The following is a 144,179-nucleotide window of genomic DNA, read 5'->3' as shown; positions in this document are numbered from 1 at the left end:
TTAGCTTCTCATCTGCAGGATGGTGCACAAGGAAGTTAAATTCTTGCTCAGGTCAAATAGTGAGCCAGTCAGTGGCAGAGGTGGGATTTGAACCAGTAACCTTTTGGTTACAAGTACTGGACTTTAACCACTGGACCACACTGACTCCTTAATGTTGCACTAGATTGTACATTTTCCGATTTTTCCAAAAAATATACACTGTCTGGCAACCCCTCGAATGTGGCCAGGGGTGCATTGACAATCAATCAATCAATCAATCAATCACCCCCTGGCCACAAAAAGCCAAAGGAAATGTTTGTTTTGAGTGGTGTGATTCAGTGAAGGTGATTGCTAATCTTGAACAGAGAGTAAGAGAACACCAAGGTTGCCATTTCTAGTGCTTTTTGTTCAATTATTTATTTTGTTTAAACAATAATTAAAGTGTGCCAAAGCACTGAACTGCAGTTTCCTGAGTGACTTTACAATTCAAGGGCGCAGACATTGAATTATTACCAAGCCATTTATACAATGTTGCTGTGCAAAGGCAGCTATTTTGGCCCCAGACGGTTCCTCTGCACCGGAGCCAAGATGGCTGCCAGCCACAAAACATATTTGCTCAGTGTGTAGGATCTTTGCCCTGTCACACCCACATGCATGTCATTTTGTTTAAAAGTATAATGCAAAAAAATCATGATAATGTGAACCTTTAAAAATGCTCAAATTCATCTGTGCAATTTAAATCCCTGCTGGCCACCTCAGAGCCAGGGATACTAAACCCTGAAAGAGATCCCATGCATGTGGCCATTCTGTATTTTGAATTATCCTTAATTTGCTTCTTAGTCCCAGGGGTTTGTATCAGGACCCAAGCGGCTTGGGCTAGCACCTGCTTCCCTGTCAGTAAGTTAAAACTTTATTGAATGACAAAATACTGGACACGAACCGGCGACCCCTCACAATGAAAGCGAGCATCTTAACCGGTATGCAAAAGACCTGGGCTTGTCTGCATTTGTGGCTATAGAGCTTTGTAACCTCAACTAAACTCACGGCAGGAGACATAAGCTGTAACGGCAGTGCATCACACAACACTGCCCTTTAGAAAAGCACATACTGTACTTTCCAGCTTCCCCACAAATTCTTTAAATCACTCAGTTGACAAGTAACACCTGGCAGACATGAATGAGAAAGACCTTTGGAAAATGCAAGTTAATCCTTGACCTTTCTCATGGTGTTTGGTTTTCTGCAGAATGGATTAGAAATACTGATTGTGTTGTGTAACTGCACAGTCTACTTGTCTTAATGTAAATGCCTACCACTTAATGTAATTGATCTTTCTGCTTTCAAATAAGGACAGAATGTGCTTTTTTCCACATATTGTAGACAAAAGTGTTCAACTTAAATATATACAGAGGATTATAGTTTCCACAACAAATTTAATTTATTGGATGGACATACATGGATTTATTTCTCATCGAGTTAGGCCTTTTGAATTATTATATTAGAATGTAACTATTGAAAACGTAGATAGTGTGAAAAACATTAAGTCATTATACCAACAAATATAAAATCTGCTGTACACAGCACATGGAATACTGTATTTAAGTTTCTAGTGACTGATGTGAAGAATTAAAGAAACTAGTTCTTCTGAATAAATCTGAGGAAATTGTGACTCATCCTCGGGAAAAACTATGTAGCAATGACAATTTGTTTGTATGAAAAAGTAAATAGAGTTTTTAAGTGGTGGACACAGTCCAGATTTGAAAGAAGACTTCTAGAGCAGCCTACACACTTCATTTAGCATGTTCTGAGTTTTGATGTGAGAACAGTAGGAATAATAAACATTCCAAGGAATAGGCACCAACACTGTAGGGGGTTAGCATTTTAGAGGAAATTATAAGCTTTAGTGTATAGTAGTTGTGATTGGCAGGCTAACCTGAAGCTCTGATCAGTACTAATTAAGGTTTTCTTTGGGGGGGGGGGGGGGGGGGGGGGGGTTATGTCATGAAGGGATTGCAGTCCTGGAGGGATTGGTGGGGCAGTACCCCTTTGTTTATATAAACATTCAAGTACATTAAACAGTGAAACAGCTTGCGATGTAAAAGGGATAAGGAGTCAGGGTTGGATTGATGGGCTTTAAAAAATAAAATAAATAATTTGCTTTGAACTGCAAACAGTCACATAACAGTGGTAGATATTTCCTGCTCTTGTGTCACTCAGAGTACTTACCTTCTCTTTTTCAACAGTTTTAGTTGCCCAAAGACCACTTCCCCTCTCATCGGCTTCATTTGTCCAACCAAGCCACAAGAAAAAACAATATAAAAAAATTCAAGAAAGTAAAAGCACATTTTTGTCATGTTTCCCCTCCTAAGTGGAAAGGTTACGTAAACAAGCACAGCTAACTATGCTTATAATAATCCAGTGACTGCAGGCTTTGGAAATTAAGTGGATCACACCGGATAACAAACAGACCTTGTGGAGGTAATGGTAATTCAAGTAATGACAGCGGTTATGCTTCCCATGTTGCATAACTTATTTGCAGCTTTGCTCCTTCCAGGTTCTGTGTCCTTTTTTGTCATGTGATTTGTTATTGTACATGGCAGATTTAAAATTTGGAAAAGGAAATGCACTCAACATCACTGTTTTCAAAATAAAAATAACATGGAGTTTGTGCACCCACCACCTCCATGGGTCACATGCACTTATACTGTTTAGGAAACAATATGTTCTGTAGCCCCTTTTTGACTCCCATTAAGGAATAGAAAACAAAACGAAACCATCCGCCTTTAAAAAGAAGTTTGGAAGAATTGTCTGATCAAAACAGTTGTCCAAATAAACTTTTGCAATTCAAAACATTCCATACTTAGAAACCAACTGTTTTAACAGCAGTATGTAAAAGAAACATTTATCCAGTTGCGCAGTAAGGTATTCGTTTTTCAATCTTTCATGCATACATTAAGAAATACAAAATTAACAGGACTGTATAATAGTTTGATACAGAATAGTTGGAAGTGCATAAGTACTGTACCGGTAGTATAAGTAGATATTTACATTAATATTATAATAATGATGCTGCAGGTCACTCCAGATTCTTGCTAGACTGATCATCTCATACACACTTAAAAAAGGACGAGTGTTTTGCAAGCATTTTTATACAGCCTGCTATGTTGATATTACTTCAATAACTACAACCTCCCGTTTGAATGAGCATGAACAATCATTTGATGTCAGAGCATAACTCCAAACCATGTTCAGTTTCGCTACGCTGTGACAAAATGCAAGATTGTCATTAAAATATAGTGTTTAACTCATCAGTGTCCCCTGCTGTTTCTTTAATGCATTTTCTTCTCTCTTTTGCCACTTGGTGGCAGAACTAATGAAGTGCAGCTGACTCAATGGTCAGAAAAAACAGGCCTGTTTCATAAAAGCGATTTGCGACGATTTGCAATCACAAGCACCTCGCAAATAAAAAAAAAGTGGATTTCATAAAACTTTCGCAGGGTTGCAACATCGTCAGTTTTCAATAGAAATCTAGTAGCAATCAAGTAGTAATTTTAATCACAGATCCTGTTTTAGAACATACCATGTCGCTCATACTACTAGCTCGCTGTGGAACTGTACACTTTTTTGAACGGATTGCAGTAACACTTTACATTAAATATGTAATTTGGAATGTAAATACTGAGTAATTACTTATGTACTTACAGTGTATTTACAGTGCAGTTACACCTAGTTACAATGTAGGTAATGTGTAACTACGTATGTCATTAAATTATTACTCATGTATAATTACACAACAGCATACATAATTACACATTACCTACATTGCCTAAACAGCATGCCCCCAATAAAGACTAATACAAGTGTCAATATAGTGAGTGTGCTTAGCTGGCTCTGTACGTTTCATCCAAAAGCCCTTTTTCAGCTGTGTAGAAAGAAAAGTAAACACAGATCAGTACACTTTATCTTTAAATACATTTGCTGCACAGTGTGGACTATTCTTCTACACAGCTGATGTGTTTTCTTTACTTATGTAAGTATGTACTGTATGTATGTATGTATGTCTCTTCTACACAGCTCCAGATCTCTGTCGATAGTGAAGTATTTTGGTTTTCCTCAATCAACTTTTAATCTCCCCTTTTCCTCCTTTGAATTTTGTTCTGCTCGCTAGATCTATCCATTTATTTCTTATTTCGGCTACTGTTCTTTGCTCCTGTCCAACAATGTTTACTGCATCATTGGTCACCTGCAATTTTAGTTTTCTTCGTGACTAAAACTTCCAGAAAATTTGTAAACTTGGTTGCTTATCTGCAAAGTAGAATCCACCCCTAACCAATACGTCATCAGCAAGTGCATAAAAGCTCTGTGTTATCCTTTCATGTTGCTTCTTTTGTTTCGGCTGCTCAGTCAAGCACTGGGATGTCGAAACGGGAGTTGACCTCTTAGTTCTCAAAATGAGTTCTAATGTAATTACAACGATTTCATAACTGGGGGGGGGGTTCATGAGGCGGGGGGGGACCTCTTTTCATGGGAGGACTAGATCTCATAATCTTCATAGCATAATCTATGAAAATTAGTTTTTCATGTGACAACGGCACTTGCGAAGTGCTTTATGAAACCCAAGCAGCGCCGACCTCGGGTTGTCCTGGAAGAAAATTTGCTTCCTTCTGCTCTGACAATGTTCCCCAACTCTGAGGATTGTTTTTTCCAGCAGGACAATGCTCCATGCCACACAGCCAGGTCAGTCAAGGTGTGGATGGAGGACCACCATATCAAGACCCTATCATGGCCAGCCCAATCTCCAGACCTGAACCCCATTGAAAACCTCTGGAATGTGATCAAGAGGAAGATGGATGGTCACAAGCCATCAAACAAAGCCGAGCTGCTTGAATTTTTGCGCCAGGAGTGGCATAAAGTCACCCAACATAAATGTGAAAGACTGGTGGAGAGCATGCCAAGACGCATGAAAGCTGTGCTTGAAAATCAGGGTTATTCCACCAAATATTGATTTCTGAACTCTTCCTAAGTTAAAACATTAGTATTGTGTTGTTTAAAAATGAATATGAACTTATTTTCTTTGCATTATTCGAGATCTGACAACACTGCATCTTTTTTGTTATTTTGACCAGTTGTCATTTTCTGCAATAAAATGCTCTAAATGACTATATTTTTATTTGGAATTTGGGAGAAATGTTGTCAGTAGTTTATAGAATAAAACAAAAATGTTCATTTTACCCAAACACATACCTATAAATAGTAAAACCAGAGAAACTGATAATTTTGCAGTGGTCTCTTAATTTTTTCCAGAGCTGTGTGTATATATATATATATATATATATATATATATATATATATATATATATATATATATATATATATATATATATATATATTTCAGTTATCAAAGTCAGAAATGAAAATGAAAAATAGTACTTTTTAGAAATTAAACTAATTGTAAAGTGACTTACCTTTGAAAACAAAGTTTGGTATGTCTAAGGTAAGGTGTCTATTGTTGATGGATCTACTTTAAATTCAGCTAGGGAGTATATCAGCTCATTCATGTTAAAAGTTTCAAGTAAGTACGGTTTGGTCCTGTTTCGATCTGAACCACTTCCAGTGAATGATTCTGAAAAAATACTAAGTACGAATACTCATTCTCTCTCACAATCTGTTATAATGGTTACTTACTGTATCTAGGGAAATTCAGCCTTGCAATGGGGTTGGTTATGAACTTGTTATCTGGGCTCATGATGCCTGGTTTCAAAGTGAAATTAGTTTGTTAGTGTTGCTTTGGAGGACGAGGACAGAACCAACTGCAGCAGGTGGTCAGTTCAGGGCAAAGATGCACTAGCAGGGAAACTAGTGTAGCATGTACCAGAGCTGCACCATTTCATATGTATCCTACACAATATACTCCTGTCAAAATGTATTCAATACATATTGGAAAGAATTTAGACAGATTTTATTTATATTGCATATGACATGCACTAGTATAAGTAGTCGTATTATCTAGAGCTGACATTGTCACAATAAAGGTGGTGGCTGAGACTATATTAGAAAAACATCATTTTATTTCGTAACAGATTGTAATTAAGTTTAGCCCTACGTACAGTCAGAATGGCAGTCAAGCGCTAGGAATTTGTACATTTGGAAAGGTTCATTCGTGGACTAACATTTAAGCACAATACTCTTACAATTCAACACAGAGGGCTTGTGAAACACAGCAGAGTAAAGTAGCATGACATCTCTATCAGGATAACAAACAGACCTTGTGAGGAGGTCATGGTAATTAAGGTAATGACGGCAGTTCTGTTGCACAAAATCCTATAATGGCAGTTTTGAGCTGTAAACCGTCACCTCTCAATGACATTTCAATTTTACAAGTCGTACTGTAAAATGTTCTACCTCTTGTTAAGCAGCTTTAACTTGTGCATGTTAAATCCATACCTGGGGGAGGGGGGGGTAGGGAATTGTTTTGTTTTGAAAGGTCTATAATTTGTAATGGCAAATGTTTATTCTTAAAAGTGCTTTTAAAAAGGCAGAACTGCAACATAAAACTTTATCAAAATATAAAAATACATCTGCAATAAAAACAGAATCCACTATGATGCAAGATGAAACCATAACTTAGTGATGAATAACATAAATAAAACAATTCTTACAGCACATGTTGCCCACTGTACAGCAAACAGGATAAATACTAGTTACAGCATTCAATATTTTGTACATGCTCAGACAAAGATGAGCTTCAGTACAAAGAACAGGTAATTTGATACACAAGTTCCATATAACATATATAATGCATGACAGAAACAGTTTCATTAAAGTACAAGTTTTGTTTTCACATTTATACATAAATAACTTACACAGTACATCACAGCATCTAATGGGTCTCTTGACAGCAGTACAAGACATTATATAAAACAATAAATAAAATAAAGAATGTAAGCTTTGACAAACAAGTTTCATCAGAGCACCAGCTGGTATATGCACAAAGTTTTACATTTGTGAACTGGTTGGATTAAACAGGCTTGGGTCTATACCTGTTAATAACTTCAGGGTTTCCTGAAGTTATTAACAGCATCAGTGAATTGTTCTAGATTCAGTCGTACCCCAATTGAAAAATGCAATAGCAAAGCTTTACAAAGGATTCTCTGAGCTGAATTAGGAAAATCCAAGCAAAAAGGCCTGGATATTTCCAATAAGAGTGAATGGGGGTGGTCTTATATATTTTATTTTTTTTTTTCCCCATAGTTAGGTTAATATTATTGGTCTTTGCTTGATTAACTTGACAGCTCAGATTCCTCATTTTCAGATGACTGTGTTTGGCTATGGAGCAACGTAATGTACACTGAAGCTCTATTAGAGAAAGTTTTTATGCACACTGGGGAAATTGCTGGTTGAATTCAGTGGCCTTATTATTTCCTCTCTTCTGGGTCCCAAAACTGCTGCTGTTGGTCTGCTGTATCATGTCCTGATAGATCTTAGATTTCAAGAACCTTTGGTACGAGTCCTTTTCCATCAACAGAAAGATCTTCCTTTGAGCCTCATCAAAGCATGCAGTTGTGGGTTCTAAAAGGTTTCTGCTGGTCTCCTCTCTCGTTGAAGAATCAAGGTTGACCTTTATATGCAAAAACATTAAACATTTTAGTACAAATAAAAAATAAAAATAGAAGTCCTACAACATATATTATTTTGAGTATATTACTTAAATAAAAAGGTTACAGAAAATATATATATTTTTTAATCTAAGGGGAAAAAAAACTTAAATAGCAACAGAAAGCAAAAAAGAAAAAAAAATCTTAGGTCATTTTGTCTTAGATCTTTTTTGGTTTAAGCTCTTGAAAACCAAGTGTGACTAGGATGTTAATTTGATTGAGTTCCACTATTGCTATTGGAGCACATACACACTTACTTCTTTGGGAGACTGAACTGCAATGTATTGTTCATAAATACTCTTTGCCGTCGGGGCCAGTTTGGCTGGCAAATTAATTTTCTTATAATCTTCACAGGCCATCCAGAACTCTATATTCTCCTCACTGAACTCAGACTTCAGGAAAGTGACAAAAGCTGTCAGGCCATCTAAAAGACAAGAAGATCAATGTTAAGTTGTCATATCAAACCAAATTAACATTGCTGAAGAAAACTGCAAAGGTTCTGTGTGAATTTTGCAAAGTCTCATTTTTTGCATGTAGCATAAGTGAGGTAAGATTGCATTATCTTCAATCTAAAACCATGAAAGCCTTTGAATGTAAAATAAATGCATTAAGACCTATCCCCATATCTCAGGGATTTAACCCTAATAGATCAAGAGAGCACTGAAATGGAAAGGCCATCAAGTGAACGATTCTCAGGAGGTCAGTGATCCTTCGTAACATAACCCCACATGCTTCTATTTGAAAAACTGCCAGTATAAACAAATATCTCCTTCTAGGGCCACCCAGGACTGACTGGACACGTACTATCAATTAGATCATGAGAACCTCTCTCTGGTTGAGAATTGGCCAATAGGTCCACCGGAACTCGGGTCAAAAGTTCTAGCGATCCTTTATAGCAATGGATTCAGGGGGGGCAATTACTGTATAAACTAAATTTTGGGAGGACAAGGACTCTATAAAGCAAGATTTTATTTGCCAACATCTAGGTATTATTCCCATTTTACAGTATATTCAAATTGTATACTCATTTACTGCAAGGGTATAGGTCACCCTACTGCAAAACTAGTTATTATTTCTTTGCACAGGGCCATAGTCATTTGAGTGGTACAATTATACCTATGTATATTGATTAACACTTTATACTATTTGAACAATGATCATTTTGAGAAAAACAGCTGATTAAGTGACTGAAATCATCATGTGTTTGAATAACAATGTGCAACACAGACTTTCTAATGGATGAGAAGTATCATCTGAATTTCTGTAAACAGTTAATGAAAAAGAGAGGCGAGACTTTTTATTATTTGTCCAATTCACCATTTCACCTATCAACAATTAAGTAAATAATGACAAACATTTTTCTACCAAAGCCAATCACATATTTATACAATGAATTTGAGGACTACTATATGTGGGTTCTGTTGAAATTCTACATAATGGCTTTTATATTAGAACGTTCCCATAGCAAAGCATAGAAATACTTCTTTAATAGTTCTTAATTCTTAAAATAAAACCGAATTATACATATGTGGCATACACATACTGCACATTATTTAGAATAAATGCAATGTGTTCTAAAACTAGCGGATAGGGGACACTGCTTAGTTTTTTTTTTTTTTTTTTTTAATTCAGGGTAACAATCTGTTTAAGAAAAGCATAAACAAAATTGTGCATCATCTATTCAGTCCAATTCAAAATACTTACCCTCTTTATTTATCAGGATTTCTAAGGATTCACCCCATTTCTGGACTTCTTCAGCACTGACCCTATAGATATATAGATAAAAGATAAAATATATATAATATATATTATATATATATATATATATATATATATATATATATATATATATATATATATATATTATTCTATGAATACGTTTTTTGTATCTAAAACCCTTATGCAAAAAACATAGATGTGTATAATCACAATAATTAGTTTGATAGTTGTGTGGAAAGAAGGATTTCCAAAATGATATATGACTGCAGCTATATCCTTAATTATAATTTCCAATTATCTTACATTGAAATGATATATTTTAAGCACAGCTTCAATTGAACAGACATTTCTGGACATTATACACTAAGGGGTAGATTTACTAAGATGAGTCAGTCGAAGCGCAAATATACCGCAATTTGCATTTTCGATACGACAATTCACAAAGTATACGTTTTGTCATATGTACTAAGAGAAAATATGTTAGTGAAAAGAGCCGCAATATACTCATTTAAATATTTGTTACGTCATCTTAGCGAGATCTCTAGAATTGCGAGTGTAGCGCGACATTGTTTCAAATAAATAGTGAGGGTTGAGTTGTGGTTTGCTGCAGCAGTGTTCGAAGGATAACCTCTATACACTCAAGGCTGCAAGAATAAAAAAAACATTGTTTTTGTTAAATGTAGAGATCATCTGTTCATAGAGTGTATAGAGGTTATCCTATGTATATATATATAAATGAAAGGCAGTTTAATCCCATCAGATTCTATAGTGGGGCCCCCCCCCCCACCCCCTTTACCACCAAAAAAAAATGTGTTTCTATGAAAAAGCTTTTCAGAATCATACAGTAGCCCCTTACTAAACTGGACATATTTGTCTGACATAAGGACAGGTTTAAAAATAATACAATAAAAGCGCACACAAATACATTTATATTGCTCAATATATTTAAATGTAAATCATTGTGCTGAAACAACACTAATGTGCTACAATTACATTATGTAGAAATATAAATCTGTATAGTAGGCATATACAGTATACACTACAGTAGTAAAATCAAATGAATACCTCGTGCACTGTCTTTTTTACTTTAGCCTGCTGTAGGCTACCGTTAACACAAAATAAACCATGCCGCTGTACTGCACACATTGGTGTACAAGGCAAATAAAAGATTTTTTTAAATTGAAACTCAATGATTTTAGCAGTTTCTTTTTTATTATTATTATTATTATTATTATTATTATTATTATTATTATTATTATTAACTTGGCCTACTTAGTAGCCTAGACAATTACCACAACATAGGTCATGGTCCTGTACAGATGCTCAGAATGAAATGGAGGGGTTACCGGCAGTCTATTGCTCCCAGCATATTGGAGAAACCAGAAATGTCAGAGAAATTTGTTTTCAAGGTTTGTAAGTACACCCTGCTTTTAGGGAAAATTAAGCACTTTGGTGTTCACCTCAAAAACGCATTGAGCACAACTGGCAACGTATGAGAAAAAGTGGACTGGGAAATGTCAGCAACAATTACAGCTGTTTAAAACGTGCTTTCAAAAGTTCTTAACAAATTGATGCAATTGTAAGTGTCGCTATTGCCGGCAGCTTTAATACATTTCATTTGAATATTTGAGAACCCTCATTTGCATCTCCACCCCATGTAAGCAAGGTATGCAGGAAAGCTCGTAATTACATATTCATCTAAGGCTGAACAGCAAAGAAAAACTGCTGCCCCAAAGCGTTCCCTAAAAGTCGCTAACAGTATTGCGCCTGTTTATTGTATTTTACCTTAGACTTCCGACTCGTTTGCAACTATTGTAACAGCCGCAACACTTTAATACATCTACCCCTATGTGCCTTAAATGGCTCTTAAATCATGTATAGGCTACTGTATGGGGGGTTATGTTTGTTCTCCCTATGGTTTGCCCATTAACCACAACTTAAAAGGGCATATATTGTATTACAAGAAGGGGTCAAATGGAAAATGTTATGACATCATGATGAGATGTTGTACAAACTAATCCTGTAAAAACACACTGGCTAAAATGTGAATATGTTACCTCTGTCTATTATGAACAGGCAACAACATTGTAACAGATATACTGTAGCTTGCAGTCTGTATTGAAGTATTGGAGTACTCACTTCTTTGCACCAGCTGCTTGTTCCTTTTTGCTGTTGCTGTTTGGATCACATACAGATTCTGGCTTTTGTAAAAAGACGCCAAGACGGTGCTTCATATCTTTTGCACTAAGGGATGAAAAACAATAATATTGATGTTAATACTTGATTTGGCTCTATAAGCATTTATATGCTGATAAAACTATTGTGTATATGGTAGGACACTGTACAGAGGGATGTGCAGGATGCATTTCATATTTTACAGTGCAGACTGTTTTGGGACAGATTATTACTTAACATATCGAAGTGAAAAACAATATTGTTCTGCTGAGAGATTGGAAATCTGTTTGGGGTTCTTGTTACATTACATGGTAAGTTACTAGAGAAAGTTTCCTTTTCTAAATATCTAGGTATATCTTAAACTAGGCTATACTGTATAATGGGTGGATAATCTAATTGGGCTTTACTGCCTATTTTGATTGGATCGCCAATAATACTTCCACCAGAGGATTGCATACAGTACTCGTAGTGATCCCGCCCTCTGTCAGACTTGTCTATAGAACACATAAAAGAAGCGCTGGACAAAAGAAATAATGTGTCAGATATCAAAGTGGATATGAGAGTGGCAGTGATGAAGCCAATTTGTTTGAAAACATTAAAAGTAGACCGGACATTTCCATCATTGGATTTAAAAAAATGTCGAATTGATGATGGCAGCAGAAACCCAGAGGCAGTGTAAACTGCCTGCTACTGTAGTAAGGCTTCTTTTTTAAGTTAAGCATGTGTGTGTTTTTTTTTTTTAGAAGGGTTTAATTAAGCAACAGCCTAAATGTTTTGTGTCAGACTTTGTTGGCGTCAAGTACCACACACATTTATGAACTGTTGGCTTTTCCATTGGAATTGTTTTGTGTTAAAGGTTTTTAAACGCTTGGTACTTCTCTATATGAGTGTTCTGGCACAAAGTGACTAGCACTGGCTGTAGTTTAGACTCTAAGAATTCTGTTACTTTGGCTGTGCCAAGGGTTTGAATATGTATAGGAGAATTATATTTTCCATTTGAACTCCCGGAGATGTGAAACTGTTTATCACTGTATTTAATAAATAATCAATAACAAAAATGTTGTAAATACATATAGGACAGAAACTGTTTAATAATTCAGAAGTTTCTGTCATACTTTCCTTGATGTATCTGCTTTTTAAAATAAAACAATTAAACACATGTACCACATAGTGTATCAACACCATGCATATTTCTATTATAAGACATACCAATGGACAAAAAAGTTTTTTTGAAATGTATAGTCAAACATGCATGCTGTACACTGCTTAACATAAATACATGACTGATCAAGTAATTCAATACTAGTTACTGAAATATGCAAAGTACAAACCACCGGTGCCATTAACTTTAAACACAGAGAAAAATGAAAGCCATACCTTCTCAAGCATGTTGCAGGCAATGCAGCAAGTCCTTTACACATTTTGTTGTTATAATTCTCAAAAGTAAATGTCAAGTGATAGCTGGTGAGCCAAGTGTCTATCACTGTTTTGTTGCTGTGTCTATCTTTCCCCACTCAGTTAGCTTGGTTCTTATAGCTTATAGTCTCTGGACTGGGGCCAGCTGGCTAGCCAATCATGTGTACGCATTTAAAAAAAACAGCCCTGCTGAGAGCAGAGAGCAGAGGAAGGGAGAGTAATGCAGACACCATATGAGAAAAAACATGGCACTGAAAGTCAGTGCCCAAGCAAGGGCTGTTAACAGTAATTTGATTAAAACATCTTTCTATCACTGCAGAAAACTGCATTTTACTATTTTTTTTTTTTTTTTGTTTCAATTGAAGCATATTTAAAATTATCTTATAAGATTCAACTTATGACTTTTTGAGGGGTTGTATTTAAAATCAAACAAAAGCTTCCAAAGCTGGCATTGCATAGCCAATAAATGTGCTTCAGCATTATTTAGACTTGAACACACATAAAAATGTCCAGCACGCATAAGCCATAAGCACAGGTTTGAAATGATATTCCACTGGGCACCCTGAGTACATGCAGCTACATACAAACTAACTGGATCGGTGTAGGTACAGTACTCAGCATGTCATGTCAGACACTTCTACTGTACTGTATGTACACGAGCTAGTGAACAATGTGGTAGGTATTTGTCTAACCTTTGGTCAATGGGAGAATTTGCAGTATTTTCTGAAAGGAAACAATGTCTGTATTATAAATTAATTTGGGAGAAAACTTGCAGTAAAGCTGTGGCCAGCAGTTTTGCATCACCCTGTAGAATGAATACATGTTTCATAAAGTCCAGCGAAACCTGTTGAATAATGTTATGTTAACATATTGAATTACATAACGCTATTTAATTTTCCATATCAGTACAACAAAAAGCAGAAACTTGAAAAATGTGACATTTTAAAATCTAACATGAAATACTGTACTACTATTAGGTAATATATCATTGTAGTTACTTTGATTATATGATGTTAAATAAAATATCTAAATTATGTTCATATAGTTTTTTTTTTTTTTTTTTTTTTTAATTATGTCTCAATCCTAAATGATGCAGAGCTTGTAATTGTAAAAGGTTTCTTTTTAATTTCACTACATTAGCCAATTTACCACCTCAGAAGACATGGATTCAGGTTGGCAAGAATCATATAATACATACGTAACACCATATGAAATCTGTAGTCCCCATATTTAACTTCTATCATTTAAAAGTAGTCCATGGGGACCTATTTATTTGTGGCAAACTGGCATACAGTACTGCATTACCCTTGGTCTCCAAAAGTGAAAAAAAAAAGTCAATTTGACTTCTGACCAGAAAATAAATATATTGTATTTTAAGAATCCAAAGTTTTTAGGGTAATATCACTATGTCCAACTGTAACATTATATTAATTAGGAAAGCCAAATTTCCCATTTATATTAAGTCTTATATTTTTAATATTTTTATGTAAAGCCTAGCATCTGCCACTTTGATGATGTATGTCAACATAATGTTTATGCTTGACAATATTTTTCCTAAGGCACTGCAGAGTATACAGATGCAAAATATTACAGTTGTCACCCATAGGAACAAAAAATATATAATACGACATTTATGAAACTTATATTTTCCCCAACTTTTTTTAATAATCTCATCATATAATAAAAATATATTATCAAGACATTTTATACATTTGTAATACACCAAAATTGGCCCCTTTTCTAGATATGAAAAATATATGAGATATATGGTAAATATATGTGTATATATGTTAAATATATTGTTAATGCTTTGAAAATATAAAGTAAATATATTGAGACATAAAATTAATGAGAAAAATGCATTACGTTTACATTTGAAATATGACATTTAATATATAGTATGTTCTTGTGTATGTCACATAATAAAAAACAAAGAATATTGAGGACAAGAAGGGCTCTTAGAATGAACTAACTTTATGGATTAATAAAGGCAGCAACACAACTGGTTTTATAACACCTTTGACAGAGATTGCCAAAGGCAGTGACTCACCGCTCACTAACACAAACACACATACACAGAGACCTCTCCACTCTTGTGGCGCACACTCCTCTCAGGGCAATTTTCCCAGATTAATAACAAATCACAGAAATACTCCCAAATGAACCATAAACATGTAAAACATAACTTGAACAATTATCACTAAAACAGTAATCACATATTTACAATAATCAACAAATAATAGCAGTTTCCACACAAAAATCCCAAAGAATGCCTTCAGAAATATTTTGTACAGAAGGAAAATATTTTGAACAGAAGGAAAAGCTGAAGGCATCGACCTCTGTGCCAGCTGACAAATGCATTAGTAACAAGACATTAGCTGTGCCCAAATCGTTTGGGAAAAAAAAAAAGTGATTAGGAGAACACTTTGGCTTCTTTGAGAACATGTTGTGCTTGTAAAACACATTTCCTTTATTTATTTTTGTTACCGTGCTTCGATTCTGTCTGTATGAACGCAGTTAGCTTGCATTCTTTGTATGTTTATTGGCTGCATAAACACATTTATTTTAAATTTTATGTTACTTATTTGTTTGTGCAGTTTTGTATAATAATAATATACCTGTATAGAGACACATTTCTGTTCAAAAGTTGTTGTTTTTTTTTAATTATTTTTATGCACTCAGCTGGTATATGCACATTTTAGTATATAACCTCAATTATTTTGAATTTTGTCTTGCTTATTTACAGAGTTGTGGTTGTATAGTATCATGTATAAATAATATAGTGTATAAAGACTCATTTCTGTAGTTTTTCATCATTTTCTGCAGTTGCGCTGTATGTGTAGATTAACAAATTTCTGTTCAAATGCCCACTTATTTAAATTATGTAGGTTCTGCAGGTGCTTTATGTGACACAGCTGGATAAAACTACAACTTAAATCAGACTGTTTGCCCTTTCATTATTATAATTCTGTTGTTTTTAACATGGCTGTCAGGCTTATGGCGGTTCTAGTGTTAATGTATTTTTATTAATTTCCAAAATATTTACACCAATTTGTTGCTAAATATATTTTTATATGTATATAAACAGCATCTATAAATAATGTCTTTAAAATGTATGACAAATGTAAGGCAAAAACATAATATATTTTAAATGTATGGTAAGTTTGTTGCAAAATATATATTGCAAAATATATATATTTTACTCAGTTAAATAGGATTAAATATTAATGTATTAAAAAAGCACATTAAAAATATCTGGTGCATTTGGAATATATTTTAAATATAATTTAATCTGTGAGCCATATATTTATTTTATATGTTGAAAATATATGGTAATGTTATAAATATACTATTCCTATATTTAATATGTTTCCCATTCATAAAAAATATATTTTCTTTCCGTATGGGATCATACATTAAACATGAGTTTGTTGATAATTAATTCAATCAAATGGTACATTTTTAAAACAACAGTAATCCATCGCATATCTACCAGTTACATATCTGCCATAACTGTTTATCCACCATAATCAATCTCTTCAGTAACATTAGTTTATTATTGAACACAGAAGATTAGTGGAGAGATTGCAGATCTTACCAAAGTTTTTTGTACACTATTGTATGTGCTCCGTGTGCAACCATTGCTGGCAATGTCACATGAGCTGTTCAGTGTGTTGATATGTAAATAAATTCTGTTCGCCAGCGAGGTGTATCAACTTCAACCTCCGTCTCGATTTCCTGCCTGTCACTCAGCAGCGAATGCACGCACCCACACAGAAGACGGCTACTTTGTCACAAGCATTAATCCCCTGTATCTTTCTAAACAAGGGATTTAGGGGCGCTCCCTAACAATAGCTGAATCTCAAACCAATAATTGTGTGAATATAATAATTGTTACAGCTGTGTATAATGGTATTTAAAACAAGATTCATTTATCCGCTTTTTTACATATCTGCCCTTACTCTGGTTGATTGATTGGATTGAGTAGTGTTGTTCCAAGGGATTTCATAAAAACACCAGGTGCTCAGTGTTTGGTATTTGAGTTAAAATTGTAAAAATTAGTTGATTAAAAATCTGTATAAATTGCCATTCGAAAAGACATGATTTTAAATTAATGCATGAACAGCAAAGATACGACCATGCTCTGCTTGAATAAAGAAGATCGCCTGGTTGCTATTGGCATGTTTGAAGGAAACCGACTTCAATCACATACTGGATGGCCTAGGGTCACCACACCAGCCCAGGACCGTTATTCTGACTGTTGCGTTGTTCAAGCCAACCGTTGGGGTGGTGGAAGTATGATGATGTGGGGAGGAATCTCCTTTAACACAAGAATGCCTTTAGTGCAGATTGAGGGCAACCTTACTGCTCAGCGATTGACAAAGTTCTTGAGGCAACAGTTTTTCCGTTCCTGCAAGCCAATCCGGAAGTGTCGATTTTCCAGAAGGACAATGCAAGAACGCACAGTGCTAGGATTACAATTGCATGACTTCAAGAAAACAATGTTGAGGCCTTGTCGTGACCAGCTTTTCTGACCTGACCAAATCGCCAGTGCCATCCACAGGAGACAACCACGACCAGCCAACTTTCACCAGCTGCAGCAATAAGATATGCAGGCATTCACTACCAATACTCCAGACTAAGGAGAATATTCCAAATCAACCATAGCCTGAACCTTTATTCAACCTTCCTCCTGTTTATGTATAGTGGACTAGTCAAATGTGGTTGTTCATCAAGAGTTCAGTAAAGCTTATCCCAATTGTCTTTTAAACTCATCAGCTGATTTTATATAGGGTGGAGAATATGATTTTTTTATAGCATTAAAGGCGCAATAAGATATATAGTAGTTTGTTTTTTCTATTTATTTATTTATTTTCCTGCAACAAAGCTGTCAGTTCTACTGATGCAAGTCAACAATGGGGAAAAAAAAACAGCCGTGTTTCTAAAGCATAATTTGCAAAGTTCTCTTTATGCAAATGTACAACTTGGCAAACACTGTGGCCTTATGGAAACATGAGTATGCATTGCATTGTCTGTTTGCCTGTCAACACCTGTCATGTTTATAATGAAGTGTAAAACATTGTGGAAAAAAGGATATATATATATATATATATATATAATATATATATATATATATATATATATATATATATATATATAGATGGTAGAATTGCAACCTGTGATTTTCAATGGGTGTTTTTTCTATTGCAAAAGTCTTATAACCAGGGTAGGTTTTGTAAAGAATAATATGTTTTAATTGCCCTGCTAGGAGACTGCATAGTAAATTCAAGATTAAAATTAAGTTAATAATTTGGGGTCACATTTGGATTTAAGATCTAGGATTAGAGTTATGTGTGGATGTTCCTGGAGCATTCAGATCCAGACAAATCGACAATGTTTGTGTGTGAGTGTGTGTTATTTACAGACTTCTATAGTATTCTATATACTGTAGTGTACTATGTTTTAATGATTTTAGACATTTTCTTCTTTAAAATTGCTTATTTAATTTGTATATCTGGGCTGGGTTGCACCAGTTGTGTGAAAGTTGTTAATCATCTTAGTTAAAGCGTAAGTCTTTATTAGTGTTGATTTTACACACTACTAACTTTTCATGGGTTGCACCAGCTATGCTAGTTATAACATAATGAGATAGTTGATTTATCAGTTCCACCCTTTCCAATATAATTCCGGCAGTAGCACCCCTTCGCAACTATACCATTCTCTCAAAACACCTCCCTCCTTGGTATACTAAAGATCTTAAAGATCTTAAAATTAAGGGACATCGTTTTGAGTAGAAGTGGAAAACATCTGGGCTCTGCATTGACTTTGATATTTGGAAATCACATATCAAACAGTATCAGACAGCATTGACTAATGCTAAAGCATCTTATTTTTCGGGTATTATTTCATCAGGTAAGAATCGTCCAGCTGTTCTCTTCAATACAATTAACAAACTTCTTAATCCTAAAGCAACAAGCTCAGTGCAGGATGATCAAACTGATAAAATTGAAACGATTAGGGTTCAGATGTCCACTACTACAACTGCTTGTGCTCCTTTAGAGTCCTGCATAATTGGTAGTGTAGCTGGTAGTTTTATGGAATTTATATCAGTGACTGAGGCGGAGCATAAGGCTGTGGTTTTGAAAATTAATTCCACAACCTGTAGTTTAGATCCCTGGCATACTTGGGTTAGTAGGGAGTGTCTTCCTGTTCTGGCTCCAACCTTAACTTGCACTGTAAATTCCTCATTGTCATCTGGAAGAGTTATTTCTGCTTTAAAACTGACTGTAGTTAAACCACTACTGAAGAAACATAACCTCTCTCCTGAAGAACTTTAGAATTACAGGCCTATCTCCAAAATCCTGTTTCTTTGAAAACTGGTAGAAAAAGTAGTGGCAATCCATCTTCAGGAGTATTTCTACAGAAATGAGATGTTGGAGAAGTTTCAGTCTGGTTTCCATTCAGGACATAGCACAGAGACTGTGTTAGTACGGGTCTGTAATGATCTCCTTTGGTCTGATGATTCTGGTCATCTATTTTAGTATTACTGGCTCTTTCGGCCATTTTTGATACTGGACACCACAGAATCTTATTGGAGAGAATGCATAATCTTACTGGAATTGGAGTCATTGCCTTCTAGTGGTTTTGCTCATATTTGTCACACTGACACAAATTTGTTTCTTTGGGTCATTCATTTTCTGAAACCGATGATGCCCTTTGCTGTTTAGTGTGTATATGCTCCCCCTTGCATCCATCATTGCTAAATACAACATTGGATTTCACTGCTATGTTGATGACACACAAATATACTGTTCATTTCCCACTGAATCAGAAATGGCAGTTGCTGCCTCAATGTTTGAGTGAGATCAAAGCATGGATGACTGCTAATTATCTGAAAATGAATCCACAAAAGACAGAGGTGCTGTTGGTTGGCTCCAGGCACAATTTGGCTAAAGTGCTTTGTATTAACCCTTTGCGATCCATTTATTCAGCACTTGTCAGGTGCATCAGGACCAATTTATTTTCAGATGCTCTGTTTATTTTACACGTGCTGTTTATTTTTTTTTCCAAGTAAAACGGGTTTAAAAGGCATTGCATGGCAAAAGGACATCAGTACTGCATCTCCAGCCAAGCCCTACCCCTTGTTCGCTGTATTTCACATACCTCTTTATAGATGTGCATACTGATAAATCCTCTCCTGATTACTCTTTTTATCACCAAACTCCTCAATAATGCGATCGAAATCATTATTTCATTACTATAACGTCTCAAAAAGCTCCGACATCAGACTGGACAGAGAAAATGCAAAGTCAGACCTGGTCCGACAGAGGATCATAAAGTAGTCAATTTGAGGAGAAACAGTCCTCCCTAACCCACGTGAGCACCAGAGCCAATACGATGTTCCCTTTGGAATCCCGGTTCTGTAACATTTTAAGGTAATTATTACCACTATTGTCCATTCCATCAGAAAAAAACCTTAAGCCATCTTTGAAAAACAGCCCAAGTATGTGTTGGAAATACTTCTCAGACTGATCTGACTGCAAAGGATAACAAGTCCAAGTGCCCTGAAAAATACAAGCATTAGCAGAAACATGCCCACAACAATAAAATGTTATTAACCTTTTGTAAATGACAAATCCTATACCCAAATTGGATTTGAATGTCCAGGGCTAGCATAATTAAATCAGTCTTCCTCTCAACACACCCATTTGAGGACTGAAAACATTGCAGAGGAGTAGTACATTGAATGTTTAAATGTACTCAAAGCATTAGACTGATTAGGACTAAACCTCTTAAATGTCCCCATGTGGGGAGTACTTCAAACAAACGTGGGCCTCTGCACGTCACACTGGTCAGACACATCCAAAAGAAAAACTACAAAAGCTTTGGTGAAAAGAGAGATTTGGATAGGAAAATCTATTCACTAAACCTGTATGCCTGAAGTAAACATACAATAAAGTAATACATATAAAATAAATAAACATTTTGACTTATGCCTTCATCCTCACAAATACTATAAAGCTATAAACATTTGCGACCAAAATATTTGGCGAATCACACCCATAAAACCTATTTTGTGCCAGAAATGTTGTTAACCTGTTGCAGTATATGAAGTATGTATTGTTAGTGGAATTTGATATTCATGCCAAACATGTCTGCAGATTTTTTTCAGTTGTCTGACTGCTTTACTTTTATAATTATGTCACAAGTGGTTATAATTTGGCACCAAAGTAATTAGTTCTGTGTTTTTCTTTCGCTTTTACACTTACCTGTGTTGTTGTCACTGTGTTTGTGTTCGTATATCACTATAGAATCGAAACACTGTTTCCTTCTTCTGTTATTTTTTGTTTGGTATGAGAAATTTCCTCACTTGGAGGAGCTCCCACCCCCATCACTTAACGGTGGTGAATGGAAACACACGGGGGGAAGATAAAATGGACAGGCAGGAAGCAGGAGGAGAGCGGAGGAAGGAGAGTGGATTTTGAAGGATACAGGATAAGAAACAGAGAATACCGATTCGAAAAGAAAGAAACCACGGACAAAAACAAAAGAACTAGCAGGACCTGGAAAGGAAACATTGGACTCTTGTTATAGGGTAATTACTGGTGGTTGGTGGCCACCCTATTGATCGGGACTGGGTTTATATCTCGCCATTATGTTTTGTTTTTGCTTGTTGTTGCGCTATACTATTCTATGCGCAATCTTTACCTTTTTGGACACTTACTGTGCTGTGTCATTTTTTTTTTTTTTTTAGAGAAATTCTTTTACAAACCACACAAGACTCACTGGATTAATTTTTACAGTAGTGTTTTTTTTTTTTTTAAGGTATCCAGGGTCTTCATCCACGATTGCTTTCGGTGGTCCAGAAATTCACCAGGTCCCAGATACGGAGAAAGAGATTAGGGAAGGTTACAACCATTCGGTCACAAAGGTCCTTGGCCTTTTCAAATACAAGTGACGTAGTCGGTACTTATTAATTGTATACTTACCTGTGGTTACCCCTGGTCACCCTACCCATAACATTTACCATATTTGAAAAATTAATCAACATACAATTGCAGTTTTTAGACAATAAAATACAACAGTCTCCTTGTTTTTAATGCAGCCACCTAAAATATGATACCAGTCAATAGTGTATTTCCTTGTTCAGGAATCAGTCATTAACCCATCAAAAAAAAACTAGCATGGCACATTATGACTATAGCTCACCAGAAGTATGCTAAAACTATACTTAAGCATACACTACACTGCAGCTGTTAGCAAGAAGCATAATTGTCCAGGTAATGAAAAAACAGTAGCTACAGTTCTGAATGTATGGTACTGTAATAAATATACTGTTTATAAATATGAAAATATTTAGCAAAGTTTCAGCATTTTCAGCGGGTAGTGACGTAGGTAGTGACATGGGTAGTGACCACCTTAGTTACATTACTTTTACACAGCCACAGCAAATACGACTACTAACAGCAGTCAGCAATTTCCCAGCAGTATCAGTTAGTTGCTGTACATGCTGGAATCAAAATTGGCCAGCAGTTCCCAGGGAGGACTAAATGATGCAGAAGTCCATCCATTCCTGGTCAATCCTGACCGCACAAATGTGATGCTTGAAAGCAGTGTCAATCCCATTTTGTTTCAGGTATCATCCTTGTGAAGAGCCAATTAAGAGAAAGCTCTCTCCACATGTGCATTAGATATTGGCATGTAGCTTTATGGCCCTGACAGCCAGTTCTTTGAAGCAGTGATTTCCACCTGCAGCTGTATATTTGTTCACTGTGAGCCAAAAGTCTTCCAAAGTGCACTCCTCTGTTATGATAGAGGAAGCAATACTTCTCCATTGTATTTCGATAACATCAACTGGACTTGTGAAAAACTGGATTGGCAGTTCACTCACCCGTGGTTTCTCTTTAGACATGATTGCTTTAGGACTAAACAGTTCAATTTTCTTCAGCGTATCCATTGATTCGGGCAGTCATGATTGATATTGGGTCAGTAGTTGTTTGGTGAACTCAATGCTGTATGTATTCCATTTCCTTCATGTAGGTACAATGTTATTGGCTTCTGATATTTCAATTATTAGACATTCAATAATTTTACTTTCAGCTCATTGGATTTTACTTTATTTTAGTTGTGCTTATATATGCTTATATTGGAATATATATATATATATATATATATATATATATATATATATATATATATATATATATATATATAAACTTTTAGAAATTAGAATATTCTCGCTCAAAGATCTAAAACAAGCTAAAATTATCATCACCCGCACAATGCGATTTTTACCAGCACAGACAAAATAAAAAACACGAACCAGCCCGATCTGACAACACTGCCCTCCTCTATGCAAACAATGCTTACATAAAGTCAAATGGGTGGAACTCATTTGCATGCTATCTCTGGATTTAGCAAAAATTATATATTTAGCTAAATCTGCTTGCCAAGTATAAAACAGATTTATAAACTGGAGCTCTTTTCTATGATTTATTTCACATGCTGGATTTAAATGTTGAAAATCTGCTAAATATTTTCAGATTTATTAATTATATCTGGACGCACACATTTAAACATTTATTTAAGGGATTTATAACTCTGAAAACCTGTGTGTCCGGATTTAGCAGTAAACTTATATATTTGTTTTGAAAATAAGTATTTATGTGCAAGCAGCAAAGATTTAGCTAACAAAATCTCCTCACCAACTAAAAAAAGAAAGATTTAAAAACTGGAGCTTTTTTTTTCTCTGATTTATTTCACATCCTGGATTTAAATGTTGAAAATGATAAATATTTTCAGATTTATAAATTATATTTGAAAGTACACATTTACAAATGTATTTAAATGTTTTTCAAAAGATTTATAAATTTGAAAAAAAAAAGATGTTTTGTTTAAATCTGTGAAAAATTAAGATTTAGGCTAAGTCTGGGCAGAATGTGTTAAAATGTTAACACTTGTTTTAACACTTGAGGCCCCACGGTTTTTACTGTATCTTCTTTATAAATTACAAATATGGTGTGGTGGAGATAAATGTACCTTGCTGATAAAACCACTGAAATGTCAGCACCAGACAGAACTTTGTGAGTAGCTTAGTCAGTAGGTGTACCTTAGCTTATGGTTGTTAAGATCATAGCATCGACTCACACTGTTGGAAAGCATCTCAATACAAAGGTACTGCAATTATAGTGACTATAACCTCTCTTTGAAATGCATATTAGTACTTAGTTAACAAAGAAACTTCAACACAGTTAGCAGTAATGGAAACATTTAACAAATAATTCAGAATCCTTGGAGACATTTCCAGTTGCACCTGTTGTTAACCCAGACGGCTACCATTAGGTAAGGAGAATTAGAATGTTTCTGCATCATTATAACATCTTACAAAGTGGTTGTACATACCCTTTTTAACACTATATGTTTAATTTATAGCACAAGTTTTTTGAAGATTGACACCCGAAATATTAGCATAACACCTCCTTAATTATCATAAAATGAGACCAACTGGTGCAGTAGAAGTTAATTTAAACCGATGCCATAATAAAACAGGACAGGGTCAAGTAGGTTTTTTTTTTCAAGAAAAATAAGTCATAGCGTGCTACCTCTATTTCCGTTGTAAATGTAGCCATTGTTCATAATTATTATTGTCTTGCGTTTAATCAAAATTCTAGTAGCTATCACTAAAAGGGATTTTTATTATACATTACAGTCTCATTTAAAACAGCATTGTTATCTCAGTGGTTACGTTTTTACAGTAAGCATAACCCTCCTAAATGTACAATTCTAGGAAATAACTGGGAACTGCCTTCATTATTACACAATGCTAGATAAATAAACAATCTTACACATTTTAAATGTTACTGCATGTTAAATGGGAAACGCTGAAGCCACATTGCCTATCCTCCATAACTGCTAAACACTCAATAGCTCTGAATTTAGAAATAAAAGAAACTTAAATGTTAGTCGAAACATTGCATGTTGCTGTTGTTGATCATTCAAACTAACCAATGTTTTCTGAAACTTTTTTGAAAGTGTGAGAAATCATAGCTGTAGCTTAACAATGGTAAACCAATGTCTGAAGTAATACAGTGTGCCTTATTATTTATACATTCAATATTGTATATATTTTAGATGACAATTTACGTGCCAGATGCAAAGATAAATGAAACAGTATGTTACAGAGAATAAGCTTCTTATGTGTAACTTCCTTCAAACATATCATTTGTAACATTGGCAGAAGATAGATGAAGTAAAAATATACATTTTCTACATTCAACTGCTGCTTTTTAGATAACACACCTGCTATGATTGTGTGTGTGTGTGTGTGTGTGTGTGTGTGTGTGTGTGTGTATATATATATATATATATATATATATATATATATATATATATATATATATATATATATATATGTGTGTACTTTCAATCAATGCATTTTTGTTCTGTTAACCGCTTGAGAAACAGGAAAATGACCACTCACAAGGACAAAGGATATCACAAACAAGTATCAGGCTTTGTGGTCCAGTGATTAAAGAAATGGACTTGGAACCAGGAGGTCCTTAGTTCAAATCACACCTCAGCTATTGACTGATTGTCTGACCCTGAGAAAGTCACTTAACCTCCTTGTGCTCCATCTTTTGGATGAGAGGTTGTTGTAAGTGATGCAGCTGATGCATAGTTCACATACCCTAGTCTTGTATCTTGTAAAAGCGCTTTGTGATGGTGGCCCACTATGAAAGGCGCTAAATAAAGATTATTATTTAAACAAGGTTAATCCATGGAACTGTGAGTCACAGAGCTATGGGATCTTCTCCTATGAGAGCATCTACAATACCAGATTGGAGGAAATAGGACATGAGCAACTTGTTTCAGTATGTGAATGATCACCACAAGGGCCATTATAGAGTACATACAAAAAGATTGATGGTTGAAAAAAACCTACATTAAACCACTTACTGTAACATCCAACATTTTTAAAATGAAAAAAGTCACTCATTATAGTAATCTATTCATGTTTATATTTAACCATTTTTTGAACTTATGTTCTTGCACACACAAGAATCAATGTGTCTCCTAAAATAAAGTATGAAATAGTAGAACTTATAAACCATTTAAAAGTGTTACTGATGAGCTGCTGACCAGCAAGAGACCTGATCTAAATAAATAAATGCTAGTCATTGAATACATTCTCCATAGGGAATTCAATACTTATGCCACACATCACAGCATTCTAAAGTGGATTTGCCCTTGAATATTATACTGCACTGCTCCTATGAACTCATGTTCAGTAATCATTGGTATAGTCGTTTTTCAACAGCAGCATCTATCAACAAATAGATCTTCTGAGGAAAGAAATGAAAGACGTTAATCAACACAGTTCTTGCAATTCTGTCCTTACCCATAAGCGTATCAATTGACTGTCATACAAGGGGTGTTTCTCAGCAACACACAAACACTCCCAAAATGGAGGTGGTTTATGTCACCGCTCAAGTATTTTGTATTGCTTGGCTTACACCATTGAAAGCTTTTTAAAGGTCAGGGCATGCATTACCCTTTACCAGTTATTTTTAATTTTCAGCTTGGAGAACAAAATACAATCCATAAGCGTCGAAACAGCCCTGTTACCAACTGTATATAGTATTGTGTCTGTATCACACTTACTAAAACGATCCATGTCCATTAGCAGTGACATTTTCTCACCTGCAATGTGATAAAAGCCAATGATAATGTCAATCACCACAACTCAACCATTTTGCCAGAGGTATTCTATAAAAAAATGAAATGCTAATAATTTAAAGAAGCTTGCCCCTACAAGTTTCTGCTTTCATAATTGTGACAAGCCAGTTATCTTCAAGGAACAAAAATGACAGATTCTGTACTTTTTTACATTTCCTAAAGGACATTACCCCCATCCCTGGGTTACACTAAGAAACATGTGCATCCGCTTTACAATGCGTGATGAACCTTCTAAACTCATACTGCAAATGACTTCTGAAAGCATAAAACACTTAAATACAATCACATTGATATAAGCACAGCTTGCATTCAGAAAAACAACTTGTCCTTTTTTTCAATGTGCTTTTTGTACCGATGTCCCATCTGCAAAATAATTGGTTGCATTATTACCACCAGTTATAGTACTCCTATAATATAGTAATTGATGCCAACAGCTAATTAAAACTCTGCCATTGTTAGAACTGGAGCAAGCTACAGTGGAAGACAAAGACGATGCGAATGTAATGGCTAGTAGCAAGAGCAATCATATATAATATTAGGATTATAACATTGTATTGACTGATTTGCTTGTCTGTCTGTGTTATAACTAAAACAAGGAGCAGAATGTCTCTCACATTGTTTAGCAAAAATTACAATAAGTATAGTGTCATTTGGAAAACATGTTACCACAGAAACTGTTTATTTTCCCTATTCCTTTCCCTTCGCAAGCTAATATAGTTGCTATAGCCTCCAGCTACCATCATTTCCCCTCATGAACTAACATATGCCTCAATGTACTGAAAAAAGATTAGCTTGTGGCGGCTGCTTGTAAACTCGTAAAGTCATGGTGGTTGTCTGTTATAGCTTGAAATGCATGTCCAAGAAAGAACTATATCGTGTACTTAAAACCTGGCTTCTGGCTAATTGCATTATTTTAGTAATGTATTCCACAGAGTCCCAGCCAGCAAGTCATCTAATGAGGAGATGTCCAGATCTGGGTACTTCTAGGAATTAGATTATAAACGCAACAGCAGGAGAGGCTCAATAAGCCACATGGGTCAGTGTTTGTTATGGAACAAGTCCCATTAGGTCAAAAATGGCTAATCCCTTCAGCAAATCACACAAAAATCAGCATTAATATGTAAGTCATTTCAAATACATTTTTTACTTACTTTTAATTATAGAAACCATCTAAAGAAACCTGCGCAGATGTGAATGTCTTTAGCAGCAGGTAACAGGACGAGAGTAAGATTGTAGATGGATGTTCTGGAATCGGGTTCAGGACATGAACCCAGATACCTGGGGGAAATACACCAAAGATTTGATTCATAAGAACATAAGAACATAAGAAAGTTTACAAACGAGAGGAGGCCATTCGGCCCATCTTGTTCGTTTGGTTGTTAGTAGCTTATTGATCCCAGAATCTCATCAAGCAGCTTCTTGAAGGATCCCAGGGTGTCAACTTCAACAACATTACTGGGGAGTTGATTCCAGACCCTCACGATTCTCTGTGTAAAAAAGTGCGAACAAATGCAGTCATTGGAAAGAAGATGGAGGGATTAGCTGAATTATATAAATTCTGCAGACTGAGGTTTTCTTAGGTTCGGGATATAGAAAATTGACCGTACATTCATCAGTCTAGGTGTTTGTAAGTCCCAATTACGCACAGCTTTGCTTTTCAAACTTCTGATTTCCATCTTCAGTTTATTCACATTAACTTCAGTTTTCACTATAATATTAAAAAGCAATATCAGTATATTATGGTCCCAAAGCAAAATGTTTATTAAAGGATATATCCTGGGGCAGACAACTGAGGGCTTATAAAAAATATAGAAACTTGAAATATAAAAATGTACCATATATCATTTAGAAATAGTACAATTCAGATGAATAATTTTTGATAACTTCAATAAGCTCAGCAAATGTAATATCTAATTGTATATTGCATTTGAACTGTTGAACTAACTCCTGCTAGAAATAGCAGAATGGAGATCTTTTTGATTATAAACACACTATAAGATACTTAAACGGTTGATTTTAAAGGATTGTACAGGTCTATGCCTGTATTATTCATTGTTATGTGTAATCAAGAGCTAAATACAGTCCATCCTTAGAAGCACATTCATATAGTTTTCTTGTTTTTTTTCTCCAAGACTGGTCTATAAATGCTATAGTTCTGGGTGCGCATGACAATCGAAGTTAGCATACCATTTGTAATGTTCCTACAATGAGGCATGGACAGTAAGTAGTGCAATTCATGAATCAAACAGAGTAATACAGTTTCACAAATTGATTTTAACTGATAAAAACTAATAAAAAATGTATTTCCCAAAACACAGAGTCTGATGGAAATAATCGTCAGGATGGTCTTGCAGGAATGGGATACTGGGATCATTAAAACAGATGAGAATTCCATGCACAAGCTTCTTCACCTGTTTGAAAGATGTAAGGTACAGAAAAACATCAAAATATATGTGTTCATTATTATTATTATTATTATTATTATTATTATTATTATTATTATTATTATTATTATTTAGAACCTTATACGAATATATTTCGCTTCTAATAATATTATAAATGTAGGTATCTCATTTGATCAAGATAATGTGTTATCCCTGTCACATCAAAGTATCTCATTATTAACAATATTTTCACTTAATTAGACAAAATGGCAATGGAGCGATTTAAAACTATAGGACATGAACATAATATATAATAACATGACCTGCCAATGATATAATTGTGCATTAGCGGTACAAAGAAAATGTGTGACTCATATACAAAATGAGTAAGATTAGTTAAATTCGGGAAAGTGTTTTCCTATTAGTAGATCACAATAATTCTGAAAATATAATGAATTAGATATAAGATAATGCTTATTTGCATTTGTCACATATACTGATGATCCATTGACCTTAGAGTAAAACAAGCTTGGAAAGGCTCAGAACATAAAAGCAAGACTCAATTATCTTTTTAATTTGAACACAGAAGAAAATTGCATTAACCACATGATTTTAAAGTGCAATACAGTTTAAAAGATCAGTTTTGTATACATTATATATGTCAGGCGTTGATGTGTTACTGTCCTGTCATTATCTTATATTGGAAACCATCGACAGTAAAGATTGTAGCATTGTTATGTGAAATAAAGGATATTATATTATACATTACATTGTAATTATGCTGAACACAACAATCCCCAAAAAGACCCAGTTTGGAAAGGTCCTTATAAGCCTATGCAACATGTGCTGATGCTTCATTCTTTGTAATTATCACCTAGGCAGATGGTAGTTGAGCAATTCCTTTGTAATATTGACAATACTTGAATCTTGTCTGCGTCATTGTGGCAAAGTGGTTTGCAGTGCGCAGATGTAGTGGTGATGTGATTATGAAACAGAAGACAGACAACAAATTTCACGATCTAAACAGACGTTTCATTTTGTAATCCCAGTCTGGCGACAGCAAAGAATAACCTCAGGCAATACAACAACGGGTTACAGTCCCGAAATAATAAAAATAGTATAAACACACACAAAGGCACACACGCTATCACAAGTCCATAGTGAGCGCTTACATGCAACTGGTGAAATACAATTTATTTGTATACATTTGTGAAGTGATTAAGTTAAGTGATAGCTTCCCGGTACGTGTTAGCCATTTAATAAACAAACAAGTATAATTAGACACGACAAAACAAACAAACTTTGCTTTTGTGACCAGGACAGTGACATTTCAAAATATCACTATTTCCAATGGGAAAACTGGCAAATGTGTGTCTTTTCGTTCACATAAAGTCAGAAAAAAACAACATATGAATCCAAAATAACATGTATTTATACTAAAGTAATACAAAAATGACTACGAAAGATTTAGAAATGAGTAGTTTTTCGAGATTTACGATTATACTGTAAATACAGTATAATGGTAAATCTCGAAAAACTACTCACTTCTAAATCTTTTGTAGTCATTTGACGACACCCTTGAACCAAAGTCTTTAATAGTCGCATTACAAAACATCTGGCAATAATGTCAAAGCAGACCCATAAAGGTCAGCTTTCCTCAAACACTGCCGCACACAAATGACCCTGAGACAGATTGAATTAGGCACAGAGATCAAAAAGGACTACTTAAATTATTCCGCATCAAAGTCTAAACATACGTCACTGGGGTATTTGCAACGAGGCTCTTCCAGCGAGAAAACAATGTGCCGCTGCATAGGAGGGTGGAGGTACTGTAGCTTGTAATGGGAAGAGGCTGATTAATTTACTTCACACGATCTTTCATATTCCATGAAGAATAGATATAGATATAAAATGGGTTAAAAAAAAATAAATAAATAAACACTTAGAATTCCTAGCTATAAGGTTTTACACCTGGCATATTGTACTGATATAGTATGTATTTTGTTTTGGTATAATATATCCAGGCAATAGGTTGAACCGATCGCTCTAAATCTCAATTTGCTGCTATTCTAGCAGGTTGATCTGTTAAAAGGGTGTGCAGAACAGACCCTAGCCATGGTTACCGCATCCAACCTCACAATGTAAAATACATAACCAGTGGTGTGCATATAACATTATAGGCTACATACAGAGCTCACCCTTTATAATGCTATAGTGGGGAGGCATAGCCACAAGATTGTGCTGTTTGTGTTCCACCTTATAAAAGGACTACTGTAATGGCATTATGGAGCAAATGGGAGCCATGACCATACCGTGTTATAACTGATTCTACAATATAACGAGGCGCATTATAACGGGTGAGCACTGTGTGTGTACATATACAGTAGGCACTCGCTAACCAGTTGAGTCTGAACCTTGTTCACCTGGGTGCTCCACTGCGCTTATAGCAATGCAACAGTAATGTGCAACCTCCTCCTCATTTGCAAGGTAAAAAATACAAAATAAAAATAGTCCCTGAAAAAACAAGGATGTTAAAAGTACATTACTCTCTAGTTCATGATACAAATTGAATTAAAGGTAAAACAAATGTCAGTTGCTACGTGCACCACATCACACTGGTACAGATAGTTATCAGACCAGATGTCGTCAAGTTCCATGCTTTTATCTAAGGAAACAGGCTCTCAGGGCGAGAGCATAACCACTCTAACAAGGCTTATGTTTCAAAAGAACAGCCCTAGAGCACCAGTTTGCCAGAACAAAACATTAAGTCTTGCTGAGCAAAAGTGAATTATGAGCACTTATAGAGTGCATTTGTCAGTGAAAAATAGACAGAGGCCATTACCTGCTAGATTGTTGACTGCGGTGACGAGGTCAATTATCTACAGGTAAGTGCCATTACAGAGGATATTAATGCCATTATAAAGTATTTTGGGGTATGAAGACATTATTTTTAAGGCTGCTTAGAGTTAGGATGCTGGGAATGTCTGTCAAAATTTATAACGTGTTTCAAGGTTCTAAATTCCTTTTAGAAATCTGATTGATTGAGAAGACCCATGACGTTTATATTGTACAGCAGGCCATTTTTGGTAGTGAACTGATATGGAAAGAGCCCTAGGCCTGGCATATGTGCCTACAATCAATGAGGCATGGCTTGGTTTGGTTTGGCAGCAATGGGGTAGGACATGAATTAAGTCTTAAACTTGCCATGTGCAGCTATTGCAAATAGGAGTGCTAGCAAACTGCAGGAACTTTTCCAGATCAATGGGATTACTCTATGGGGGAAAATAAGCAAATATAAATCCGACAAATAGCACACAAGCTTTGTATATGACAGTCCCAACAAAAAAAAGTTAATATCGAATTATTTGCAAGTAAAAGGACACAATTCCATTATCGTATGGTTTACTTTTACACACCCTTTTTATTTAGTAAGTGAAAAAAAAGAACCAGCATAATATTTTTAAAAGGCATTTTCAGCTATTATTCTGGCTCCCATTGACTAAGAATCATTAATGTCTGAAAACCAATTTAAGTCCATATCTTCTGGTCTATAAAGGTAACACATTTGGTGATAAAGAGAAATAAAGAGTTGTTAACTGCAATATTTGAATTGTATAACTAGGTCTTTATTGCAAGTTTTATTGCATGCTTTATTGCAAGTTATAATTACAAAAATGATAGCTGATTCTTGACTCTTTTAAACCCTTCATTTTTTTTTTGGCCAAAAACCAGGTTTGATTTACTTGCTATAAATCTGTTCTGCAAGCTCAACTGAGATAAATCCTCCTGTGTGATCCACTTTTTATAATACTACTGTGTGAATCTGACACCAATCATATCGAAGGTAGTATGCTGTATGAGGTGCACAACTCAGAATCAGTGCAATGTTAGAAAATAATCTATTGTACGGTGACCAATCTCCTTTCCTTTTGTGACTATAAAATTGTGACTATAAAATGTACCCCTTTCTGCAACAAAGAGTAATTATGCTTACCAGAATTCTTACGAGAACTGCTCACATCTTCTGGGCAAAGCCTTAAGAAAGCATTGTTGTTGGATTTTTTTTTTTTTATCTGAATATACATTAAAACCAAAAGTATACTACACCACTTCTTATCATTGCTCTGCAGCCTTAAGTCTTTTTTCTAACCATATTCACAGACCTATCAAGCATTGGCAAGTGGGTGTGATTATCTTTTCTTAGACCCTGTAAATTAATAAAACTTGATAAATCACTGCTGCATCAATACATTTTATATATAGGGTGATTAGAAAGTAAGTTTACCACATCAATGATATGGTGAGTTGATGTGGTAAATTTACTTGTAATTACCCTGCATGTATGTGTTGCTCTTAAATTAGTGTTGGGACGAACACAGGATGTTCATGTTTGGATATTCGCTCATAATTGAAATATTCATTTATTTTTCAATAAACACCATTATATTAGGGTGGGCGAACAGACCGTGATCAGGTTCTGCCCCTGAGGACAGTGTGTGCGAATCGTGAATGCAGCAGTTTTAAAATCGATGTAAGATTATTCCAGTAATCATCAGTTGCAAATATATTTTTGCATACAACTTTTTGTCCACTACACGTCTGTTTTACAATGTTTAAATATATTTGATTAGTTTTACGTATATAGAGCGCTAAAGTCACTACATATTGCATATTTATACTGGTCCTTTGAGGAATTCCAGCAGAAACAGTATATAGACTATACCTGTAATTTGAAGTACTTTAAAAAGGAATGTATTTTTTTAAATGTGTATATAATAACCTTATTTGTAAAATACTGCATGCAAATCTATAGTCTTAAATACATTTTAGATTTAGGTTACAAGGCACACAATGCTAGGTTAAAATATATTGCCCTTTTACATTCTGTTTGTTCTTTGTCCTGCATCTATACAGTATTACCTCATGAAGTTTTAACATCTACTCTCATGTAATGGAAATCATTAGCTCTTTTATCAATTGATTGTTTACTTTTAACTTTATCATAGCCTTTAATTGTCTCATCTTGTTCAATTACATTATAACTGACAACTCTGACCTATGCACATTGAATGAAGGCAGTCTTATTTCCTGATTAGAATTAAGCCAGGTCTCCATTTTATATTCTTGTGAGCACCATGCCATTCAGGTTTTCCTCAAGGATTTGCCTGTGTTTAGCTCCATCCATTTTGCCCTCTACCCTGACAAGCTTCCCAGTCCCTGTCAATGAAAAGCATCCCCATAGCATGATGGTGCCACCACCATGCTTCACAGTAGGGATGGTGTTACCTGGGTGATGTGCTGTGTAGGGTTTGTGCCAGACATAACGCTTAGGTCAAATAGTTCAATTTTTGTTTCATTGGACCACACAATCTTTAGCCACATCTTTTCAGAGTCTCCCACATGCCTTTTTGCAAATTCCAAGCATGATTTTACATGGGTTTCTTTTCAGAAATGGCTTCCTTCTTGCCACTTTTCTATACAGGCCAGATTTGTTGAGTACCTCAGCTATTGTTGACACATGGACAGTTTCTCCCATCTCAGCCATGGAACTCTGTAGGTCTTTCAGAGTTGTCATTGGCCTCTTGGTGGCTTCTCTGACCAATGCCCTTCTTACTTGGCTGCTCAGTTTGGGAGGATGGTCTGCTCTAAGCAGATTCTGGATGGTGCCACATACCCCACTTCTTAATTATCGACTTGACTGTGCTCCAAGGGATATTCAATGCCTTTGAAATCTTTTGATACCCCTCCCCTGATCTTTGCCTTTCCACAACTTTATCCTAGAGTTGTTTTGAAAGCTCCTCGGTCTTCATGGTAGTATCTTTGCTTTGAATGCACTATCCAACTGTGGGACCTTACAGAGACAGGTGTATTTAATCTGAAATCATGTGAACCACTTTTATTGCACACAGATGGACTCCATTTCACTTACTGTGTGAATTCTGAAGGCAATTGGTTGCACCTGAGCTTATTTAGGAGTGTCATAGCAAAGGGGGTGAATACTTATCTAATGAAGACTATTCATGTTTTTATTTTTAATGTATTTGTTCCCCCCCAAAAACTCTATTTTGGTTCTCATTTATTACATTCCACATAACAGAATGTCGCAACAAAAAATATATAATATATACAATCTGTATAAAAATCACTACACAACATTTTCAGGAAGTTGGATACTGCTTAAGCGAGGCATTTTAGAATAACTTGCTTGCCTTTTTTCTGTCCCATGAAATTCTGACTTGTCAGCATAAAACCTTTTTGTCCCAGATGGCTTTCCATGGAGTTCACAATATGGTTTGTTTACTTTTTGCTGGCTAAAACATTTAAAAAGTGCTGCTGTGTTGATTCTGTGTATATATATATATATATATATATATATATATATATATATATATATATATATATATATATATATATATAGCTACAAGCTGCCATTAATATGTAAAATTAAAATTCACAAGGACACATCACATCATTTTTAACATGTTTTTGTAAGTGAACTCAAACCTTTTCTAGTAATAATTACATATACAGCTCTATATACAGATTTAAATTTAACATCATGTTATCGAATAAACTATAAAATGATATTGCAATAGTCTACTGGAAACCATATGGTAGTACAGTATTTCTTGTCACATTTTTTAATTTTGGTCCATTTATCGTTAAGTATATGGAAAACTGCAAAGCAGCATCTAATTCAATATGCTAAAGTATTATTATTCAGCAGGTTTCATTTGACTTTATGAAGCAGCATTAGTAAATTATATAGAGGGATGCAAAACTTTTGTCCATAGCTGTGCTTTGAATAGTTGGAATGGAACCAATCCTAACATTAATTCAAAGTATGGACAGTACCAAACGATCTAAGGTGTATTTGGACAAACAGTGGCACTGGGATATTCTAGTCAATATATATGAGACTTCAAATAGCAAACCAACAGCTACTGACCACACATGTAGAACCTATTATCTTATCACTGGCCAAAAGCATGTTGGATACATTATTTCATATATTTCATATCTATACACAACTTAATATGTGGTGCCTGAGCAAAGAAAGGGTCTACACTTAAAGAGTATGCACAGGACATGATATATAATTTAAGAAGTTCAGTGACATCTGGTGGCTTTTAATAAGTATTACAGCTTATTAATACTAGGTCTCCTGCAGTCCACAGGTACATGTTGTCTTTGATATATTGTCTTAGAATTGTAAAACATCAGAGTAAGGGAATATAACATTTTAGTGCTGCCTGATGATATTCCATTAATAGCTTATTTGGCTACACTTTAGGAATATTTTTGTTTAATTAAATCCTGGAACATTTATGCTGCGTTTTTATAATAATTACAAACCCAAATCTTCAGATCAGAGAAACAAAAATCACATTTGGTGGCACTTGCCTGCCACCTGGTGGTGACGCACATACAAAGGTCTGTAAAACATAAAAGTTACATAAAAATCGTTAAATGACACATACATTTGTGAATAGAGTACCTAGAGTCACTAGTTGGACGCACACGTGACACCTAGGGGCTGATTTATTTATTTAGTTATTTATTTATTTTGGTTTAACAGTTTAGAGAAAGTGCAATCTGGCCCGTGTTCCATGCCTACAATAATTAGATATCCCCAATATTCTTTTGTGAATATGTAAATATAGACTCACTAGCATACAAATCAGAAAGGGGAACGAGAACTCAGATAATATGAAGATCTGTTCTTGAATTCAATTACAGCATCAAAAGCACAGCACCACGGGGTGAGTGTGAAGTATTACCATGAAAAGCAAAACTAGTTTTATATTTATTTTCAATTAAAAAAAAAAAAAAAAAAAAAACTAAACCCACTGTAGCTTAAAATGAAATATTTAAATAGAATAAAAAGCTACATGGAAGTCATGTTGGGTTTTTGATTGAAGCTTCTTTGCTCCGATGCCCATGGAAATAAAAACACAGCAAGAGGGCTGGAAACCAGAAGAAATTACTGTAACAGGCATAGATTAGACTCAAGCAGTCCACACCAATTGGAAAGGGGTTATGAATCATTGCAGGGTCCTATTAAACCACATGTTCTACACTGCAGTAGAATACTTTGCATTCTACAAACTTCTTGGAGTATTTACCTCTGCTTGCAAAATAAAAATGCAGTTGTTTTTCATAAGGATAGCTTACCATGTAAATCCCTTATTTTGATAAGCAGGCTTTACCTGTTAGTTAATGCGGTCAGCTTCTTTATCACACTGAATAGCTATGCTGACTTCAACCTCCAAGATCTGCAAAACAAATCCCAGAGGTGCCTGTTAATTCTGTAATTCTGAGTATTTCTTATTCATGACCCTTTTACAGCCTGGTACAATATTGTAACACTGGTTAGCTAAATCTATCCTTTTTATCCTCTGCAGAATCCTTTGGATTAAAGGGTTTTGTCTGTTCTTATTCAAATCCTGTCTTGAAGATTACACTATCAATGTCGAAGTCAGGGATTATGGAAGCATTTAGAACTGAACCGCTATTCCAAGTAACAGGTAGCTTCCTGCTTCACAGTGAGTAACCATAGAGGTGTGTGTTACAGTAATCTTACTCAAATTCCTGTTATCCCTGCTCAATCACTTGCACTAGACGGGACTGTTCTGTGTTTATTCAGGATTACGGGATTGATATTTTATCATTAACTGATACTTGGCTTGGACCTAATGACAATGTCTCGCTGATTGAGGCTTCCCCACCTCACTGTTCTTTTTTTTTTCAGAAAGCTTGCTGTGCTTGGCAGGGAGGTGGACTTGATGCTATTTTCCATAGTGAACATAAAATTAATTAGATTACTGTCCCAGGTTATTCATCTTTTGAACTGTTAATATTAACACTAAATAGTGCACTGTCTGTTCATATGGTAATTATCTATCGACCACCTAAGTCAAATCCGTTATTTTTAGCTGAATTTAGTGACAGGCTATCTTCATTAACAGTCCATTATGATAGGATTTTTCTACTGGGTGATTTTAACCTACGTGTTGATACAGAATCTGACTCCACTTCTGTGGAATTGATGAGGCTACTGGATTCCTTAGATTATATCCAGCATGTAAAAGGTCCCACACACAAATGTGGCCATACTCTAGACCTGGTAATCTCTTGTGGATTAGTTGTTATAAATGTATTGACTACAGATCTCACCATTTCTGACAATCTTGCTATTCTTTTTGAGGTCAGCAGACTAGTAACTACAAAATCCAAAAGAAGTGGGCTTGTAACCAGGAGGTACCCAGTTCAAATCCCAGGTCAGCCAATGACTCATTGTGTGACCCTGAGCAAGTCACTTAACCTCCTTGTGCTGTCTTTTGGGTGAGATGTTCTTGTAAGTGACTCTGCAGCTAATCATCATCATCATCATCATCATCTCGGGATATTAGTACATTTTGTGATATACTGAGTTTATTATCAATCCCGGAGGGCTCCTCTATAGATGAGATGGTGAATACCTACAACACCTCATTGACTGGTATCTTAGATGTTGAGGCGCCAGTCAAAACTCGGAGGGTGTTTTTAAAAAAAGGCTCACAGTGGTTTAATGATAATACTACCAAATTGAAATATGAGGGTCAGAAATTAGAAAGGAGATGGTGGGTAACGAAACTGCATGTTCACTACAATATATGGAAGGACCACCTGGCTAAATATAGGAAGGCTCTGAAACTAATAAAAATAATCCTAGATTTCTTTTTGCTACAATTGGTAAATTAATTAAACCTTCTCCAAATAGTTCCACCCTTGATACTGGTTTTATATCTAGCTGTACTGACTTCTCAAATCACTTTAAAAATAAAATACAACACATTAGAAATCCGATTCCACAAACATATTCTATTAAGGAGGCTTGTTGCACAGTAGTACCTATTAGTGTCTCTAAGGCTACTATGGAGGTATTTTCTTTGATTATCGTTCAAGAGCTGACAGCTCTGATTCAGTACATGAAAACTACGACATGTTCTCTTGACCCCAATCCTACAAAACTATTAAAAAACGCTCTTGGAGTTATTATTACCCACATTTTAAAAATTATAAATAGTTCTCTTTCTTCCGGTGTTGTTCCCTCAGCACTTAAAGCCAATGCTCAAGAAATACAACTTGGATCCTAAACTCATTAATAATTACAGGCCCATCTCCAAACTTCCATTCTTAGACAAGGTTTTAGAGAGGGTTGTTGCATTTCAAGTACAAAGTTTTTTTAACTCTTAATGGTGTATCTGTGAAATTTCAGTCTGGATTTTTGTGCTGCACATAGTACAGAGACAACCTTTGCCAAAATTGTAAATGACCTACTCATAAGCTCTGACTTGGGCTTTCCATCAGTTCTTAATCTTCTTGATCTAAGTTTTGCGTTTGGCACCGTAGACCACTCCATCTTATTATACCTGCTCAAATACTTAGTGGGACTATCTGGCCTTGTCTTCTCCTGGTTTCAATCTTATCTATCTGATAGGTATCAGTTTGTCTCTATTGGGGAAGAAAAATCAGCATTGACCGAAGTTGACTGCGGTGTTCCACAAGGTTCTATTCTGGGTCCATTGCTATTTTTATGATATATGTTACCATTGGGTGATATCGTTAGGAAACATGGTGTAAACTTCCATTACTATGCACTCCTCTCTGGCATCCCAAAACGTGCGGTGTCCCACCTATAGCTTGTTCAGAATACTGCAGCTAGAATTTTGACTAAAACCAAAAAAAAAATGAGCATAGCACCCCTGTTTTAGCCTCCTTACACTGGCTCCCTGTTCAATATAGAATTGATTTTATTATTGACCTATAAAGCCTTGAATGGAGCAGCACCTAACTATTGCAGGAGCTCCTGACCGCATATCTCCCAAATTGCACTCTTAGATCACAGGAAGCGGGGCTGCTCGTTGTTCCCAGGGTCAATAAAATCAAAATGCAAGGGAGGGCTTTTTCCTTTAGAGCCCCTAAACTATGGAATGCACTACCTCAATGTATTAGGGAAGCTGGGTCTGTAGGTATTTTTAAGTCTAAACTTAAAACACATTTTTATAAAATGGCATTTTTATCTTAGTGGTTTTAATGCAACATAATTGCTAGCTTTTAATTATTATTATTATTATTATTATTATTATTATTATTATTATTATTATTATTATTATTATTATTATTATGTATATATATATATATATATATATATATATATATATATATATATATATATGTAGATGTATATGGCACAGTGTCAGGGTTACGGTTTATGGTGAAGGTTAGTGCTAGGGTTGAGGTTGGGGTTTGATGAGGTGATGCATGTGACACAAAATAAACCAGGTCTGTAACAGCACGTGCTAGCTTAACTTTGTACAGTGGTAAATGTCTGGGGATTAACGGGGTGAGGTACCTCTGAATTTCATCGGTTAGCTTACCTCACTCTTTTAAAACTCTCCTAGTCTACTTTGGAAAACTGGGAGGACACATCAACAGTAAAACCACTCAGAACTATTGCAAACAGCTTTAAAAAGTTTTAGCATTTCTGATCAGTGCATTATTTGAACGCACTGTAGTATTTTCAGGTTGCGTGCAAATCTGAAACCTGGTTCACAAAGTATTCCCTTTCATATCACAGATGAAAGCCCACACATGAAATAAATGTTTCTCTATTCGTGAATTTTTGTTAATCAGAGGAGGTGGTTCTTCAATTTTTTTCAGCACTATAGTTTCTAAAGAGAAAAAAAATGCTAAAACAACCATCTAGTTAACCAGGACTGGTCTTGGGTATCATTTTTACACTACTTATTTAATTAATATTTAATTATGGTGTGAATTGCCTTTTAAATATATTTACATCATGCTGAAAGGGTTAACTGGGGGGTGGGGGTTGTTCTGTAATGGTTACATAAATATGATGATAAAATCCTGGCATAAAATAATAATAGAAACTGGTTCTATTGTTGTGTACAATGTCTATTTTGTACCAAGCTACATGGGGTTTCAAGTTGGTTCATCAATTCTGGCAAAGACGGTTACAGGTCCAGATATAATATTGCAAGGCCTCAGGATATAAACTTTGATGTGCCTGCCAACGTTTGAAAAAGGAGTAGAGCTCTGCCAAATAAAGTAATAAACAGAGGAACAGAGAAAGAATTGTCCTACTTTTATTAATATTACAAAATTGAATGAAAAGCACCTTTATACTATAGACCCTATTGTTAAGTGGCATACATACTGTATACATATTAAATTAGGCATTGGTAAACACATTGAGATTAAACAAATATGTTTCTAGTCATGTATTCATTGCATGAGACGAAAGAAAAATGCTAATGCAGAGCATTTGATCTGCACCAAGGCAAATGCAATATGACCAGTGCTTAATTAACTGGCTGGGAAGGAATACGTGGCAAATACTGTGTTGCATGTGAGCCTTTCAAATGTGCTTTACTGGGTCAGAGAAACTTCTATCATTATTATGCATTAAAAGATCAAACTGCTGCCCCAGACTAGACTTCAGGGAAGGACAGTATAGTAAACATTTGATTTTGCATTTTATTTTATGGTAATTGCACATCTGCTGTACTCAAAATACATTCTAAGTTAAATTGATTTGCTAGCAAATCAGCAAACATTTGGCTATTTATGGAAGATGTAACAAGGTTATGAAGAATGACCTTTGACCCTTAGTATATAAGCAGATGGAGCCATCAGAGTTGAAAGTTCACAGCATCAGTTCCCTGAGATAAGGAAGCACAAGAATATCATTCAAAAGGAATATCATTCAAAGGGAAGGTGAGCTGGTCAGCTCACATCAAGGAAGTACCATATACCGGTAATACAAAACAAATGACAAGTATTGGCATAAGCATTCCATGGAACGACAGAATGGAAGTGTGGTATTAGTAAATACCCCCCTGGTCTTTGTTCCACCTGTACCCTAAATTACTCAGTTCAACCAATGTACCCTCCTTTGTCAGGTAATTATTTAATGATACCTATAAAACCCGGAAGACTCCGGACCTTTGCACTTGTGCATCCCTGCTCGTTGCAATAAACGCAACAACTTGTACTCTCAGAAGAACAGATCAATCTCATAGATTTGCAGCTGCTACCTGTAGAACAGTGTATACCGGTAGTGTAGCTTTTGATTTATTACAACATTTCACCAGTGAGACTAAGTGCCATCCTAGTGCAACCTGGGATGAAACAAATGACTGTACTCGTGCGCATTTTCACAGATCTTCATGTTCGTCCTGTAAAATGTATACCCATTATTTTCAATTTGACAGACACCTCATTGATTTCAAACCCTACTGGTTTTTCTTTGTGAAGCGGCAGATGTTGCCAGACTGCAGAACCCAGGGGGTCAGTCTGGCTTCTTGTCTTCACTAACCTGGGACAGCATGTCATGTCCAAGAGCTATATGAATATTGTTTGGTGAAAATGTTTACAGTGTACCTGTATAAAGAAACAAGATACTAAAACAGCAGTACCTTTGGTAAAGATGTCTGTTATTACAGCATATGATGTTGATATCACTTAGTCAGTATACACAGCTTATGTTCACTTCACTTCCAATGCATCATTTTTTTGGGAGTATGTCACACCTGTGTTATTATTATTATTACTATTTGTATTAATTGTGTTGTCACTATTTTCTTGTTTTGCTTTCACTTTATTTTGAGTTTAAGATTGACACTTTATTCATTATTTTATTGATTTACTTTGTGCGCGTTGCTATGAGTTTGCCATGTATTTTAAGGGCACTGTTTGCAGGTGGACTAATGAACTGATGAGCCTCAGCTGAACAATTGACCATGTTGTTAATTATGGGCTGAGCTGCTAACTAGTGTCGGGTATTTATACCATCCCGTTTGGCCAAAGAAGAGAGAACACTGCAGAGAGAACACAAAGGGAAAACACATATGTTGTTTTCAGCTCTGAAAGCTCAGGCCTTGTAAGTTAGAAGTAATAAAAAAAGTTTTATCATCGTGTAAGACCGTGTTTCTCGGCGGTAGATAGTGTGACAAATATTTCTGCCCAAGAAACTTTGACTGATCACTCACAGAGAAATACAAGGTTAGATTGCTCAGAGAAACTGTGGCAATCTGCTGTCCTCAGTAAAGACACGTGACAATGCACTCCGTGCAATGTTTCTATAATGATGCCTCACCAGATTAGAGTTTGTGGTGCCGAACCATAGGAAGAAGAATATGAGAGGCTCTGCTTCGGTTCTTGTTTCAATAGCTTGGACAGAATTACATATTAGGGTCACACCTACCAAATAGGCTTAAATTTATAGTTTTATTGGTTTGTCAGGATAAGCCATCACGGTATCAGGTTTGCACTCCTCTCATCTGACCATTATTTAGGGCCATTTTTCAAATCAGTCCATCAATATTAAGTGTTAGGGGTCTACAGTACACCACAGAAGCATTATAGCTGTGACCACTAACAGGCAGTGTTGTCTTCAGAACAAACACTCTCCAGTCCAAAAAGGAAACAGATTCTCCCTCTTGGAAATCTCTGGTTTCTGAGAAAAGTCAAGATCACCAAAAATCAGGTTACAGTATTACTTAACAAGGTTTATAACTTATAATTGAACTCGGTATAAACTAAACAAAATTGTGTATCTTATATAATTAATATGAGCATTGTTATGTATGTCTAATTTCCATACCAGCTTTGATAGAAAGGAATACAATTACATATTTTCACAATAAACAATCAATGGCTAATTTTCATATAATAATACAGCACCCACTGAGATGTGGTGGCTTTTTAAAGGAATTGTATTTACAATTAATGGTGATGATGATTTACAATTAATGGGTGGAATTAGGTGATTTCAGTAAGTTATCATTTTAGATAACTTGCAGGGATATTGTCACTGTTTAACCAATACAGAAAAAAATGATGGGATAAAAAAATAACCATCTGAAAACCAATTAAATTTGCTGCTAGTGACAATTCCATTCCATATAATTACTTATTTCACTGCTCCACACTCTTGTGGCATCATAAGTAACATTAGCTCATGATCAATTGATTGATGATCTATTTAAACTGATTTAAATCCTGGTTTTAATACAGAATCTAACCATGGTATTTTACTCAAACTGTTCTTATTAATTTGAAGTTTCACTGCTACTGCATAAGATATTGACAACCTATTGATTTTGCCAAGGTCTTTGACTTAGTAGGCCACAGCATATTATTGCAGACCATTGCTAACCTTGGAATATGCAACTGTCAGTCATTGTTAAAATGTTTGTCTACCACTGAGCAATTAGTTTGTGAAGTGAGTGCTGCTCAACCATGGCCTGAACAGGAACAAAGGGTCCCTGAAGAGACTGTCTCACTGGTTTACCAAGCTGCTGTTTTGTATTAATCATTAGAATAAATATGGATGATGCTATGCTCAAGCAACCTGAGGGTTATCCACATTGTTTATTATCATTTACATTTTAAATTGGTTGAATTTTTTAATTACTAGAAGGTGATCGACAATGATTCCGGTGCTCAAAAAAACCTCCTCGACTACTCTTATCTAATTTCCTTCCTATATCCAATCTTCCTTTTCTCTCCAAAACTCTTGAAAGGGCTATAGCCAACCAGTTGACGAAACAGATAACAATAGGCTTGAATCTCTGCAGTCTGGCTTCCGGCCGCATCACTGTTCTGAAACTGCTCTGCTCTGGATTGTAAATGATCTGATCTACCAATTTTCTTCAGCTCATCACTAACAAATCTGAATTTCTTCTAGTAGGATAGAAAACTCAACTCAAGAATCTGCCTTGAACCTCAGAAACTGTCTGCTGCTCCCACAGTCGAAGCAGTAGTGTACTTCTGGATAGTAACCTCTCCTTTGATGCCCAAATCTCCTCTATAGTCAAATCCTCCTTTTGCCACCTCCGAAACTTCTCAAAGGTTCATCCCTACCTTTCCCTCCTGGATGCAGAGATACTCTGTCATGCATTCATCCCCTCTCGACTCAACTATTGCAGCTCTCTCTATGATGGTCTTCCTTCACGCACCATAAACTGATTGCAGCTGGTTCAAAATGTCGCTGCTTAAATTTACCAAATGTGAAAAACATGATCATATTACCCCTTGTCTTGTCCAGCTGCACTGGCTAGCTGTAAAGTTCACGATTTACTTTAGAATTAACCTGCTGATCCTGGAGAGTATTTCTCATATATATATGAGAAGTACTACTGGTAGGATTCAATGCTACAATCTTAGAGAATACAAACAAAGGCTGTATATTGATTGAGCTGCTCAGAGAATTTGTTTACAGCTGAGATTGCAGTGGTTAATATTAGCGACAGTCAGGAGGGATGTATATCTCCAGTATAAGGTATTCGTAATTTGTATTCATAAATGAATGTATAAACAGATTCAATTACTATGAGATTGCTCAGTAAAGTAATGCTGTGAAATTCCTGGGAAGGTACAGTTGCGGGCAAGCACTGATGCACAGTAGCTATGTGTCCTTTCCCTGGCTGTTATTTGTTTTGAAGTTGTAGGATGACATCAGAAATAGTGAAAAATAATGTTCCACTCTGGGTGCTAAAAGTCGTTGGAAACATAGCCAATGCCCCACAGCGATGCACATTATTAACAGATTTGTATGCTATGTGTTTCTTTTCTTTTCTCTTGATATTTATTTGCTTACCCTGAAATTGGTGCGTTACTGGCTGAGCATTGCAATTTGAGAAGATTCATAGTACGATACTCATTGCAGCGCAATGCTAAGAGAAAATAAATAAATAAATAATATACCACCTTATTGTTATATGACCAATGTTATTTTCGTTTATTTGTTTTCTTATTTTACAGCAGAATTAAACTATTATAAAATGTTCCACACATTTATACTTCATTATGTTTTTTTTTTTTAATTATATATATATATATATATATATATATATATATATATATATATAAATATATAATATATTATATATATTATTTAAATGTGAAAAGTTAGTGAGAGGAAAGATAATAAGGTAATGCCAGAAACAAATGTGTTAAATATCCCTTTTTATTATTCCCAATGGAATAAAAATGATTGACAATCGCTGAACACAAGTGCAGCTCTTCTTAGGTTAAAAACCCAATTAAAACACTGACAATAGCTCTATCTTACCACCTTATCACCTTTGGGAAGAGCTAACATTAGCTTTTCACATTTCCAGTGGCTCTAGCTGGTACCACTAGGTGCCATACACCGTGTCACTTCATGGTCAGGTTAAAATGAATGAGGAAAAGGAGTCAGTTTACCCGCCTACAAATCCATGATGTAATTTATGGCCAATGGAAACAGGTGGAATTCCCACATCCGACCAATCGGCGTCTCTTCCCGAATTATCCGTCGGAGAGTGTGTGTAAACCAGACATGGCGCTGCTGTAAATTGAAGAAAACACAGGAAAGCAAAACACTTCAGTTCCTCAGTGAGGTCTATACGCTGGAAAAATCATCTCGCATATTCTGTTTCAAAGGGGTTAGAATCGCCAGGACCTTGTTTACTGACGCACCAGAACTGTTTTATTCAACTGAACGCAAGTCATCTTGTGTGTTTTACAATTGCTACAAAGTTACAAGGGTACCTATTAAACAGGATACTACTACTGTGACCTTTCATTGAGAGACTCCCTGCAATGGACCGCTGGAGATAAAGTTCTGTCAGGTTAATTAGACCCTGTTGCTTGCATCTGGACACTCGCTTTTTTTTTTTTTTTTTTTTTTTTGGTATTTAAAGACTCTGGATCACCTTACAGAGACCATGCCAGCTAAAACCAAATACAATTTAGTGGATGATGGTCACGATTTAAGGATTCCTTTACACAACGAAGAGGCATTCCAACATGGGATCAATTTCGAAGCCAAAGTATGTTTCATTTAAATTAAAAAAAAAAAAAGTACAGCAATAAAATAAACATTTGATCTTGAAACGAAATTAATAAAACCCCGAATGTACTCGGTTCTTGTTCCCCTGCTCTATTACCTGTCGCTTGTTCTTGGTACACTTTAGATAACTTTTGTTTCCCGCTTTTGAGCTTCAATAGTTTTCGTTAAATGTAGCATTCATGTGAATCCTGAAAACACTGGATTAACACCAGATTGTGTCAGTCCTGTGTGCATTAATCTCAGATGTCTTCAGTACAACAGTATAGCTGATGCTTATAAATATTCTGCTTTTCACTAGTACGAGGAATTTAACCGATTTTATTTTTTTATTTTTTTTTCAGTACATCGGTAGTCTGGATGTGCCCAGACCAAACAGCAGGGTGGAAATAGTTGCTGCTATGAGAAGAATACGGGTAAGCATTATAAAAGTTGCACAATAGTCTGTGCTAAGACTTTAGTCCCAGAAACGAGTCACGACAGAGTACTTTCTATATTGAGAGAAATATAACAAGGTGGCGGTTCAAGGAAGTAGTGCTTGTGTGTTCGCTTGGAATTCTGCTTGGAAAGGGGAATGGGCTGGCTGAGGTTTAGACCACTCACCTTTCTAACTCCGTGATGATGGACAGTTCAATAAACGCGGGATGGCACAAGAAGAAAGGTTTCTGATTGTTTTTTGTTTGTTTGTTTTTTATACTGAGATATAGCACGTACTTGCGTTTAATTTGAGGCCTCCTTAAAATGTTTTTTTTTATTGGCCCCCGGTGCCTGTTTGCGAAGTGTCCTGCGTAAATACCTGTAATGCATACCCAGTCGTCAGAGTAATAAGCATTGTTGTTTCTCCTTCAATGTCGTAATTCAATAAAATGTAATAGAAATCTGAAATGGACACATTATTATTCTATATTCTTTAAGTTAGTAGGAGTTGTTTGAGAAATCACGCGTGGAACATAAAATAAATGCAGATGTCTTATTCTAAACAAATGGTTGGGCAACCTCGGTATGGGTGGTCCAAACTGTACTCTGAACCATCTGTCACAACATAATGGAATGGTCAGATTACAGTACCAGTGTTTTACCTGGGAATAACACTGTACTATTCAGTACAATATTTAAATCCTTATTTCTGTTCAAACACATAGCCTATACATGTTGGTCACTGTAGCATTGATTTTTGTATCAGTTAATATTTGTATAAATGTTGCTAAAAATAAATAATCTTATCTTAGTATGAAAAATAGACAATTCTAATGTATAATTTAAGATTCACATTGCATATCAGTGTGATTTGATTAATCACAGACCTTTAGTACAGGTAACTTACAATTCAGGCTCCCCAATAAACCAAAAATGCCTAAAACGTCTCTGCAATGGACTTTAAATTATTCCCTGCAATTCTAGAGACCAAATCTGATCACAGTATCCAGTTTACTGACCATGCAGAATAATGCATGTGTTGTGTGTATATTCAGTGTACTGTAGTTGATGTTTTACTGTTAAGAATGTAACTGCTTCTGACCTTTCACTTACCTGTGTATGTGTATGCTACTCTGTACTTAAGTTCAGTATTTTTTTTATTTCTCCAAAACTGAAAATACTCATTCAGAAGGAAAACTATAAGTAGACAAACGATTCGACTAATGCCATCTTCTTTAGCAGTGTCTCATCCTTTAGCTTCCTGAAAAAACTACCTATTTTATTGGTGGTGGTTGTTGTTGTTGGTAGTAGTCATAGTATTTCTGTGTGTCCAGTACTTAAAAAGGCTACACAAGTCAAAGATCTGAAGGGATTAAGTTTGTGTACTATATAGTATTTAAATATGCATCATGCACTTAAAACGTTAATATATGTGCTTTTTACCCAGAAAAGACCTGGGTATTTTTCAAGCCATGTATCCAGTTCTGGATTTTCTGCCATTGCCGTTCTCTAATATACTGAGGCACAAAACAAATGCAACACTAAAGGTCTAATGGATTTAATCAAATATTTTAAACATAGCTATCAAACAAAATGTGAAAAAAATAATAAATACAGATCAAAGAATCATAAGTTTTCAGTATGAAACGTGACACACTGCCAAAATGAAAACATTACAAAGTTAATATCGTTATGACCTCCCTGAGCAATAACACAATCCTGGCAGCGTTGACGCATAGACTTGATCAGCCTCTGGATAGACAGCTGTGGGATCTTTCGCCACACTTCCTGTGTAGCTGGTTGGCTTGAACAACGCGACAGTCAGCATAACACTCACTGCGACGTCTCTGCACACGTCTTCCGTCAGGTCTGTCAGGAGCAAAACGGCATTCATCAGTGAATAAAAACACTCCACCACTCTTTCTGCCGTCACCTCCGATGTTCTCTGGCACACAGAAGATGGCGATTTTGTCTCTCAGCTGTCAACATGTTACCCCTGAACAGTCTCAGAGAATGCAAATCATTTTCATGCAGACGGTGAGCCACAGTCATTCTGCTGATTTGCATGTTTTATTTCATCCTGGAATTTTTCATGCTGTAGCCACTGCAGTTTGAAAATGATTACGCAGATGGACCAGTTGGGTGTGACGGTCCTGGGCCAATGTGGTGACCCTCTGCCTTCCAGGACGTGGCCTGTCCCACACAGAGCCGGTGTCCAGGTTTCTCTGGACTAGTCTGCTGATTGTTGGAGCCGAACATCTCATTCTCTGGGCAACATATGTCAGACAGGCTGCTTTCAGTTATGCTGTTAGCAACCAGGCGATCTTCATTTCTCAAGTGGGTCATGGTCGTATCTTTTGCTGTTCTTGCGTAAATTAAAATCATGTCTTTTGGAATGGCTATTTGTACAGATTCTTAATCAACTCCACTGAACTCAAATTCCAAACACTGAGCACTTGGCATTTATATGAAATCACATAACATGAGCTCAGTATTTTGTTATCCCAAGTAACAATACTACAACCAATACAATCTCTCACTATTTAACATTATGTATGTGCCCAATGAGCTATTGATGTAAAACTTTTGCGTTTTCAAGGCTGTTGCGTTTTCATTGTGCATCAGTGTGTGTGTGTATGTGTGTGTGTCTAATATATATATATATAGACACACACACACACACACACACACACAAACAGGCTAACTTCACTATAATGAACCCTTCATATAACAAACATGCGTTAACAATCCCAAAAGCAAGAACCATCTGGGTTTTTTTTTTAATGAGAATTAAAATGAGAATTTTTAATGAGAATTAGCCCTATTAGAACGAGCATGTACAGGATCGACCCAGATACTGACGCTTAACTTTCCCCAATGTTAGTGAAAGCAAAGACAATGTTTGACTGATTTAAAGGTAACGCTAATTCAAAGATTACCAGTATGAATGATGCATGACGAATGCATCGTTGCCTGTCCGTCATCTTCACACAAACTGCAACCAAGCAACGGGTGTGAGGAGCAATCTACGCTGGATAGTTTTTTCAAGATAAAGGACAAGTAATTACTGTATTCAACATATAAGTGTACATTCTTTCCATTTTCATTTCTTTACTGTTTTCTTTTAAACATACCTGTAGCAGGGTGATTGCCCTGCACAGGGGAAAATTGGTTTTGGTGTAATTTTATATGTGGAAACAGGTTTGTTTTGTGTGCTTTTTGGAGTTGTTATGTTTGATCAAGTGATTGTTTAGATGGGCACTCCATTGAGACTTGCTGCCTGCCTGTCTTCTGTTTGTGTCTTCTGTGTGTTGCCATCGTTGGTAGCTTCGCATGACCCGTTTGTTCTTTCTGTTTTGTGTTTAATAAATCCTGCGCGCCTGTGTCGGCGTTTCAACTCCATCTCCCATGTCTCTTTGGCTTGCAATGCAGTTTCCCACACATGTCACAAGTACCTTGTCACAATACCTTTTTAAATGTTGATCAATGTGAATGAATCTTCATAAAAGTACTATATTTTGATGTTCAATTCAATTCAGATTTGCCGTTCTGTCATTATTCTGATACAGAAAAATGCCAAACCCTATTATAGTGAACATGGGCGGATTGGGTTTTTTCTGCCGGGCGGTGACAGCCACTTTGCCAGGCGAACCGCTGAAAAGGCCTAGGGAGAACCCAGATAGATAGATAGTTGTGATATAAAAATAAATAAAATTAGGGCTGTCAACTGATTCAGAAAGTTAATCACGATTTAATCTTGAGATTTAAAAAAATGAATCTTAATCTTTGTTTTAATTGCATATTTAATTGATGCAATTAGTGCATCCATCTCATTTAAGTTTGTTTTATTACTGATGCTATTATTGTTATCAGTATCATCATCAACATCATCATCATCATCATCATCATCATCATCATCATCATCATCTCCCAAAACCCTGTTTACCTATTTCTGGATTGTTTAATATTTTTATATTTATTTATAATCCAACATTGTTGTTCAATTGTTTGATCCAGTTACTCACCTTACTGCATTTAAATTATCAGTTGTCTTTTACAGTTACCTTTAACTGATGTCATTAATTTCCATTTAAATAATAATAATTTTCTTTTATTAATAACTTGAAATTGCTTAAATAAAACAAAACATTCACTGAGTAACGGTTATGTCTTCTAATTTTAAATAATATCGTTTAAAAATAGATGTAGAAATACAAAATAAGAATCCATTTTTTGATCTCAAGATTAATCAAGATACATTTTTCGCTTAACAGCCCTTATATATGTAATCTACAACATGAAGACATAAGCCACATCTGCTCCTGCAAGGGATCCTGGCTCTTTTGTACAGCGGTATCGGCTCTATGCTTCAAAGCAGGAGGTCCCTGGTTCGCGTCCGACCTCCACCTGTGAAAAGCCCACTGCTTGTGGGAACTGAGATTCGCCACATATATGTTTCACCAGCTCCTTTTGAGAAAAACAGTTGTCAGTAATCTTCTTTGGCAGGATGCTTCTGAAATCTTAATTTCAGTTGACATGGAAGTTTTCTGTCTATTAGTTACGGTGTGCAGCCTGTCGGTTTTAACTTTGTGATAAAACGGGGGAAGTTTTCTAGACTGCTGTTGCTTTACGCTGGGGCTCCCATGAGACTGCGGAGGTCGGAGTGTCTGAATTGAGAATAATTGAGTTGGGAAAGCTGTTAAGCAGTTCATGATTTGCAGAAAGCTCTTTTGATGTGGAAATTAAATACATCAACATTCAATCATTGCAAATACCAAGAAGCAAGGACATAAAAGGGTATTGATGTCATGGAAGTCCCAGTTACTTTGTATTTCCAGAATATCTTGCAGGTGGTTAAATTGACCCTGAATTGATCATTATTTCTCAAAAAATGATCAAAGTAATCTGAATCCATCTGAACATTTATTAAAACGACATTTTAAGGGAGTGCTACAGTAAGTACGACTTATCTCCCATGTTTTTTTTTTATTTCAAATGTAAACAAATAAATTATATATATAATTAAAACACACACACACACACACACACACACACACATACATATATATATATATATATATATATATATATATATATATATATATATATATATATATATATATATATGCGTGTGTATGTAATATCTATATAAAAGTAGTTTTATTGTGCTTCATTTCTCTGTATAATCTTTAACTACTGATGAAAGCACTGACAAGTATTAACCTGTAGTTTTGAATATTTAGAAAATATATTTTGCTGTACTCAGTTGCTGTTCTCTGGTACATGTATGGTTTTATAAGAAGCTGCAACAGATTTTGATGTTTACCGCAAACCCTCTCCAATAATAAACAACAAAAACAAGAGCATACATATTGTAAAACAGCATGTGATTTAACATTTCATTCTTGATCGAAAGCCAGGTCAGTTAAAACAGACTTTAAATGAAAGCATTACGTTACCTTGTATTTACTGTGAAGAATATAAAGCCAAGTAAAGGGCTATGTGTTTGGAAGGAGGACTGTGGTGGTTCATTGGCAAGGAATGAATATCGGCATGATTTGACTAACTGCTCATGTTGAAGGAATTGACAGAGCCAGTGTTTTATATTTTGGTCGCCTTACTTGACGTGAAAGTGACACTAAAATAACTTTCCTTTAGTCGACCTGTGTTTGGATTTAGGTGTGGGTTTGTGTTAAAATCGGCGGCTTTTCCATGAAATACTTTTAAAGGTAAGTAAACATTCCTGTTTGGTTTGATGGAGCATTTTAATGTGAGTTGTAAATGTGTCACAAAGGGGAGAAGGCAGTGACATTGCTGGAAACTGATTAGCAAATGCCCTTTTCTTACTCTGTACATTCCTTATTGAGTGATTTAGCTAATTGATTAGCTATCTCCCAAAGCTCTCCATGTGCTAACCTGTTCTTGGTTAAACAAGTGCTGTGTAATGATGCATACCAGTAGCTTGGGAGTAGGGATGCAACGGTTGTGATTTTACTTAATCAAAACCGGCATTTTCATATCATTCCAAACTGAACAATACCAATAAAAGACCTATTCACACCGGATGCCACTACAAGTTATGTTGTATTTATTTACATAGTTATGAAATTCAATAAGATATATATGCATACATGCAGTGCAGAAATATTCACCCCCTACCAATAATGTCACATTTTGTTGAATTCCAAATAATGTGTGCACAGTTTTTCAAACAATTATTTTTTTTTTTTAATTCAATACTGTAGTGGTTAAACTGAACACTGTTATATGAGGAGGAGGTTAAATGTCAGCAAATAATATACCAAATGAAATTTACTGGTTGCATAAGTATTCAGCCCCTTAAGTCAGTACTTGGTAGAAGCACCTTTTGCAGTAATTACTGCTATGAGTATTTTTGGATAGGTCTCTACTAGCTATGCACAGTAGGATGGTGACATTTTTTCCCATTCTTTACAGGAAAATTGATCCAGTTCTGATAAGTTTGTTGGGGATTGTTGACGGACTGCAATCTTCAAGTCTCGCCATAAATTTTCACCATGCCTGACAGTTGGGATGGTGTTGACTGGGTGATGTGCATTGTTGGGCTTGCGCCAGATGTAACGCTTGGAATTTAGACTGAAAAGTTAAATTTTTTGTCTCTTCTGACCACAAAACATTTTTCCACATGTCTGCAGTATGATCTACATGCTTTGTCACAAACTCCATATGTGCTTTCAGATGAGGCTTTTTGAGTAATGGCTTCTTTGAGTTGCAGTTTAAAAGTCTTTATCTACTTGAGGGAAATTATCTACAAGTTAAACCACTTTGAGTACACACAGGCTGAAACCTTTTCACTAATTTTGTGACCTTTCAAACAAATCATTTGCACCTGAGCTGATTTATGGCTGCAGTAGCAAAGGGGTTGAATACTTATGCAACTGAGATTAATCTGTTTTTCTCTGTAGATCTTATATATTCTATATGCAGTTTTTTTTAACGTTGTCAGTGTGGATTAGGTTGTGTAGAGATATTTAATGCCGAGGAGCCCCGATAGGTTGGGTGTGTGTAGCATGAATGGGCACCCTGGGTGCCAATAAAAAGGGAGCATGTGACATGTCAGATAGGCCGCTATATTGGTTAGAAATAATCTCAAAAATGTTATTGGTAGGCTTGCTACTTTTCAATTTCAAGCCTGTTAACCATCTAATAATAATTTACAAATCATCTCTAGTTTGTGTAGTTTTTATACTTGCTGTCTGTCTCTTCTCTGTTCCGCTCTGAATGGTAGGGGGCACTGTCAGTCATCTCAGTGGTCCATTAGTAGGTTACTGTAGTTAATTTTAACAAAACAATAGTGCTTGCTTTCTGATTTCCTCATTTTCCCATAATTTCTGTTTTTGTATTCTTTGAGATATTTCTTGTGCTGCTTATCATGAAGAACAAGGCATTCTGCACTGCTATAATCAGACATTCCCCCATCTTGCCTGTGATATTTGACGTGCAAGTCTGAATACAAAAATAGCAGTGAAATGTCTTGGGTGTAAAAAAAAAAAAAAAAAAAAAAAAAAAAAAAAAAAAAAAACAGTGAATAAACGCTATAGTGTGTGTATAGCCTTTTAGAAGTGAAAAAGCTGATGATGTAATTTTTTTAATAATTATTAAAAAAAGAAGACGGACAGCGTAATCTGTTAATATTATATGTAGACCTATATATATAATATATATATATTATATATATATTATATATATATATATATATATATATATATATATATATATAATATATATATATATATATATATATATATATATAATATATATATTTTACAGTGATGCTAATCTGGTCAAAACCGTATTGAAAGAAAATAAATTGTTAGTTGAGGTCTCAAACCATTGTGAAACTGGGTTTTTCAGTTATAAAGTTTCTGTTTTATTATTTGTTTATTTAGCAGATGCCTTTATCCAAGGTGACTTACAGAGACTAGGTTGTGTGAACTATGCATTAGCTGCAGAGTCACTTACAACAACGGCTCACGCAAAAGACGGAGCACAGGAGGTTGTGGCTTGCTCAGGGTCACACGATGAGTCAGTGGCCGAGCTGGAATTTGAACCAGGGACCTCCTGGTTACAAGCCCTTTTCTTTTGCCACTGGACCACACAGCCTTTTTAACGAAAAAATACTGGATGTCAGCTGAACTGATTATAACCGACTTGCATACTAATTTTGTAACTAATGACTTTCTGGACCACAGTGACATAGAAGCCAAGGAATGTATCTTACAACTGACACAATTTTGTTTCTTTTTAATTTTAAAATGCTTTTTTTTTTTCATGGTAATCCTAATGAAATAATAATCATGGCTTAATTTAAAATGAATTGAGTAAGAGGGTGTTAAGGGGGCGTTTTAATTTATTTCATCTCCATGTTTAATTATAAGACCCTTCTGTTTACCTGCTCTATAGTGATTGACTAGTCCTCCAGATGACTTTTAATATGAAAAGCGCCCATGAATCATTATTGCATTCTTTGGAGAGCTACAGTTCCCTGACCGATAACTCGGTACCTGGTTCGCTATTCAGATACAAACATCAACAGTCTGTTAATTATCCATGATTCTAGGAGGCACAATATTTGATCAGGAGAAAACACATACTATGTTTCTGTAGTATACAGATCTGAATTGACGGTATATTATATATGCCACAATTGGGGTTATAACAAGGTCGATTTTTTTTTTTTTAATTAGTATTGCCATGGGCTTTAAAGGAAATATTCATGAATACGAAAGCTTACTTTTGCTTTGTTTTGTGCATGTTTCACCTTTTCATGTTTGTGCTTTTCTCAGAGTGACATATAGGCTAGACTTGTGTGCTAGGTTTCGCATTATTTGTGTCCTGTCGTTTTGACTTGGTCAGGAAGCATTATAATGTAAAAAAAAAAAAGAAAACTCATATAATACTTCTTTGTAGTATGTAGGTTATAGAGACAGATTAATTGTGTGGTATAGTTTTCAAGATGTTTTGCATTGTTTTGGGCTGGCTTTCACCCCCTTCCATCTGTAAATTAACATGTCCAGAAACATTTATCCACAAAAAAAACAAGTTACTTGTGGCTCCTCATAATTGCAAAAAAAAAAAAAAAAAAAAAAAGAAAGTAAAAGAGTACATGTACTGCTTTAAAATATTTGTATAAATGCTTTGGATTATAGCCAAATCAATTTGAAATGTCTATGTGAGGCTAGGAGTGTGTGCTGGAAGTTTTGCCAAGATTTGTGCAAAATGAAACCAGTTATAGTGTTCACCATGTAGTGTGACAGGCAGAGACGGATGGATGGACAGACAATTTGTTTGTCAAAAAGCAACGTTGTTGGGCTTAACTGTTCTCGCTGTAACAGAGGCATATATGCATATATATATATAGAGAGAGAGAGAGAGAATGTTTACATATAGAGCATGTGTACATCAGTTCAGTAAAGTTCTGCCTGCACAGCAAAATTGTTTTGATTTTTTGGCCAAAAAGCACAATTGTTTTGTTTTTTTCCCCACTCCACTATTTTTGTTTCTTTTTTTTTTTTTTAAACTTTCTCAGGTGTTGAAACGAGGCAGATTTAAAGTGGTTCAGTAACAGTTTTGAAGGGGTGTCCAAAGACTCCACAAAGCCCTGGAACATTGGACAACGTTTAAATAAGAAAAAAAGGGTCTTAAGTCTGAAAACTTGCAGGTTTTTCTCTGAACTCCACTCAAAAGAGCGTATCTGATCGCCCCTTGCACCACAGAGATAACACAGACATAAAGGAAATACCGCATGCTTCTGCAACCAGCGCACAAAGAATATTACGGACATTTGCAGAGCTTTGCAGAGAATTTATCAGTATCTACGTCTATAAAGAAGTATGTGAAAAATACAGCAAACAAGAGGTGGAGCTTGGCTGGAGATGCAGGACTGTCCTTTTGCGATTCAATACCTTTTAAACCTGTTTTACTCTGGGGGAAAAACAATTAAAACCGTGCATGTAAAACTAGCAGTGCGTGTGAAAATAAATTAGACCCGACACGCCTGACAAGTGCTGAATAAAAGGGTTAATTTTTGCATCGTCCCGGCTGCTGCCTGTTAAAACCGACATTGTTTGATCTACTATGCTCGACCTGTAGGGGAGTGGTTTGAACTACGTCACCGCATTGACGCGTTAAGACCGGCCCAGGGACTGCATTGGGTTCACATATACAGATAGGCCGGCCCTGAGGCTGCATTGCCTACTTTAGGCCGCATCAAAAAACTGGTCTAAATTTCACCCGGCCCAGGGCCGCCTTTTCATTTTTTGAGCATTCACACGTGAGATAAGGGGGCCCTGGGCCGGCCTAAACCGCATGTGTGAACGGGGTCTAAAACTACTGGGCTTTGTAGAGTTATGAGTCATACTGTTATTGTACTTCCTTACTTTTTTTATTTTAGCAAATTAGTAGCCAGCAAATAAGAAAACATCTCATCTGTTTTCTGCAGGTAAGTTTAATAACTTCCTGAGACCTTTAGAGAAAGAATGGAGATTGGGTGGTTCAGATCATTTCTCTTTTCACCTTTTAGTTTTGACACTGAACAAAACTAGATAGGATGCAAGCCAGGCAAGATGCCAATGAATTTGAATTGATAGCTATGGTTTGCTAAAGTTGGTGAATATAGTTCTTTCACGATTTAACAGATGTATGGTTTCTTGAATACTGCACTGGCTGACAGGTTGTTTAGAACATTTATGCGTGGTACTGTGTAATGCATTTCTACCAGTGAGTCACAGCTGTGGCAGGTACTGTATGATTCAGATGTGTATGAGGTTTGCCTACACATTGGGTTTTTTGTTCTTCAGTAGTTGGACAGATAGCCATTGTGTCTAAAATACTACAAATTCCATTTGGAAGCAAAACTAACAAGGTGAGGTGGTGTATGGAGCATTTGTAATTGTCCTGTGTCTTTCAGTGCTTTTATATTGATAGAAATACTTTTACTGGATAGAAAACAGATCTACCCGTCTTCTCTTTCTCCCCAAGATATAAACTTCCAACCCCATCTCTAATGGAAGTTAAACCTCAATGCCTGGTCAAGTCCACAACCGTTTGATGCTTAGGGCAACACTTCTCTGTGTAACAAACCACTGATATAACTGGGGGTACCCTTTTAATAACAAGTACTGCAGTCCAGCATTAAAATTAGCAGAGTAATTTATTTTCTGAAAAACTGAGTGATTAGGTTAGGGTCTGCAGTTGGGTCATTACAGCTTGAAACTTCTGTTGTGTACATAGTTTAGAAGTGTACAATGACATGGCATCCCTTGGGGAGCTTCAGTCTGAGATGACTGCAGATTACAGCTACATATTCATTTGTATTTCTGCACTATCACATACATCTTAAACGTCAATACTTAAATTGTAATTTGAAGGAAAGGCAATGTTTAATGAAACCTTAAAGTTTTAAAACACAAGGTTTTTGTTGCTTTAGTAGTTGGCAATTGTGTGTTTTTTTTTTTTTTTTTTTTTTTTCCTGATCCTTTTCTCCTGATTTTAGAATAGCCAATTACTTTGACTCGGGAGGGCAAAGACGAACACACGCTGTCCTCCGAAACATGTGCCGTCAGCTGACTGCTTGTTTTCACGCTGCAGACCCACCATGCAGCCACCTCGGAGCTACAGTGTCAGAGGACAATGCAGCTCTGGGCAGCTTATAGGCAAGCCCGCTGGCGCCCGACCAGACTACAGGGGTTGCTAGTGTGCGGTGAGCCAAAGACACCCTGGCCAACCTAAGCAACATCCCCCAAAAAAATCATATTAAATATTTCTGCAAGATAGCAGCACTACTAATCCCTATATCGTAGTCTCTAGGGCAGGATCTAATCACAACGCCTCAACTTGACTCCGTTAGCAGGAGTGAACTCGAAGCGCTCCTTGTTTTTCTGCTGTCCTTCTGTGTGTGATTCTTGGAAGTTGTGTTCCAGGGAATTTCTTCATCCCCCACAAACCCATTTTGTTTCTCCTCAAAAACCTGGGTTCTGTATTCACACAGGGTGACATTCATTCTACTTTGTGTGCATATTTCACACTGTAATTGTGTCTCCAAAGACTCTTGTAAAGCAAGTCTTATTTTGCAAACTGACCTTGGATCAATAATAAAGGCAACAGTAGAAATCTAACATTAGATTAACTGAAGCGCATTTGTGAAGTTTGTGTTACTAGGGGGCAGACGAGCCTCATCCACGGTTTTCTATAATATTCATATTTCAATAGGCCTTTTAATAAGCCTGCATAATTGCATTGCTGATTGTAACAGATTAAATATTTTGTTTCTTGTTCCAGTTTTCTGAAAGTAAAAGAAAAAAAAAAAGTTACACATGTTTTAATTGTTGAGAACAGGTCAACATATATTTAAATGGCTGGGGTAAAGGAGAACAAATAACTGCTCCACCCAACTGTGCCACACAGAGAAGTGACTGTAGTGTAATATAACTAGACATTGTGGTTGAGATGGATGTGCGAGCCACAGATCTAATCTGCAAATGATATGCTCTGAATGCCAAAGCATTTTCAATTTACAAATAAAAGGCCTGAAGCCTGCAGGAGCTAGGAGAGTTTTGGAAGGATTTCTAGTTCATAGGTTTCCTGTTTTGAAATTATTGATGCTTTTTAATACTTGTGAATTGTAGGAAAATACTTAAGTGTTGAATTTTGTAGTGCTCTCAAATTAATATTGAAGCTGAGGCTTTGAGTGTTGGACTCTTATTATTGCTAATATCATTTCGCAACCCCCATGCGTCAATTATAATGTGTTTGTTTTTACAACCAACACATTCATCACTACAAAATACTCAATTAAAAATACATGGTAATACTAATGTTTTATTTTACACCCAGCATGTACAGTGCTGTGTTATTTGGCTTTTACTTAAACTAAGTGACATCCATGTTTGGAAATAAGATTGGTTTAGACTGAAAGTGCCATTCATTCTATGTGTTGTTGAAGAAACAGATCAGCATATGGAGCTTGCGGCTTTTTTGTCCTTGAAAAACTATGCATGAACCAAGTCTATATGAAAAATGGCGTAATAAATAAATAAAGGAAATTTTGAATGTGCACATTCAGAGTTGATTTAATCCACCACAGCTATTGAGATGTAGAATAAACCCTGATAATATTTTTACAGCCATCTTTCAGCAGGTGCACATGACGCTTATAAACAATAAATCCAACACCCAGGATCAACCTTGTATGAGAACTATGGCAAACACATTAAACGGTTAGCCCACCTACTTTAAGCATTAATCAGCCAATCAAAACAGTACCAGCATGAGCCTGCTCCCGCGCTATAGTACAACGGTGGTAGTTTGGAGGGTCTGATTTGAATTAGGAGGCTTCAAGGCCGTGTCAGTCAAGAAACAGAGCAACCTGGAAAGGCATTTTACAACCGCGCATAACGATCATGCAGTCCGTTTTCCTGTGGGATTTGAAAAGAACAAATAAAAACCCTGAAAGCTTCCTTAATTTATCAGGAGAGGTTGTTAATTGAAACAACTAGGCCTGCATCTGTAGTAAAGACATCAGGCTATTCTGTTTTGTATATTTAAAAAAAAAAAATAATAATAATCCAGTTTTATTTGATAGAATAAAAGAAAATGTTGTACAACATGATTGTGGTATTGTATTTTAGTGTACTCAGTGGTAAGTTGGTTACAACAGGAGTGTATCTTTTACAGCTAGGTCAGCATCATTATATGAAAGCTTTGTCATCAGACTTTGGTCCTCCAGCTGTGAAAATGAAACACCCACAGGTCAGAGGAGGCTGCATTCTTAAACCGCAAGTGTTGTCGGCTAAATGGCTCCACTATTGATTTCTCATTAATGCTGTGACCTGTCCACACAAGAACTGGCCCAACAGAGCATTTACATTTTAATCTCATCTGAAAAGGAGTCTGGCATCTCCTTCACAGACTAGTTTTTCGTGTGAGGGTTGAATTTAAAGATGTTGTTTTTTTTATTGCAGTAACAAGTGTAAATGGAAAACATGTGTTATGTTTAACTGAGTTCTTTAATACTTCATAAAACTCCAAATGACATTTGGGCAGTTTCATCGAAGGGGAATGCTGTATATTATTAATTTTATTAAAAACATTGCTTATTAATTATGTACTAATTGTGAGTTATGTTGTTCATAACAGCTTTGTTGATCAGCGAGAAAATAAATTTGTAGAAAGCGGTGTGTTTATTGCCACCTCACAGCATAAATAATTCCCTATATCAGTAACCTAATCTAAATGATTAATTATATAAGCAACAGACTGACATTCAGCTGACTGTCTGTTCTTAAGACTACTTTGAGATTCTCCTTGGAGGAAAGTGCCTGTTTGATTAATTTAGGAACAATCATCAGTATGGGTATTGACTAGCTGGTGTTTATCTAATTTAATTGCAGTCAGGCTAAATCAAGCTATTTAAGTAATATTTTAATATAAAAATCAATAAAATAAAGAATGTAAAAGTCTTTACATGTTAGCCTCAAATTGACAAGCTATTCAACCCCTTTTGCACAGCCCTGATTATTGGCAGCACTCCAAAAACTGTCATTTGTGAACTTTAGTACTTCAGAGACTACAGTGTTTTAAGCCTAAAAGCATTTCATGAAAAGATAATTTCCACATCTCTCATACAAATCCACATGAATTAATGAACCTATGCATTGGTATACTGTATATATTTTTTTCTTTCTATTAAACCCTGTTCAATTGTTTTACGATTTGTATTGAATACGTATAGGATGATAAAACAAATATAGGCACACTTTTGGACTACCAGAAAGTATGGAGATCACACGACTGATATGAGAAGCAAAAGCATTAAAATGAGTATGGATATGTTACCACTACCTTCCTTCTTGACCCAGAAAGGGACCTTTTGAAAAAAGGAAGAAAAAGAGGCATATTCTAAAAAATTATGCTGGCTGCTTCTAAAAAACATGTACATTATTTGCATCTGCAGTTCATTGAAATCCTGTACTCTACCAGGAGCAATGTTGTGTGTAGTTTTGTGAAACCATTGGAAGTATTTGTGTTAAGATCCTCAGTGGTTAAACACTGGGAGGTAAGTACAAATAAACTTGTTCTAGATCTTACCAGACTGCGATAAATTTAGATGATAAATCTTTATGCAGTGTGACCAGTCCCCTCATCACCCCCATAGAGAGAGTTGAATCAAGCTTGCTGATGTTTCATCCTTATTAGTTTTGGTATATGGCTGCCCTTGCATGGTTCTGAAACCTGTCTATTGTTTAAAATGTAAACCCTTGCCCTAAATGTTTCATATGTTAAATAAGAATAATAAGTGCTTTGAAATTTAATATGTGTTCGATTAAAGGTGTTTAAACTTAGCCATAATAGAAAGGCTGGGGGATGTTCGTGTCTGGGCAAAAAAAGCCAGATAGTTTGTAATTTCTAAAACAGGAAAATGGCATTATGAAAAATGTCAATTAAGAAAAAGCAGTCTGTACTTTGGGATTGTAATTAAGGGTTTAAAGGTTCTGCTGAAAGGAAGTGTCTGCGTGCCTATATAATCCCACTCCAACTGACATTAATGGCCATATGGACACTGACAGTGCTTATAGAAGCACACATTCATTTTGAAGTTATAGTTTAGTTGCCTATACTGTAATGGTACTGTAGCCTAGGAGTTCTTTGGTAAGTGTATTAATTTGACTGATGAAATATCATACTGTCTGCTTAAGAAAGCTCAATACTGGGATTTCTAGCTTGGAGACCAGACTTCTCAAGTTCACGACAGCTACCATTTCTCTCCTATCCCTGTGGCCACTAAGCCTGCCATAACAGGGCAGAGGTTCATTAATCTGGATGATGTGATGTCCCTTTTAAGACTTTATGTCGCTTAACAAGCTTGGGAAATTGTCCCTGTAAATGAGCTTGCATTGAAACACAGTGTAATTTCAAGATCTTATTGTAGAGTTCCCCCCTCCCACATGTATATTTAATATCTAAGGTACCTGCCCAATGCAACTGTACCAGAACCCTTCCCAGATCCTTGTCATTCTTTATTCTCAAAACAAGTTCTGCAGTGCTGCTTAGAATGAGAATTTTTCTACCTGTGCAGGACAATACTTTCAACCAATTTGTATTTCTTCTATCAACAACAAATTTGTTCCACTAGTATATTTTCAGTGTCTGTGAAGAACCACGGCCAATAGACAGTTTTGTGTCAAATCAGGTTGTTGTCGTGGCAACCCAGATCTTTATTGAACAAAAAAAAAAAAAAGCTAGTGTGGTGATTTCATTACAGTCCTCCGAGCCAAATTCACTTGATACGTGATTTAACAGATCAAAGGAACAAATCCAGTTACAAAGAAGTACACACTCTATGTGAATATAAAACTCCTTAGACTAGAAAACAAACAAAGTACACTTAACCCCTCATGGATACAATGCACTTTGACTAGCTCAGTTGTTCATTTTAAATATTAAGTTTTTTGTTTGACTAAAATAACTTTTGGACCGAGTTCGTGGTCAGTGAGATGCTAAATTTAAATAAATGAATACCGTAATTCTGTGTCACATATGTTGTGTTCCACGTTTCCGGTTTATTCCGAATTTTACCGAAAAATGTAATTGTTTTTTTTTTGTTTTTACTGAGTTTTATACCAGATTGTTGCCTATTCAATATTATCCAAGTACTATTTTCTAGGATACATAATAATTTGATTAAAATTCTGTTTTATTTTGACTCGGACATTTGTAATAAGCAGCCTTACACTATATCCTAGGATACAGCAGATGTTTAGACGTCAGAAGATCAGATATGTTCAGCTGTGGTTCTCTGTCACTTCACAAACACACTATCGCCTGATTATGTTGGTCAATCAAAGTCTGATTATTATGGCAATTGCTGGGTATAGTAACTACTAGCTTGATCAAAAACTAAATTGAAATACACAAATATAATAATTTTAGTGGATGAGGAATGGAGAGAAAATGTAAATCAGTTTACGAATATTCAGAAGAAAATGTTTATTAGTATACAAAAAGCAAAAATAATGGGTCAGATGAGGCAGAGGATGATTAGAGCTGAAAATACTACTACATGTTCACGCCTACAAAGGAACATACTGAAAAATAAATGACACATTAAACTAAAACAATAAAGTGAACAGACAAGCATTCCAATTTATGCAGCTTTTACACACGCTTTAATAAAAAGTGCACAGAATGACTATTAATGAGTTTGTCAGAGTGCTGTACTTTGCTGGACAGCCACTGTTTATTTCAGAGGAATGTATCGGTGACCTCGTGCGACAGTACTGTCTGTCCATCAGCTAAAACACTGCCTAATGCCGACAATCTTAATCGTAAATATTTTACAGAAAATGATGATGATGATTTAGTTGGTTAACTTACATGGAACGCATTGATGGAAATGTCCAGTGTGATTTGACGTGTCTTCCGATGGCTCCATCCATTTGTGACAATTTTTATTTTTTATGATTTCAGTGTGAATAAACCTGGCTTGTTTTGTACTGATGTCATGTTCATACCTTCTGTAGATATTGTTTCTGTCAGCACAGCTATTGCCCAAGCATTTGCAAAGTACCAGTTAAAATGTGGCTTCGCCTTTATCAGACATGCCAGCGACATTAAACCTAATCAGAAACCAGAACTGATCATATGCCACGTGTAAAATGTGTATACTGAGATTCCAGACCCCCACCACAACCCTGATTTTTACCGATGTTTCAGTAAAAAAACAATTTTTAACTGATTTTATCCAATATATATATATATATATATATATATATATATATATATATATATATATATATATATATATATATATATATATATATAATATATAATTAGTGCCTTGCAAAAGTATTCATACCCCTGACCAATTCTGTCATATTAATGAATTACAAATGGTACATTGAAATTTCATTCTGTTTGATATTTTATTTTAAAACACTTAAACTCAAACTCAATTCTTGTAAGGTGACATTGGTTTTATGTTGGGAAATATTTAAAAAAAAAAAATTAAAAATTGAAATATCTTGCTTGCATAAGTATTCAACCCCTGTGCTGTGGAAGATCCCAGTTTGCACCGATGAAAGAAATTGCCCTAATGAGGACACAATTACCTTATCATTGGCCTCCACCTGTGAACCGTTAGTTCCTGTCACATTTTCTGGATAAAAACCCCACTGTTGAAGGATCATTGGTAAGGCTATGAATCTGAAGGAAAATGAAAACCAAAGAGCATTCTACAGAAATTAGAGATAAAGTAATACAAATGCATAGATTAGGGAAAGGGTACAAAATAATATCCAAGTGTTTGGATATCCCAGTGAGCGCAGTCAATCAATAATCAGGAAGTGGAAGCTACATCACACCACCCATGGACTGTGAAGAAAAGGCCGTCCCTCAAAACTCAACGCTTAAAAAAGAAGGAAACTTGTGAGAGAAGCCACGAAGAGGCCAACAATCACTTTGAAGGAGCTACAGAGTTCAGTGGCTGGGAGTGGAGTAATAGTGCACCAGTCAACCATATCAAGAGCTCTGCTTAACACTGGCCTGTATGGGAGGGTGGCAAGAAAGAAGCTGTTACTCAAAAAGTACCATCTGAAAGCACATCTGGAGTTTGCCAGATGTGGGAAAAGGTTTTGTGGTCACACGAGACCAAGATTAGAGCTTTTTGGCCAAAACTCAAAGCACTATGTGTGGCGTAAACCTAACACTGCCCATGCCTCAAGACATACAATCCCTACAGTGAAGTATGGTGGTGGCAGCATTATGCTGTGGGGATGCTTCTCATCAGCAGGGACTGGGCATCTTGTTACAGTTGAAGGAAGAATGGATGTAGAAAAATACAGGAAAATACTGCAAGAGAACTAAAAAACTGAAGCTTGGGAGGAAATTCACCTTTCAGCGGCACAATGATCCCAAGCACAAGGCCAAAGCAACATTGGAGTGGCTCAAGAACAAAACGGTGAATATCCTACAGTGGCCCAGTCAAAGTCCTGATCTCAATCCCATTGAGAATCTGTGGCACTATTTGAAAATTGCCGTCCACAAGCATCATCCAACCAACCAGAACAACCTGGAGCAAATCTGCCAAGAAGAATGAGCCAAAATCACTCCGACACTGTGTGCAAAGCTGGTACATACTTACCCCAAAAGACTTAAAGCTGTTATTGCAGCGAAAGGTGGCTCTACCAAATATTAATGTGTGGGGGTTGAATACTTATGCAAGCAAGATATTTCAGTTTTTAATTTTTCTTAAATATTTCCCAACATAAAACCAATGTCACCTTACAAGAATTGATTTTGAGTTTAAGTGTTTTAAAATAAAATATCGAACAGAACGAAATTTCAATGTACCATTTGTAATTCAGTAATATGAGAGAATTGGTCAGGGGTCTGAATACTTTTGCAAGGCACTGTGTGTGTGTGTGTGTGTGTGTGTATGTATGTATGTATGTATGTATGTATGTATATGTCTATATATGTATATTATGTTGTGTGTGTGTGTATATATATATATATATATATATATATATATATATATATATATGTATGTATATATATATATATATATATATATATATATATATATATATATATATATATATATATTGTTATATATATACATACACACATACACACACAGACACACACAGTACTGTGCAAAAGTTCTAGGCAGGTGTGAAAAAATGCTGTGAAGTAAGAATGCTAGACATGTTAATAGTTTATATTTATCAATTAACAAAATGCAAAGTGAGTGAACAGAAGAAAAATCTACATCAAATCAATATCCACCCTTTGCCTTCAAAACAGCATCAGTTCTTCTAGGTACACTTGCACAGTTTTTGATGGAACTTGGCAGGTAGGTTGGTCCAAACATCTTGGAGAACTAACCACAGTTCTTCTGTGGATTTAGACAGCCTCAGTTGCTTCTCTCTCTTCATGTAATCCCAGACAGACTCAATGATGTTGAGATCAGGGCTCTGTGGGGGCCATACCATCACTTCCAGGACTCCTTGTTCTTCTTTACGCTGAAGATAGTTCTTAATGACTTTCGCTGTATGTTTGGGGTCGTAGTCATGCTGCAGAATAAATCTGAGGCCAATCAGATGCCTCCCTGATGGTATTGCATGATGGATAAGTATCTGCCTGTACTTGTCAGCCAAATATTTCAAATTTTGACTCGTCAGTCCAGAACACCTGCTGCCATTTTTCTGCACCCCAGTTCCTGTGTTTTCATGCATAGTTGAGTCGCTTGACCTTGTTTCCACGTCGGAGGTATGGCTTTTTGGCCGCAAGTCTTCCATGAACGCCACTTCTGACCAGATTTCTTCAGACAGTAGATGGGTGTACCAGGGTCCCACTGTTTTCTGCCAATTCTGAGCTGATGGCACTGCTGGACATCTTCCGATTGCGAAGGGAAGTAAGCATGATGTGTCTTCCATCTGCTGCAGTAAGTTTCCTTGGCCAACCACTGCGTCTACTGTCCTCAACGTTGCCCGTTTCTTTGTGCCTGCTTTAACTGATAACACACAATAACCTTTCACCTCCACCACAGCCTGTTTTATATATGTTTCTCCCTACTTAGTATCTATTCCGTTCTCTTTGCTTTGAGAACGTAGTTTAAATGAACTTAACCCTTTGTACCTAATTTCAAATAAATATAAAGGGCAGTATGTAATTTGTACACAGTCACACATTTCTAGTTCAGTTCTACTGTGCTCTGGAAAAATTGAATAGTATTACCAATGCATGTAAGCAGACTGTTTCTTAAACCTGAATCTTTGCAGTGGGATGAAAGAGGGTTCTTTCAATTGCTGGGGGGCAGTGAGTTCAGAGTAACTCTTCCAGACCTTCAGCCTTTGTCATGTTTTGTTTGAAAAGCCCAATAAAAATGTAATTGTATAAGGGAAAAAAAATATGCCCACATAGTATTTACTAATGATTAGAGCTCTTACAGTATTGATTGCTTCAAAACTGGACAGAGCAAGGGTGTTTTTTCCTGAGTGTATAAAATTATTTAATAGCCTGGTTGATGGAATGTACTAAAAAAAAAAAAACATACAATTCTTTTGTCCGAAGCAAAAAGCAAGACAGACACTATAGAGTATGTACCTGTAACCTTCAGTCTGACACTGGAATCGTGAGGTGCTCTGAAGATGGGTTATATACATATTTTTGTAGGATTGTCGATATTTTTCATATGCATATATGTGTTGTTTATGGCTCTTGTACTTTTGTCTGGTTTTTGGTCTGGTGCTCTGCTCCCATATACCCTAATAGCTTTTCATTTGAGTAACTGCACTAAGCAGTGTATGGCAGTAAATATTTATGATCGAGGTTTTGATAAGATTGTGAATTGGCTTCAGGAAAGGGCAGGCAAAGGAATACCAAAAGGAACTGAGAGGATAATTAGACCGCAGGACTCAACATGAAGAGCAGTAACAGTCTGGATTGGTTTTATTAGTGAAAAGAGATGCAAGATTCACCAAGCACGGAGAGAAAGAAAAGTTAATCTAAATAGACATTGGTTACCAGTTTTAGTACAGATATTAATAATAATTAATACAGATCTAATAATCTAATACAGATAATAAATTAATACTAGTGCCTTCATCTTGTGCTTTCTGCTTGACTGAAGTTTCATTTACTAGGATAATCCTTCACCTTTTTATCTGTAAATGTAACTACTGCGCTATAGATAAGGAGACATTGAACTAAAAGTGATCCTGTTTGCATAATTGTATTACTTTTTATGAGGCTTTAAGCTTGTTGTATTGGATGTTGTTGCTTAATTGTTCATCAGAAGTGCTGTTGAACCTATAATTCACTGCAATAGTAATGCCTTCAGTGGCACAGTACTCCTCCATTGCTTACTCAAGTATACTCGTATGTGGCCATAAAGGTAGCCTGTCTGAGGTTTTAGATATGTGACCATCTGGACCATCACCGATTTGACCATGAAATCTGAATTGAAATCCCAGCCCTTTATCTGCATGTGTTTTAATGCGCTTTAGCCGTGTACTTTGTGTGTTAAGAATAAAACTGTCTGCAATCAAAACTTGGCCTTGGAAGAACAGGTTATGTTTTGTCAACTGCCTTTGGAAATTGTGAAGTTAATCATCCATGCTTCTTTGTTTGAATGTACTTAGTGCTGCCTCCTGATAAGCTGCTGACATTTGTTTCATGCAAACCAGTTATTGTATCTTTAGTGTTATGTCTTTGCTTGTATCTATTTTCTTCTAATGTGCCAGTGTCCAGAAGCCACATGTATTCATTTATTACACTATTTGAAGTGGGTCTCGTAATTGGAGTTTATAAATTAACTTGAAGTGATTTACTACAGATCAGGTTATTCAAAGGGTACAGCTATGGCCAAAAGTTTTGCATTACCTTATAGGACTAACTCATTTTGCTTCATAAAGTCAAATGAAACCTGCAGAATAATGCTCTGTTAACCGCTTTGTAGTTTTCCATATATTTAACGAACAAATGACAATTGTAAAGTCTGACATTTCGAAATCTAACAAAATACTGTACTACTATGGCTTCTGGTAGACTTCTGCGATATCATTTTGTAGTTTCTTTGATTTACATGTTATTAAGTCTGTGTGTTTTTTGGCCATAGCTGTATGTCAGATGGTTAGGTAGAAGCTGGCAAACTAACGATACCTTGATAGACACCTTTTCTATCAGTCAGTCACAATTTTTACAGTACAGCAAAGCTAGACATTAATTTCTATCATTCTGCTCAGCAATGTGGATGAAGAGAAAACAGCCCAAGAGCAGCTGACCAGAATTTCACAGACTAAACTCTGGGTTTTTCTGGGTTTGCATAACACATTATCCACGGGCCATGCTTCATTTCCTCCACCCCTAAGCACTCCAGCATTCAAGGGAACAGGGTGGATTTCATTGCATAATAAAGTTCTGAACGGAGAAACTGCCCTATAATGGATTTCAATCACATTATTATCAAATGCTTTTTAGTTATTTATTCCCATATTGGAACCAATCTTTATTTTGCATTTTTGCATTTAAGTGTCTGACTCACCTGGAAGTTTCTTCTCTGGTATCTTTTACACCCTGACAAAACCTTGGTAGAATTTTTTGTGAACCAACTGGATCAAAAAACAAGAAAATAATTCATGTCAGTAGCCTAGACCAGACTCTGGTCTGACATGGGCATGCTTAGTTATAATTTTAAGCCATCTGTTCAGTGACTGGCTTTGAGGAGCTATGGGTAATCTCATTTGTGTGCTTTTATGCTAAGACTATCGTGCACATTTAATAGAACTGCACATTTGTATGTATGCTCATTAAGGGATACAGTGGTCAAATTGACATATTTTCAAATTGTGTGTATCTTGTTGAAAATTAATCTTCTGAAAGTTGACATATTTTAATTACTCTTTAATTTGTCTGAGTTTTAGAGCACCAAAGCAATTCCATTTCCCTTGGTTATAAATTATGTATGATAGTTATAGAGCAATGAAAACAACAATCCCATCAGGGCTATTTGTCATCCTATTGCCCCTTTTAAAGTCTTATGATTGCTTTCCATGACCCCGAAACTCAAATGCAGTTATACAGATTAAATCTACCATGGATTTGTATATGTGGAACAATATAATTATAGTAATTCTGTATTACCATTTCAAATCAGCTACTGGGTTGTAATCAAAAAGATTATGAAGGGAGATGCTGCCCAGAATATGCAAGCTTTTAAATCAAAGGATGAACCTCAGGGGTCAGTTTTGCTGAATACTGTAGCATAACAATTTGCATTGTTGCTTTAAACAGTTGATGTGCAATCTTGGCCTATCAGTTCCAGCTGTGCTATTTTTTTCAGAATATATAAACATATCCGACAGATATCAAGCAATGACGCTTAAAAGTCAAACTGACCCAAATTAGTGCAACCATAAATTACTGAACCACAAATTTGTATATACCTAAGCTTCATTTCTAATTGTTTTTAGAAATTGAGAAGTTAAAAGTTCCCCTGCTTTGTTACATTGGAGCCATTGTGGAGGTATTTCCTTAATTTGTGGTTGATGATACAATAACCATACTGTATGTGGTGGACAAAAGGTTTCAAGGTAGCTGTGTCCAGGCAAAAGAAGAGCTGTGTAACTAATTCCCCACATTGAGTAAGTGTCCCTTGTTTCAAGGGCTTTCCAGCAAAAACATACACATACATCAATTGACACTGTCCCTTGGCATAAGAGGTCCAGCAACCCCACTTGGGTCCACTTGAGCAGGAGTGACCTGTTCATGACACTGTTTCTAATAACTATTGTATTCTTATTCCTAAACAGCTATTTAACCGCATTTTGCACACAAACCTTTACTACTTTTGAGCGCATTCTAGTGGTGCCAATCATTACAGGGTCTTGTTGTTTTATAGCTATTTGGATATTCCTTACACAGTAGTTCTGGCTGTAAGTGATCAAGGGGATATCATATTGTCATATAAAAAACATCTCTTGCCAGATAGTTTGCCAGGAGAAGGTTCAGCAGAATTAATGTGGATTTTCCTCTCTCAGCCAGCTGTCCCAAAGGGCACATTTAAGCCATGCATCTCAAAGTCAAGTAGACCATAGAATGAAATGGGATTAAAGCCTTTGAACTGCAGAAGTGAAACCAATTTAGCCACTGAAAGCTCTAACCCATTTGTCTGGGTTACGGACTGATTTTCTTATGCTCCAAGAAGTTTTGTTTAGCTATGTCTGCAAGTACAGCTTAGTCAGGAAAAGGATTAATGGGTAGCCTGTAAACTCAAGGGCCTGTTTAACTAGTCTTGGTTGAACTTTACAGCTACTTGATACGTAAACTGAACCCTGTCTGGGAAGATATAAAAACCTATTTATTGATCAGGAATCAAGGACTTGTTTAATGACCTGGAAAAAATGTACAGCTTATGGCCAAATCATGAAGCAAAATGGCTTTCCTGAACCGAAGAATTGTTTTAGTGGGCTTGCATCACAATGTATAAACTCGCTGCACAATTTTTATATGGTTAAAATAAACGAAAAGGCAAAAAGGTTACGTCTGAAAACCACAAGAATTGTACCCTTTTAAGGAGGTTACTGTGTAACAGTAATATGTAGTGCCTTCCCAATACTCTGCTGTCCCATTACTCACTAGATGCCTCTGTGTGTGATAATAAATGGAATTCTACCCCCCTTTAGAAGCTCTTGATTCAGTGGAGTGCATGCCACTTCACTCACAATTGTTTGTACGGTTAAGTGAATGGCTGGCATTTTAACCTTTTTGATGGGAATTAGTCTAGTGCCTGAAACACATTAACAGTATAAAGGACTCATTTAGAGTTTGATGTTCAGCAGTGTCACTCTGGGTAGTATTGTGTGATATGTTTGTTTTTGTTTTTATAAACAGACCAAAATATTGGTTTTTATGTGCACTGAAAAATGTTCTCAATTTACAAATACAAAAAATAAATTGCATTGTATTGAGTGCAGTGTTTATCTGCCCAGGAGAGGTGGCATCCTGGGACTACAATATCCCCCATGTTAAACCACCTGTAGGCCTATGTAAACACTACTTATATTGCATATGGCCCATCTGAGTGGTTAATATAACCAAATGTGTCTGTAGACTGCATAGAAATATTCAAGTGACTATTGTGTGCAGAATATAGTACAAATTGTTCCACAAACCGTGGGAAAGTCATGTTCATTCTGAATATAGCCTACAGTCTTCACACACTATCGTTCAAATTGTAGTCATTAATGCTATTTTTGCTATGCTCAAAGTGATAAGGTCAGTATTATTAGAAATGAAAACTTTTCTAATTTTTTTTTTTTTTTTTTTTTTTTATAGCAATGTTTATCGAATGACACCTGATGAAATTGAAAAATAGGAATATTTTTAACCTTGTCTCAGCACAGTCACAGCATATAATGATTTTGATCCTGAGAGTATAACAGTGGAACGTCACATATGTGACCGTCACATAACCTCCCTGATCAATGAACCGCCTTGCTAAATAAATAAATGCATAAATACTAAAAGTAGGCTACGAGAGTAGGCTGCGATGGAAAAAGAAATAAAGCGTTATAGCAATCGGCCTTTTGGTGCGTTCCCCTTTAAGAGAGGCTGGCTGTATGTAGCAGTGATGTTTCAATACACGAGTCGAAAGCTTTTTTTTTTTTTTTTTTTTTTTTTTTGTGCTTTGTGTTTGCAGATATTGGCAGCACGTTGTTGTAGCTTTTAAATGCATTTGAATTAAACAACGCAAGCTTCATAAACACAATGCTTACCAGCCATTTGTTTAAAATAGCTGGAGCAATATTCAAACGGAGCTGCTTATTGGCTGTTGGCAATATCAAGAAAGAGTGCAGAGATTTTAAGAAAGCAGAACCAGGGAGGCAGGGACTTCTAGAGTTAAGAAAGAAACCATCAGTTGCAGGTTATTGTACATTTTACCGTTTTTTGTATTTATTTATTTATATATTTTTAATAGCTTTGCGTGGAGATGGCTTATAGCAAACCACATAGCAACAATGTATTTGTAGCTTAATTAATCTCGTTTACGTTTGCTTACTTTTAAAGCAATACGTTTCCCCATGTTTAAAGCAGTTTGCGTGTTTTTGATCATTAACCTATTTATGGATGTGTAAATGCTTTTTCTGTAGATGTTAGTAAATTCGATTTTTTCACATATCTGCCTATACCCCAGTCCATAGGGGGTCAGATATGCGACGTTGTACTGTATTTCCAAAGAGGCAATATTGAGTATCAAAGAGATTTCAGTTGTTTACACCACGCTTTGCTTGAGATTGAGGGATTATGTGCTTTTTTTGTGTAAATAATAAAATGTGCTTTTTTTTTTTTATTTGATTTGATGGTATTAGGCTTCAGTCACCATTTTTGTATTTGTTTTGCATTTTCATGATGGCTTATCCCTGGTAATTTCCTGGAGTCCTCTTAAGGGTTTACTTGTCAATCACCAAGCTCCTGTTTTAAAAGCCTTGTCATGGGCTTAACTAATCATTTCTTTACTTTTTGTTTCTAATCAGAGGTACCTCTGGGTCAGCATCAAACACATAGCTGAACACTGGTTCAACAGTTTTGGAATAAAGTGAAATGCACTGCTTTCTATTGTATATGTTTCCTAAGGATTTCCACAGAATGGAATCTGATTTCTGTGTCTTTCACAAATAAGCAATTCCAATGTTCATGTATTTTTAAAACACTGCCATGGATATTGCTGTGAGTATCTCTTTTGGTTTAGGTGCAAAAATATGCAAGATGTCTCCCAAAACCACCAAAAAGTGATATTCTTTCTGGTTGGAATCGTGAGGTCTTGTGTTAATTCATTCCAGCTGGCACCTCCTCATAGAGTACTCCTGAAGCTTTTAATTAGCAGCCTTTGGAACAACCCATACCTTCAGCTTGAAATGCAGGTAACATTTTACTGTGGGAATTAGGGACATCCATCACTTTAGTCTATTTGTCCTTTTATAATGATGGTAATGACATGGCAACATATTCACAAGCGTTCACTTCGGTGCAGTTTATTAGTCAACAGAGCAGCTCTATAGCTAATCGCATAAGCCAGCTGACAGTGGATTAAGTGCATCCCTCTTGTTTGGGACCTTGAGGTTACTTTTCTGTGGCATCTGAACTAGTTGAGAGATTACCTGAAGACTAAACCGAAATGTTGTTACAAATTCTAATTACCTGCAGAAATGTCCTGTTATAACTGTAAATGTGCAGAGTGCAGAGGTACCAGCCAATAACTTCCTAATGGATAACAGAGTAAGATAAGATGGCAAAACATGAGACACTCTGACAGGGAGAGTCGTGTCGCTGGTTCTTACACAGATGTGAGCAGCTGGGACGTGTAACAGGAGACACATTGTTAGACAACCAGTTAAACAGGTAGGCTGTCCCGGCGCTGAGCTGATCGGCAGGTCTAGATTGTCTGTGGGGTGTGCCACAGCTTGAGATGTCTGCACCACCATGGTACACAGACGTGTGCTGTGTTTACATTGAAGCGGAGAGCGTCTGCTCCATGGAGAGAACTACTACACGAAACCCTTCCATTTGAAGAGGCCAGAGTGGAAGTGAGAATGACGGAACTCCGGGAGCCCAGAAGTAGGTCAGTTTAGGGGATGTTTACCCCAAATAGTATAGAGAGGGTTTGTATAGTGTAGTAGGTTCCTGGAGTGGGATGTTCCTTGTAGTTGGACTAGCACTCACCATTTATGTGGCAAACATTTTATTTTTAGCTTTGTTTCCTTTTGTTTTAAATCCAGTGCTAGGATCACCTATGTTGGTACTCTAGCGTCCGGCCTGTGTTGTTAATTAAACCTGCAGGCCTGCACGGCGTGACAACACCCAATCCTCTGTGTCTGCTTCAGTATTATTCAGTGATGCCCCACACATGTAACAAATCCACAGGCACCATAAGCTTTTTTTAAATAACATTTTGCCACAATACAGAGGGGAACACTTAAGGAATTGTTAAGGTTGGTAGTCTTTCCATTGTTGAATGTCATTATTCCCTGCCGAGTCTAGACACCAAAATAGCCAATCCATTGACCGCAACCTTGAAGTTGTGAGCAAGATGTGACATTTATTTTTAACTTTAGAAATTGGAATTGATTTTGTGGTTGCTAAGCAACAGGGAGCAAATAGGAAGTTATGCAGGAAAAGTGCAAAACAAATGTTTAAAGACTACTGTGGAGGTGTCATAAGCTAGCTTTCAACATCCAGATTGCCTTTCAAGGTGTTACTACAGACAGTAAAACTCTGGCCTAAATGGTTAATGCCTGTTCTTTGCAGAACAAAGCACAGGTCATCATTTCTTTTTATTAGAAATGTAAGTTTAGTGACACAGCAGACATATATTCAAATCCTAATGAAGCTGTAGTTAACCATTGGCCTTATGATATTACCTGATCGCAGTATACCAATAACTAAATAAACCACGTTCTGTATCCCTCCATATCACATGCAAATAACAGGACCAAGCACAGTCGGCAACAGATATTGCATACAGTACACTGCATATATCAGGAACTTACATTTCTTAAAGTGTACATGCATGCCTTACACTTACTGCATGGAAAATATACAATGTCTAGGAATTTGTGGCATGACATTACAAGACATGAGTTCAAGTCTTATTCAATTTGCAATTTCTAGTTTTATTATTATTCCAAAGCCCAAACTGTTGGTAATTCAACCACTTCTTGGGGGGTGCTAATGCCAATTTATACAAAACATCATTTTTGTTGTGCATCTAAATAGTTTCTATTAAGAGCTGTACAATTATTATTATTATTATTATTATTATTATTATTATTATTATTATTATTATTATTATTATTATTTCTGATTTCCTGGACAAGTTAAAACAGGTAAGTTCTATTCAGTCAATTTGAGAAGATTTATATTTATATTTGTCTGGTAAAAGAAGTAGTGTACTTGAAGCTATGAAAAAAAATACAAGCTTGCAGTAGTGTTTCAGAACTGCACATAGCTGTTCATAAAATGTTTTTTTCTTGATGATGCAAATGGAATTGAATACATTTAAAGTCTTTGAAAGAACGCTTAAAAATTCAAGGATTTAGCAACAGGATTGCGAGTTGCTATGGTAACCTCTTGTTAAGTCTCTCTACTGCGTCAGCTGTCGTTAAATAAACATACATTGAAATAGCACAACACACTGATGAGGAGGAAAAGGAAAAAGCCCTCTTAGTCACTCGTGGGCAAGCTGAAAAATAACCATCTCGTTAATTACAACAACAATAATCCAGAATAAATCATCATGGACATCCTGTTATAATTGTATTTTTGTATATTTTATAAGAAATAAATTTAAAAAAAATGATGATTGCCTTCATGAGATCAAAGTATAATGTTACTATTAAAATATTAATGAGGTTTGATAAATATTTGTCCTTTACTGATGTCATTGTACATTCACTAGGTATGATAAAAGAAAATATATTCCAAAAAAAAAAAGGGACAACATTTAACTGCAAAATTATTGTAGTCTCCTCTGGGCTTTCTTTCCTTGAACGATAACAGTTTCGGTCTTTTGATTTACATACTTCTTATTAGAGTTTTGCTCCCTAAGATTTAGGTTAAAAAATAAACTTGGCTGTCGGATCAGTAAAGCTCCCAAAATTGTTTCAGGGCAAGTCAGCGGAGGTATTTAAAATTATTTCTTGGTATAAGTAGTCCTTTAGTGCTGTATATTGTTGCTGTCTCCATTCAAAATCTTATGTCGATCAGGTTGGGATTTGATGTCAGTCTTGGTGGATTTTCAGATCTCCTAAAGAGTGATCGGGATCATTCTTTGCGCTGTTGTGATGCTGTTTTGTGTGTGCCTGCCTGTTCCCCCATGTCTTCAATTGTGATGGTGCTGTGTGTTTCAATGCATTTGTATGGTAAAGAGTATCAAAGTTAGCATTTGCTGAAGATCCTCTCTTTCTACCACCTACTCAGCCTGTCATGCCTTCCCAATGGCTTTACATTGAATATTTAAAGCTTGACATCTGCTAAAACATTCCTGGATATTGTTTGGACTTAGGGGCCCTGCTTGTTTGGCATCTGAAGGCATTCCAAAGTTCTATCCAGTTTTCTCAAAATATTAATATGCAGTGCTAACTTCTTTTTAGCTGCAGTCCTTTTTTAAAAATGTTTAAAATCCTTCTTCAGTGAGATTTGTTAAACAGTGCTTTCCTGCAGCCCAGCAATTATAGTGCAGGCCATGTCTTAGTAATAAATCAGTTACTCATGGCAGTCACTTCACTGAAAACGTGCGCAGATGGTTGTGACAGACTTTGCATGCAAGTAGCTGTATAGTGCAGCTATCTGCTTTACACTTTTAATCATCTCTGATCCGTCTTGGCATTATGTTGAAAGATGGAGTGAAATGTCCATGGAGCTCAATAGCTACTTGGTAGTTTGCTAATTTATCAGATGGAGTTGCTGCTGGATTGATTAAAAGTCTCCTACTCTAAGATAAGGGAGCTTGTAGTGCTTTAGCTTGTAAATGTTTTTAATTCACTTAAGAGATCAGATGGCTTGGTTAGACCTTTTACTTACACATCATGCAGTTTAAACAGGTGTACATATTAAATGGTTCCCTGGGGCAACAATTCCGAATGTAGTAACAATTTGACTACCGATAATGGAATAATGTTAATGGAAATGTCGTTCAAGATGTTGAGCTGTCGGCATCAGACTCATTAAATTGTGTATGGAATTTTTTTTTTGGAAACTGTTTACTTTTCATGATTCACACTTCGACCTGGAAATAGTCGTGTTTTGGAGTTGTTTGGTGGTAGTCAGCTTCTTAACCATCTTGTATCCATAAGTTCCAAAAACCACTGTAGAATTTGGCAGTTACAGTTGGACAGGAAGCTTTGCCTAAACATGGTTAGAGAAATGTGGGTACCAAAAATAAGATTCTTGTGTGAACAGTTGCAAGAACTTAAACAGAAAAGACTGTTCACTGAAGCCAGCTTCTTTGTTGTTAAGCAGCACACAAGGCAGAACATCTTGGTATTTAGACCAGACTAAACAATTGGGTAGAAACTTTTCTCTTTTTTTTCTAATGTTTCTTATGATTTTATTTCTTATTTTAAACTACAACATAATGGTGTAATAATGTTTGCTAGTCACTGTTCTGGATTACAATTCTTTAGAGTAAACAGGAAGGGAGCAGTATAGTGCAGCGTAGAGTTAACAGTGAATAGCAGATTAGTTTGTGGACAGGACACATTTTTGTTAATTTTTTGTACACACACACACACACACACACACACACACACACACACACACACACACACACACACACTACTGTGTAAATGTCTTGGACTTGTTGCATTTTTCTACTCCGATGCATTATGAGCATCAGCAATTTACTCAAAGCCTCCACTAGTGTTTTCTTCTATTATAACAACCTTGACTTACATAAAGAAGGAAAAGCATTGAGAGAAATAGCTTGCATCACTCGATTTTCAAGGTATGGTATTTAAAGTATAATCAACAAATACAGAAACACCATCTGGAAGACCAAAAAAGCTGTCTAACAAGGATGAGCAATACTTGAAGATAATATCCTTAAGGAATAGAAAGAAGACAAGGGTTGAATTAACAACAGAACTGGCAGAAGGCACAGGTGTCGTTGTCCATCAAATCAACAGTACAAAGGTCACTCTTGAAATCAGGACTTAAACGATGAGTTGCAGTAAGAATACATCTTAATAGGGGAACAAGACTAAAAGACTAAAATATGCAAGAACACAGAAGTTGGACTAATTGATTGGACTGAAAAATGGTCAGCAGTGCTTTGGACTGTTGATGACAATGGCACTGGTGCCTTCTGCCAGTTCTGTTGTCAATTCAACGCTTGTCGTCTTTTAATAATAATAATAATAATAATAATAATAATAATAATAGTGTAATTCTCTTTTCTGTTAATAACTTGAAATTGCCTAAATGAAACAAAAACATACACTGAGTAACGGTTTTATCCTCCATAATTGTAAATAATATCATTTAAAATAAATGTGGTTATTGAAATAAAACAAAGCTACAAAGTATTCTGTCAAAACTGACAGGTTTCATTTCTTGTCGGTAGCAGAATAACTATTAGAACGTGTATTTTGAGAAGTGAAAGCATGTTTAGCAGCACACACAGGTGGTACAGCAGACTAGATGCACTTCTGTGATACTGGAACTCACTTTGACAGTAGATACAAGTAACCCTCTTTCTATCCAGTGAACCGTCAAAGTTTTTAAATAATAAATGTAACACTCACAAGTCCTTCAGTTTGAGTGCTTTACAATATGTGCATTGTACTGCTTACATACAGGGCAACTCCAAAGTAAAAAGTATAGTTCAGAGACCTTATAAAAAAAACATGAAATATTCATTTGACTACAGTTACAGCTTGTTAGGAATAAAATTTAACAAATGTACCATACAAAACCTAGAATAATATTACTATAGTGAGAAGCAGCCCTTACATCTTGTCATACTTTGTAATGTGTTGTAGAACTCAATCAAAAATCAAGCACATAGTGGTAAATGTGCTTTTCTGTTTACATTATGTACATCCCCATAGTAACTTTCAGTTCATAAAGCTCAGACCATATTGAATAAGAGGATTTACATGTAGAACACTAATCGTCTGAACTCCACTGTGGCTCAGCTTGCAAAGTAGATGTTAGACAGAGCAAGTTTTTTGGCCTGCTTAAGTATCATTTCTCCATCTGTTCTACCTGTTAGTCTCCAGTGAAGCTGAGCATTTTACCAAGTAAATGACTTTTACCCAAGCCCTAATTGATTCAGTGGTTGGCTTAATTGGGCAGAATTGCCATGTGTTTCAGGTATTTAGCAATTGGTGATTAGGAGATTCCGAGAAAACCTGCAAGATTGTGGCACTCCAGGGCCAGGACCGTCTGCCCCTAGGCTAAACCATTAGTCTGATAGGTTTGTCATGGTGGAGGGGAGGATTTGATTTGTCTTTATCACAAGAGTCCCGGAACTGAAAGGGAAACCCTGAAAACTTGACAGTCTGTGGAACACATGCATCATTGTCATTTCTTTCTTTGTCTAAACAAATGATAGCAACAATATAGCTGTATAAACATGAACATGCATGTTTTATAGAGTAGGGTTTATTAATTATAAGTCTTCAATACCTAACTGTTTTGTTGTTGGGTGTGTGGGAGGTATTCTATAGACAGGTCCATCAGAAGAAATTGTTTGTTTGACACCATGTACTGCAGTACCATTCAACTAATGGGTGCTAAAAGTCTGAGGAGCCTGCTAGTCCTAACAGCAGAGCACTGCTATGGAGTAATGAATTGGATTATCTTTGTTTACCACTGCCTCTCTGTGGATTATGTTAGAAAATAAATCTAAGTAAATAAATTAATATACGGTGCCTCAAGGCATCATTGTCAATGTGGTTAATTTTGCTGGGTTCTCTGATAACATATTCAGTAATGTAGTTTACATAAATTTCTTACAAGGTGTCCTGGTTTACGAGGTCTTTGCTGGCACACTTCAAATTTCTCTTTCCCGTTGTCACCAGAGTATATTGTTCAGACAATTGATCCACTGTTAGGAGTAGAGACTCAATTTGTCTTGAGATTCAGGCTTCGATTGAACTTGACTTTTGATGAATGACTTCTTCAAGAAAATTATGAAAAGATAGCTGTTGTGTTTCGTCATCCAGAAAGAAGATAAAAGGGGGTTTTATACACTGTGTGTGTGATAATATATATCTAAGTGCTTGTGAGTAATTGGTAGAATTGGATACAAGCCCCATGTCCTTGGTGAAGGCAGAGCGAAGTGTTCTGCAAAGGGAATGCTGTACATATAGAGCATAGGAGCCTTCAACAGGTCAGGGAGCACTGTGCTGTTCTTTTCATGGTTTCCTTTTGTTCAGAAATACTGTATTATTTATTGTTTTTATATTATATTAATTGAATCACTTAACCAAACACGTTTTTTTACGAAAAAAAAAATTGTTTTTTCCAGGTCTGAAAAGCAGCCTGAATTACATGCAGAATCAGATGAGAGTATCTCAAGGGATTTCCCTTGGTTACATAACTTCTGAAGAGATAATCTGACAAATATGTTCTTGTCTTGCATCAGTTCCGGGGTATGCTGTATATTTTAGAATATCAGAGATTTGGATATGCAAATATAAGTGTGTAGTGAGAGGACAGGACAGACTGGCTGAGCCATTGGAGGCCTGGTAATTAGGTAGTGCACCTCAAGAGCTACTCCTGTGTGATATTAAACATGCCATGCTTGACGTTTCTGTGAGGCCTGATGCACAGGAATGCCTCTGTCCCCTGGGAAGAACGGTTGGCAGTAATCCTGAAAGACAGCAGCATCTTGAAAGACAAGTAATGGACTGAACCCACGGCAGAGTGAAATTCTTTGTTTACTAGTTTATTTGCTTGTAAACATGTTTTTTGAAGGGAGAATTATAATACTTATTATATAAAATTACCATAAACATGCATTTGCACCACTGAAAACCATTGATACAAAAAATATGTGACAGGTTGCAAAACCCCTGTGATCTCAATGATAGACTTCCCCTTCCAGAGTGCTAATATTAGAGCTGCCAGTATTGTGAAAAAGTAGATTTTTTGTTTTGTTCTTCTAATGCATGCACATGTAAAAATATGAGTGTCCCCACTTTATCCCCGGTGGGGGGATGATAATTAAATAGATACACTGCAGTCACATTATAAGATCCAGTGATGTATGTCACATTATAAGCACCTCTGACGTATGTCACCAGTAAAAGCCAGGGGACATGCTGTAATTTGAAAGAACTTGACTTGCTGATCATGAAGGAATCACATTGTGTTCCAGTAGCAGCAGTGCAGATAACCATGGTGGGAGAACTAGCTGACTATAGATTCCTTTTGTTTGGATATCTGTCACTTAAAGCTGGGGATCTTCCAAAACCAGAAGGCCTCATTGACAGTACACTGTTCACCCAGCATATCAAATAAACCTGCTGAAAACCTGGGTCCAGTGTCCACTGCTAATATGAACAGACAGCATAGGATAATGTCAAAATGATATATTTAAATTATTGTCTTAACCTTATTGCTCCAGAGTTTTAAAAACAAAATAAGACAGTGTTGAATACTTTTTTTTGGATAAACAAATCCTTTTAAAACCACAATAGTTGTGGTTCTCAGCAGCTGACTGGTTAATATTGTTATAGAACAGCACATAAATCTAATGGTGACACCTGATTTGAAAAGTTTATTGGATTTATGTTTTATTGCAACACTTGCCTTGCTTCATTGGATGTAAAAAATGAAATCAGGGAAATCTTTAATTTGATTGTCCCAAGTTAAGGCACTTTTAAAGGAATTGATTGGAAGGAGTTTCTTACTAGAGGTGATAAAAACCATAGTGCATCAGGAAAACCATCTATAGTCCAAAGTGGAAAGAAATTAATGTCTACAAAGATTATTGTAATTTAGATTAACCTTTTTAATACACTGTGCTCTGGTGCTAATAAATAGCTAAACAGGCATCCTATTAGTGTGTTAACTATTCAGAACCTGGTTGGCTTGTAAACTTGTGTGAGGCGAGAGTGTATTAAATGGAATGTCCAGACAGCAATTTATGTATACAGAAATATTCTGTATACTGTACATTTTTATTTTCTATACACAACAACAACAAAAAGAATTAAATAACAAAAGAAAACAAAACGGCGTGAGGGAGGGAGTGCTGGAGTAAAAATCCAAAACAGCTCATGAAAACTCTTCCTTAATCGTCTTCGCGGCGTACCGGACATAAACAAAAAAAAAGACAAAATAAATATTAATCAAAGTTTTCAAAAATCCAGCTGCTCCAAACTAGTCTCTCCCTCCGCCCGTTACTCCGTCTTTTTTACCTTCGGACCAACCCCGAACACAGTAGTACGTTCCCTTAGTATGTAACGTTTCGCCTCTGTAGTCAGTGGAACACCAATCCCCAACTGACACGTGTCCTTCTCCTTCACTGGACTCCAATGGCTGGAATTTACATAGTCGTACTTCCGCCCCTCATCAAGGTGCCGCCCCTCAAAGATGACTTTTGCCATGGTCACGAGATCTTGGTAAGGGAAGTCCCGAGTTGGTTTGATGCCATCTACTGTCGGGAGGTTGAATCACAGACCGAAACCCCTTTGACTCATCACAACTTGTTTGAGGGGGAAAAAAAAAAGTTCCCTGGCAACCAATACCAACTATGAAAATCACATCTATTTGATGTCTTTGTGAATATATTTATGGAGAGTCACTCTTTGAGTGTGTATGTTTGTTCTCAAAGGAGCCACGTACCCCTGCAGGGATGAAAAGAAATCAGAATTGGACAGGAACATGAACCATTGCCTTTCAGGTCATTGCAAGCACACATTCCTAATCTACGCCCAGTTTATTCCTCACCTAAAGGACAGTGCAGTTGACACAGCAATCCCCATGCATAATGCTCAAATGTTAATAGACAGAGGCATCAAAATCTTGTTTGGAGAGGTTTAAAACCTTGACGTGATTGTTGTAGCAACTATGTTTTGGCCCTATACAAGCATACAACAAAAAGGGTACCAAGAACAGCCTTTTTTAACATTGTATTTCTTTTAGTACAAGTTCTGGGCGTCTTGTGTGATGGAACTGAGCTGTTGTTGATAGCCTATGTCCATTCCAGCAAAGAAAAAAGAAAATGTTCATGACTTTTGTGAATAGGAGCCAATGTGGCGTAAGTAAATGCAGTAAATTATATTTGTGATTATGTTCTCTAGAAAGTATGATAAAACACAGTTGTGTATATTGTAAATGCACTGCTTCAGTTTAAAACAGTGATGATCAGCGAGTGACCAGCTATTTAGAAAGGGGTATTGAATCTCCTTTTCTGCTGTTTTCTGAGCTACTTCAGGTAGCTCTGTGCATAAGTGAAGGCTTTCCGTCTTCCTCCTGCCTCATCAGGATGCCAGTGTACAGTAATGTGTCCTTTACAGCTTGGACATAAAGCACTGGTGATGTAAACAGAACATGCTTCATCTGCATACGCACCAGGGGAAAGCTATTCGAAGGAGTAGACTAAGCACATTTCCTTGGGGTTTCTCAAGGATATATTAAACATGATGATTAGCATTTTAAAAATAAAAACACACCAATTCATCTACCAGCCCCCAAAAAAACTGTTCTGCAGAAATTCAGAGGGAGGTTGTATCATTTGACAGAACAGGATGCACCAAGTGTAATGCTTCAGCTTCTGCAAGCAATCAGTTGAATTAGTGCTGTATCGCTTGACTTTCGGATCAAGCAAAGGTTTATTATATGTGCATACTGTTACGTAATTTTATCTTCATGAAAGTTACTTGGGATTGAACTAATGTGTCGTGGAATGTGTGCAATTTTGATGCAATGTTACATTATTATCTATAGTGCCTTTGTTGTGATAACATTGGATTGCATTTTCATCCAGATAAGCGGTCCTGTTTCCTTTAAACAAAACAAAGATCAGCACCAAAATAAAAATTTTAATAGATTCAAAAAGGGTTTGTCTGTTATATACATTTACAATTCTTGGCAAAATCAATATTAGCCCTGGTTTGTCATTGTCAGACACCAACTAGTGAACCCTTAATATTAAAGGGATTTATTTTCTCGTAACATATAGAAACTTCTCTCTTCCGTTTTGTGAAATTTGTTGATATTGGATATGTTCTGTTTTGACCGAAGGTGGGGCAGTGTGTCATAAAACAAGTTCTTCTAATCCTTGTGCTTAGGTTCTGGAGTCTCAATGGATAAAGAGGTGGTAGCATAATGTAATTGGCAGGCTGTATCACTACGGAAAACACTGGAGTCTCCAGTAGCCTTGGCCACAGACTAATAATATCATGTGATAATTTAGCACTGAGCACTTCAATGTGGAGATCACTCTTTTTGTATAGCACACAGTGAGGTTCCTGTACATATTTGGTTAATTTGCAGGATTTCTTTGAAAAAAAAATTAAATTTAAAGGTTTTCTGTTGAGCCTCAGAAATTGATTTATGGGAATTGAATGGGCTATTAATAGCCAAACAATAGAATAAAATAGTACAATTCCAGTTACTTCATTTTAAATCAATTAAATGTTTTCCCGAATACTCGTTTTAATAATGAAATTCCACACAAGGCATGGCAAAACAAATTATTTTATTTATTTATTTTTTTCAAATTGGGATTGGTGCAACTTCGAAGTGGAACCGACTTTTTTAGTAAAGCACACAGTGAGGTTGCTGTACATTTTTGGTTAATTTGTGGGATTTCTTTTGAAACCGTTTTTTTTTTTTTTTTTTTTTAATTTAAAGTTACAATCCGAGCTTGTAATAAAGTGTTTTCTAAAGCTCCCAGAGGAAGATGCTTTCACAGCTGAATGGACAAGCATTTAAAAAAAAGTCTGAGTATAGTGCCTGGAGCCTATCGTGTCATGAGAATTGGTGTTCTAGTTATGCAAATTCACTAATAAAAAGGCAGAATAAACATCCAGGTTTTATTGAGCGAAATAAAGAAGTCAGTTTTTCAGGAATTTTGGTCACGTTGTGGATATTTTTCTTGGCCATGAGAACACTAAATGTTGCCTTATCCTGCACATAGAACCATCCACTGACAAACATTCTATGACAAGGCTTAAGTTTATACTGTTTAAAAAAAGGTTTAAATGTACCCTTTCCCCACATGATTTGCCTATAAACCTTTGCATAGTAACATCCGCCTATTAAAGGGGTGAAACTTCAGAGTGTTGCATTATTTTGTCCAATAAAATTGTTCACCATAAGTGCATAGTTCAACCAATATTTCTAGAACAATATTTTCTTTTCCACTAGTGTACTTTAATAGGGTAACTGTCAGAAAGTTGTTTAAAATAAACTTCCCATTCACAAGTCCTTCAGTTTGAGCGCTTTGCTATGTAATGCGGTGGTGCTGCAGGAAATTAATTACAGTATGCAAGAGGGACAGGACAAAGGAGTTTTATTAACGCGCGTTAAAAAAATTGCATCTCCCAAAAAAATGTACATGTTAATTGCAGCGGTTAACTGCGATTAATTGACAGTCATAATAAAAATATATGCATATTTTAAAGGGAAGTCTACTCCTAGTATTGTGTAGTTTACATGGTAAATGACTGTTTATACCAGAGTTTTAAGCATGTAACCTATTAAATGTGGATGTTGAAATGAACATACTATTTTGTGTTTTGCCCCGTTATCCTTTGCTGTGCTGCAGGAAGCTTTGAATGATAAGAATTGAATATTCTGCATGCTTATCAGTTAACAAGCAGGCAACACACCCCTGTTGCAGTTTGCCTAGGCACTCTTACAAAGTGGGGAAAAAATTATCTGAGCCAAGAAAAACAGGAAACCATTATTCTGGGCCTGTTCCGGATTTAAACCAGGAGTCTATTGCCACAAGATGGCTGTATCAGTGGCTGTTTTTTTTCTTTTTTTTTTTTTTTTTTCAGTTACTGAAAATTACATTTCATACTATCCAAGTTCTTGAAAATTACATTTCAATAATTAAACCTATTTTTGTGGAAGTGCTATTCTTGAGGATGGGTTTGGATATAATCCATGTTACTTCTGATACTTCCTTTAAAAAAGATTTTATCAGATAGAAAAGAGGCATACTGTATAATCACTTAAATTCAGTATGTGAAATATTGTTTTAATGTAGAGTGCAGTGCTACCATCTTGAAATAGCCTAAAATATTCACCACTCCTTACCGTGGGTGAACAAGTTCCAGAAATCGGTTTGCTTGATTACATTTTATGTTGGGCGATGTGGAGGAGTAATCCAGGTTTGAGGTATATTCATAATGCTCTCTGGGGAGTCGTGCTCTCTTTTCATGAACACTACTTTCACAAAACAAATTAATGTTGATGTTAGTCATCAGTGGTGTGTGTCTTTGTTAAAGTTCTCTTTCATTTTTCTTTTTAGTATGAATTTAAAGCCAAGAACATCAAGAAGAAAAAAGTCAACATAGTGGTGTCTGTGGATGGGGTCAAAGTCGTTCTGAGAAAAAAGAAGAAGGTGAGTCTCACTAAGGTGCTTTATTTTTTCTTCTCTATGTATTTATTATTATCAAGGTGGAATTTGGAGAAGTTAGTATGCTAGCCAGCCAGGTCATTCAATTTTCCTCCAAGCTCAGATTTCATACTGTCCAATCTCTTGTGATACACTGCAGAAATAATGTAGTTATTACAATAAATAATAACTACAGAGAGGTATCTTTTTCTGGGATAATCGCAGGTAGTCAGGGAGTGTGACCTCAACTTCATTTCCGATATTCAGTTGGGAATGTGTTGGCGCCTCTGCCTTTATTGAAGCTGGCATATGTTTGTCTTCTCTATTATTGTTCCCGGGTTGGGGGAGATTGAAAGGGAATGTGTCTTCAGAGTGGGAGGTTTAGGGGCCACTATCCAAAAGTAAGAGGAGCAGGTGTGAATGTGTGAGCATTATTATAAACAACCTCAGACTAAATGACTAAACACTGTTATATCAGTATCACTATTTTCAAAGTGGATGCTTTCTTGCAGAGCTCCACGCGTCACTCGGGTCTGGAAAGAGCACACTCTGCTCTGAGAAAAATTGTTTCTTCAAGGGCCTTTTTTTGGTGTCAGGAAAAAAACTGCCATGTACTGCAAAGTTTAGTAAATACAATTGGGGGGTTTGGATGCAAGGGAGGTATATCATGATTTTAATGTTCAAACATACCTATCAATATTCACTTTAAAGTGTGAGAGATTTTATGTCTCTACAAGACTGAGTTCGATAACCAGGATATTATGTTGTTTTACGATACCACCTTGATCCAGGACTTGGAAATGGTGGCGATACATATGTTCTCTCTTTATTCAATTGCAACTTTCATTTTTCAACTGATAACTTCATGGTTACAGTAACACAGAATATCCGCTAAGTCCACTAATTCAACCTGTCCGTGCCTTGCTCTGCTTTAGTCTGGAGAAGGCAAATATGCCACTGCTCCTGGGTAACTTGGGTAGGCATAAAATATATGTACATGCCTCTTTTTTATGTTTTAGTTTTAGGTATAACTCGATTTTATATTTCAGTTATGGATGAAGATTGTATCAAAAACTGAAACACACAAACCATCCATATATCAGTTTTGCAGCCAGTGCCTTGGTTTTGCCTGCAACACTATCCAGGAATTCAAGTCAGGTGTAGCTGAAAGGACAATGGGGGTTCTAGTTTTATTAAACATTCCTGTGCAGGTTGTTTTAACAAGTTTAATTAAATTCCAGATATCCATGGCCTGTATAATTTTTTTTTTCATTTTTTACCAGCAAAGCTTTCCACTAATTAAGCAGGTTATTAAAAAAAAGAGAGAGAAACCAGTTTTTATAGAAGCATCCTTTTACCAATTAAAAAAAAAATGCTACTAAAAAAATGTAGGACTTTGTATCGCCTACGTAGAACTTTATTTCTTTTAAAAGAGGAGATATAAAGTCCTAAGTAGGAGATCCTTTATTATGTGTGTTTTTTTTTTTTAAATTATTATTTTGTTTTAATTGGCACTAGGACTCTTCTGTACTATTTCATGTTGTTGTTCAAAAATGAACCATTTTGAAGTTGTGTAACTAACCCACAAGACATGCACATTATTTAACAGAATGGTGAAGCAACTCGCCAGAACGGGAAACACCAAATTGCTCGACGCCTTGTGTCTGATTCAGGTTTTTCTTTCAAAACTTCGAACAATTTCCACCTTTTTGTAGCTAGAGAAACAGCAGCGCATTTTGCCGTTTGTTTACATGTCATTTTGCAGCGATGAGGTGCACTTGTGGAAATCACAATACAAGCAATTCATTGATACAAAGGCAGTTCTGAAAAGATTTAATAAACCAATACGTGTGCCTCCAGAAACTTGCAATGACAAGTTGCTTTTGAAAAGATTACCATTTTAATTTAAGTTTGCTGAGGAGTTATCAGGTTATAATACAGTACTGTATCCATTGTGAACAAATTTCTATCGGTGCCAAGAAGGTGTTCTTTAAGCAAAGTTCCTGCAACACTTTTTATGTTGCATTTTAGTGCAATGATTACAATCTTTGTTTTTGTAGGATTATAGAAGAAACAGTTTGAGAAGCCAGGATCTGCACTCAAAGACATTCCATACAAAGAGACACTTTACACATGACTTCACTTCTAAGCTGAACCATGTCATCTGTGAAGTCCTATTGACTTGTGAATGCTTGCTTTCCTGCCCTGGTCTCTCTTCCTGCAGTGCTGTCCAATCTTATGATGTTAACTTGCATTGCCCGATCTAAACAAACCCACACTAGCTCTAATGCAGGAAGAATGATCTCAGAATAAGGGTTAACAACAGAAGATTGTTAAATGGGACATCTTATAGACCAAGTCAAATTTAATGCCTTAATTCCCTAAACAGTATTGCACGGTTTATGCCACCTATAGTTTACAATCTGGCACACAGTAGAAGAGTGTGTTTCCTCCATCAGTTCAGTTTGTTAAAGTAGAACACCAGTGATTGGGTTTGGACAGAGCCCAGGATTGTACACTGTAATTAAGAGTCTCAGAAGTATTTACCTTCTCTAGAAGTAAATTACCATCAGGCAATAAAAAGGAATAAGTGCTCATGCTATTTAACTGCCATTAGAAAGTCTTTGTTCAAAAGAAACACTTAATATTAGACGTATTTTGAAATGCAGTATAGGGATAAGAAACTTTTTAGAATATTTTGAACCGCAGTGTATGCCTGCTACAACTCTAGTAGAAAGTGAAAAAAAACCTGAAAAAAAAATAGTTTGTTTCCTTTTCACGTCCTGAGTTTGTTTTGATGTTATGACTGAGCTATTGATATGTATATCTGGAGAAACACAATACACAATTGTGATTGTGAATAGTTTTTTGTAGTTTTTCCGTGCTTTTCCGAGATATAAATGTAATGCTGAAACGTAAGGTCAAATAAAATAGAAAATGCATGTGACTTATTGTCGACAAATGAAACAACATACTTAGCAGAGCATTGCAACAAGAGTACCGATCTAAGAGAAACCTTAAGAATTATGTTTGCATGAATGTGTAATAGGCAAAAGATCACTTTGGGGTTTAAAATACTGCATAGAACTTTACTGGGAATCTTTAACCCTCCTCATTTTGTTTTTGTTATCAGCTAATTATAAAATATTTTCATGTTTTTTAACACAGTAATTCTCTGTCAGATGAGTCAGGCTGTATAAATAAATGCACAGGCAAACTGACACAGCACAAAAGAAGCAAATCAGTTGGTTGTATGTGTTGTGTTGTTTTATTACGTTACTTCTATTTTAACATTAAGTTCTTAAACTCTGTGAACATATTCAAACTTCAGTATAAAGCCGTACATATACATAAAATAAGGAAATGCATGAATACATTATAAAACAGTTCATTTTTAATATTACAGGCTCCTTTTTGTAGTGGTTGCCTCTGACGATGGTTCCAGTTGGATTTGTAGCTGGGCTCTGTGTTTTATGTTTCAACCTGTAAGCTTCGAGTTTTTCTTATTTTTACTGTGATTGGCTGCAAAGACAATGGCTAGCCAGAGATTGGATAATATTTGTTGGGTTGGTTTTTCTTATCTACAGACATTGGGTGCGTTGTTTTATTCCCTGCTGCCAAGAAACTAGTGAGGCGGAAGTACATGCATCGGTGACTGGATTTAAAAAGTTTGGTGACATCGGTATTGGGACTAGTAGGAGGACGAAAACTGGGCTGTGGCAGCAGGCAAGGCCGTAACAGACTTGCTGTTGTCAGAAAGAAAGACAGGTGACAGGAGACAGGACCATTGTTTCAACGCATAAATACACATGCAATGCCAGGGACACCTGCAGAAAGACTTGCAGTCACAGCACATGCTAGAAACTGACAATTCCCAGCATAGTGTGGCCAAAAGCTTCCGACTCCACTCTTTACTTCAAGGTTGTCTGTGCAGCAAAATTGCTGTGCGTATTTAAATTAAGTGCACATTTCCGATTTTTTAATGTATAAAAAACAGCAGGTGTGTAGGCCGCTGGATGTAGTACATCAAAAGAGGAGCTTTTTTTCCTATTAAACTGATGAATGAGAACATTGTCTTGAAAACAGTTGTGATCTGCATGATGATACAGCAGCCAGCTAGTACTGCCTCCAGTATCGGGGTAGGTCTGTGTACTGGAGATTTAAAGGTCTATTTTACTCACAGAGTGGTATTTTGGCAAGCAGGTATCGAGGGGGGTTGCAGAAAACCCTTTAAAGAAAGTACTATCACTGCAGTATGTAACATTATAACTTATTTTTGGGTTGTGTGCAATTTGAGCGCAATTCAAGAATGATAATATAGTTGTTCAGCTATTATGTGTTGGTTTGTTTTAAACAGCTGCTTTTTTTTTTTTTTTTTTTTTTACCTCCATTGATCGCTTTGCCGTTCCAAATAAATGTGATTTCATACAGTGTAATGCAAAACACACAAAAAATGAAATCAATAAAAAAAAAAAAATTGAATTATTCAAAACAATGTGCTATTGATCTGCCATAAGATGACATGTATTATATGTCAGTCGAAGGTGTTCTGAATTCTGACACTTGCATCTTAACAGGTAAGATTTAATAAAGGAATTCAATTATGGTAGGGAATCGATTTTATGCAGACCCAAAGGAGCTGTTCTAGAATAGATGAAGGATATAGGGCAATATGTGAAAAGGGTTTTTGACAAAATCCATTTATTGCGACAGGGTACATTTTCTGTTTTAAAAATGTCCAAAATACGTTACTTGATACTGAAATAAATACAATATTGACCTTTTACCAGAAGCTCAAATATTACAGTAGAGGCAGATATTTAATTAGTGTTTTTGTTGAGAAGTTTGTGTCTTTGGCTTGTTTTGTGGTTATCAGGTCAGGTACAGTGGTCTAAGCCTTGTAGCTTCCTATGTTTTCACAGAAAAAAGAATGGACCTGGGATGAGAGCAAGATGCTGGTGATGCAGGACCCCATCTACAGGTAAGTGCTTGGCTACAAATGAATGGGTTGATTGTCCTGATAGGTGAACCTTCCTAAATCCTAAGAGCCTTTTCATGCTGCCTTGATGCTGGTTGCTGGCTGTGGATGTCAAATTAAAAGTGCATGTGTAATAAGTTCCCCAATGATACTCCCTGTTTTACAAAGTACTTGCCATCTTGACAGTTTTTTTTTTTTTAAAACATAATTGAAAATAAATCCTGTATTGAGGTTGTCTGTCTGCGTTTTCAATTTGTTGAGAATATGTCTTGAATGTAAATTTGAGTGAATCCACCTCCATTGGCACTGTGGCTCACAGAGAGTTTGTTTGAACACCTCCCTCATTTTGAAGGTCGGGCACAATTCCAATCTTTTCGTTTAGGTGCATCTGCTGAAACTCGAAATCAAGATAACCGCCTGACCTGAACTGTCTTTACTGTTTGTCCAACATGCTGCTGCAAGGATTATGGTGATACATTTGACAAACTCTTCTATGACTGTTTCTGTGCCTTATTCTCTAGAAAGGCATTTTACTGAACCATGAGGATTGTGATGCAGAAAGAAAATCCCTCTGGTTGTTGGTTACTAATGAATAATGGCTTCTCATTTAGGAGTGCATCCCTGTGGAAAGCACATCCCAGAGCTGTCCAAAAAAAAACATGTGTTTGTATACTGTAGGGCTTTATTACACGTTTCAGCTGAAATGGCTGTGAAACGATTTTGGTCACATGTAATGAAGTTTGTGTGATGGTAAATTAGATTGTGTTGCTTGTTCCACAATATGCATAGTGATGTGCTATGATTTTATAAAAATTTATAACCCTTTTATTTTGAGCTATGCATCGTTTGTTGTTGTTCATGTAGACAACAGCCATGTATGTCTTTTTTTTTTTTTCTCTTGGGTTGAAACCTAAAGGTAAAACATCCCATTTGAAAAAGTTACAAAAAACTCTGGTTTTGACACTTGAGACGAAGGGAGATCACAAAGTCTGTCCTCAACTGGATTTATACTGCATGAAAACTTTAGAATTGCTGTGGGTGTGTGTTGTCTGCTTGGCTGCCTGGTCATTAACTGAATACCACATTGCCATGGGGACTTGTTTAACTCCTATGAAAGATAACATGGTGTGTTAGCATGTAGGTTATTACCACTCGGCTCCAATTTGAGTTTGATCTTGTGCTGACAACTAGAATGGTAGTGCAGTACTCTACACCCAGTCCCCACAAAGTGAATTGAATACTGTACAAAGTGATGCAATAAAGATAGTTTCAGTGGTGAATAGAGAAGTGCAGAAAGTCCAAAGGAAAATTTAAAAATGAGATACAAATGGAAACAGCTAATTCAGCTGCAATCTGACTTAAGGTAAATTCCCTGGCAGCAGCAAAGAATGCTGCATTAGTAAACAAACTGTCTTTGTTAGAGTGTGTATAGCATGTGTTGGAAAAGACAAGGAGCATCAACTTCTGTGCAGTCTTATCCTTAATGACTTGTCAGGATTTTATACAAAGTGTCTGAAAGGAAAACCGAAACTCTTAGCTTCCACAGGTAGTGCAATTTGCAAAGTTAATCGGAGATTCTCCTAAAGTGAGTGCAGTGGTGTTTGGATGACAGCAATATATGAAGGACATCTCCATGTTATAAATGTTATACGGTAAGAATAGTCTGTAAATATCTTGACGTTTAGAACACAAATAGGAGAGTTTACACTGTAGTCATAGTTAAGGGCATAAAAACAAGACAAGTAAAGATTTACTGGAATGCCAATATTAACAACGTGTATATTAACACACCTATGCTCTACAGTATATCTCCCTTTTGGAGCAGTGATTGAATAAGTTTGTCAGGTAAGTATTGACAAAATCAGCCCTTTCTCTGACAAATCTCACCATGGTTGATCAATGTAAAATTTCATTGAAGCTCTACAACAAATGATTTTGGACTAAAAAGCCCCTTCACACTGGTGTGCTGTATTAGTCTCGGACCCTACCCGGTTCATGACCTGGTGTCATGCAGCTTGACTACGCGATTTCACACTGCTTTTTGAAGCTGACAGAAGTGAATACACGCTGCATGTACGCTATGCCCCAGAAGCTGCTTGTTACAGACACTTCCATACAAGCTTCTCTGAATTGAATCATCGGCCCAAATGTTGATAATAGCAAATGTTTCTTCATCCCTGCTGCAATCTGGCCCATGATGTGTCTCCATCTATCAGCCATCGTGCATTTTGTTTCGCTCGACCTGGGTCAAAGTGTGTCCACCCACACCCTGAGGTGGGTGAACGGGTACATGCTTTTACACCTATGCGGGATTGTGACCCGAAGTAGACAGAACCCAGGTCGGGAGCCGAGTAGGAACGCCAGTGTGAAATTGTCTAAAGAGGGCTTTATCATTCATTGGAAGTTTACACAATCAAATTTAATTTGGCTTTGAGATTATAGATTTCACTTGTACAGCAAAAATGACAACAGGCCTCCCCAAATAAAAAAATAATAATTAAAAAGTACATAAGAGAAATATTCAAGGAAGCCGCACACAGATTTGCTAAACATGTCATTATTAGAAGGTCACTACCATCTAATTGTTGTTAAATGTACAATTACCATTTGATTAACTTACAGTAGCCGTTGGTCTCTGTATTATTGACTACCTTTATAAGAGCATTGACATGATTTCCAGTTCAGAGGTGTCTGACCATGTCCTCTGTCTGCATTGTGAGTGAAGGTCATGTTCCCAGTCTTGGATAGCAGCCAGTCAAGCTAGTTGGCAAAAGACATCAATCTTCTTATCATTTCTCTTTAATCTTTTATAGAAGATTTCCCCAAGGCTCTAGCAAGTTTTATATGTTATGTGATTTCTTTATAATTTATATTATTTCTTTAGTGTTCAACTTAAAAAGAAAATACATTTAATCTTCAAGAACATACAGTACATTTTGTTCTGGTCAACAAAATAGTGCTTGCATGACCTCTTTATTCCTTATTCCAAGCCTAATCCTTCCCTCAGCACAACCCACACTAACAATAAGAGACTGTCGCTCAAAAATGTAATATTAACAGCAAAGTGCCACTGTCACCTTCTCAAGTTAGTTTGAAGAGTTGTAAGAAGTTTTATCTTATTTTTCATTTGTAAAACTGTAAAGGAGCTTAGAAATGAATTGTGCTAAAGTACACCAAGAGTGTTTAAGGCAAACAGCCAGCCATCTGAAGGGAAGGAATATATGATTATTGCAGTGCCTGAACGGCAAAACATATATTGAAATGTACATTGGTTTTATACAGTACCATAAAGTAAATGTACCATGTAACGTGAGGCAAAGACCATTTTGCAAATTAATATACAGTGCCTATAGAAAGTCTACACCCCCTTGAACTTTTTTCAGATTTTGTTGTGTCAGTGCCTCAGAGTTTCATGCATTTAAATGAGGATTTGTTTTCCACTTATCTACACACCATACTCCACACTGTTAAGGGGAAAAAAAGTTATATATTAAAAGTACAAAACTGAAAGATCATAATTGGATAAGTCTCCACCTCCCTGAGTTAATACTTGGTGGAAGCACCTTTGTCAGTACAGCTGTGAGTCTGTTGTTATAGGTCACTACCAACTTTGCACCCCTAGATTTGGAAATATTTGACCATTCTTCTTTACAAAACTGTTCAAGCTCTGTCAAGTTCCTTGGGGAGCGTTGATGAACAGCAATCTTTGTCATGCCACAGATTTTCGATTGGATTTAGGTTGGGGCTCTGACAGGCCCACTCAAGGACATTTACCCTTTGTTCCTTAGCCACTCCAGTGTAGCTTTGGCTGTGTGTTTTGGGTCATCATGCTGAAAGGTGAACTTCTGTCTCAGTTTCAGTTTTCTTGAAGAGGGCAGCAGATTTTCCTCAAGGACTTCTCTGTACTTTGCTCCATTCATTTTCCCTTCTATCCTGACAAGTGCCCCAGTTCCTGCCAAAGAGAAACATCCCCATAATATGATGCTGCCACTACCGTGCTTCACAGTAGGGATGGTGTTCTTTAGGTAATGCACTGTGTTGGGTTTGTGCCAAACATAACGCTTTCCATTTAAGCCAAAAAATTAAATTTTAGTTTTGTCAGACCACAAAACTTTTTGCCACATAGCTACAGAATCTCCTGAGTGTTGTTATTTTTTTTTTTTTTTTTTTGCATTATGCAAATGGGATTCAAGGTGGGCTTTCTTGAGTAATGGCTTCCTTCTTGCCACCCTAACATACAGGCCAGATTTATGGAGTGCTTGGGATATTGTTGTCACATGCACACTTTGACCAGTCTTTGCCATGTAGCTCTTGTAAAGTTGCCTCTTGGTAGTCTCTCTGATCAGTCTCCTTCTTGCTCAGTCATCCAGTTTGGAGGGACGGCCTGATCTAGGCAGGGTCTTGGTGGTGCCCTACACCTTGCACTTCTTAATAATCATCTTGACGTGCTTCAAGGGTATTCAAGGCCTTTGATATTTTTTTATACCCATCCCCTGATCTGTGCCTTTCAACAACTTTGTCCCAGAGTTCTTTTGAAAGCGCCTTGGTGCTCTTGGTTGAGTCTTTGCTTTGAAATGCACTACCCAGTAGAGGGAATCTACATGAACTGCTGAATTTATCCTGAAATCACGTGAATCACTACAATTTAACACAGGCGGAGGCCACTTAACTTGGTGTGTGATTTTGAAGGCGATTGGTTACACCTGAGCTAATTTAAGATTGCTATTACAAAGGAGTTGGACACTTATCCAACCAAACTATTTCAGTTTTTATTTGTAATTAATTTTCTACAAATTTGTAGAATATTTTTTTTTCACTTAGAAGTTGTGGGGTAGGCTGTGTAGATAAATGAAAAAAATAGCTATTTTAATGCATTTTAATTCCAGTTTATAAGGCAACAAAAGGTGAAAAATTTGAAAGGGGCATGTAGAATTTCTATAGGCAATATACAACAAGAATATGGTTATCTGGAAGTGTGAATAAGCAATTATGATAAACAACAGGTTATTGTTTAAACTTGCCATGTACTATATGTCTCCACTTTTCCAGGAAATCCAGATGTTGATACTCTAAGCCAGTGGTGCACAACTCAGGTCATGGAGGGCCGGTGTCCCTCCTGGGTTTTGTTCTAACCATACCCTAAATTAGTTAATTGTACCAATTAAGCTTCTAGTAAGGTCCAATAAAGTACTTTAGGTTGCAGTTGGAATAAAAACCTGCAGGGACACCGGCCCTCCAGGACCAAGTTCTGAACCCCTGCTCTAAGCAGTAGTGTAGGTTATTGCTTAAAGGTTGCTTGACTGACAGAATTGCATTCTGTGACCTTAAGAGGGTTTCTTTTTGGGGGGAAGGGGGCTGTGTTTCCTATAATGCTCATCTTTTAGATACTGTAAGCTTTCAAGCGGTTTGGTAGAGGTCATGACAGGTTTTTACACTCATTCTTCGTGGCATCAATCATCCCATGTGGTCAAAGTGGCATGGTCTTTGTTTTACTGTTAGAACAATGTTTCATACTGTGAAACATTTCCTCAGATTAGCTTTGGCTATTCTGAAGGCATTCCCAATTTTGAAAATCAGATTATAACCCCTGGTCTCATTGCTGCAGCTTGGTATTACTCTTCTTAATTGTTCCCTAATGCTGTTAAAACATCACAGGAATTGGAATTGCACCAATTTAAGGAGAGAACTGTCTGAAGTAACTTATCAGCATTGCCTGTATGACTGGGCATATTTTAGTTGATTGAAAAGACTTGTGCAGGAAGGACTCACTGCCTGTATTATGGAGATTTAAAATAACAATAAATTCAGGAAATAGTCCGTTTTTGGCCACTGTTCAGCTTGTACTTTGTCTACCTGTGCATGATAGTTTGTTGTGTCTGTGTGTTCTTTGTTGATGACACATAATATCGTTTATGGAATTTAGAATTGTATATAGAATCTATGCCACTTACTACAGATCAAAAAACATGTTATGTAGATTAGTACAGAAGACCCAAAGTTACAGATGCTGCCTTTGATTTTAATTACGTGTTGCTCTTCTCATAAGCCTTATTTGTTTTTAATATTGTAGAATTACAGTGTGTGTGTGTCTATACATATATATATATATATATATATATATATATATATATATATATATATATATATATATATATATATATATATATATATATATATTATTATTATTATGATATGTTGGGATATCAAAACTGTTCCAAGTAAGTTATGGTGTTTTCTTCCTCTGCTAAAGCTCATTTACGAGGGCCTATAACACCACAATTAGTTTCCTTAGGAACACCTCTGCACCTCAATGCATTTTAAGTTTGGTAGTCGTGTGGCAACTGTCTCACTTCCCTTGTCATTTCTGATATATTAAGGACAAATCCAATTAATCAGATGCTGGCCATTTCTAATTATGGACCAGGAGCAATCTATTTTAAAAATCAAAAGTCAAAATGTTCAATAAGATGACCAGTAGTTATGGTTTTGTGATTGGGACTTTCAAATGCAAGAGAAAGCATAGTGCTGTACACAAGTGATGAAGAACATTTTCAAACATTCCATGATGCGGTGATAACAAGGCAACGTGTAGGAAAGTGACTCCCTCATAATGAGCTTAAGAGGAAGCTCACAATGAAAGGCTTCTTAGATATGTGGGTGTGCTTTTACCACCACAGCTGGGATTTTAAGTGCATTTTGAGACAACAAAGACATGGTAACACAAACAGCCTGGATAAAATTTTATCTTTTAAGGTTAAGAGCAATAGTTGATATTTTGTTTGTGTGTTGTAGTAGTTTATAAGTAGACTAACATGCAGGGGTGAGGGTGTGGTCTCAGATTTAGGTCATCTAAGTGCTATCGAAGATCTTCAATGTCAAAGTCTTCAAAGTTTTCCCAAAGATTGCCACTGCAGGGCCAGTGCCTCCCAATTCAGGTATTGATTGAGCTACTGTACCAGCTTTTCCAACCAGTTTTAGGTAGTGGAGCTGTTGCTTATGTCAGAGTATGTGAAGAAGTGTTGTAGCATGAATGGTCTTCACCTGAGTCAAAGTGAAAACAATAAGATCAACAGCACAACTTGTGAAAAACATCTCCAAGAAATAGTGATTTTAGCTATCTGTTTGCCATAAAAAATATTTGTGGTAATGGGTGGACCTGTGTAAATTCTCCATTAACTTGGATATGTGCCTCTTTTGGTACTGACTGTAGTTTAGTAACTGCTGGAGCAGCTAATGAAAAGCTGTTCACAGTGTTGCTTGAGGGAGCCGTTCCTCCTCCGGCTGCCTGTCGGGAGTTAGGAGAGAAAATGCATTTTTTTCTCTTTGATTTCAGTAACTCTTCATATATGCAATCGCTTTGAAGTTCCAATAAAGATGTTTATCGGGAGAGTCTGTACTGTGGCCTGGTTAATTGATCCTCCAGGAAATAACCTAAATATCTTTCTCCCTTTTTAAGGTTTTTCTTTGGGGGTGGGGTTCTGGCTTTTTTACATTATGCTGTCACCCTATATTCTTTACATTATTATTCATCTACAATAGTGATGTATACAAAAAATAATGAAAACCCATAAGTCAGCCCATGAAGACTGCAAACAAATATATTGCTTTCTTCACAGCTAGTGTATTATCCATTTAAGTGCACTCAAGGTACAGATATGCTTTATCATTAACTTTGTCTCTGTGTGGTTTATATACCATTTCATGCCAATAGAGGGTACTAGTCTGTCCCGATTTAAGGAGTAGGTACAGTCCATGGTGACATCAATCAATCTTCTACTGTGGACAAAAGTTATTATTGTCCCTTTGAAGCCAGTTGAAAACAATGCTCTGACTGCTTCCACTTCACTAGTGAAACATTTTGCAAGCAGTTTTGCGTTGTGTGTTCACTTTCATCAAACCTGCCGTCTCTCAGAAATCTCATCAACAGTAGAAAGCCACAATCAAATATAGTTTCTACTTGCCGGCTGCACCTAACCATTTTAAACCTGCATCTCGAAACAAGCTAGACAATGACCTTGGTGAGGTATTGACATCGTTGATCATATTCCGCAGGCATTTTCATCAACAGAATGGGATCGCACAGTTATACAAGAAAATTGCTGACGCAAAAGCCAGATTGAAAAAAGATAGGAGGCACCTCACATATCCAGTGTTTCAGGAACCAGGAAAATAATTATTTTTAAGCAGTGTAGCTGTGACCTCCTTTGTGTGCTCTTGGGTATCATTTCCTCAATTAGAAATAGGGAGGTCTTTTTTTCTTTCAGAAAACAAGAGAACAGTGTGGGATTCAAAATAGGAGATTATAGTACAGCTGCACAAAAAAAACTCAATCAACAGAGATCCTGAGTCCTTAGCCTTGATATCAGTTATTTCTTTATGTATATTTCACATTCCTGTAGCTGTTTTATTGCTCAAATGTTGTTAAACTTTGATTGAACTACCAAATGTAAAAAATTAGTTTCTTGCAAAAGGCTCAAAGTATAGTTACAGTTCTGTTTTATAAATGCTGCAATTGGAACATCTTTCTACAGGAATAGTTGACACAAGAAATGCCATCATGTATTCTATGAATTTGATGTGGTCACTGCTTTATTTTCAGTCATTTAGCCTTTCAATCTTTGTATTTTGTCTGTTGTGGTTGAAAAGTTCCTCATTTTCTCCCCTGGTTTCTCAAATTGAAACGGGCAGCCTAGAAGTTACCAAAATTAACGTTTCAGCCAAAAATATTTCCATTCAATGTCCTGAACATGAAATGATTTCTTATTCAGTGTGCTTTGTAGAATCAAAAAGTCAAACTTTGTCAAGATTCCACTTTAACCCTACCGAGGACAGCTGTAGATAGGAAATAGCTTTGTATTGGAGTTCTTGGAATGTAACGTTTCTTATAAAACCTGGCATTCTAGAATTCACTGGTCACATACAGAATGAAAACAGCGGCTCTCCACAGGCTGCCATACATGGCCTTATGCTCAAGTAATGAGCCACATTGGATGCTGGTTTATCAGATGCTTTCCGACTGTGGGGTATTCTGGTTTTGCCTGACTGTTGGCACAGATTGCAGAACAGCTGAGGATCAGCTAAAACAAAGTGTAGGTCTAGGGAAGGAGTTTCCTGTATGACTGTGGGGACTTTAATGACAACTCTGACATGAAACATTAAGCCTTTTTAAATAAATAAATTTGACATTTATTTTTTTAATCAAAAATACGTTTATATGTGTAAGAGAAAATAATGTTAATACAATCATATAAGCTCTAGATACAAGCAAGCAACGACGTGCACGTCACAGCATGCCCTAATATGTTTGTTTGTATCATAACTCATATGTCCGTGGAGTCAAATCAAAGAATTGACTGATTCAAACAAAAACATTACATGAAATAATATAGTAGCATTTCCTTCTCCATTTCTTTTAATCTTTTCCAATCAATATGCATCTGCTATCACACACCTTCAGACACCTCCTGGTAATGGGGGAAACTCATCCAAAACTATAACATTCTATAGTGCATCGCATTTTACAGACTATCTTAACCTAATCTGTTAGAAACTGTTTCAAACTAGTCCTTTGTTTGTGGTGTTCTGTTTTCACACTGTGTCTCCACTCCTCCACATATCTTGATTAGACACCTGCTAACTTTGGCTTTCTGCCCAGACGCCAAGATATGAGAGACTGCAAATGTCTTGCTTAGCTAGTTACATATGCTTTTAAAGTGTGTGAAAATATGAAAATAAAACTTTAACACATAAGTAAAGAAACTTAGTATAAAATACATTAGTACTTTATGCAGAATGTCATCTACACCTTTTATTAAATTACTCCAGAAGGACTGATTGTGCTTTTGGAACTGTGGTTTTAAAAGGGTCTTCTCCCAGTACAATGGAGTGGTTGGTTAGATGTAAATCGGTGAATGGGTTGCACAGTCACTTTCTTTAGAGGGTACATGAAAGGAGTTTACCCCACACAAGCAAGCTGGTTTTGATTCTGTGCCTGTCTGAATCATACCGTCTGGCAATGAAAGCCTGTCTAGCCCCTCAAGCCTATGAAACCTGTTTATTACATCCATTGTATAACTCAGACGTCTTGTTACTACCCGAGTAAAAACACCATAGTATGTTATACAGGGCGTCGTAAGCAATATCATCTGTTGTTCTTTGCTTAAAGAGATTTCACATCTGAACAAAATCAAGACAACTAATATTCTAAAATCAAAGTCTAAAAAATAATATTCCCAATTATGCCTATGATTCATGACTTTTGTGACACTCTCTAGAATGCTCTAACCCCAGTAAACTGCACAACCTTCATTTAGCACGCTGATATATTGTTACCACGAAACCATGCATCTACTGTAATGTAGAATAATACAAATGAATTTGAGATTCTTGATTCATGTAAAAGTACAGTGGGCTCGTTTACCTGGAAGTGTTACAGTGTTAAAGTATCTGATGTGCCTTCCAGTTTTGAGGTGAATAGGTCACATGCTTCTTCGCTTAGAAGATACCATGTTGAACAAAAGTAGTACACATTCTCTTCTGTCTTGTCTCATCACTAAATTCCTTGGTGGCAGTTTCTGCTTTCTGTCCAGTTTTCATTTATCCTGTATCTTGGGAATTACTTGTTTCATAAGTTTAGCATTCACAAATATTGCTCCTAGTTCTTGTTACTTTCTATAGTAATTATTTTAACCACGCTAAACTTAAGTGCACCTGCAGCTGTACTTGATGTATTGTTGTGAGTCCTGGCTACCACTAAATGGGTAAGCAGCAGGATAATATATCCAGTTTTAAATATTGCAAAGTATCTCGGCCCTTGGGCTCAGTTGTTCTCAATCCTTATGTGTTTGTGCATTTCTCAAAGGAAGTTTAAATCAGGTAATTTGAGATGTGAGATGTAAACAGTAAAGTATACTTTACACACACTTTGTATCTCTGACCTTTACAGCCTTGTAATCCTTTCTACTACTGTCACAAACCTTTTTATCCTCTTTCTTTCACTATTGAGATTCCCTTTGGTGCTGTCTCATCTTTTTGAAAACAACATAGCTGATAAATTGAGGGTTCTTTTTCTTTAAAAATGTCTATTCCCTGTCATTCCTTATAGTCCCTGTGGTATGCATTGGATCAGAGGTGAATGCCAAAGCTGCGTCTCAGTCTTTGTGTTCTGAAGGTGTTCACAAATGGCGTGTCATTAAGTACAAGTTATGTAGTTGACAGTAATGTCTTACGTGAGCATACAGCAGAGGCAAACATTTTGTAAGGAGTTGTAGTGACTACTTTTAATTCCAATTCAGGAACACTATGAAATGTATAAAAGGCATTTCTCCAAATCATTACACTAATCTGCCTTTAACATCCATGGACTGCAGGGGCTTTGAGGAAAGCGATAATTGATTAGCCTACTTGTTCATCAATGGTGTGTGTGTGGAAATACTAGATTGTCTCTCTTCTGCTTAATTACAAATGGAACAGTACTGTGTCTTTGACGTTTGTCAGCAGGGGAATGGATGGGATCAATTAGAAGGGTGCAGCAATTTAGGACCTAAACCATGACTTACGCTTTCAGTCCCGTGGAAAGTGAATGATCTAGCTGTAAGTTTTTTTTTCAGCACACTGGGGAAGAGCATGGCAATGTGGCTTTTTGCCTTTCCATTTACGCTGCAGTTTTGTCTCCTTGGTGGGTCTGTTGTTTTAGTAGCAGTTTATATCCACTGCACTCCACACTAAGCATTGGCCCAAGCCCCAGAAGTTATGCTTCTCAGCTAGAATAGATGATAACAGTTAAATCGATTTGTAGATTTCAGTGTTAAACTGAGCTATTAGTGTCCCATAAATTGGCATGACTTGTGACTCAATCTAAATATACTATACTGTGTCTCAAGTACGCACCGAATCCTGGATTCAGTTTCGGATTCGGCCCGAATACTAACTTTTTGAGCAGGGTTCGGTTTTGGCCGAATCCTATATCCGTCCAGACGCACATCCATTTTAATACATCCCTCTAATATGTGCAGTTCTTATTTAAATAAAATAGACAAATCTGGTATCGAACTTAACTGTTGTATTTAATAACAGGAACACGTTTGAACTCTCTCAGAGCTCACAACTCCCTAAATTACTGGTGGCGCACGCACTAAACACGTCATGCAGCTGCTGAATACAAACATACCCCTGTATGCAACAGCATAGTATGGAGTGAAGTTATACAGTAGACCGGTAATATATAGTAACGGCAAACTGTTGTAGGCTTTTGCTTTGTTGCTTTGTCTGTCAGATGTGTTCTAGCTATTATACTTAGGTAAAAAAAATAAAAATAAAAAAAAAATAATAATCAGTACACAGAATTTTTTTAATTTTACAACTGTCAGTTAGTAAATTAAATTATGTTATTGTAATGTGCCAATACAAGTTGATATATTTGGGAACTGCTGTGTTTTCTTAAAATATTTTTAAAACTATTTCATTTCTTATTTTATAAACACGGTCCATTTAAATCAATGTCCGTTTTATTTCGCCGGGAGATTCAGGTCACTCATCACAGTAAATGGTTTTCCTCATAGCTCTCAGATAGGGTTAACAGGCTCCAGAATCTCAGGACACTTTAAGGCAGCTCAGGTTTTTTTTTTAACTCCCCTCTCTAAACTGCAATATATTCGACATGTAAAGTGAGTGTGAATTGCTTCAGCAGTTTAGTAAATGTATTTAATTGTTTAATTGTGGTGGCGATTATTTCCGGAGACCTTTTTTTATCTATTTATTTATTTACAGTGAGCTATCTATCAAAATAGTGCAAAACCATTATTATAGATAACTGTGCAGTCACTTGCAGGCATGTGTGTGCTTTTAGCAACAACTAAGTAAAACAATTCAGTTAATTTAGTGACAGTTCGCACAATTCACACTCACTTTACTGAATACATCGCAGTTTAGAGATGTGAGTTACAAAACCTGATTTTCCTTAGTGTCTCAAGGTTCTGGAGCCTGTTGGCAACCCTACTCTCAGATCAGGTGACACAGGTTGAAACGTTATTAAAGAAAATAGTGGGTTAAGGCAAACATGCAGCTCTCCTTGTAAAGGTAAAGTAAATGGTTCTGTATTTTGAAGTAAATAAAATAAAGATAACTGAAAGGTTCAAAACTATAGATTGTGCGTGTCTCTTGTTAGTAGCTGCCAGTCTGTTTTTCATTCAACAGTTTTCTTCAGTTTTCTTGACAGTTTTTTTTTAGGTTTCTATTCAGCCGAATCTTTTGAGATGGATTCAATATTCAGCTGAATCCCAAAAACTTAGATTTGGTGAATCCCTAATCTCAGGCATACAAATTGAAAGTCGTGGGCTTGCCAGTAGTGTGATATTGAAAACATCCCTAATGACAATGTAGCAAGCATTACGTTTTCTGGAAAACAGAGAACATGCTTTTTTTCCCCTCAATCCATGCATGTCTTCCCTTTCTGTTGGGCAGGGATTATGTGGTGTAATCAACAGATGATTTAATATGGTTGCTGTGTATGATGTACATGAAATCTAGTTTGCTGCTAAAATGACAACCCATATATACCCATTTAAAATGATGTACATTTAGCCTATATTGAATTAATAGACAGCAAACGGCATGAGGCCAGTCAGGCAAAAAGAAAACAGGGATGATTGTCAATATTTTAATAGCCGCAGGTTATTTGCAGTTTGGATTCTTTATGTTGGATTAGTGCTCAACAACAAGGGACTGAAAGGTTAAGGGCATCCATGACAGACTACAACAGATTGCATTATTAAATTGAGCCCTTTGGCCTGTCTGAGTTTAATTCCCATTAAAATAATGCCTTTTCTTGCTACATTCTCCACTGGTGTCTAAAAGCAATGTATGAGGGTGGCTGTCAGCGTAAAGTAGTTTTCGGTGAATAAACACAAGCCAACACATTACAGATTGGTAAGGGGAGTGTGAGGGTAGTCTTCCGGTAATGTACTGCACCCTCCTGTTTGTAATTGCAAAGCCATCGGTTAATGTTTTCTTTTCAGTTCTTCTACACTTTCTTCCCTTTTATTATTTAAAGGTACAGCAGAGCAGCCCTCTCATGATGCTGGCCAATTATTCACATCTCCTTCTTCCCTGAAATTTACATTTCCTTTGGAACAAAGAAAAACACAAAAAAATATGAAGCAAATACAAGTCTCTCATTTTTGGAGGACTGTACATTTACCATATTCAAAATGACATATCTCTACAAGATGATTAATCAGATGTTATGGGTGATGATGGTGTAGAGTAAAACATAAAAGATTATGCTGGAGGACAAAGGGTAGGTTAACACCGCAGAGCTGCCATGTTTTAAATTCATGAGGTAAAATTACATACATTATTGTTACTGTGTCTGCAATATGTTTGTTTGGCAAAAGCTTTATTGCACATCGACTTGGAAATAATACCTTTTACACAGAATTTATTTGCAGTAAAAAAAAGCATTTGCTTTGCAGTGATTAAGCCAGTGGCAGGCAATTTGTCATCATTTGCAGCATAATAGTAAAACATTAAGAAAAATAGGACCTTCAAGGACATTCATTGAGCAGTTCTCCAATACAATCAAACTGGGCTAATTCTGGGCTATGTAGAACAGTTTACAATTTAACAAATTAGTACTGAAGTTGTACTGTTTCGGTGTCCTTTTTAAAGTTCTTTTATTTAGTTTTTTGTTTTTTTTGGCCTTTGTTTCAAATACCATCCATACTGTAACATTTCCATAGCTACTGTATTCCTTTTATTTGACTACAATTAACTATTCATTACTATGTAGTACATGACCTTCAGTGTTTGTATGCAGTGTCTGAACTAAAGAATGTATAAACCCTAATTCTGCTGTGCTGATCACTTCAAAGGCACCCTGTTGAATCTCAGTTTAAGTACATTTCTGAATCCGTAGCTGCACGGGCATCTTCAATTCTGCAGTCACTAAGCAGCTGTGTTGGTTAGCATTTGAACCCTGTTTCCTGATGCAGTGACACAGGAGTACTGCATCATTTAATAACAGATGGAATCTTATTGGATTCTGAATGACTTGCTGATAAATATTTTAAGGTAGTCGAAAATTGTCAGCTTTTCAGTCTGTCAGACTGATACACTAGTGTGGATTGAATGTTATTGGAACTAAGGCAATCTAGATTTATTTATTTTTTGGGGGGGGGGGGGGGGGTGGGGGGGGGTGGCTGGGGGGGTGGGGGGGGGTGTGGGCCTAGTTCTAAAAACGGTACCGACTGTCGACGCGGTGACTAGATCTAACTGACCTAGACTAAAAAAACAAAATGGCTAGTAATGAAAAGAAAATACTGTTAGCTTTTGCTCCTTTTGTTTAGATGAAATAAAATAAATCAAAGAAATAGAAATAGTCTGGGTACACAGCACAAAAGTGACATTCAACAGAAAATGTTTTTATGTGATCCGGTTTGGCATATAAATAATTATTCAAAAAGAATACATCTACACAATTCTTTGTAAATACAGAGAATTAGTTTTAATATACTTTTTTTAAATTGATTTTCAGTTTTAATAAAATTCAGTTAGTGTGTGAATGTTATTTGTATTATTATTATTATTATTGGTCAACATTATTAAAACAAAGAAGCATCATTTAACAGAAGTACAAAACCAGTGTGTGGCGCTCCCCATCACTTTGACTAAAATTAAGGTTAAATAAAGAGATAGACATACCATCAATTTCCAATTGTTCTGTTATTTCTTACCATGTGGCGTCTTTTTTTTTTAATTGTCTTTCTAACCACTAACACTGACATCATAAAGAACATTATATTTTTTTACTTTAATAATTACATTCTCATTGATGTCCATTTCTATTTTATTTCTGTGGTTATTTCTGCATGAACGAGACAGTCTGACAGCCGCCTCTTTGACTCTGTCCGAGAAATGACCTGTTGTGTACAGAAACAAAGAAGGCTCGCGCAGACAAACCGTCAGTTTGAGACAAGGCAGTTCTGTCTTTGGAGTAAGGGGAGTTTGCGTAGCAGCTGTATTGGATTTACCGCTGTATCATGTATAAAGGGTTTTGCAGCCTCACAAACAAGAACAAACTTATTCACAAACGTGAGAATCCATTACACAGCCGTGAGACTCAAAATTGTGATAAACCGTGAGTTTCACAGGTAAACTTTGAGACTTTACATCCATGCAGTGCTAAGATGAATGATTTGTCTGATAGCAGGAGAGAGTACAGGTATACAGCGTGTCAGCAAAGTGATATTTGAGACTGCAGAAAATGCTTTACTATGCCAGTTTCTGTTGCTTTGTCTTCTAAAACAAAGTCATGCGCCTGAGTTTAGCAATCTGGTACCATGCCTCAAGTAGTATTTTGTATGTAAGATAATACTCGCAGGAACAGAGGATCTAATTGAAAAGCAGGGCTTCACTTCATGTATTTGAAATCTGATTGTCTTGTCAGATAAAAGGGGGGAAAAAAGAAGTCCTCTGGAAAGAAGTTTCATCGAGGTATTGGACTGGAGTCCTTCAGTTAAATCTAAGAGTGTTTGTTGATACTGATGGTTTCTATAAATGAGTGGAGTTTGATAAACAGCTTTTGCTTGTAAAGTCAAATCTTCTGACCCTAGCCTGTTTTGCTTCTGCAGAAATGTGGATATTGTTAATCAGATGTCTTTGTTAACCGGATTGCATATACAGTGAAATGTGTGCCAGTTTAGCAGTTCCTTATGGAGTATGTATTCTCAAGCTGCCCATCGAAAATTTGTTCAGAACTCTTACCTGTATTTATGATAAATACTCCATCTCCCGCCTGCCCCCCCCCCCACAAAATTGTGAAATCTGTTGTTCAACATCCAGTTGCAAATGTAAAGGCAGATTCAGGGACAACTAATATTACCAATTATTCCTTTGCAGTACTGTGTGTCTATATACTGTATGTAATTGTGACTGAAACCATCATGCAACAGGGAGATGCATGATGAGAGGATACATGTCAGTGTTGCAATGCACATAGTGCTGTAGATCAATGCTTAATGTGAGGGACAGCCCATTTACACACGTGCATGTTTTATTTTGTATGTGTTTTGAATTAGTTGGTTCAGTGTTGGCAATGTGCATTTTTCCCTTTTCTACAAAGTAACTTGAATTATTTCCTATTTTAGGATATTCTATGTATCCCATGATTCCCAAGACCTGAAGATTTTTAGCTACATTGGCAGGGATGGTGCAAGCAACGTGTTCCGGTGTAATGTCTTCAAGTCCAAGAAAAAGGTATTTTCATCCTAAATATTGCCTGCTATGTAGTACCCTTTAGTGGTTATAAGTTGCAGTGCACCTTTTCTGTGGTGCTGCTTTTTCCAGCTGGATATTTTTTTTGTTGATTTTCTACCACCAGGCTGTTTATTGGGTTGCCTCTTTACTATATCCAGTAAGTTACACTGTGGGTCTGGTCTGATAATGGATTTGGTCTCATGGGTAGATGATGAGCTTCAAGCTGTAAAGCACAACTCAAAAGAGCCATATCTTGTTGCCCAAACATCAGTGAAGTTGATTTTTCGATTCTTGAGCCACAAGCTGGCTTTGCAGTTAGATTTATAAAGGAAATCTCACCGTCCTTGTCTTATTCTTGCTTATGATAGTAACTTGACATTAAGAGCAGTAGAACGTTGTGATAGCAGTAGGACATCTGGAAAGAACTTTTTTCAGCTTGTCCCATGCCTTCGTGGTGGTCCTGGATTGTGAGAATCTCACAAATATGTGACTCCTATAGAAGGTAGTGCAGGCGGTTTTGTATAAATCACAAGATTGCTTGCCTATGATTCCAACAATCGGGTAAGTACAGAACAAACCGGAAAACATGTTCCTTGAAACACTGCTTTAGTGAATTGTGCTTCTTTCATAACCATAATCATTTAAGTTAAGCACAGCAAATAGCTCTGCTTACTAAGAACTGAATTGATGTATTTGTCTTTTCAAAGCTCATGGTTGTGGGTTTCACTCTGGAAGTGTAGAAAGTTGTTTGTAATTAAGGATAGTGGGTGTCCTTTACATTTTCTGAAAGACATGTGGGTGGAAAAAGAAGAATTGCTGTGTCTTCCTTTTCGCCCCATATAGAATGGCACCACCACCTAGGAGAGTTAATTATAAGGTGTAGGAGCCAGCTTTTATAAATTTCCTGAATGCTAATTTGTATCCAAGCATCAGATAGGGGGATGGAAGCGAAGAAAAAGACACCACTGCCAGATACTGTTTGCTGTTTCCTGCATTACTGCAGTCTTTATATGTGGTCAATTGACAATTTTTGATTGTTTATTAAGTGTGTTTATTGATCGTAACCAGATTTATATTGAATGACATATTTGTGAATGAATTGGGAATCTAATATATTGTGTGATATAATTGTAGAACTGCTTCAAGTAAGATGTAAAGTACTAATGATGTAATTCTGTTGTTCTACATACTTCAATTGATGATAATTTAGTACTTATTTGAGTAAACTTACTAAAACTTGTGTATAATTACCAATGATTAACCATTGTTGTCAGGTGCAGTATGTATAAAATGCCCGAGATGCACCTTTTTAACATTTGCTCTGATGAAGACATGCTTTTGTTGAAACGTGTTAGCAGACACTATTTTAATATGTTCATGTTAGAATAAAGTTTGCTTTATTAAATATCTGCTACGGAACTGGATTTTGTGGATGGGAGTTGTAGTCCTTTTTTACCTTGCATTTGTTTCACTGCTGGAAGGTATTTACAGTGGTTTGCAGCAGTATTCACTCCCATGTAAAGTTTTCACATTTTGTTGGAACCTGAGTGCACTCCACAAAGCTTTCAAATTAAACTTTACATGTAGAATCTACACAATCCACTCAACATTGATAAAGTTAAAAAATGCATATAGAATATAAATAAGTGAATTTACAGAGATAAACAGATTAATCTCAGTTGCATGAGTATTCAACCCCTTTGCTCCTGCAGCCATAAATCAGCTCAGGTGCAAACGATTTCTTTGAAAGGTCATAAAATTAATGAAATGGTTTCAGCCTGTGTGTACTCAAAGTGGTTTAACTTGAAGATAATTTCCCTCAGGTATATAAAGACTTTCAAGCTGCAATTCACATAGTGAAGACCAAGGAGCTTTTGAAACAAGTCAGGGATAATGTGGAAGAGGCACAGAGCAGGAGAAGGGTACAAGACAATTTCAAAGGTGCTGATTATCCCCCTCAGCACAGTGAAGTCCATCAGTAAAAAGTGGAAGATGCATCATACTACCCAGATCAGGCCATCCTCCCAAACTGAGCAGCCGGGCAAGCAGGAAACTGGTTCAGGATGTCACTCTAAAGCCAACAATGACTTTTAGAGATCTGATGGGAGTCAGTGTTAGCACAATAAGCTGGTCCCTACACAAAGCTGGCCTGTATGGACGGGTGGCAAGAAAGAAGCCATTACTCAAAAAGCCTCATCTTAAAGCATGTACAGAGTTTGCTAAAAAGTATGTAGATGAGGAAAACGTATTCGAGTCAGTCAGGACTCTGAAACTGGGGAGAAAATTCAAATTTCAGCAGGACAATGACCGAAAGCACAAAGCCACACTGGAGTGGTTGAACGGGAACAGAATTAATGTTCTTGAGTGACCCAGTCAAAGTCCTGACTTCAATCGAATCTAAAATTTATGGTGAGACATGAAGATTGCAGTCAATCGACGATCCCCAACAAAACTTATCAGAACTGGAACACTTTTCCTTTAAAGAATGAGCAAAAATTTCACCATCCTACTGTGCAAAGCTATTAGAGACCTATCCAAAAAGATGCATTGCAGTAATTGCTGCAAAAGGTGCTTCTACCAAGTACTGACTTAAGGGGCTGAATACTTATGCAACCAGTGACTTTAATTTTGTACATTTTCTTTGCAAGTTTTGCTAACATTTAACCTCCTCCTCATAAACAATGTTCAGTTTAACATTCAATAAAAAAATGTTTGTATTGAAAACTGTGCACACATTATTTGTAATTCAACAAAATGTGACATTATTGGTAGGGGGGATACATCTGCAAACCACTGTATATGTGTGTGTGTGTGTATGTGCTCGTATGTGTGTGTGTGTGCTCATTAATTGTAAATATACTGTTTTATTGGATTGGCAGTTTAGTATGTTATTAACTGTGGTATTTTAGTAGATTTTGACCATTGTTGTACTGTGATGTATTAAAATCAGGGGTGGGAGGGTAATTATTATTATGGTACTATGAATTTTAGCTGTTTTCTTTTCATTATTAAAACTATATTTGTTTAGAGGGGATAATTGCGTTGTTTGAGGATATAACCTAAAGTTATTTCAACTGTCAATTGCAAATGGCTCCTTTCTGTAACTGTTCCTTTGTATTTTCTTTTTGTTTGTTCATTTATTTTCTTCCTTTCTATACACCTGCCCATGAACTGCCAATGAAAATTAGCTCATAACTAAATCTGGGAGCAGTCGATCTTATGACATGTTAAAAATTGTGTGTTGTCCCTGTCAAATAAATACATAAATAAAATAAATGCATTCCAAGCTCCAAATATGCTGACCATAGAAAAAGACCAAAGGAAGATCGTGATTGTACAATACATGATTTGAAATGTAATTCTGGATTTGTTCCATCAATAAAAAATAGTGAAGATGGAGAGGCTTTCTTGGCTCATATTGATTGTGACAGTTTGGATGTATTTACAGGGCAAGGAAATCTAGATGCAAATGCATTTCCTCACCACAGCTCCCAGGAACTAGATAGCTTGTTACTTCACATGGAAGACATCACTTTTTATTAGTGACCTGTTTTCAAGCATTGTTTTGATATAATTACATATAGAAAATAATTCTTCATAGTTATTTTTGATACATACACATTATTTCTTGGATTTTTGAAGTTGCATTTGTTATGCATTGAGCATTTCTTATGGCCACTTTGGTAAGGCTAAAGTACCACATAATCCAAACCAAATTGGCAGCATTCTTCAATTTTGCTTTGTACGGGGTTAGTTCCAGAGTAAAAAGTGGCAGGTTGTGCTTCCAATGGCACTAGCTTGGAGCTGAGGGGTTATATACTTGCGTGTGGAACTTATATTTCTTTGTTACAGTGACACATTTGAAACTACCAAAACCTCAACTAGGTGTGTTTTTAAAAACTAAGAACTGAAAGTTTTTTGGATTAGCATTTCTGAACTCAACAGGCCCAAAAACTCCAAGGTGAATTTTTCTAGCAAAATCTGAGACGGTCAGGCAATGGCTCTGGTGGAGTTGGCATTGGATGACCCAACTGCAATTGCATTGATTTCAACAATGTTCTTCCTCAGTTCAGCATCACAGTCCTGGTTCTCACAAACCCTCTGTTAGCTGCTGGGCTTCACTCCTCCACTCTGAAGAATCAGATAGCAATCATGCGCCTGAAATTGATTAGCAACTGTTTGTGATTATGCTCTTTTATATAAATTAATTAATCTTGTCAAATTGGTTCGTTTTTCTGACTTAGACATGAGAAGCATAGCCATGAGTGCAAATTAATGACACTGTAAAGCGACAGGAAGGTGAGGCATTACAGGTTTTTCTGAGAACAAATGTTAGCAATTTATAAACTATTTAACAGAGGTTTATTTAAAAAAAAGATTAACCATAGTGAGGGCCAAGAGGTTGGTTGATGCTTAGAGGTTAGTGAAGAGACTGCTTTACTTTAACTGCTGTGTATTTCAGCTTTAATCTCTCAATTCAAAAATCCGAAAGGTGGTAAAATCAATCAAGAACAACAAAAAGATAATCATATATTGTTTCTCTGTGTGCTGCTGTATGTGAGTAAACAGTGAAAAAGTGACAAAGCTTCATTTTGCTTATATTCTATAACAAGTCACTTGGCAGCCTGTGTATGAGGTTCCTCTTCTACAGGAGAACGTTTACACAGTCATGTGTTGATAAACATCCAGAGTGTTCCAGCGTTGTGATTTAAAATAGATCATTTTACCTCTGCTAATTATTTACTAGTTGAGGGTAGAGATCCAGCACTTGTTAAGGCTCATGTGTTTCCCGTTCTCTCCCTAGAGTCAAGCCATGAGGATTGTGAGAACAGTGGGGCAGGCATTTGAGGTCTGCCACAAACTCAGTCTGCAGCACACGCAGCAGAACGCTGACGGGCAGGAAGATGGGGACAGTGAAAAGAATAGCGATGACTCTGGGGTTCCAGGTACCGTCAGGCACAGTCATGTCTTTATTCATTTAGATAGAAACCTTGGGAAAGGCTATGCTGTAGGTACAGGCAGGACTATTAGTTTAAGAATATCGCCCTCCTCTTAGGGCATCTTGCTGCTGTTACTCTCCTGTAATATTAGCTTTTTCTATTGTAACATAATGTGTTCTTCAGCCCGCCAACTGACGGGAGCGGAGAAGTCCGTCGCAGAGGAGACTGACATTGACGCCGAGGAAGTGCCCTTACCTGACAGCACCGTCGATGAGTTCAACCGCGGGGTGACTGACCTGGATGCGGCCAAGACTGAACAAGATACCTATAACGAGAAGAAGGTAGTGGGGGTTAATCTACTTTTGATTAATATCAAACCAAGATTAGCGCAAGGCACAGGTGGTAATCTGAAGATTTTGGAGGAGTTTTCTTATTGTTTGGCTTGTTACCTGATGTAATGTTTGATTTAATCCATTATTTTAATGATCACCCATTGGGCATTTACTCTTGCAGTCTTGAAAAGTAGAAGGGGTTTCAGCTTAATGCCAACCTGTTCTGTAAAAAAGTATCCTGTCTACTGTATTGCCCATCTAATTAATTAATACCTTTCCTAATCTAAGCAGAACACTGAGATTCACTTTCCACCACACTGATTCTTATTTAAAAGACTCTATTGCAGCATTTGATCAAAATAGACTGTTTCATTAAAGAATTAGATTAAGACTTTCATGGACAGGCGAGATGGTGCTTTTATGAAAGCACTCCTAAATCTATCCAATTTGTCAATGTAAATCATCCAAGATGGAACACAAAGTGTCAAATCTTAATAACAATACTGTGCTTGTGTGTGTGTGTGTGTGTGTGTGTGTGTCTGCACTTAAACAGGGAGACTGTGCTTCTTGTTTTTTGGCAGCAGTAATGCTCTGCTTTTGAGCTTCAGAGAACCATACACTGAGATCATAATGACAGTGACTTTCTCCTTGAAAATAAAGCTGCTATTCATATTTTAAAAGGAGAAGATCTGAAGCAGTTTTGAAAAGGTAACATCAATGGAAAGTAGGTATAGTATTTGCCTTTGATTTTAATGCACTGGAATATTTATAAGCCTTCATTATTATTGCCCCCTGTTCATACTTCATATATCAGTAAAATGAGGGTTGGCAGATCAGTTCCACTGGGATTCCAGAACTGGGAGCAGTATAGGATTCTGACAATTGAACTTGGCGGCTGTCTTCTTGTTAGGTAATTGGAAGTTCCCTCAGGTAAAGTGGGAAATGAGGTCTAACACCTCGAGTTCAGGAACTGACTCTTGGGACAAAACCCAGAGATAACAGGAAACAGAGAAAGGGGTAATGTGGTTGTGTCACTTATCTTATTACCATTTGCATGTTTATTTAGCTTTAACTAGGGCTGCACGAAGGGTACATTTTGACCTTCGAAGGTTCGGAACACATTACCGAGGAAGGTTCTAACCTTCGATGGTACTAGTTTGCATAATTTACTGGTCACCATAGCTACTTGTTTTGGTTTAAAAATTGTATTTTTTTTTTTACAGGTAATCCATATCAATGGAATAAAACATTCACATGTAGTTTAAAAATAAGTTCTATAGAAAAGTAATGTTTGTATAGTTTAAATAATAATGCACATTGTATATTTGCACGTAATTGAGGCTGCTTGCGATATATACAGTTTGCATTGTAGCAGCACCAACTGCAGCAGACTTAGGCAAAGCAAAGCTTTATTTAACAGTCACCATTCCAAGCAGGTTATCAGTCAGTCACATTTTACTACTACTACTAAAAATAATAATAATAATGATGATGATGATGATGATGATGATGATGAACTTATGTTTGTCAAGTGACCACAGTGATTGGCTGTGTCTCCATGATACATCAACAGTCGCTTGCACTGATACATTTTTATTTATTTTTTTTAATTGCGCATTTAACAAAAAAGTCCCAAAGATCAGAGGGGTTTTGAGACATTTTAAAAACAGCTTGTGCTCTCTGTTTTGGCGTACTATACCCTGCCTCATGCACTGCAGTGGTGCCATATAGAGTTATTTATGTATAACGATTTGGTAGTGGATTTTAATACAATTTTGTTTGAGTAATATGCATTATACAATTCAAAAGATGAAGTGCTGCATGCGACTGACATTTAATGTGTGATTTATAGTATTCACACGTTGTCAGATGGTTTCTGCTAACAGAGAAAAAAATACATACAGTGCATAAATGCGACCTGACGAACCTTCGAAGGTTTAAAAACTATATTTGAATTCCTGCCTAGCGAACAAACCTTCGAGCACAGCCCTAACTTTAACAGACTAGAAGCTTAATTTGTTGCCATTTTTTGTGCACACCACTTATTTTTTTTCTTTTCTCTATTGAGTTTCAGCGGCTTGTCATTAACAAATACATAAATGAGGATACATTTACAATTAATGCTGAAAAACATCACATTATATGTTGCAATCGTTAGCCATCTAATAAGTCAAGGAACTTGCAAATGTGTGCATTTTGTAAGTAAAAATGGTCATTGATGAATAAATCAAGAATCCAACTGTTTAGATTATATTCTGCATTTGAAGGTTGTTACAGTCAGTATTTTCACAGGCTGATTTACATACTGTGTTTGCTTCATTGCAGCAAAGGACATTATGCTGGAGGCAAAACAAAAGCCACCTGATAATCCTCTAATAGGAAAACACAGGCATTTCTGTACATGTCATTATGTCAGTTTTGGTATGTGTTGCTAGTCCCTTTGGGGTTAGGGATTCAGTGCTTATATCAAGTACATGTAAATGTTATTTGAAGCTACAACATAGGGTTGCATTCACCTCACAGAGTACAAAATAGGAAATGTCTGAGGGTTCACAGAAAATTGAAGGAAATAATTCCTGCTCTATTCATAAATGGAATGATCAGAGTTTAAGGGCCGTTGGGTTCAGGATTTTATAAAGATTATATGTATGGTACATTTTTTTTATATAAAACAACTAATTTTAACAGTGTTTCCATTTCTACAGTTGGTAATGTGCCATGCCTTTTAAATACATGCTATGTTTTATCATGGCACAGTATGTATTATGCATTCCTTATTGAAATAATATTGCAGTAAAACTGTGGCTTGGACAATAAGAGATATTTTTCTAAAGAACTGAGTGAAATCTAGATCTCTCGTTTTAAAGGCTGTGTGCTCAATTTGTATTAAAGCGTCAAGCTGAATCGCTAATGAAGCTGTGCACTGCTGGATAAATACTATAGACGTGCTGTCTGCAACCTTTTCAAGATCTCAAAAGGCTATCATAACCTGATCGATCACTGGTCAGTCAGGTCTTGATTTGTTTTAACGACCACTAATTGGCTGTATTCTCCTGATATTTGTCCTTAACAGCTGATTAGCTAGAAATAACAATGTGTTTATACCTGGATAATTGGCTTCATGGTGACCTGATTTTGTAGACATAAAATACACAGCCATAAAAATATCCACATGCTGACCGAATATATGTGTGGAAATGCCACCTGATAATCAAAAAGCAGAAGCCCCATGTCTGATTCTGTTGTGTAGTTTAGTTAGCAGTGAGGAAGACCATGGGACAGGATTTGCTATAGGGGGAATGGATCTTATCCAGTTCTGATGCATCAATGCATGGGCATTTGTTACGAGCTGCTATTCTATATTCTGTAGTTTGCCCTCTTTGACCTACTGTTTTCATGGGGCTTCTGTTATTTGTTATTTCATTCCAATTCTGTAAAAGCCACAACAGAGATTGAGAACTTGAAATGCTGCAGCCGCCTATCAAAGCAACTGTACTGGGAAATTGCTAAATATTTTTAGTAGTCACATCATTAGGGTAGATCATGAGGTGATTAGAAGTAAACATCCAAAGGAATAACCAATGCATTCCTCACTATGACATTCTCATGCATTGAAAAAATGGTGAACTAATTATTTTATAACAGAATTATGCATTAAGCAATAATGAGAAAGGACTTACTAGACAGTAAAGTCCTCTGACAAGGGTCATATTGCTATTAGAAAATGGATACATTAAAAATTATATATATTTAAAGTTGTTTTTATGCAGCTCTAGTTTTTGTTGCTAATGAATACAGAGGTTTTCCTTAATATTTCATGAGTAATGCGGTTTGCTCAGAATTCCATGTGTGCTCAGGTAGTCTTCATTATCCCAGCGGTGGACTGTGTCGCGTCCTGGGTCTTTCCAATAGCGTAAATAATAACTCAACACACACAAAAAAAACCTACTTATTTGGAGCTGTTATATATAGGATTTGAGTGTATTTGTGCAAGTTTCAGTATTTAAGTTACCTTTTTATTAGCGAAGAAAGAAAAATAGTAATTAAAAGTATGTCTACATGTGTTAATGCTGATCATGCTATGTGTTCAGTAACTTGGTTTTAAACTGTATTCAAAGCCTCCTTCCTGGCTTTGTTAGAGGAGAGAACACTGCTGTTACTGTGATATACTGAAATAACATCGCTGAAAGTAATCAGACTGCATCCAGTTGTTTTTTGATTTCTTCAACTTGTCATTCAAACTCAAGACTAGTTGCTATTGTGGTTACTACATAGTTGCTGACAGCAAACACTGTTCTTAAATATTTTAACCCTATACAGGGCTGTCTTTTTAATCTAATATTAATTCTTTAATAAGAGAGATTTTGCTGAATCATCAAGCTATACCAATGTATTTTTTTGCCTGAAAAAAAGGATCAGAAACTATAAAATCTTTAATTGAATGCACTGATGTTGTCTGTGAAACATCTTAGGATTTTGGTGCCGCATTCTTTTGGATCTCCCTTTGATATTCCTTAGGTTAGCATCTTTGTACAACCGTTAATATTATAACACCATTGCAAATTAAGTCTTTAACCTCAAAAGAGTTTTTTTCCTGGTTAAACAAATTAACAAAACTAAAAAGCCCTGGGCCAGTTTCACAAACTATTTGTTGAAAACTGTTTCAGGAAAGTGTATTTCAAAACAGAACAGGATAGTTTTGTAGTATCAGCTTGGCAAGTTTGTATGATTTTAAAAGATAAATGTTTTCCTTTTCAATTTTTATTATTTATTTGATAAAAACTGGATTTAGCACACCGCTGCTGGAAGTGCTTTGTTAAAACTGGTCGCAGTTTCCTATTTCAGCTTTTATAACCTTGTTATGCTTTTGTTTAGAACATGATTCTGCTGGGCAAAATTTGTTAAATGTCCTTATTTAAGTTTGTACTAACGATTTTATGGCCTACAGTTATCTTTTCTTGCAAGAGCTTAACAGAAATGACAGGAGCCCATATGCCTCACACTCTCACCCTGCAGAACTACTCAAGTATAATGATGATTAAAAATGATGATACTCTTATTGTCGGAGTACTGTAATTACCTTTTAAGAAATGTGAAGTTGTTAAGGCTTTTGAGGCGATAGGAAGTAGATCAAAGGTATTCTTGTTATATTAGGTAAATGTACATTATGTCGCTGGCAAACCCTAAAGGACACATTTTCACTTGGAAATTCAAGAATTGTCCTTTCACGATGGGCATGAACATTAAAAAAAAAAAAAAAGTAACACTGGTGTCAGTATGTAGATTAAAAGGCAAAAAGACATCATTGCACATCTATATTCGTAATGTTCTACCATTTGAATTCATGACTAAGTTTTCCTTTTTGACTGGTAGAAAATACATTTTTGTCTTGACTTTGTGATGTGTTTCTCAGATGACCAGGGCCATAGGTATTTGACGCAAAACCTTAAACCGCACCTAGAGAATGGACCAGACAGCAACCACAATTCACTGCACTACGAACTGCTATTTTGGGGGAAAGAGATTGTTGCTCATCACATGCAGTAAGTTCATGGTGTTTCCATTGATCCATGCAGCATGGCCTTAGGGGTTTTGGTAACCCTTGACCTGAACAACCACAAATATGAATAGTCTATAAAGATATGAAATAATAATGGTAACTGTGATTATTTATTGATAAAGTGAGGAGCTTCACATGTAACTGTGTTTTATTTGTTTTCTCTTTTCTTTTCTCACTCCCCTGATACAGAATTTTAGATTCTGCAAGAAATAGATATGAAATGTATTTAACTGAATGTTTGCATGGAAACACATTTGAATTCAAAAGTTGGTTATGTTGGAATAGTGTTAGACTCTTTGCCAGTATATCTATAACCTGTTTTTTTCCTAAAATTCCCTCAAAGACCCTTTAGTGGCTATCCACTGTTAAAAGCTAAAGGTATTCTAAATTGTATGTCAAAGTAAAACATGTTTCTCATTAAGCTGGGGAGTTGGATACCATACCATGAGTATACATGCTTAAAGATGCAATAAGAAAGACACATGAGTTAAATTTCACATACATTAATATGCAGGAACTTCCACCATCTTAGACTTGTTTGAGAAAGATAAGCTTCTTTCATGTGTAAATATCAACCCCACTAAAGCGAAGCATTTATTACCAAGATATTTCAGCAAAGCATCAGGATAAATATGGCATCACAAACATTAAAGACTTTGACCAGAATCATTACAGAACTGCCCTTTATTCTTTGACCTGTTGAAGATTTAACATTTAAAACACTGTGATCTCCCTCTTCTCTTGCCTATTAGTGTAATGTTTCATATCTGTTTCAAACGATTGTGCCGGGTTACTTAAACAATAATTCTATCATCAGTACAGCATGATTTGATTTGAGCTGGCACCGAGAGCATTGCACAAAGCACCACCTTTTACTTTTCTAAATCCATTTCCAAGAAATATGTTACAATGTCAGTCCTCTTTGCATTCATTCTTATGCCTGCATGACATTGGCAGTTTCTTGGGAAAGTATTTCATTAAATTGTGCAGTGTATTGCTCCATTAAGTGACAGCACGCTTTAAAACCAGCTGTCCTCCCACAACTCTTCCTTAAAAAAAAAAACACAGACTTGTCTCTTTATGTATACTGATGACGAGCTCCAACCCAAGATACCCCAGCTGTGTGGTTCAATAAATTGCAAAGTTTTTTTGTGACTTTTAGAACTGTTACGGTATCTCTGAATAGCAAAGCTTATTGGAAAATTAAAAACAAACAAACTACTCTCAGATACTGAATCCTCTCCTACCTACAGCAGCTTTGTATTGCTGTCTGTCTGTGTTAGAGGCATGGGAAGTCAGTACTGTGTGAACACTCGACAAGATTACTTCAGACTTCTAGTTTGACTGCTCTCCTTTCCATAGAAGATAGATGCATTATTATTATTCATATTTTGGAGTGGTAGCTCATTTTGTTCTGAAGTATGACTGCGATTTAGAAATTAATTGCATTTCAGTATTGTTACCTGTACCCAACAGGTATTACTTTTCTGGTATTATTAGTCACCCTGACATCAAATGAGCATCCAATTTCAGGAAACATACGAAAGGTCATTCCTTTCATAAAAGTGAGGACCCCAGTGACCGAGGTAATTACCATAGAAAGAGCTTTTTCTCACAAGTAATGGACTTTAGAAATAACAAACCACATTTTGAATTCCAGTTGGAGTTGCATTTCTGACCTAGACTAGACTGTACTTTCTGAAATGGTTTAATGTAGCACCTATAATTGATTTACAGGTTACTTTTTTTGAGAGATCTTTTAAACACAGTTTGTCTCACCATGGAAAAGCATGATTATGACAAGTCTTACATCATTTTGCCTTATTAAACATGCATGGAAATCTGAATTCAAGTATTTAGGCAAGAGAAATGGGAACAAATTGGACATTGAAATTCCATCATAGAATATCTAAACAAGACAGGTTATCAATAATAATATTTGTTTATACCAACTTATCATTAGGGAATCACTTATTGACTAGTATTATTTCATCATTTTATTCCAAAGCTGACAATAAGACATGGATTGTGGGACAATTCAGTTTAATAGGACTGCTTTTTTGTGTTCTCATATATGAGTTCACCACAGTTCTAGCTTTTTTGTTGTCTGCTTTCTTTTAGCACAGTTCAAAAGCTTGAGGATAACTGGTCATTGCTGAAAGGCAGTGTGAGGGTGAGACCCTCACTGTAATATTTAAATGCATGCTACTGTGTTTATGATTGTGATTGTTATTCTACTGGTGATAGAGCAATGGTTTATTGTGTATCATGCATGCTGCTGAGCAAGTGTATTTGACAAAGATGATATTTATGCAGGTTAAAAAAAAATTTAAAAAAGTGTGAAGGAGAACAAACATGTAAAGTTTAGATCAGCCAGGGAGGACAGCATGTGTTCGTCTTCGCCACTCCCGAGTCAGCGCAGGGGTGGTAGTGGTGAGCTGAGCCTAAATAATAATTGGATATTCTAAATTGGGAGAAAATAATTAAAAAAAACGGACTCCTATTTCAATTTACAAGACGTTTGAACACAAACCTGTTGTGAGTCTGGGGAAACAAAAGAGTGATGGACAAATGTGGGAGGCAAGCAAATAAGTTATTTTAGAAGGCGAGTATTTTATTATGGTAGTTTGGTATTCCAGAAAGTTATAATTATAATCCAAACACCATGTGCTGTCTTTTGGCACAACCACGTACCTCCCAATAAAATGTATTTCCAAGTTTGTCAGAAAGTAAAGCTCCTAAATAAATTTAAGTCTATTTATACTGTACCAGAGATACCTTGGATAGCTGTGTTGTAATGTCATTAATATCAATGTAAGACTGCCTTGATCATTGCTGACAAGTTAATTTCTCCAGTTCTTTGGTGCCTTACACCCCAGAGCAATGGTCAGATTAAAAAAATGATTGGTATTATTCTTTTTGCATTGTTATACACTGTGACAACTCTGTTTTTAAATTTTTTGAGGTCTTTTACAGTTGATGGTTTAGAAAATGCATTTGATTCAAGGTACACTACCTATGAAACTTATTTAGGCCTGGAGAGGTGTGTTACATTCCGTCCAATGAATCAAATAATTAGACCAGTTAAGTGTTTGAGAGCTTCGGTGGAACGAAAACCAGAAGACACTGCAGCCATTCAGGACACCCCTGCTCTAGAGTATAATTAGTAACTTGCATCTACTTACAAAGCATGTTGAGAAATGGGAACATACAGTCCCCTTCATCTAGGTTATTTGCTGTTCTTTTAAAGTAATTATTTTAAAACCTTTAACTTGTGTATGTGATCACGGTACCCTACAGGTAGATAATAATACAGTTACTACTTTACACTATGGTACATTGCGAGCTTTAGATCAGCTTTCATGTTCTTACAACTCAAGGCACTGTGTCTAGACCAGGAATTCATTGTCCTGGGAAACTGCTTTGGTCAGAGTAAAAATCAATGTGCCTCTTCAATAAAAAATAAAATGCACTTTTGTATTTCCATTAGAGATGACAGTTACATCTGATATGCGGTAGAGAGGCATCAGGTCTTAAACAGTCTCTACTTCTTCATTTTCATGTTTATATTCATAGTTCCTCAGACATAATATTAAACAATGTTAATCTTCCCCAAAACTCATAACAGGTGAAAGACTAAATGCCCACCAGGCACAGGGAAATTAAAACACCATTAAGCTGCAGATCACTGGATTTCCTTTCTGAATATTAAATGTAAAGACTGTTGGAATGGATTGATAACCTCCCGTTAATTTAACAACTTTTTTTGCTGTAATAACTCACTAGTAAAAAATGTTTAAAAAAATCAAGAACACATCTGATTAATCTATCTGCAGCGCTGCAGTAGATACAAAAGAACTTGTTAATCTGAACGGTGTGGAATTCCTGCATAGCGCAGCATAACTCAAACTGGTTTTGCTACTGAGAAATGGGAGACTAAACGTTTGTCACACCCTCGGTTATTACAACTCATCAACCCTTACGCTGCTACTGCCAGTCTTGTTTGTTAAGGTCTTCTCCCTGGCATAAGCAAAAGGGATGTTTTCACATCACAGTTCAGAGATTCCACACAACTGTGCAGTTAAATATATAGCATCCACAAAGTTATCACCTGAAGGGTTTTCTCTACAATTTATTTATCAGTCAGGGTGGCCTATGTGAATTCACTGTTAAAATGTGGTCATACATGTGGTACATGAGATAATGAGAAGATAGGCTGTTTGCTTTTAATTACTGCATAACGCCATCACATTTTAACAAAGATGTATGTGCTGTATGTAATGCAATTCAGTGTAAAACCAAAGGGATAGCACATTACAATATAGTGCAAGTCGTGTTGTAGTACATAGTGCTTTTTGGCTTTTCACAGACCTTGCACATCTGGGCTTGTTCTGCAGAGCTGTCAAACAGCCCACTAATCCTGCATTGCAAGTTGCTGAACCACTTTTTTGGCTGTACAGCACTTGGAATGGTTTTAACATTCCTCCTCCACTTGACTACAGCTGTGTGCAGTTCTGGCAGAGTTTATCATTTTGATCGACTTTGAATAAATACCCTGCAGTCCAGTCCTTCTGTGACGGGTATTCCAGGAAGAAATTAACTTTGTGATAAATATTTCAGGAGTAAATTAAATTACAAGCTGTGTGATTTAGGCACTTAACACTTATCTGTACTAATTCGTTGGCTATTGCAGCGGCACTAGTGGATCTCAATGGAACTGCCTCTGGGTATCATGTGGCATAATCTACCACTACTAATATATGCATATACCCAGAGTCAGAAGGTAGCAAAGGGCCCACTATGTCCATTGCAATGCATTCAAAGGAGGTGGAAATAATCGGCAGTGGAACCAAAGGGGCGGGGCGCTACTCAACCCGGTGCTACACGCTGGCACTCTGGGCATGTGGCTACATATCTCGACACATCAGTATGAAGACCTAACCAATAGAATCGGGCCAATATCCGCTCCCTTGTCTTCTCGGCTCCGAGGTGCCCCGCAAAAGGGATGTCATGTGCCAGCCTCATGACCTCTGTCCATCAAGACGGGGGAACCAATAATTGCGTTGCAGGCTGTCCTGTGCCCGTGGCTAGATTTACTCTATATAGTAATCGCCCCTTGTACTGAAGAGTGGATATACTAGCGCCCCAACACCCTCAACATCCTTACCTTCAATAGACCGGACCTGCCCCCAAGCGTGCACTAGTGACAGGTCATTATGTTGGTCCCACACTATCTGTGCTTGAGTACCACATGTCCGGTATACTGAGAGGGGCCGGAGTAGCATCTGCCCTGGTTGGCCCAGTAACCTCTCCCTCTCGGTCACACTGAGTTCCAACTCCCTTTGACTGGCGTTTGTTACCATTCAAGCACTTTCCCATCAGACCCCAGCCCTGTCTCAAAGATGCTCCCTCCCATTTCGCGGTCCGTCTCTCCTTATTCGTTTTTCTAGGACGGAAAATAGGGGAAAACATTTCAGGGTGAAAAGGAAACACATCACCAATCCGTTCCCTTTTCTTTCTTCTTGCCATGTTTACATGTGTGGCTGAGACTGCCATTAATTCTTGGAATTTTGGCCAGTCTCGGCCCAGAATAAGTGGGTGTGGCAACCTTTCCGGCACCCCTACTACAAGTTGGCATTTTATAGGTCCTACAGATAAGTATACTTTTAGGGTGGGGTGTGCCGCCATGTCTGCATGGATACAGGAGATGGCCACCTGACCTCATGGCCGCCACGACACACCGCCCAGGAGAGCTGTCCGAATGAAGGTTTGCTCACAACCCGTGTCCACTAATGCACGGGTTTTCACATTACCTAAAACCACATCGATCATACAAGGCCCCTCCCGACCATTTTCCCCACACTTACCTATTTCAGGTGCCCAATTACAAGCAGCCACGTCACATTCCATGGCAGCGAGGCATGACCTGGCCATATGTCCTGGTTGGTGGCACCTAAAACAAATCGGGGGGGATAGAGGGAACAGGGATTAAGAATCTGTCCCGCTGCTGGTATGGCAACGGGGCAGGGGCAGAACCTCTACCCCAGCTGGTGGCCAACCTTGGTCTCCATCGGGTGGAGGCAAGGGGGCCCATTGGGATCGGTGGTCTCAGAGGTCTGGGTCCCGGGACAGATGGTGGGGGGGGTGGTGTTGGAGGAGAGAGAGGTAGGGGTCAGCTGCTCCGAAGGGCAGGGGCCGACAGTATCTCAAAGTTTTCCGCCAGCTGCACGGCCTCCTCCAGGGTGTCAGGGCTGTGGCGCTGTATCCACGCCTGGGTATCGGTGCCGACCACATGGCAGAGCTGCTCCACCGCTATTGCCTCCCCTCATCTGTGCCACGGTTTTATTTTCCGGGTTCAGCCAGTGCACCGTGTGGTCACGCAACCGCTCTGCGACAACCCTGGGGCGTGTTTCCGGGGATCTTCGGTACTCCCTAAAGCGTGCCCGATGGGTTTCTGCCATTATGTTGCGGCGGCGAAGGATGGCCTGTTTAACCAGGTCGTGGTTGGCGGTGTTGAGGTCACTCATAGCCTGGTAGGCTTCCTGAGCTTGGTAAACTTGGTAAACTATTACAGGTGCGTCTATAGCTTGCAGCTGCTACCTCGTTCACCTTCCTGGTCAATACGTTCCTGCAACAGAGTCTCGCTTCCATCCAGGCTGACCGACTTCCCAACCTCAGAAACGAACTGTCAGGCCAGCCCGTCCAGTTACTTTTCCTTTTGCTATTTAGCACCCTCACAGGTCGAGAGGGAGATTTACAACCAGAACTCAGTGTATTTCTGTCACAAACAGTTTAGGCCATTTCCGGTTTATTGTGAGTTTAGTAACAGTGAACTTCATTAAGTACAGGAGGAAAGCTCCCATTAAAACCCGGAGTGGCTCACAGTGGTGTGTAGAGGCTTAGATCCATTCCTGTTAAACCTCTTGGTTTTTCATCTTTGTAGCTGTCAATTTAGATGACTATGGTGTGGCCTACATTATGCTGTTCAAACAAACCAATCCCAAACAGATTAGAATGCCCCAGTTGATGCTTCTGGCGATTTTATTGTTCCTGGAAAGCGTCATCATTTAAAAAGCCTGTGAAACAAGCGATTTCAAAGGTAAAACAATGACTCACAAACACTGTTAAGGATTTTATTAATTCTATATTTCTGAAACTAAATCACAGAGTTAATAAATATTTTGTAAATCTGAGGTTTTAAGTATTATTCAGTCTGTCATTATTGTTTTGTTCTTTAATCTGGCTATTCCACTCTCCACAAATTGCCTTACTCCAGAGCGTCACCAACTGGATGATACAGCATTTGAATGCATAGTTGTGTACAAATATACAGCTCTGGAAAAAATTAAGAGACCACTGCAAAATTATCAGTTTCTCTGGTTTTACTATTTATAGGTATGTGTTTGGGTAAAATGAACATTTTTGTTTTATTCTATACTACTGACAACATTTCTCCCAAATTCCAAATAAAAATATTGTCATTTAGAGCATTTATTTGCAGAAAATGACAACTGGTCAAAATAACAAAAAAGATGCAGTGTTGTCAGACCTCGAATAATGCAAAGAAAATAAGTTCATATTCATTTTTAAACAACACAATACTAATGTTTTAACTTAGGAAGAGTTCAGAAATCAATATTTGGTGGAATAACCCTGATTTTCAAGCACAGGTTTCATGCATCTTGGCGTGCTCTCCACCAGTCTTTCACATTGATGTTGGGTGACTTTATGCCACTCCTGGCTCAAAAATTCAAGCAGCTCTGCTTTGTTTGATGGCTTGTGACCATCCATCTTCCTCTTGATCACATTCCTCCAGGTCTCCGTCTAACCATTAGATAACCAGGTGTTGGGCAAAGCTGAAAATTGGACTCATCTGGGGGTGCTTCAGCAAGGCTGGAATCTGGCAGATTTGTCTTTGTGAAGGACGCATGAATCAAGCCAAGTACAAGGTTGTCCTGGAAGAAAAGTTGCTTCCTTCTGCTCTGACAATGTTCCCTAACTCTGAGGATTGGTTTTTCCAGCAGGACAATGCTCCATGCCACACAGCCAGGTCAATCAAGGTGTGGATGGAGGACCACCAGATGAAGACCCTGTCATGGCCAGCCCAATCTCCAGACCTGAACCCCATTGAAAACCTCTGGAATTTGGGAGAAATGTTGTCAGTAGTTTATAGAATAAAACAAAAATGTTCATTTTACCCAAACACATACCTATAAATAGTAAAACCAGAGAAACTGATAATTTTGCAGTGGTCTCTTAATTTTTGTATATCCATAAAAAACAACCATTTAAAAGCCTGCGTATATTTTACTTATGCAATCAGAAATGGCAGAATGTGTAACTATTCTCATTAAATTATTAATGTTAGGTGGTACAGCGCCAATTAATAAATAGTTAGCCAGTAGCCTACATTTAGACTGAAGCAGTAAATAGAATACTAGGCTGTAAGTAACTATTAGTTTGATTTTTAAATTCAGTAAAAACTCAAAGCATTTTCAGAAGGAAATTGAATATCTGTTGGATGCTATCCTTTGACCTTTATTCTTGATCTGATATTTTACCTGCTTTGGAGTACATGTTTCTTGCTTATACACTTATTTAAAATTATAAAATGTCATATTACAGAAGTTCCAAGTCTCTGAAATTAAGTGGAAATTGTATTAGTAAACACTAGTAAGATTAAGATTAAAGACATTACCATTATTACTATTCTTCTTTGTACTGAAGTTTCATATATAACAGCCTGGAAGAGATGGTCCTGCCCAGATTCAATACACAACATACAGCAAAGATAAAGTCAACTGAGTTTGAAAACATATAAATCAATGCAAGTTATTGGGACAGCTGCCTTGGAGAGGTGATATTGGGTGCTTGCAGTACCACAAGCTGGGTGTGATTGTCCATGTCTGTAGACCAGTTTGCATTCCAGATGCCTGTACACACACATGCATATACAAAGCTGAATAAAAACAGCACAGGTCAATTATTGCACATCACACTTAACCTCTGGCAAATAATAATAAAAAATTTAAAAAATCCAATTGATTTACCTTCACAATATGTATTAGATGTTCAGTTCAGGGTTCTGTATATTACCATAGTTTTATCTTCGACAAGGGAAATAAGTGACCCACACCAAGAAAGACTATTACTAATGTGTCAGTGCCAAGTAAACAGTGAATTTTTATTGCAGGTTTATTTTTGATCTGTGAACTTTAGGTCTCAATCTGCCTAGCAGTCTCAGGTCACTAACTTATACAGTGAAAATAAGATTTCCCAGTTTTCTCTGTATACTAGTGTTTTTTTTTTTCTTTTTTGGGGGGGGGGGGGGGGTGTTGCAATGGTATTCATCCCCAAAGCAGGGATAGAACAAGCAGTGTCTTTCTGAGCTGCCCTTCAGACCTACCCAAAGTCTTGATTAGTGGGATCTCTCTCACTAGCTGTGCAACCTCACCAATATTGCAGGCTTTTGAGTCTACCTGCCCTTCAAGTGTCCAGCTTTACATGTATGTCATTGGGTGAGGAGTTGTGTCAACTTCAGGGGCCTGTTGCAGAATCATTGCAATCCATTGTTTCCTCATGAGTGAGCATTGTCATGCATGAATGATGTAGGAACTCAGATGTTCTAAAGCTTCTGCTTTTGCAGTTTAAATGTGTCCATTTGCAATTTAAATTGAATTTTTTGGTTTAGTTTTTATTTCCCTTGTGTTAAGAAAAAGGGAATTGTCTTGTTTTTTTTTTCTTCTCACATATATTGTATGTAAATAATCATATATACATTAAATGTAAAATTGTCGAACTTCCTCACACAATATAGGAAATTCTGTAGACCACATATGCATAAATCCTGGGGTTCCAAGTTAATTGTCTTCCACAGGCCAAAATAAGTAATCTTTATACTTTCATTCTTGCTAAAAAAGATTGCAGTCCCTGGGCCATGCACAGCTGCTCTGACCAGTCTCACTGCCAATTAACAAAAAATCCTCTGCAGGCATTTCTGACAAGCAGTGCTGAATGTTAATGGAAAACAATTTACATTGTTCTACATTTTCAGATCTCAGAAGAGAATATTCTGCTGGCGACTCCCAAGATGCTGCTGCCACCGTCGTCAAGCCAACTTCCTCCAGGAACTCCCCTCTCGGTGCACCACCAAATTCAGCTCCTCCAGCAACAACTGCAGCAGCAGCAACAGCAGACACAAGTGTCCGTGGCGCAGGTAAGCAATAATAATTACAATACATAGTAAAATCCCAATAAGAGTATGGACTTTACCATTCGTTCAATCAAGGCTTATAACACTTTTATCCTTAACTACATTTGTAATAAGTTAATAGTTCATACTCATGATAAGATCTCCAGAGGCAGAAATGTCATGATAAAGAAAGTAGATTGTTACATTCTATGAATTATATAAATAACAGTTTTTGTTTAGTTTTTTATTTTTATTTTTTTTTTTTGGGGGGGGGGGGGGGGGCGGGTTCAGCTGCTGGTAGTTTGAAAGGCTTAAGAAGCTGCTGTATTTGTATAACTTATCAAGCATGTATTGCCCTGGGACTCAGTGAAAATGCAGTGTAGAAAAATAAATATTACCCTCTACTTCTGATGAATAGGAATCTGACCAAATCATTCCACTTTTGGCCCCATCAGTATTGGCACCTAATTTTCTGCAGGAAAACAAATTCAAACAAATTGAAACAGTAATATAATAACTGAATCCTATTTCCAGGAAAATGAACTATGTTTAAGCCATCCCAGAGTTTCTTGATTCATAGTGACAGGTTTCCTTTTAGACCCTCCAGTCATTTCCATCACTCCCTTTTCTCATCTCTCAAAATTAAAGGCTTGAAATCAGTATTACTGATTTTAGATAGCTGAATTTACCCTTGGCTGCTTCAGGCAAAGGTGAATTTGACCATTAAGCGGCACGTTAGTGAAGATTAATGTGTTGTGAATGCAAACTCTTTTAATGCCGCAGAGTGTTTTAATGCCGCAAGTGTTTAACCAGTCTGGTCTTGGAGTGAAGGAAACCCTTTTCCAGAAAGAAAATCGTTATATAAAGTTTTTTTTTGTTTGTTTTTCTACAAAGCTTCTAAAGAAAAAAGAAATGGTTTTATACACCAAATATTACAATAGACATTTTTTGGAGTTTCCTTTCCCTGAAATCATATTTAAGCCTTTTTTAAAAAAAAAAAAAAAAACACATTTCTAATCTGTTTTGTATTACCCTGTAACTTTTATTGAAAGAGGTAGTGTATGTCTCTATGTGTAAAGTTGCCATTCGGTCTCTCTAGTCTCCCAGTCAGTCAAGAGCAGGGGTGTTACTGGTTTCTGAGTTCTAAAGCAACCTTGATAACTGTTGTGCAGAGTACCATTAACAAAACCCTTTTGTTCCTGTCAAATCCATACACATAAAGATAAGGATTCTGTAGACATCTGCAGAGACCTGCGGGAAATGGCAGTTACCATGTGGTTAGTAATAGTGTTAATAAGGTGTTCGTGCCAGCAATGTAGCATATTGTGCCCTCAAGCATCCTCACCAGCCTTGCTTCATAAATTGCTCTTGTGAACCAATTGTCAGGAAGACCAGGGGGTCCCCTGTAGTTAGGTTAATTGGGGGACAAGTTATTCATTACAAGATCTACCTTTACTTGATTGCTTGTGGTCCCAAAAGTATGAAGACACTGAGAGACACTGAAAGAGAGAGTTTCTAGTACAAATCCAAGTACATTTAGTATTAGCTTTCAAGACAACAGCGTTGTGTAGAGTTAAGTAATGCCCTGAGTAAATAGATACAATGCCAATTGGCATACATACACACACATACACAAGCTTCTCAGACCACAGCAAACATATTAATTCCTCTGTATGTTACTTAAGTAAATACCCTTTTTTATTTTTATCTTTTTTTATATACAAATGGCTTGCTTTCCATCACATACCGATTACTTCATACACATGTAGGTTATTAACCCTATTCCTTCATTCAGTCCTGTTATTTGTATGTCTGACTCCATATTCTACTCTTAACTGGTTCACGCTGTGCATAATATTGAAATCAAATTGGGTGTCACTGTTCTATTAGGTTAACCGATTTAAGCACTAGGTATTGTCTTTTAGCAAGCATGTGTAATGAGATCAGTGTATCTCTATGGATTACTTCTCAGTATCATATTGTTAAGTACTGTAGCTGGAGCAGCAAGGTTCAGCTCTTCTTGCTTTTCGTCTTTTTACGAGAAGCTAGTTTTAGCTGCTTTTAGAAACTTCATAATCAGCAATATGCTATTTTTTTGGGGGGAAGTTATTTAAGAAGCAGAGTGTAAGCTGTGATATGTTATTTGAAGATACAAACATATTCTCTCCAGTTAAGCATTTCAGTAAGCCAGCATTGCCCGATAGACAAGATGAGAGATATTCATTTCTATTTTATTTTTTGATTTATTTATTTATTTTTTTTGTAATGCAATTACTCATCAAATCAGCTATTTTACAGATTTTAAACAGAAAATACGGACAAAAACCTTGCCAGTTGTAAATTAAACACCTTACTTAAATAAGGATCCTCTTCCCTGCACCTTCTCCTCCTGTTGAAAGGAGAGTGGATTACTTAAGATATTGGAAGTGTCCTATACTGTAGGGTTAATTAATCCTTGCAAGCCATGTGTCAATGGAATAGAGAGTAGGCAAGATATGTACGGGTGGATTAGGTCAGTGAGGTCTTGCAGAGCCTCATTGGTATGACCTGAGCCTTTGGCAGTCATTTGTCACAGTAAGCCAGTAGCACCACTAAAGAATGTATATCGCCCACCAGCACTGAGAGTGAGGCAGAGCCTTTAACCATCTTAGAAGTGATGCCCCAGTACAAATGTAAACGCTTTCAGGTGTGCAGACAAAATGGTCTGTATAAAAAAAAAAAAAAAAAAATGTATATTTAAAATAATAAATTGGCGTCAGATTCTGTTTGTCAATGGGAGTTCTCAGCTTAAAGACAGTTGTTCGTAGAGGTGAAATATAGGTGTCCTCACAATGTGGTCAAACGCACTGCCTCTATGTCGTCGTCTTTATTTTATACCATAAGTTGTGTGTATGTCCTCACTGTGCTTTGTAACATCACATAGAAGGCTAGTACAATGACCATTTAAACATGGTATGACCTTGGTGTTGTGATTTTAAATTCTTCCTGCGTCAGCCAGTATTATGTGCTTTACTACATTCTTCAGACAAAACCATGTTCATTCAGTGAGAGTTCATTTACGTGCCCAAAATGATTATGTAAGGCACGGTTAAGTCTGTCTCAGCTTGTTCCAACGGAAATAAATGATGGCCCCAGTGATCACAGGAGACTGTCTGGTCGCATGATATTGATTGAGTGTATTACTGTATGTGCTGTCTTACTTGTCACAGAGTAGTGAGCAGCAGATTGTAGTAATGCCCACTGGTTCAGACCACATGCCTGTGAAGTCTATTTTCAAAGTCTACATTTTATGATATCTTTTATTAAAATCTACCTTAATTGCCAACTTAATAATGAAATTGGGTCAGTTTTGGATTGGAATCTGAACTAGATAACTTCATTGTCTACATTAAGCAAATATTGTCTTGTGAGGGCAGAAGGACTACTTCAGTGGTAACTGTAAACTTGATGTTCAATGTCCTAGATTTGTTAGCAAAGAAAAAGGAAGAAGCAGAAAGGCAGTAATTAGTTTAAACTTTTTATGCTGCTAAGTGGAGGAGTAATGGACTCAGGGTCCTGAACCTGGTGCCCAATAGGCCATTAAATAATTATTAAAAGAATGAAAGAAATTGAGGGCGCTTGTTTCGTTTCTGTACCCTGGAATTTATAGACTCTGTAAAGGCTTATGTTGTGTTCACTGTGTTATGAACTACTTTTGTTGACTACTGTTTTTAGTTGGGTTTTTTTGCTCAGTTAAATGTCATTGTTGTTTATCATCTTTATTGTGCAATGGACATTGACTGGGTAACCCATGCCCCTGGGTGTATTTTGGGTTATTTTGTACAGTGTGGGTTATGTAGCACGGGTGATTTAAAATGTATGTTGGTATATGGGCACAGGGAAGTCACAATCGCTTCAAGTGCAGACAGTGCCAGGGCCAGATTAAATGATTATTAATGAAGTCCTGGTGCAGCTGCTTAAAAGCAGCATGGATTTCTCACTCGGGGTTGGGTGTTCTGTGTGGAGAGAATGGGAGAGAGAGTCGGGAGAAACGAAAATACACCTGGGGGATGGGGGGGGGGGGGGGGGGGGGGGGGGGTGTTACATTGTCACAGACATACAGTTATATGCTGCGTAAACCCCCATGCCATGTACACAAACTGCATTTTCAATACATAAAAATGTGCTTATTATGGTTTCCATCCAAGGGTATATACAGTACTGTATAACTATATGCACCCACAAGTCCTGATGATAAACAAACAGGCACCCACATTTTTCACTGAAAGATTAGTTATCTTTTTTTATACTTTTCCATTAAAACAGACTTCAGTTATTGGAGATTAGCTATATATGGATCTTGAGTCTGCCTTTATCTGGAAAGCAGGAAGACTTTGAATGGAATAATAAATATATTCAGCATGGATTGGGCAAAATTAGGTTTCTGTGTGCTGTAAAATGGATAGTCTGGCATTAACATAAGCCTTGCTGAGCATTGATAATTGAAGGTAAATATTTTAGGGTTTCATTCAATCTGTAAATCTCCTTAATGCAGCTACCTCATAGGTTAAGCTCTATTGATCAAAGCAGGAGGACTGTTGTTGCAAAGAAAAGGGGAAACATTTTCTTCCGGTGATCACAGCCTCCTGCCTGCAGTGAAGTCTTTTAACCGAAACATGTACTGTAGTTCAGCAGGCACTTAATTGAAATCTCAATTGGTACGGTGCCAGTTGAGTGACAATTAATTTTTTTTTTTTTTTTTTTTTTTTTTTCTCTCCAAACAGTCTAATATCATTAATGGTGTCTGCTGGTAACAAATCACTAAATGTATTTTTTGTTACCATACTTTAATAGACAGACCTAAAGCATTTTTACTTTAGCCTGCCTATTTAGTTACATATCTCTCTGTCATCACATCTTATCATGTTATGCCCACGCCATAGTATTATAAACCACAATAGGAGTTAAACCCCATTTTTGGATTGCTAATCATTTTTACAAATGCATTTTTTTTTTACTTGCCTGTAGAAATGATCACATTCTTCTAGTGTGCCGCCTATCGTGTACGCTAGGTGGTCTGTAGTAATAGAACCGTAATCGCAATTCAATAGCATGGGATATTTAAATGACATGTGCAACAGCAGCAGGAATCATGCTTAGTGTGAGTGTCCACTTACTTGTAGCACTTTAAACATGTCTGATTTCCACTCTGGTTTTAACTGCAAGCAGAGAATCAATTTCTAGACCTTCTCTAATTCTTCACTTCTGTAGACCCGATTGTTTGATCCCATAATGCTGGGTCCAGTTGTTAAGAAGGATGTGTGTCAGACGGCATTGTGGTTTCCTTTTGTTTGGTCTTGTCAGTCTTTAGAATAATTTAAACCATACAGTGGTTAAACAGTACCCTGTAATAACAAGGTAGTCACAAATAACAAAATCCTAAGTCCTGGGCAATGAGTGCCATTTGATCTTAAACACATAGCTGGTTATAATTTCACTAAAAGAAAGGTGTTCCCGGCTAGATTTGAACAGTATTACCTGAGCCTAACAGTGTATTTTCAATACTAATATGCAAATATTCACCTATAGAAAACAATATTCCAATACATAACATATGCTGCCTTCCTATCCGATATTTGATTAAACATCCGCATAACTAGTCTTAATTATGCAGTATCACCAGAAGAAGTGGTTGAATCTCACATGACAATTTACAGCTGAAAGTGAAATATTGACAGTGCTCTGAGGATCTTTTGCATATGTCTTCACTGGAGTGCAGAAGATGTTAACTTCCCTCCCTTTCTGCGTAGGTTCACCTGTTGAAAGACCAGCTGTCGGCGGAAGCGGCAGCCCGAATTGAGGCCCAGGCCCGGGTCCACCAGCTCCTGCTGCAAAACAAAGACATGTTACAGCACATCTCACTGCTGGTGAAGCAGGTGCAGGAGCTGGAGCTGAAATTATCTGGACACAACTCAAGTAAGTGGTTTCCCCAACAGATGTGATATCCATAACTGCTAAATTTATGTTTGAGGTCCCCGAGTGGCTCATATGTTAGGAGTGCACCGATAATCGGTAGCCTATCGGAATGGCACTGATATAAGGAAAATTAACACTATCGGCAGTTTTTGTTATTTTAGCCAATAATGTACACCGATATTCATGCTTCAGTTTCTTCCACCACAAAATGTAATTTTTGGTCAGAAGTGCTTACTAATGACTTAAGAACACGAGACAGTAATGTTCCTTGCAGTGCTGTGTAATTTGCGATCAATCTGCAGTAAATGTGTCTCAAAACAGCGGTGTTTGGATTTTTTTTAAATATCTGAAGACAACAATAGGATAGCCGAGTTGTGTGCAGCAGAACAGTCTTTAGCTGCATTAAATGCAACCGGGCGCCCGAAGGGCCCACAACCCAGGTTAAAATAAATGAATAAATAAAAATGGCCATTTTATAGTTTGAAATCCAATTCACTTGCCCCGTTATCGGGCTAACTAAACACCGGCGTCAAGTTGCTGGCCAAGCACATGCTGTAAGACGGCAAGAGAACAAATGGAGAAACTTAGCGGTGCAGGGAAAAAACAAAACAAAGAAAAGCAAGCTATTGAAAGATGCCTGTTATTATTATTACTGTTATAACAAGCAAGGTACCTCTAATCGGCCTTTCACTTTAAAGTAAGGACCCGGATGAATGAAATGTACTCATGAATTTAAAGATTGTACTTACAAAGTAAAAAGTATGGTTAAAACAAAAACAAACCTGTGATCACTAATTGTAAATATACTATTTTATTAGATTGGCACTTTAGTGTGTTATTATTAACTGTGGTATATTAGTAGATTTTGCCAATTATTGTAGTGCAATTATCAAAATCAGGGGTGGAGGGTTAATTATTATTTTGGGACTATGCATTTTAGCTGTTTTCTTTTCGTTATTATAACTGTATTTGCTTGGATGGAATAATTGTATGATGTTTGAGGGGATAACCTAAAGTTATTTCTCTTCTGTAAATATTGCTTTATTTGTATTTTCTTTTTCCATTTTTGTGTTCATTTATTTTCTTTCTTTCTACACACCTGCCAAGGGACTGCCAAATACAATTAGCTCATAGTTAAATCTGGGTGCAATACATCTTATAGCATGTCATAAATATAAAAAAAAAGTGCATTGTCCCTGTCAAATAAATACATAAATAATAAATAAATGTGTGAACGAACCGCTTTGCATATACTGGACAGAAAACATTGCTAGAATCAGAATGACATGTATGTTGTGTCCGGGAGAGGAAAAAAAAAAAAAAAAAAAAAACTTTTTTTAATTTTTGTTGATCTTGCTTAATCTGTCTTGGTTGCAGGTGTATGCGATGGCATTTTGAAATTGATTACTGTGCTGTCTTTTGTTAAGTAACAAATTAAAGTTTGGACCGGAAATTTTATATTTTTATAACATCTTTTTTTGATTAAGTGAACAATTTAAGTCGTGCTACATTATTAAGTAGTGTGTGCTTAAAATCAGAATTTAACGAACGTTGCTGTAGTTGGCATGGCGTAATCTACATTTCTTTTCTATACAGTATAGGTAGAGGTTATGGTACACAATGTTTGACAGCAAGTGGGTACAAAAGTTCATGTCGCATTATAATTTTTTTCAACAGAAGTGTTTTTACTAGTACAAATGCAAAATGTTATTTTTCTGTGACTGTTGTAAAACAAATATATAAATTGCTGTCAAGCACGCAATAAAACAGTTTAAATCTAGTCTGTATGTCTTGTTCTAATAGTTTACAATAGCTTACCTGCACTATCTGTTATTATCCGTATCCTATCAGTGTCGGCCGATTTATGAATAGATAACCATTGTCTATCAGTATAGGCCAGCATTTTCTTTTATCTGTGCATCTCTGTTTCAGTGTTATAAAATCTAGGTAAGAGGTAATGTTATAGTGAAGGCTTTCATCTATGTTTTTACAAGTCATTTGGTGTTTTAACTTTCTATTCCAATTCTTCCACCTCAGCGGGCTCTCAGGACAGCTTACTAGAGATCACGTTCCGTGCAAACGTGCCGCCCGTGCTGTGCGACCCGACCACCCCGAAGCCGGAAGACGTCACACTGCCGCAGCTCAATGACGGGACACAGCTCTCAATGCCGCTGGGCAGCCCCTTAGGTAGGGACAATTGCCTGGTAAAACTAGAGTGCTTCCGCTTCCTTCCCGGCCCACCCCAGCAAGGAAAGGGCCCTGAGCAGCAACCTCTTGTGTCGTCCCAGGATGACTTCCTGGGCAGCCTAGAGTTCCTCAAGTTCCGTGAGTCGGGGATCGCCTCGGAGTACTCGTCAAACACAGATGAGAGTGATGAGCTGGACAGCTGGGGTCATGACGACGGCTCCCTGCGGCTCTTCAATGTGCTGTATAAAGAGGGCCCGCCAGACTGCCTGGACGATGAGATTGCTGTCTAAATCAAAATTTTCAGTTTTGGTGTAAGCTTTACCAGTAGTCCAGCTGGCTATTCAAAACCACCTCTGTGTTTTAAACTGTGAAATGTCACCACCTGCACCATGTTACTGCTCTTGCTTCAGTGCTCATTCCAGGCACAACATTAGGCGCACCTGTTTCCAGAAGACTATGCCATTACATTTGCACAGTGCGTTTGCCAGGCGTGTAGATGTTAGGGTGGAAAATATTTCAGTGGTCTTGCATGCATGTTTCAAGCACTAAATCACAGGAACAGATGGTGACTCCACTTGCACAGTGTAATATCCACATGTGTTTTTACAGTTGGGTTTGTTCTAGAGGTTGCTTAGATGTTTCAATTACTAGCGCTGGGATTTCAAGGGCATGACATTTGTCTCGATTTCAATGAAGTGTTCTATGGTAGACAAAGAACCACCATAATTTTGATCTTGGGGTAAATCAGAGTGTTGTTTGTATAACAGTGCCATAAGGTGTTGTGATAGAAGATCTGTTCAGATGCTAACATGTAACATGCCACACACAGGTGAAAATGCCTTGACTGTATTGACACTGAGAAGTTGATCTTATATATATAGTCATAGCAGCCAATAATGAGAAATCTCAGTACCTGTTAAAATAAGGTCATATGTTAAAATCTGTTAGTGCAAGTTATTATTTATGTTACTTTGTTATTTTAAATCTCATTGGCTGATTTAAACTTGTGCAGGGTGTTGAGCTGTGCGTCTCACACATTAGTAACATCCAGATTAGCTGAGCACAAGTGGCAGCACTGGATCATTCAAAATAAGCCACAAAGGGCCAGGTGCCTATTCAAACCTGTAACCAAATATAAATGGGTATGGAATAAATGTCAGAGAAAGCTAGATCTAATGAGTTGTATGTCAATACCACTATACTCTGCTTATTTATGAGGAGTCCCTTTCTAGCTAAGAATTTACTTTAGCCTGAGCCTGATTGCTATTTAACACTGTGTGTTAGGGGTATAAAAACACCACAGTAGCCAAGAAGGCTGTAACAGGATGCTTCAGTAAGTAAGGGAATGATTTCAATTGAATTTACGATGTGAATGTTGGAAGGTTAATGAGTCTCTACGCATCAATCTAACTGTTACTAATATTGCAACAAGGACTCCTCTGTGGGATACATGGGGGATAGTGGTAGTGATAGAGTAGAATAATTATTTTCAAGGAAGTCACCTGCTGCTAAGGTGACACAGTTATAACAGTAATATAATTAGTTATCACTCTTACTGTTAAATGGCTCTTCATTTCACAGTGCTCACACATTCAGCTTTCGTAATGTTGGAAGTGTAGGTAGAAAACTCCACTGATGTTCCCAAATGCTTTAAAGAAATTCACTCATACAAAATGTGCCAAATTGTTAAGTGCATGGATCTGTCATTCACCCCACCATCCACAGACAGTTTTTCCTTTGTAGACACCTCTTCTGATGTATAGTTTCCTTGTACTTGTAATTCAACATAAGTGGTTTTGTGGAGGTTTATACAATTGTTTGTTATTTAAATGTGTCTGCCAGTTAAAGTGTACTAATATAACAAGTTGCAAACATTGCCTTAGCCTGCTCATAGGGAGACCAAAAATGCAATGCAGCCTTTTCTTCCCCACAATCTCAGTCAGAATTGGGTTTCCTCTGTGATGCCAGTGACAGCATGCTTGTATCTGTGTTCTGAACTTTCATTATCTGCAGCAAGCACATTCCTCTAAGTAAGTCATGATTGCTCAAGCCAGAGAGAGCAGAGGCAAATAAAATATGACAGGCTGTACTTTTTGCAACCCAGTAACATAGAACTGCTCTTTGATTCATGTTAATACTGTCAAGCAAGTGCTAAAGAGTAAGACTTGAAAATGTAATGCGGCATTATGCAGAAGGGGGAAGTGTCATTCTGATGTGCTTGGTTGTGTTCCTTTTTTTCTTTTTACTTGCTTTTCAGGTTGGTTAATACCGCAGGTGCAATATTCTGTGAAGCTGATCAGCTGGTTTTGTACCCAAAGTCTTATATTGTTGTTGATAACCCAGGTTATGTCATGCTTTGTTAACCTCCCCCAGTATTTCTCCTTATAGTGCGTGTTGCTGTTTTATGGTGCATATAATGAGGAGAGAACAGGGTGGATTTACTGGGGGTTTTCAAGTGGAAACAGTTAATTAGAACTCAGCATTTTATCGTGGGCAAAAGCAAGCGACCTTCCATCTCTACCAGACTTTAAAACCGATGTGGTCCCTTCAGGCATTTTGTGTCGAATCATAATTAAAATCTAAAATCAGATCCTGCTCTTGCACTGATGCCAGTGTTTCACGATAAGATTAGAGTGTCATTGTTTAGGTTTGATGTGCAGACCAGCCCTTTATTTCTGAGGTTATTTGACTTGGCTCTTAACCAACAGTGCAAAAAAAAAAAAAAAAAAAAAAACACACAAAAAAATTATCCATACAAGCTAACGAAAAACAATTTCAGATGGCTAACATGATGTGCTGAGAACCAACATGTATTGTTGTTTGACGTAACACAAAATGGTTACAAGGCTTTCAGTGTAATTGTTGAGATTGAAATCTGTGTCTTGCACTGTTCATCAAAATTCAGCAGAATGCAGGGACTCCTAGTCTTCTAGGCACCCAATGTATTTTTCTTCATATGTAAAGTGTCAGTATTTTCTGTTGCTGTTGCGATTGGTTAAGTAGATGCAACAAACTTGAATGCAGTTCACATATGAAGGCCATGGTTTGAATCTGGCTCCATGAAATGAGTTTGGTGGTCTCTTATAGCTCCTTGTAGGACATTACAAAACCACCACATAATTCGGTTGCCAGGTTGTTAGTCAATTTCCTGTTTAAACACTAATTACAATATCATGGAGCACATCCTTTATTAATTTATAAATAGCAAGTGACCAGGATGTCAAACATAATTGTAAATCTAGTCTAAATGTCTTGTTATGGTCTCATAGAAGAGTTTTGTTTGTTTTTTGGGGTTTTTTTGTATGGATTACTTTAATTAGAAGGGTAATATTACAGTAAAACAGTTTTGAACTTCCTTGAGATGCATATGGTCTTTACAAATCTTGACCTGCATCTGTTGTCAAAGGACACCATCTGCAGTATGCAGATAAAGACAAAGTAATGCTGTATTCAAAGGCTGTCCAACACCTTTGCTGTTTCATGTGGTCTCGCAGTACACTGGGTGTTTATTCTACCCTGAAGTCTTCAGCCATCTCTATTCATTTGACTGACAGACATAAGAGACAAGTAATGCAATACAAGACATATCCAATACATTATATCCAGTCCATTGGGAGGAGGATATGTGTTGAATAAAAGATTGAGGAGACCGCCTCTCTGGCGGAAAAAGATTGAGGAGACCGCTTCAATTTATGGGGGGGAAGGGGGGGGGGGGGGGGGGGGGGGGGGGTGTGGGTGTGTGTGTGTGTGTGTGTGTGTGTGTGTGTGTATTATATTATATATATAATATTATATATTATATATATATAATATAGATATATATATATATATATATATATATATATATATATATATATATAAAATGTACAGAATATATAGATGGGCTTCTGTGAGTTACAGGAAAATAATTCCATCTAGGGTTTATTGTCACTGTCACAGAAACCTGCGATGGAATTATTTTCCTTTAACCCACGAAGCACATATTATTTTTTTATAATACATGGATATTAGTCTCTAATCAAAAAAGACAATAAAAGGGTGTTAAGGTTCAAATTGCAAGTGAATTTCATGAATAATAGTCACGTACATTAAGTCAATATTGAATCATCTTAAATATAATTTCCTTTTTAATAATTCAGGAATGATGAATTAAACTGAGTAGATAATGAACTGCAAAAAATAATGTATTTTTATGGAAAATGTGTTTCAATGGGGTATGCTTTTTCAGATATATATATAAGTATATAAGTATATATATATATATATATATATATATATATATATATATATATATAAGTATATATAGGTCGCTGTCGAGTTGTAGATTTGTGTCGCTCGCTTGGCTGGTGCTCCCATTAGTGAAGGATAATTGTAAATCTTCACAGAGACAGGTTTAAGTGCGTAAAAAACATGAATTGTGAGTGTTGTCCTGTGATTGAGTTTTTGGAAGTCATTGACAGGAATGTCTTTAATTTACCATTCCCCTCCAGTTTCTCTGAGATACGAAGGTACCAGCTTTACATCAATGTATTTATTTATTTATACCTGTTCTAATTTTGTTGCTCATTAATGAACATTTCTCTACTGTGGGTGGTGTTGAGTGATTGAAAACAAGACATTTTGTATTTGAATTGAAAGTGGTTTCGAGGAGCCGAATGGGTCAAAGTTCAAGTATATCTTCCTCTAGAGCAAGGGTCTCCAATCCTGGTCCTGGAAGGCCGGTGTCCCTCCTGGTTTTTGTTCCAACTGTACCCTAAATTACTTAATTGGACCAATTAAG

General features: G+C 36.7%; 2 protein-coding genes across 2 annotated transcripts; one reads left to right on the top strand and one right to left on the bottom strand.

The window, feature by feature from the left end:
- Window positions 1-6,026: 6,026 nt before the first annotated feature.
- On the bottom strand, window positions 6,027-13,016 carry LOC121294156 (regulator of G-protein signaling 4-like). The gene is made up of 5 exons (XM_041217751.1): window positions 12,903-13,016; window positions 11,490-11,594; window positions 9,336-9,397; window positions 7,889-8,055; window positions 6,027-7,594 (listed from the first exon to the last, which is right to left on the bottom strand). Exons 1-5 carry the CDS (start codon window positions 12,944-12,946, stop codon window positions 7,349-7,351), a joined length of 624 nt encoding a protein of 207 aa, XP_041073685.1. The 5' UTR covers window positions 12,947-13,016; the 3' UTR covers window positions 6,027-7,348.
- Window positions 13,017-47,462: 34,446 nt separating this feature from the next.
- Window positions 47,463-140,874, top strand: LOC121331122 (carboxyl-terminal PDZ ligand of neuronal nitric oxide synthase protein-like). The gene is made up of 9 exons (XM_041278335.1): window positions 47,463-47,625; window positions 87,916-88,008; window positions 92,907-92,983; window positions 110,125-110,233; window positions 115,038-115,179; window positions 115,357-115,514; window positions 131,120-131,281; window positions 137,047-137,212; window positions 139,250-140,874. Exons 3-9 carry the CDS (start codon window positions 92,913-92,915, stop codon window positions 139,687-139,689), a joined length of 1,248 nt encoding a protein of 415 aa, XP_041134269.1. The 5' UTR covers window positions 47,463-47,625; window positions 87,916-88,008; window positions 92,907-92,912; the 3' UTR covers window positions 139,690-140,874.
- Window positions 140,875-144,179: the final 3,305 nt, after the last annotated feature.

This window comes from Polyodon spathula, chromosome 18 (genome assembly GCF_017654505.1).
Source record: "Polyodon spathula isolate WHYD16114869_AA chromosome 18, ASM1765450v1, whole genome shotgun sequence".
In the NCBI taxonomy this organism is placed as follows: Eukaryota; Metazoa; Chordata; class Actinopteri; order Acipenseriformes; family Polyodontidae; genus Polyodon; species Polyodon spathula.
This window is presented reverse-complemented; position numbering and strand designations above follow the sequence as displayed.

Bases quoted from the DNA above. Each gene is read 5' to 3' on its own strand.
- LOC121294156 (XM_041217751.1), bottom strand. From the start codon at position 12,946: ATGTGTAAAGGACTTGCTGCATTGCCTGCAACATGCTTGAGAAG. The intron at 8,056-9,335 runs GTAAGTATTTTG...CTTGTCTTTTAG, and splicing joins AATCCTGATAAATAAAGAGG to ATGGCCTGACAGCTTTTGTC. The intron at 7,595-7,888 runs GTAAGTGTGTAT...TTGCATATAAAG, and splicing joins CAGTTCAGTCTCCCAAAGAA to GTCAACCTTGATTCTTCAAC.
- LOC121331122 (XM_041278335.1), top strand. From the start codon at position 92,913: ATGTTTTCACAGAAAAAAGAATGGACCTGGGATGAGAGCAAGATGCTG. The intron at 115,180-115,356 runs GTACCGTCAGGC...TGTGTTCTTCAG, and splicing joins CGATGACTCTGGGGTTCCAG to CCCGCCAACTGACGGGAGCG. The intron at 115,515-131,119 runs GTAGTGGGGGTT...CTACATTTTCAG, and splicing joins ATACCTATAACGAGAAGAAG to ATCTCAGAAGAGAATATTCT.